The sequence below is a fragment of the Aphelocoma coerulescens genome, chromosome 22 (genome assembly GCF_041296385.1).
Source record: "Aphelocoma coerulescens isolate FSJ_1873_10779 chromosome 22, UR_Acoe_1.0, whole genome shotgun sequence".
Lineage (NCBI taxonomy): Eukaryota > Metazoa > Chordata > Aves > Passeriformes > Corvidae > Aphelocoma > Aphelocoma coerulescens.
The window spans coordinates 5,110,573-5,247,500 of record NC_091035.1 but is presented as its reverse complement, the minus strand read 5'-3'; the positions used below and the strand labels follow the sequence as shown (position 1 = coordinate 5,247,500).

The 136,928-nt window shown below is 43.6% G+C and overlaps 6 protein-coding genes, 1 long non-coding RNA gene and 1 pseudogene across 12 annotated transcripts; 4 read left to right on the top strand and 4 right to left on the bottom strand.

Moving 5' to 3' along the window:
• Positions 1–1,957, bottom strand: part of LOC138121619 (glutamic acid-rich protein-like) — a 4,806-nt pseudogene extending 2,849 nt beyond the window's left edge.
• A 16,074-nt stretch (positions 1,958–18,031) lies between these two features.
• On the top strand, positions 18,032–27,278 carry POLB (DNA polymerase beta). The gene is made up of 14 exons (XM_069035335.1): positions 18,032–18,158; positions 18,236–18,293; positions 18,367–18,433; positions 18,965–19,039; positions 19,557–19,615; positions 20,334–20,383; positions 20,803–20,854; positions 21,813–21,867; positions 21,955–22,027; positions 22,512–22,582; positions 23,305–23,391; positions 24,325–24,389; positions 24,922–25,061; positions 25,674–27,278. Exons 1-14 carry the CDS (start codon positions 18,098–18,100, stop codon positions 25,766–25,768), a joined length of 1,008 nt encoding a protein of 335 aa, XP_068891436.1. The 5' UTR covers positions 18,032–18,097; the 3' UTR covers positions 25,769–27,278.
• On the bottom strand, positions 26,667–28,170 carry LOC138121630 (uncharacterized). The gene is made up of 2 exons (XR_011156220.1): positions 28,044–28,170; positions 26,667–27,502 (listed from the first exon to the last, which is right to left on the bottom strand). It is a non-coding gene; the product is annotated as an uncharacterized lncRNA (long non-coding RNA).
• A 112-nt stretch (positions 28,171–28,282) lies between these two features.
• VDAC3 (voltage dependent anion channel 3) lies at positions 28,283–41,118 on the top strand. 3 transcript variants are annotated; one of them, XM_069035550.1, is made up of 9 exons: positions 28,283–28,380; positions 30,292–30,363; positions 31,471–31,520; positions 35,592–35,744; positions 36,819–36,871; positions 38,162–38,389; positions 39,306–39,456; positions 40,349–40,406; positions 40,625–41,118. In XM_069035550.1, exons 2-9 carry the CDS (start codon positions 30,297–30,299, stop codon positions 40,714–40,716), a joined length of 852 nt encoding a protein of 283 aa, XP_068891651.1. In that variant the 5' UTR covers positions 28,283–28,380; positions 30,292–30,296; the 3' UTR covers positions 40,717–41,118. The 3 variants fall into 3 exon arrangements, with proteins under 3 accessions (XP_068891651.1, XP_068891650.1, XP_068891649.1); XM_069035549.1 differs by lacking the exon at positions 31,471–31,520 and having other exon boundaries at positions 28,299–28,380; XM_069035548.1 differs by lacking the exons at positions 28,283–28,380; positions 30,292–30,363; positions 31,471–31,520 and adding an exon at positions 31,544–34,948.
• A 282-nt stretch (positions 41,119–41,400) lies between these two features.
• On the bottom strand, positions 41,401–51,906 carry IKBKB (inhibitor of nuclear factor kappa B kinase subunit beta). Its single transcript, XM_069035547.1, has 21 exons — positions 51,802–51,906; positions 51,635–51,729; positions 50,775–50,892; positions 49,953–50,022; positions 49,461–49,549; positions 48,938–49,027; positions 48,453–48,577; positions 48,015–48,122; positions 47,573–47,702; positions 46,919–47,113; positions 46,553–46,667; positions 46,060–46,183; positions 45,655–45,806; positions 45,480–45,541; positions 44,922–45,031; positions 44,614–44,663; positions 43,958–44,057; positions 43,625–43,772; positions 43,294–43,421; positions 42,472–42,562; positions 41,401–41,932 (listed from the first exon to the last, which is right to left on the bottom strand). Exons 1-21 carry the CDS (start codon positions 51,904–51,906, stop codon positions 41,864–41,866), a joined length of 2,274 nt encoding a protein of 757 aa, XP_068891648.1. The 3' UTR covers positions 41,401–41,863.
• Positions 51,907–51,988: 82 nt separating this feature from the next.
• Positions 51,989–69,068, top strand: PLAT (plasminogen activator, tissue type). Of its 2 annotated transcripts, XM_069035521.1 has the most exons (15): positions 51,989–52,110; positions 53,742–53,971; positions 58,239–58,340; positions 59,344–59,383; positions 59,786–59,917; positions 60,312–60,425; positions 60,796–60,970; positions 61,541–61,632; positions 61,892–62,066; positions 62,412–62,497; positions 62,932–63,127; positions 63,614–63,750; positions 63,839–63,979; positions 65,375–65,523; positions 66,989–69,068. In XM_069035521.1, the coding sequence occupies exons 3-15, from the start codon at positions 58,260–58,262 to the stop codon at positions 67,178–67,180; spliced, it is 1,710 nt and encodes a 569-aa protein (XP_068891622.1). In that variant the 5' UTR covers positions 51,989–52,110; positions 53,742–53,971; positions 58,239–58,259; the 3' UTR covers positions 67,181–69,068. The 2 variants fall into 2 exon arrangements, with proteins under 2 accessions (XP_068891622.1, XP_068891623.1); XM_069035522.1 differs by lacking the exon at positions 59,786–59,917.
• Positions 69,069–70,033: 965 nt separating this feature from the next.
• AP3M2 (adaptor related protein complex 3 subunit mu 2) lies at positions 70,034–77,951 on the bottom strand. Its single transcript, XM_069035492.1, has 8 exons — positions 77,624–77,951; positions 76,188–76,359; positions 75,515–75,652; positions 74,893–74,978; positions 74,210–74,343; positions 73,188–73,395; positions 72,313–72,457; positions 70,034–71,877 (listed from the first exon to the last, which is right to left on the bottom strand). Exons 1-8 carry the CDS (start codon positions 77,894–77,896, stop codon positions 71,777–71,779), a joined length of 1,257 nt encoding a protein of 418 aa, XP_068891593.1. The 5' UTR covers positions 77,897–77,951; the 3' UTR covers positions 70,034–71,776.
• A 4,104-nt stretch (positions 77,952–82,055) lies between these two features.
• KAT6A (lysine acetyltransferase 6A) lies at positions 82,056–121,375 on the top strand. Of its 3 annotated transcripts, none has more exons than XM_069035280.1 (18): positions 82,056–82,139; positions 84,177–84,219; positions 84,334–85,104; positions 98,432–98,540; positions 99,106–99,221; positions 99,466–99,547; positions 100,316–100,451; positions 102,244–102,557; positions 103,741–103,859; positions 105,360–105,475; positions 106,319–106,460; positions 106,898–107,059; positions 107,967–108,060; positions 109,194–109,425; positions 110,523–110,733; positions 111,388–112,080; positions 112,797–113,118; positions 116,314–121,375. In XM_069035280.1, exons 3-18 carry the CDS (start codon positions 84,502–84,504, stop codon positions 118,896–118,898), a joined length of 6,036 nt encoding a protein of 2,011 aa, XP_068891381.1. In that variant the 5' UTR covers positions 82,056–82,139; positions 84,177–84,219; positions 84,334–84,501; the 3' UTR covers positions 118,899–121,375. The 3 variants fall into 3 exon arrangements, with proteins under 3 accessions (XP_068891381.1, XP_068891379.1, XP_068891380.1); XM_069035278.1 differs by having other exon boundaries at positions 102,244–102,581; XM_069035279.1 differs by lacking the exon at positions 84,177–84,219 and having other exon boundaries at positions 102,244–102,581.
• Positions 121,376–136,928: the final 15,553 nt, after the last annotated feature.

The following is a 136,928-nucleotide window of genomic DNA, read 5'->3' as shown; positions in this document are numbered from 1 at the left end:
GGTCCAAATTGCCCCCAGCATGCTCCTTGTCACTCCCAGTATGATCTCAGTCACCCTCAGTGCGATCCTAGTTACTTCCACTTGCTCCCAGTTGCCCCTAGTACAGTCCCAGTCACTGCAAGTATGACCTCAGTGGCCCCCAGCACAGACACAGTCACTCCCAGTTGCTCCCAGTTTCCCCCAGCATGCTCATTCCCAGTATCCCCAGTTGCCCCAGCATGGTTCCAGTTGCCCCCAGCATGATCCCATTCGTTCCCAGTATATCCCAGTTGCCTCCAGCACACACCCATCATTCCCAGTTGCTCCCAGTAGCTCCCAGTAGCCCACAGTATGGTCCCAGTGGCTCCCAGTGTTTCCATGTCCGTGGTCCCAGCGCTGCTCCCAGCCCTGATCCGTGGGGATGGGAATGTCCCGCTCCCTTCCTGGGGCAGGCTCACACCTGAGCCAGGTGTGCAGGGCAGAACCTTGCCCTGAGCCCAAGCCCTGTCTCCCCTGCAGGATCTGCTTCCCATCGGCCTCTTCCTCCTGCGGCCCCACGCCCAGCTCGGTGCTGAACGAAGGGCGCTGGGCCGGGGTCATCCCCCGGCAGGGGCTGCGCACCCCCTCTGCCCCCTCCCCAAATTCCCTCCCGGGGCAGCAGGGGCTGGCTCAGGAGCCCTGGGGCTCCTGGGGCTCCGTGCTTTCCTTCCTAAGGAAAAGAACCGTCCTTCTCATCCAGGCTCCCATGGCCAAAACTGAAATTCTACCTCCCAAATTCTGTCTATCCAAGGATTGCTCCCAGACAAAAGCTGCCATGAGAGACAGGTCTGGCTGCCCTCGCCCATGGTGGCCACCTCTCATCTTCTCCCAAAACACCCGGACTTTGTGCTTTTCTTTCATGTGGAAAAAACCCATCCTTCTCAGCTGTTGCTATGACCCAGCCCACTGCTGGGCGTGGGCAGCGAGATGCCGATCAACCCCTGACCCTCCTGTGGATCGAATTTCCCCGGGACACAGACTCGCAGGCTGGGTCGATGGGCAGCTCAGGAGCTTAAGTCATATCCCCCCAGGGCTGCGCCTGGCTCCAAACTGCCTTTCCCTGTTCAGGAGAATTCCCTCTTACTCGGTTGTTCACTGGTTCTTTGTTGTATCTCCCAGTAGTTCCTGTTGAATTGTATCCTCCCCCTGGCTTGTAACTCATTGGTTGTTTTCCCCTTTCCCCATGGTTTCCAACCCCCCTCTAAAACTGAGGGAAAAGCCTCTCGGCAGGATCCTGGATGAAGATCATTGCCATGTTCTGGTTGCTAAACTTCTGACAATAAACCTGTTGGAAGCCAGACCAGAACCCTCTCTCTCTTCCTTTATCTCCCAACTAACATGAGCTGATCGCATCAGCTCCTGCCGTGTCTCCTCTGCACAGAAGCCAGCGAGCTCAGCCAGCAGCACTTTTCCTGATACCGAAGTCACTTCTGCGACGCACAGAAGTAACGCAGCTGGACTCTCTCTGAGCAAGGGCACGCCAGAGCTCGTGCAGCGAGCACAGAACTGCATTACTCAACAAGGTGCCCATGGCCAAAACTGGGATTCCACCTCCCAAATTCCCAACATCCAAGTGCTGCTCCCAGACAAACCTGGCAGGACAGATAGATCTGGCCAGCCTTGGCCTCTGGTGGCTGTGTCTCATCTGCCCCTGAAACCCTGGGGCTCGGTGCTGCCCTTCCTCTGGAGACCACTGTGATCCCGCGTGGCCTCGTGGAACCCAGGGGCCGTTGTGACCCTGCAGGGCTGGTGGCACCAAGGGAACCATTGTGACCCTGTGGCGTTCCATGGAGCCAAGGGGCCACTGTGGCACTGCTGGGCCCAAAGAACCGAGGGGCCTTTGTGACCCTGCAGGGCCCACAGAACCAAGGGAACATGGAACAGCTCTGGCTGCCTTGGGCTCCTGGGGCCGCCTGGCAGCTCCGGCTGACCTTGGCATGGCGAGAGCTGCTTCTCACCTGCCCTGGAGCGCTGGGGCTCCGTGCTTTCCTTCCTGTGTGTGTTGGTTTGGCACAGCCTGGTTTTTGGTAGCGGGGGGGCCACAGAGGTGGCTTCTATGAGAAGCTGCTGGAAGCTTCCACCATGTCCAGCAGAGCCGATCCCCGATGGCTCTGAAGATGGACAGGTGAGACCCCCTTCTCCCCACTGCCCTCAGCACTTGGGCCATGTGCCTGAGGTGCCCCACACAGTCCTTGTGGCCATGGGCCAGAGGGCCTGGTCAATGAGGGATGGCCAAGGACACTGGAAAAGGCTGGGAGAGGAGGGTACCCAGGAGCAGCCACCTCCCAGAGCACCCACATCCCCTGCAGGAATGCTGGGGAAAGACCAGACCTCTTTGAGTCAGTCCTGGGAGATGTTTGCCCCCCCACATCAGGGTCTTGGTGCATTTTTTCCTCTGCCAGAGAGATGCGCCAGGTCTTGATGCCTTTGTGTTCCCGCATCTCACTCCACCTGCTCCAGCTGCTCAGCAGGGATGAGCCACGCTGGGATCTGCCCTTCCTGGCATTCCTTGTGGAGGTGAGCCTGACGGCCAGCGCTGCCTCGCTGAGCTGCCTCCCGCCTCTCTGCCCTCTCGCAGCCGCAGCTGCCTGGGACGGTGCCCGCGCCCTGCGCTGCTGCCTGGGCCCAGCCCTGGGCGGTTCCGGGCTCCTGCCGGCCGGCTTCCCTGTCACTGCCCTGTGCCTTTCAGGTCCTCGACTGCCTGGACTTGAGGGAATGCGGTGACAGCATCCTGGAGATCATGTCCCGGTACCTGCTGAGCAAGTGCAGGCAGATATGTTGCCTGGCACTCAGAGGCCTTGTGGTGCTCAGCAAGAATCCCGTGATGGTGAGAAATAAAATTAGAAAGGAAATAATTTAGAACCAAAACCAGTTAGAAACAGATATGGTTAGAAAAAAGTTGGAAAAGTACAAATTTAGAAAGGCAGATAGTTAGAAATAAACAAAGCTAGAAAGGTAGAAAATGAGAAAGAAAAAAACAAACTTAGAAAAGAACAAAGTAAGAAAGGTAGAAAGAAATCAAGTTAGAAAGGTTGAAAGTCAGAAATAAAGATAGAAATGTGGAAAGTTAGCAAGGTAGATATTTAGAAAGTGAGAAAAATGTTAGAAACAAAAAAATTTAGAAAGGTAGAAACTTAGAAAGGTAAAAAGTTAGAAAGAAAAAGTATGAAAAACAATGTTAGAAAGGTAGAAACAAACCAAGTTATAATGAAATAAAATTTGAAAGGAACTAATTTAGAACCAAAACCAGTTAGAAACAAACAAATTTAGAAAGGTAGAAAGTTAGAAACAATTAGTTAGAAACAAAGTTGGAAAGGTAGAAAGGTAGAAGCTAACAAATTAAAATGTTAGAAAGGTAGGAATGAACAAAGGTAGAAAATAACCAAGGTAGAAAAGTAGAAAGGCTGAAACGAACAAAGGTACAAAGTAAGAAATGTAGAAGGGTAGAAACCAATAAAGGTAGAAACTAACAAAGGTAGAAATGGACTTTTGAAAATTAGAAAGATATTTAGGAAGAAAGATAGAAAGTCACTAGAAAGTCAGAAATAAAGGGAGAAAGAAAACAAAGAAATAGAGAAAGAAAAATAGATTTAGAGAGAAAAAGGAATAGAGAAAAATAGGGTTTGAGAGAAAAAGAAATCAAGTTTAAAAGAGAATTAGTGTTGAAGAGAAAAAGAGAAATACAATTAAAGAGAAAGAGAAAAAGAAAGCTGAGGAGAAATAGAGCTAGAGAGAAACAGAAACAGAGAAACAGTGAGAAAAACAGAGTGAGAGTTAGAAACAGAGACAGAAACAAAGTCAGAAAAAGTTTAACGCCAAACTGGCTGCTTTAGAAACTTTCCCATAATCATGTACAGTTATCTGCAAGAAATGGATAACTGAAGAAACTTTCCCCAGCTGACATGAATAAAGGTTTGTTTGCAGGGTGTTTGAGGGGAAACCCTCCCAGGCAAGGCCTGAGCACTGGCCAAGCTGTGGCCCCTGCTGCTTGCAAAGTGTGCCATCAGATCCAGGTGTTTCCAGGCTAAAAACACAATCAAGTCACTTGGACTTCCTGATTTGGGCCTATAAAAGCTGGACTCATGTTTGGGGCAAATTTGGAGGCCTCACATACGGGTAGATGCAGCCATAGGATTTTCCCAATTGACGGGAAGGGTTCTCCAGCTCCAGCCATAAGCAAACGCTCCCCTGCTCTGCGGGCTCGGGGCAGCACCAGGAGCCCCCACGGCTGCCACCGCAGACGCCGCAGGAAGGGCTCGGGGTCTTCCACAGAAGCTGGCACGGCCTCCTTGGGACACGTCCTGGCTGGTGCCCATCCTGAAGCCAGGGCTGTGACACAGACAAGGAACGTGTGGGCCAGGGCGCAAATGCTGCTCTGACCCGTGGGGCCCGGGGAGCGCTGAAATCAGCAGAGTCCCCTCCGAAGCAGACCTGCCACCCCCCGAGCCCTGGCAGCGCTGGTGCCCATCTCCTGCCCCAGAGACCTGTGCCCCTGGGGGCTTCTCTGCCAGAGGGCAGCCAAAGCCAAGGTGCATTGGGGGCTGTGCTCCTTCCTACTGGGGGCTGTTGGCAGGAGCAGCTGGAGTGACTGGGGACAGCACTTGGTATCCGACAGGAGATGTTGCTCCTTCCTGGAGTGAATTTTTTCATGGAAGGGATTAGCAGTAGCACCAGAACAGCATCAGCTGCTGAGTTTCACAGGGCAAAGAGATTCTACAGAGACACTGTGATGTTTCCTTGTGCTTTTCTATCTTTCTTGCATTCTGGAAATGAAAGAATTGTCCCAGCCTCTGATATTCAACATTCCCGTTGCTGCGTGTCTGGCTGTGGCAGATCACGTCCAAAGACAGCTGCGTCCCTGCTGAGCAGGGCAATGGATGGCCACAAACAGGGAGGTTCCCCAGGGAACATCAAGGGAGACACCTGGGGAAGCGCAGAGGATAGGGATAGCTGTGGGAGGAGAAGCTGTTCTGTGTCTCTGATGATGGTGCCAGCACCCTGAAGGAGCAGCCAAGACAGGCACTGGAAGCACACAGGTCCCACCCTTTTCTGCTGTCACATGGACTCGGGACACATTTGTTGCCACAGGTCCAGCAGATGCGATGCAGGAACAATGGAGGGCCATGCATTGGTAGGGAATGGCCTCCAGCAAGAGCAAAGCAGGATCCTCTGGCAGCAAAGCCTGAGCTTGTGAACCGGGCCATCTCCTCTGCACACAACAAAGTGCTTCCCTCCACCCCGAACATCTGCCACCACTCCCTGCTTTTGTTTAGTGCCGGCTGCATCTTCCTGTGTTCCAAGCAAGTCCAGGATTTCCTTTGGAAGCTCATGTACGTGTCTTTAAGGGGCTTGCATGCAGGAGAGGGATGGCACCTGCAGTGCAGGGCTTGTGTCCCATCAGAGTCTCTCTCTCACAATGGCACCAGTGCCGCTGCCTTGGGACGCTTGACTGTGGAAGGCGAGTCTGCCCTCAAGCACGGCCACTGAAGTCAGTCGGGGCACAGGCTGCAGCTGAAGCTGCCAAGCGTCGCTGTGAGGCTGGCAAGGCAAGAGGAAGCCATTGTGGCCAATTCTGCTGGAGCCTTTTGCCCAGCCACGTGCAGCTGTGCCCACAGTATGGCCCCGTTTGGCGTCCCGGCTGGTGCGGATGCCTTGTTGAGCTGGTGCCGGCATTGGGGCTCCTGCTGTTCCTGTGCACGCTCTGGTGCTGTTTCTGTGGCGTCCAGAGCTGTTTCGGCAGCAGCGACTCGGCAGCCCTGCTCGAGGAGACATCGCCGCCCTCCCCATGGTGGCAGCAGCTGTGCGGGCCCAGAGCTCTGTGTCAGGGGGGCCTCGGTCACAGCCCCGTGGCCTGGGCAGCCGCGGGGGCCCAGGCTGGCCGCCAGCCCTGCCTCTGCCCACCGCCCCTTCTTGGCAGCAGCCAGGGGCCGTGCCCCAGCAGGGCCCCCCCGCCCTCCTTGTCCCCAGCCAGCCCAGCCTCGGCACCTCGGGGTGCTCCCCACCCTCCTGCTGAGGCCCGGCCTTGAGGGCTTCTGCCGCAGGCCTGGGAGATGCTTCGGGGAAGCGCCAGAGCAGCCGGGCGGCAGGAACGAGGCGGCTGCCTGGAGGCTGCTTATGGCCTCTGACAGCCACTTCCTCGGGCCTTCCCACCACCCCAGCCCCTCAGGGGCCTCCTGTTGTTCTGCCAAGGGGCAGAGGCGATTTAAAGGACACAGACAGCACTGGAAAGAATGCTCTTATTTTACTGTGAAATTAAGGAACCTCAAACGTAAAATGATACATTCAGTAAAACTAGGCGCTTGGCTTTAGCAACAAGCAAAAATAAGCAAGGTAATGCACCTAATTATTACTATCCAAGAGAAAGGAGAGTGATTTAGAAAGATGCATCACCAATTGCCTAAATACCTTACCCTCATCCAGACCTGCAGTCGTTGGGGAGCCCCGTGTTGCAGCAAGGAGCTGGAGATCCACGGGGGATGCAGAGATCCACCCGCAGCCCCTGGGGAGGTGCCCATGCAGGAGCGGGTGGATGGCTGCAGGAGGCTGTGATCCAGCGGCAGAGCCGGTGCAGAGGGGCCCTGCTCCCAGGCTGGAGGAGCCTGGCCTTGAAGAACTGACCCCATGGAAGAGTGACCCACGCCACAGAAAAAGTGAGGAATAGACTGAAAAGTAAAGCAAAGCCAAGTAGCAAAGCAAGAAATACAGTGAAAAAATTACTAAACCACACCAAAGAAAGACAGGAGCCAAATGGTGGGGGGGGAAGAGGGTATCTTTATTCAACTTTAGTGAATGAATGTTTTTATTTACACTTCAGCAAAACATGTGGAAATAACATATACAAACACAAGTACGAATACAATCCATATACATGCTGGTAAAAGTCCAGTTTACATACAGAGCAATACATGGAAATGCAGTGGTAAACACAAATACAGAACAATAGAGGGCAATGCACGCCAAATACATATCATTTCAATAAAACAATTTTTTCTATTTCTGGAAAGTTTATTACATTTTATGTTATTGTTATAGAAAACCCAAAATAACAGCAGCACACGGAGAACATAACACTCGTCCACCACCCACACCTCCTTTAGCTTACACACAAACCGACCCTTGCTTTCATCTCAACCGCTCCACTAACCCGTGGCAGTCCATGGGAGTGTGGTTCCCGGGAGCCTCCAAATCGTCCTGCCTGACAAAACCCCAGCCCCGGCACGGTCCGCACCTAAACCTTGGCGATGAACGTCACCTTGGAGACTGGCCAGGACTGAAGGAAAAAAACTGCAGCCGGGGAGGTAAAAAAAAAAAAACCAGAACCTGACTGGGGTTTTTTTAATTCTAAATTTAAAAAATGTGTTGAAAAACCTGAAAAGCAAAAATCACACACGCAACCTTAGAACCAGTCAACAAACATGCTCTCACAGGCACACAGAAGCAGACAGACACAAACTCTCAGAGACAGACACAGTCACACACTCACACGCAGTCACCCACTCTTCAGTTTACACCCTGAATGCAGCCTTTTGTCAAAACACTCGACCACTGAAGATGCTTCGACAAATCTTCTAGCTGCTGCTCCTCAACATCGAACAGTAGATTCTGGGGAAAAAAATCAGTAGCGTCAGTGAGCATGGAGATCCAATCCACCTCAGGGACCTGTGAGATGTGAGGCTTTCAGTGAGAGGAGGTATCCCCGTGCCAGGCCCATAAATTTTCTATCCAAGATCCCATAGAAAAGATACAAAACTTAAAGCTTTGTAACTGCTCTTCTCAACCATGACCCTCTATGCCAGGGCAGGGCAGCTCCAACCGTAAATAGCACATGGACAAGGTGGTGCGCCGAATATAAGCAAGGATGATGTGAAGGCTTGAGATGAGTCTCCGGAAGATTAATTCTCTAGCCTGATACGCTTTAAGGCAACAGAACCTCCAGAACTACCGCAGTCACATGAGGAGGGTCTAATACGCTCCGTATAGAAGACCAAGGGAATGGGACCTGGAAAGAAGTGCTTCCAAAAGTGAGAAGGAAGATGGATGAGAACATCTTGTGTACTTCTTCTGGTCCCAAGTAGTAAAAATGTAAAGATGCCGGAATAAGCCTGATCTAGGAAAGTACGTGAGCAGAGACCTCCCCCCCCGCCAGTACAACCCAGAATGATGCCCATAAAGCATCGAGACGTAACAAAGCCCTATGACATAAGAGAATGGACACAAACTACATAACACAGAGAGGAGTTAAAGCTGCCCAGGAGTTTCACCTGATAGACCCAAGATTCCTACTGCAAGATCAGCCAGAAAACAATGATGCCAAAGGAAAGAAGGCTCTACGGCAAGAGCATGTGACGGTGAAACGTAACTCCTTACAAGAAGTTAGTGCTAAAGCTGTTAAGAGGATGCTCAAGAAGCTCAGCAGGCCTAGAGAAAGAGGCAATGACTGCCAGGCAACCACGCCGGACCCAAGGGTGGGCTCCTCGGGCGAAAAGATTCGCAATGACGTCGAGGCTCAAAGAAGGCTGATGACATGAAGCTCAAAAAAACCATGGGGATGGAACTGCCCTGCCTGGCAAAGGGTCAGGTGATGCTAAGGAGAAACGCTCTCCCTTTACTTCCGAGGGGCCCCTCTCCCTACATCCCTCTCCTCTAAGCTAACTTCAAATTGCCTCCTGTGATTCCAAAGGTTTTTCCCTTCTCCCGACCACCAGTCCCAACACTTAGCTTTCAGAGATGAGCAGACAAAATTCATCCTCGGCAGAAAAGATGCATGGGGACTGTAGACATCGGTACAGTCCCTGTAGTCGGCTTTGGAGGCTGTGAAAATTCAGAAAGAAAATTCAGACTGCGATGAGACGTCCCAAAAGTGACCCCTTCTGCAACGCCCCCCTCCCTTGTAACTGCCGAGGCTCATCACTTACCGGACGTTTCCAAACTTTGGCTCCACAACTGCTCATGGTACCTAAGACAACAAAACAGAAAACATGACTATCACCCTCCAGAAGATTAATCCCCAGGGCTCCTCCACACCACTGCCCCAACTCACCTCAAATCTTCATCTGACTCTGGAGGTGGCCCAGAAGATACCCACAAAGTGAAAAGTTACACGCTTAGCACACCACCACTTAGCAACATACCACTCACCTATTAGTCACTCCACCTAAATGCGGACTCACCTGCTTGCCTCTGTTCCTTGGCACATGTAGGGCAGTGGCAGCACCTGCAAAGAAAGCAAAAAAACATGCTGAGAGACTGTGAAATCACAACCCCCCTGCTCCAACTGAAGTATGCCACACCAATACCTTAAGCTTGCACCTACCTGGCCTCTGGCATTCTGGGCCAGGACATCTTGCAAGTGGACGGCCAAAAAGGAACAAACAACAATGGATGGTTAGAGTTGAACCAGACATTGATACTGGAGCAATAACAACTCATTCTGTCTACCAGTCACCATTCACCTCGCTCCATCAACCTTGAACATCAATATCCGGCTTTACTTCCTAAAAATAAAGGACAAAGAACAGTGCTAGAATATAGCCACCATTTACACTTGCCCTGCAAACACAAATAGTGACTGACCTTCCTGCAGGAACCTCCTGTTGGGGTTTTAGTTTAGTCTTAGTTTTTTGCCTGTTAAAGGAATTTTTTCCCATATGCATGTTGCTAGGGGACAAATGGCCATACTTAAGAAAGACAAAAACAGCTGCCCATTGGGGGTGGGGTGGGCCTGGCTACTCCTTTGTTTTCACCTGGGTGTGGAGGCAGTTTGCTCTCAGCGTCTGGAGGGAGAAGCTGCAGAGAAGACTGCTGGTTCCCGTTTTCGGCGTCTTTCTTTCTGCTGGAAAGAACACCGGGATCCCAAAGCCGTTTTCCCTGCCCTGCTGGAGGCTGGGCTGTGGCCGCCCTGCCCCGCTGCTGCTTCAAGCCTTCGCTGTGTTGTAGCCGTGCTCACCCTGCCTGCCTGGACCTCCGGGGGGTTCCCCTTTTGGATACATCTCGTCTGCCACCCAGGGTCTGTGCTCATCCCTGCCATTCCAGCCTGCTGTTCCCAAGAGTCCGGGATCAGCTGCCCAGGGGTTTGTGGAGCCTTTGTTCCATCCCTTCCCGGGATCCCAGGCCGTCAGTGCCGCATGCTCCCCGAGCTCGCTCCGGAGCGCCCCCTGCAGCCGCGGGGGAACCATCGCACCTGCCCTGCTCACCGGGAGCCGCCAGCGCCACTGCTGGCTGAGAGCAGAACTGCACCCGAGGGGAAACGGCCTGACAGCTGAGAAGGCTGGGACTGGGTTTGTGTTTGCTGTTATTGTCATAGTTGTTGTTGTTTTGTTGGACTGGTTACATATCTATCTATATATATATAGTAAAGAACTGTTATTCCTATTTCCCACATCTTTGCCTAAAGACCCTTGATTTCAAAATTATAATAACTCAGAGGGAAAGGGGTTATATCTGCCACTTCAAGGGAGGCTTCTGCCTTCCTGAGCAGACACCTGTCTTTCAAAACCGAGACACCCCTTCACCCGGTACATGGTGCTCTGCCACAGATTTAATCCATCTGCATCTGAAAGAAAGTGATTACAAAAGTCAAAGTGCTGCATGATAACTTAACAGTTCCAGACAGCTTGTGTCAATCTAGGAATACTATCTAGAGTCCAACAACAGCCTACGTTACAAATCTCAAGTCCCCGGGACTTATCCTATTATACCTACACCCAGACTATGCAGCAGGGTAGAGCAGCTCCGGGCCAAACACACACAGACACCTGTGACACAGGAGAAGACAAACAAGGGGGTGCAACAAGGAGAGAAAACTCACTGCGAGAAGAATGACCGCAGGCACCTCAAAGGGCTAAGGAAAAAGACATGCAACATAAAATACCCAAAGACACAGAACACACGATAGACAAGTGATGCAACACACACTGGGACTGTTCTGCCCTGCACGCCTCAGCACTGTGATCAAAAGTGAGACTTTCCCATTATGTGGCCTAAGGGGCCCTGTCTTGGACATCCCTGTCTCCAGAGCTAATTCAAAAATCCCTCCGGGCGAGTCCTGACCTGGCACCCCGCTCTCATCCCCTCTATGAGGCATAGCCCACGACTTATGTCTTGACTGTCCGGGGATGCAAATCCTCATCAGGTGTGAAAGAAGGCCACCTTGCCATCTGGGAACTTCCAGCCATCACCGGGCCGTTGTCTCTTAGACAGCTACCATAAAGAGAACCAAACATCAAGGTGTGAACTTAGTGGCACATCGGCCAAAACCCAACAATTCCTCTACTCACCGTCTCCTAAGAAGGCCAGGCTTCTCAGGGCCACACGCTTCAGCCGCGCTCCGAGGCTGATGCCATCATCGCAGCATATGCCTGGGTTAAGAGGAGACAAGGCAATGCAGCATCACTGAAACTTGAGTGGACCCTGGCTCTTCCTCCCTCCCCAACTCACCACAACTCCTCAGCCATTGCCTTCACATGGAAAAGGTAGAGGTTTCATCGCAGAGTCCTGTGATACTTGCAGAGGGCTCACGAGGGCGGTGAGCCTGGTCTGTTGGCCAGTTGGTGAGGGGTTTGGTGTAATACAAGTGAACCGCCTAAAACACACAAATGACAATGGATATTAAGAGCTGCACCAGAACTTGGCACCCAAGCAATAACAACTTTTTCTTTCCACCAGTCACTGCTTACCTTACTCACTTGACCTTGACTGCTGAGATCCGGCTTTACCTCCTAAAAATAAAGACAGAGAACAATGCTGTAACATAGCCACCATTTACACTTGCCCTGCAAACACAAACAGTGACCGACCTTCCTGCGGGAACCCCCTCACCCGGTGTGGGGCGCTCTGCCATGGATTTAATCCATCTGCATCTGAAAGAAAGCAATGACAAAAGTCAAAGGGCTGCATGAGAACTTAACAGTTCCAGCCATCCTGTGTCAATCTAGGAATACCACCTCGAGGCCAAACTACACTCTACATTACAAATTTCAAGTCCCCGGGCCTAGTCCTATTACACCCATACACCAGGCTGTGCAGCAGGGCAGAGCAGCTCTGGACCAAACCCAAGCAGGCACCCGTGACACAGGAGATGACAAACGAGGGGACGCAACAAGGAGAGAAAACTCTGGGCTAGATGAACACGAGGACCTAGAGAATAAGGAATGAGATGACCTAGGCGAGACCAGTGGTGAGCTGATGAGGCTCCAAGAACCCTGGCAGAAGAGGACGCTAACAGAAAGACTTAATCCAAGAACCACAAAGATGGATGCCTGAGAATTGTACAGGAAGAATCCTCTATCTATCTTCACATTCTTAAAAGATGGATGCCTGAGAATTGTACAGGAAGAATCCTCTATCTATCTTCACATTCTTACAAGTCCTCATCCCCTGTAATGAATTGTTGCGGTGCACAGCTGTGGATGCAGCTCAGAACAAGACCAGAAAAGACACCTGACTCAACATTGCTAAAGAGATGAGATTCTGATGCGGCTCCAAGCTCAAGAGTCAAAGGATCAATGATACCAGCATTACACTGAGGAACACCAAGAGCAGAGATGCTAAGAATAATGCCCAGCATTTGCGATAAGCATCTCAAAGGGCTAAGGCAAAACACCTGTGACACGAGATGCCCAAAAGACAGAGAACACACAATAGACAAGTAACATGCACCAGGACTGCTCTGCCTGGCACACCTCGGCATTGTGATCAAAAGCATGATTTTCCCTTTATGTTGGCCTAAGGGGCCCCTTCTTGGGTATCCCAACCTCCAAATATGACTCAAAAATCCCTCCTGGTGAGTCCCAACTCAACACCCAGCTGTCACCCCCCCGTGGGTCACAAGCCTCAATTTATCTCTCGGACGTCGGGGGATGTGAATCTGCCTCGGGTATAAAAGAAGGCCACCTCGCTGTCCTGGAAGCTCCTGCCATCACCGGGCTGTTGTCTCTTAGTCGGCTACAATAAAGAAAACCAAACCAAACATCAGTGCACAAACTTAGTGGCACCTCGGCCAGAACCCAACAAATCCGCCGCTCACCGTCTCCTAGGAAGGCCGGGGTTCTCGGGCTGCACCCTTCAGCCGCACTCCGAGGCTGTCACCGTTGTCGCAGGGTATGCCTGGGTTAAGAGGAGACAAGGTGATGCAGCATTGCTGATATTTGAGCAGACCCTTGCTCCTCCTCCCTCCCTCCCCGACTTGCTGCAACTACTCAGCCGTTGCCAAAGGCTGCCCGGACAGCACCTTTGAATGCAAAGGGTAAAGGCTTTATCGCAGAGTCCCGTAATACTTCTGGAGGGCTCACGAGGGCGGTGGGCCGGGTCCATCGGCCGGTCAGCAAGGGGGTGTGGCATAATACAAGTGGACCGCCTAAAACACACAAATGACAATGGATGCTTAGAGCTGTACCAGAACTTGGCACCCGAGGAATAATGACCGGTTCTGTTCACCGCTCACCTCGTTCCATCAACCTTGACTGCTGCTCTCCAGTTTTACTTCCTGGATAAAATAAAGACAAAGAACGATGCTGTAACATAGCCATGGCTGCTTTGTCTGAGGTGTGGCTCCGGTGGCTCAGCAAAGCTAAAGGCTACCTGTAAAGTCTTCTTCCTACTCCACCTACCCCCCAGTCTATTCCACAGGGCAGAGCAATTCCAGGCTAAACACAAACTCAAACAACACATTATGCTACAAACAGTGTGATGAGGATGATAAAAAAATCTCTTGGGGAGAAGAATGATGGCAAGGACCAAGATGACACTAAAAGAGATGACCAGTATCATGGCAGCAGTGAACAGAGGAGGCTCTAGAGAGCCGAAGACAAGACTGTAACAGAGTGACCTAAGAACAGTCGGTCACAATGATCGAGATGGCTACAAGACAATGGTACGTTCAGAATGCTCCCTAGATCCTTAAAATCTTACAAGCCCCAGGACATTACATCTCACGGCTGGAAAGGATGAATGGCAATACAGCTGGGAACAAGGCCTCAAAAGACATCCAACTCGACGCTACCAAGATGCAATTCCGAGATGCGGTCAAGCCCGCCAGTAAAAGGACGAATGATATTGGCAATGTACCAAGAAGCGCAAATATTCGAGAACCCAGAGATGACGGCTCACATTTGCAATAAGGTCCTCAAGGGGAAAAGGCAGAGATAGCTGATCCAAGGGATCCCAGAAACACACTAGACAACACGAGACAGACTGGAACTGCTCTGCACACTCGACAGTTACAATCAAAAGTAGAGCCGCTGCCTTTAGCTGTCCTAAGAGGACCCTTAGAGGACATCCCTTACCCCTGCACTAATTATTGAATCTCTCCCAGGAATTTCCACCCTGCTATCATCCCATCTCCAAGTCAAAGCCCCCAACTTATCTTTCAGACGACCGGCAACATGAATCCACTTTGGATGCAAAATGAGTCCTCCTTGGCCGTCTCGGAAGGCCCCATGATAGTCTGGTTAGGCTCTTAGTCAGCTAAGATAAAGAAAACCAAAATCAATGCACAAGTTTAGTGGCACATGGGCCAAACCCCAGCAACTCAGCTACTTGCCCTCTCCTAAGTGCGCCCAGGTGCTTGAGTCTCCAGTTTTGTCCCGAGTCAAAAGCTGCGGCCATTATTTCAATGGACACTTGGGTTAGCAAGGGACAAAGTTATATGGTGTTTCTGTGACCGTGGTGAATGTATTTCTGTGCTTTAAGACATATAAATGCATCTGCTGTGCTTGAGGAAAAACCTTCAGGAGCCCCAAATAGACACCTTTTCCCACCATGTGGCTTTTAAAACCCCTCCTGGCTCTTCCTAAACCAGTTACCCTGCTCACAGTCCCTCTCCTGGACACGGTCCATAACTCACCTATCAGAAGCCTCAATTTTGGATGTCATCCTTGACGTGGGGCAGGTCCCTTTTGTGACACAATGAACATGCTGAATAAATTTGAAGCTTCATACTCAATACAAGCTGGAAATTACAATGCTCCTAAAAAAAAAAAAAAACGAGAACAAAAACCAAAATTACAAAAGCACCTTGCTACCCCTGAACGCTCAACCCAAAATCATAAGCTTAAATACTCCCTGTGTTCAAAGCTATCCTCTTCCAGGTGTCTTCAAAGTTTCTATTGCTTTAGAGGCTAAAAGCATCTGCTGAAAAAAAAAAAAAAAAACCTGAGATAAGATGAAAGACCCCACCCTTTGTTGAAGTGAGAAGAGAGCTCTTACCCCACTCCATCCCAGAGAGGGAATAAACCTCTTTGGCAAAGGCTGGGGTTAATATACCCCTGACCAGGCACGCCTTTCATTCCCATGATGCCCGGGAAAAGGGAGAAGGCAAATACCACAAGGTATAAAAGCCCTCAGAGGAGGCTACTGTTTGGCTCCTCTGACTTAAGTTGAGTAAAGGGCTCAAAAGAGAAGAAAACTCTTCAGGGAAATGATAATGCTTTATTTTTTTGATTTTACTTTGAGCTGAAGAGCAGACAAGTAGTAAGAAATAAAATTTTGTGTTTTGGCAGTACAGCTAGATAAGGGGGATAATTTGTTGCTAACGTGCATAATTATTCCTTAGTGATTACTAAGTAGTACTTCACGTGTGGTTAAGTAGGGTAGAGAAGAATAGTCATTACATGAATGATGTAACTCTCCTTGGGACCTCTAATTAGGGCTATATACATTATAAACAAAAATAAGAAGAACTAATAGACTCCTGGGTGGAGTTAGTGTTATATTTGTGCCAGACTCGCTCCCGTATGACATTTGATACTAGAGCATAGGTAGGAGTGCCCTGAAATGCAGATTTAAACCCTCAAAATGCTCAAAAAGGGGAGAGCTTCCTTCAACTGAACCCCTTAAAATGAGGGAACACAGAGGGTGTTTACCTCTACTTAATCCAATACAATAGCAAATAAATAGCTTCTCCCCTTTAATTTAACTCCCTAAAATACTGGAAAAAGAGGTGTTTTCCTCACTTTAAATCTCTCAAATGATGGAAAAGGGGGATTTTTACCTTGATTCAAATGCTTAAAAAGGCGGGATGACTGGGCTTCGCCCTCAATTTAAGCCTTAGGACGATGCAAATGAGGGAGTTAGCTGTAATTCAAACCTATAAAATAGCATCATCAGTGTTTTCCCCTTCCCTTTAAACTGGAAAATAATGGAAAATGGGGATTCCCTGTCAGTTGATATCCCTAAAAGCATGGAAGAAGCAGGGCTTCCTTTAATTGTTACCATTAAAATTGCAAGAGAAGGAGATTCTCCCTCAATTTGAACACAGACAGTTAGGGAAAAGGAATATTTTCCCCTCAATTTAAACCCCTTTTCTCCTAGTAACCCCATTCTTTTCTGTGGGCTCTGGGGAGGGACTGGCAAGATGAAAGGGGAGAGTTGAAGGTTTTACCCCTGGGACCCCACACGTTGCCCCCACCTGCTCAGGTGCTGCCCCTTGGCAACAAGGGCTTTTCCCTGGGCATTTTCTTGAAGCGGTGCTCTGTGCCCAGGTGCGGCCGGCTGCTCCCCGGCCCCTGCTGGATGCTCCAACCGCTGTTCCTGAGGGGGACACTCGGGCTGGCCCCGCTGGCCCCTCTGGACTAGCAGCTCCGTGCGCAGGTGTGCCCGGGTAACTCTGAAAGCAGCCGGTCACGCCTGGAGCTGCCGCACCTCGGAGCGGGGGGTGAGGTGGAGGGAGGTCCTGCCGGTCGTTCCCTCCCCTACACGGGCCATTGTCTGCCCTTGAAACACCGGGGTGCTGGGCTTTCCTTTCCGTGGAAAAGAACCGGCTTTCTCATCCGGATGCCCGTGGCCAAAATTGGGATCCTGTCTCCAAAACTTCCCTACGCCCTAGGTTTATAATTACCGAGGAAATTTCCTGCAGATCGTAAGCGATCACCGGCAATTTTTCCTCTGCAATCGTTACCAAATTGTGTTTCTGTTGAAGCCTTTGACAGTTCCCTTCAGGGGCCAGGGGTTTGACTGAGTTTTTTATGGCTGATCCTGACAGGCCCAGACCTAACCTGAGCACCTCTGTCGCCGGTCCACCCTGAATTTCAGTGAAATATTGATATAGTTTATAAATACTCCCTTTGTTTGCCTGCTACTCAGTCTTTCCCTGTCCATCCAGGGAGCAGATTTACTCCAGCCTTTGTTCTCGACCACAGCTCTGCAGCCCAAATGCAGGTTCTCACAGACACAATCTAAGTGGAAAATTGCTACAAGTGTTTGCTTTTAAACAAAAAGTAAAATTTTTATTGCATCTGGCTGTACGATTAAAATAAATACATGGATTGATGGTCATCAAGGGAAAGCTTTTCAGAGAAGAAAATATCCATTTTGGTAGCACAGGTTCCATTTTGACAACATTGCATTCTTTTGGGTTTGGGAATCCTGCCCATATGAGAGATCTGAAAATCGGTATTTTGCGATTTGATATTTTGAAATTGGGACATTTTTATATTTTGGAACCTGACATTATGGTGTTTTGAAATTGAGTCATTTTGGTATTTCTGAACTCGCTGTTCTGGTATTTTGAAACTGGGTTACTCTGGTGTTTTGGAACTTGGATTAGGTTAAAATTCTGATATTTTACATCTGAGATTTTGAAACCTGGTTTTCTTTGGTATTTTGAAGTTTGGTTTTCTATTATTTTGAAACCGGTTTATTCTGGTATTTTGGAACTGGGTTACTTTGGTATTAGACCGTAGCTGCCGATGCAGCCTGGAACAGTGCCGCTAAAGCAGGCTGGCCAAAAATCTCAGATGCGCGAGGCAGAAACATGTGTGCTGCGTGTGAAAAGAGGGGCGTGTGAGGAGCGCTAGGTCGGTAAGTACGGGCATTCGAGACCCAGGTGATGGCACCTGAAGCCCGCGATACTTGGCTACTTGGGCAAAAAGAGTTACGATGACATCAAGACGCGAGCACGGCCCGTGACACGGCAGAGGGATACTCAGCACACCGCCCACCAGCCCATCCGCCCCCGCCGCGGCCTCTCCGGCGCTCCCGCGCACGCGTAGCGGCACCGGACGCGCCGTGACGCCACTGCCGGAAGCGCCTCCCCGCCATCGCCGCCCGAAGCTCCCGCGGGCGCTCGGTGCCGGTGCCGGCCATGAGCAAGCGCAAAGCTCCCCAGGAGAGCCCCAACGAGGGCATCACCGACTTCCTCACCGGTAGGTGTGCGCACTCGGTCGGTTCCGTGGGTGGGAAGGGCCGCGGACTGGCTGCTCTCACCGCGGTTCTCCTGCAGAACTGGCCAACTACGAGCGCAACGTGAACCGGGCCATCCACAAGTACAACGCGTACAGGTACCGCCTCCTGCCGCCGCGCCCCCGCCCCGGGGCCCGACCCGTTCGGGCGCTGACCGGCACTGTTCCACAGGAAAGCGGCCTCGGTCATTTCTCGGTATCCGAGCAAGATACGGAGCGGGGCTGAAGCCAAGAAGCTGGTAGGTGCTCGCGCCCGGGCTGCCGGCGGGAGGATCTGGGGCATCCGGAGCGGGGACGAGATGCCGGAGGTTCCTGGGAGGCGTGGGGGCAGCCCCGCTTCTGCCGGCGCCTCTTTCCGATACCCGAGTCAGAGTGCGGGGACGGGGACGAGGTGTGGCCACTGTGGGCGTTTCGCAGCTGGAACTGGGCGTCCCATTTGAGTCTTTGCCTGTAAAAATATCTTTCCCCTTTGCTGTTACTCCTCTGTTAATTCAGAGATCTTGAGCAGTAAGAATCAAAGCCTTGTTCAAAATTATTGCTTCGAGGAAACTTGCTGTAGCCCTTGAATTACAGTGTTTATGCCGTTTGTATTGTGCCCCTGAATTCTTGTGCTCTTTTGGGCTTTTATAGCCCAATATTTTATTGTGGTCTTGGGTGCCCCATAGTTCTTTCTGGACTCTAAATTCTAGGGAGTTTTCCTTGCTTCCCCCATATAATGGCTTTAAGTGATTTTGAAGTTAACTTGTTTGTACTCACCCCCCAATATTTAGGATGGAGTAGGTGCTAAAATAGCTGAGAAGATAGACGAGTTCTTATCCACTGGAAAATTACGCAAATTGGAAAAGGTGGGTTTCTTTCCCGTGTTCTGTGGTTCTCAATAGTAGCTTTCCTTGATAACTTGCAAAGTAGCCTGCTTGCTTTGCACATTTCTGTTGTTGTTGTCTCTGGAGAATCTTAGGAATGGTGAACGCAGAGTGTACGGTAAGTAAGAATCAAGGATTGAGAAGCTCAGCCAAAGCCTCAAACCCATCTATTTATGAAAATATGTTAGCTTACGTGATTGGCACGTGCAGGTCTTCTGTCAGGAGTGGAATTCTGTCTCTGGAAGGCCGTGGAGTTTTGTGCTTTAGGCCTGCCGTTTGCCTTAGCATGGATAGTTGGGTGGTTTTCAGGCTAGTTACGTGTGGCATTGTTGTGATACGCTGTACTACCCTCGGTACTGTTTTCCAGTGACTTAACAGTGAACCTCCAGACTGGAGCCTGAGCCTGACTAAGCTGTTTTGTCTTCTCAAGGCTTTTTTTTGTTTGTTTATTACAAATGGAGCAAAGAAGGATTTGGGTTGCGTTGTTTTGTTTTTGTAGATTCGACAAGATGATACAAGTGCTTCTATCAACCTCCTGACGCGAGTCACTGGCATTGGGTAAAAGTTTCTTGGGGTGTTTTTTCGGTTTTTTCCCCCCTTCTCCTGTTCATTTGATAGACTTATGAGCAGAATTTGGGTGATTGCAAATAATGAAGAGATTGAGCCTGAGCTGATGACGTAACACCCACACTGACACACTGCAGTCGTGATTACGGGATTGACTGAGACAAAAGGGTATAGAATCGTCAATTACAGACTTTGTGGCACAGGAGTGGAAGTGGGAAGCTCCTGTGTGCAAGCTGAGAGGGGAACGAGGGAAGTGCCGGTCAAGAATGGAACCGTGAAAGTCCAAGAAAAGCGGCAGTGAGGATCTGGCCTTGGGGTTTTTGTAAAAGGAGAAGCAGAGCCTTGAAGCAGGCATCGAGACAAAAACACGCGAACAAAAAAGCCCATCGGGACTCTGCTGCGATGTTACCGTGCATTTGGTGTTACTGTCTGAAGCAATACTGCCTATTTGGTGTGATTTATTTAATTTTTTACAATTATACATCACTGTATAGTTATATCGATGCTAAAAAATGTGCAGGCCAGGCTTTGGATCTCTGCTGACCGAAAACATTAACTGAAAATGAGTATGCTGAAAAGACGTAAACAGCACAAGCAACCTCAGTCTTGGCCTTTAAGAACTGAGATAGTTATAAAGAATTCTAATGTCCTGTTCAGCGTCGTAAGATTCTTACTGTTCCTGATGCCAGACTGCCTTGTCTCTTCGCAGTCCTGCTGCTGCTAGGAAGTTTGTCGAGGAAGGAATTAAGACTCTAGAAGGTAAGTGTAAATTTGGGGCCTCTGTTCATGCTCCAGTAATCTTTTTTTCTGTCAAGCTGCCTCTTTTACAGTGGTACTGTAGTAGCATATCTGCCCTAGGTTTTGAGGAAGGTGTGCAAGATGCTAAAGCTAGTACCCAGGCTTAAGGTATAGCGTACGTATCCAAAGTAAAGGACGTGCAGGTTACGTGGAAGATAACGAGGATTTTGGCTCTTTGGTGGTCTATTAAGTCTTTATCAGAAGTGCTCTGTGCATATGTGGTCATCCTATCAGCTGTTGCGTAGATAGCTTGAAATTCCCTGCTTTGAGGTTGCATTCTCATTAGGTGTTCTTTGCGTGCATCATCTTTGCATTGGTGGAAACTTACCGTAAGATTTTTAGTCCTCGGTTAACTATTTTGTTTGGGGTTTTTTTCCTAGATCTAAGAAAAATTGAACACAAGCTGACCCATCACCAGCGAATTGGGTTGAAGTAAGCTTTCTTGGGTGCAAGTGCTTGGCGTTTTTAATGAGTCCTTCATACACCAGGATGTAACGTAAGATTATGCAGGCCGAGTAAGGTTCTCTTCTCTCTGTGTTCTACGTGCTTTTCAGCAGTTATTTAGAGCTTTTGTTTCATTGGGGTTGAAAGGCTTAGTCTCCGTTCAGAAGGAAGTTAATATCAAGTTCCTCAGTTAGCTCATGGAGAACCACTTTAGTGAGGTTGTGGTGGTGTTTCTTCACGATCTGCATAGAAGTGGCCCGGACTGTTTTTTTATGTGCTGTGAACGAGGTAAGACCTTTGCGTGTCTGAACTTGAGAATGCTGTGCAGAATGTGTGTTTGTCCTTTGGTATTCGTCCACTTGAATGCTGCTTGTTGAGTGTCTGTTTGGTGTGCTGGTTCTGGAAGAACTACAGTTGTGTTTGTCAGAAGCTGCAAGTGAACCAGATATACCAAATGCTGTTTCACCTGGCCTCTTTTTCTCCACAGTCAAGCAGCATGCTGACAATCTGATTTTTACAGTGGAAGGCAAATATGTGTGGAGCTGTATTTGAGTTGGGAGCTTCCATTTAACTCTTTCCAGAATAGGTCACCTCTGACCATGGGTGAGGGACCTGTTCCACTCAGCTGGTGGGCTGACTTTCGTCAGGAATCTTTTGCATTTTCAGAGGGCTAAGTAAATATTAAGCAATTGGTTATATGGTCATACTCCCACCTCATACCAGCTCTTTGTATACAGTGGAAATACTGAAACCGTGTTCCAAGCGTTGTCAAACTTGCAGTTGCAAGTTTTTGCTGTTGCCTTGCGAGATGTTTTCTGAGATGTTTGATGAGAGTTGGGAGCTTTTGTAAGATGGTATTCTTTCCTCTGACATACATTTAATTGACTAAAATTTTAAGATGCTGCCCCTGCCACTCTTTGAGATACTTTTATTTTTGTACTTGCAGGTATTTTGAAGATTTCGAGAAAAGAATCCCAAGGGAAGAAATGCTGCAAATGCAGGTAAGAATCTCTTTGTTAAGAATGTGAGGTACTGATGGCTGGTGAATGACTGACGCCTCTGAACACACTTCTTTCCTTTTTACGTAGGAAATTGTGCTGAAGGAGATAAAGAAGCTGGACCCAAACTATATTGCTACAGTCTGTGGCAGTTTTAGGCGAGGTTGGTACGCTATGATCTTGTTATCTTTATTTTGGGATAATAAGCAAAACAAGTTACTGTGTGTGTTGTTTTTCTTGAGAGAGCCTATGCTGGAACCTGGCCTTTCCTGTTAGTATTGTCTTGACTAGCTAGTTCGGTGGTGAGACACATAAATCTTTGCTTCTCCACCCTTCCCCCATAAAGAGTAGGATGTTGTAACGTGAATTGTTTGCTTTGTTTTTACATGAACAACATTTGTGCTTCGTTGCTATAGAGTGCAGCAGGAAAGCCTTGGATCTTTTCTTAGGTATGGGGTGTATAAACCTTTTGATGAAATAACAAGATTCTTTTACTTTAAGATTTTTTTTTTTTTACTAATACCTAGAATAGTGACCATTTTCTGCTAGAAAAACATGTTTCCAAGAAGAGGTAAGATGGACATTCACCAACATTAGTATACTTTGCTGTACACAGAAGGATTTTTCTTTGCATCTTTCTTGCCTAGGTGCAGAGTCAAGCGGCGATATGGATGTTCTCCTAACCCATCCCAGCTTCACATCTGAATCATCCAAACAGGTGTGTTTCTCAGATGCTGTGGATCAGTACTGTACCTTGCATATAGTCTCAGACTTGTATTGCAGCTTTTTGTGGTTTTGTATTTACTGTAATATTAAACTCTTCTCTTGGATCACCGTGTTTATTTTGAGGAGTTAAAATTACTTCTCAAGTCCGTGTATTATATTGCGTTTCTCTTGCAGAACTGGTCAATATGCTTGTTTTTATCCTTCTGTCCTTCCTCTTCCTGTCACACGCATTCCCCCACTCCCTTGAATTTGAGTGCTTTTATAATGCAGAACTGTAAAGCCAGCTGGATTAAAGGTAGACTGAGTATCTCTTTATGTAGCCATAATCATTTAGATGATAGGAAACTGTCCTGCTGCCCTTGTAATGTTTTGGGACTAACTCTGAAGTGATATTAATGACAGTGGTTTTTCTTCTTGTGTTGCTTCTATAGATTCATTGTTTAAAACCTGAATTAGATTTGTCATTTCCAACTAAAGGCAATCTTATGTGGGGGTATTGGTGGAAATGGTTTTTATGTTGCACAACTGTAATTTTATTAGCTTTTTCCCGGTATTATTGTTAGGTTTTTTTCCGTTTGGGTCAGATTTTGTGTAGAATAGTACATATAATTATGATGATGTCCTATACTTACATGAGCCTCTGTCTAGTAAATAGGTAAGATATTCTTGTTATTTGTGAAGTAATTTCTTCTTCTTTGTTATCGTTGTTCCTAGTCGAAACTTCTGCGTCATGTTGTAGAACAACTAGAAAAAGTCCACTTTGTCACAGATATGCTTTCTAAAGGTGACACAAAATTCATGGTAAGAGCTTTTTTGGTGGTGAAGGATGTTGTGGGGGGATCACTTTTCCTGGTGGAAGCTAGAATGAATCCAAGATATGTTGCTTGGCCTGCTGGAATTGGGGATGGGGGTGGTGTGTCTGTGTTTGTTTTTTTAATTCTCCCCCTTGCACCTCGTAAGAACTTCTGCAGTTAACTCAGGGAATACTGTATGGTAAGATATCAGTATTAGAAAGCGTACAGGTATTTGTGTAGTTCTGAACCCCGCTGATGTAACCTTCCTCACATAATGTCAATTGTGTCTGTATTGCTGGATGTTTCCTGGAACCTCAGCACAGCATCGCCTCTTCAGTTGCACCGGTGACCACTTCTGTAACTGTGCCTCGGGATCTTGGAAACATTTAGCTTTGATCTCGGAGCTATTTTTACCTAATTTTGTCTAATACATAATATGCTTTTGTCTCCTTTTGTGTCAGTTTTGCTGCAGAACAGATTTAATGGATAAGCTACTAGACAGGATATAATAGGGATTATGTGGGATGCCTAAAGCAAGTAATGAATTACAAGAACATTGATTTTCTTAGATCCCATGCTGATAGTGCAGGGTTTTTTTTCTTTTCTTAACCTGCTGATATTTGTACATACTGAAAACCCTGATAATAATTAGGACAGGGAAATGAGGAATCCTGTGATCCTTCCTGGTGCAATAAAAATTTAAGAAGCAGTTATATGCTACATTGAACAACAGTTCTCATAACAGTGTAGAATAGTGATTCACTGTATTCTGATATCTGGCTGTCCTAGTAAAATAATTATTCAAATCAGCAGGGATTTATCTTTGCTTTCCAGGATGACTGAGGATTATTTAGAGGTTGTTTAGGGATGGGGTGGTAAAGATGGTTCTCAAATCTGTTTAATTTCATTTGAATTTCTCACTTGCCTTACTTCCTCACAGGGTGTCTGTCAGCTGCCAGATAAAGAAGATGGAACAGCCTATCCACATAGGAGAATCGACATCCGGTACACACATCAAAAACCCCCACCCAAACCCCTAGTTTAGCTGTCTGCTACAGAGTAGGCATTTGCATCGGTTTTCGCATTCAAATCTCTATTTCCGTGTTCAGAACGTGGCATTTACTGGGTTTCTAATGCCTTTGCAGTGTGGCAGCCACTGGACAATTGCCAGTAACTACAACAGGTTATTAGCAATAATGCTGTGTTTCAAATAATAATACTCTATTCAGATTCAGAATTGTGTCCTATTTTATCTTCCTGCTTTGACACTGATTCTTGGCAGGAGTGCAAGCATCATAACCGGGTAGTGGCTGAACACCAGTAACTTCTGAGTAAGGGTGGATGTGCTGAACCTTTCTTTGATATGCAGTTCCTTTCATTCTTGCATCTGGCTTGTGGGAAAATTAAATGTACGGAGTTGCAGAATGTATACACATAAATACAAAGTAAACCTACAAGTGTCTGAATGAATTCTAAATGGCTTGTAACTTTTTTGTTACGTATTTGTCCTAATCTGCGTTTTTATTTTTTATTCTAGGCTTATCCCAAAAGATCAGTATTACTGTGGTGTACTGTATTTCACAGGAAGTGATATATTCAATAAGAACATGAGAACTCATGCTCTGGAAATGGGCTTCACAATCAATGAATATACCATACGTCGTTTGGGTGTTACTGGTAAGTCTGGGCCTTTGCACGGAGTATTCTTTCTAGTTATGCAATTTGTGTGATCTCCTTCAATTGATTGCAGTGTTTTGGAAATACTTCTGATAAATGCTATAGTTTGTGAAAGTTTTCACGGTGTCCTTTTTGATACTGGACACCATTACAGCAAGAAGGGGCAGCCCACTTAAGTACAGACAGCTCTGTGGCACAAAGTTACCTCTTTGGGCCACCTAATCTGCTTAAAGTCTTACTGATTTAAAGATTTTTTTTCTGTGTCATGCACAGCACATACTTGGTTTCCTACTCTTTTCACAGGGTATGTCATATCCTTCAGTTGCTTTGTTTTGGAGGAGAGGTGACTATATACCTACACACAATTATAAATTTATTCAGCTGGATAACCTCGTGGCCCCAAAGTTAATTCATGACCTTGTTTCCTTTGACGCTCATGAGAATCAGCTTGTAAACACTATGAAAAGTTCACAGAGGGTGGGGAGGTCATTCTGGGTGGGTTTTTTAGGTCTTTTACCTACAGCAGTTTTGTCTTAATCTTGCAGTGTATTTGGCATTTCTGAATGGTACATGCTTTCCACCTTTCAAATAGCCTGTGTAATTTGCTTGCAGGAGTTGCTGGAGAGGCCCTGCCAGTAGAATGTGAAAAAGACATCTTTGACTATATCCAGTGGAAGTACCGAGAGCCAAAGGATCGGAGTGAATAACTAAGTGCTTGTCTAGATTTGTCGCCTAGAGAGGTGTTTTCATAGCTTATGAACATGTGAAAGTATATAGTCTTACTTTGGATGTTACTGGAAAAACTGTATATTACTGATGTCTAAAGCAAGTCCATGGCACTCGTACAGAATGTCTAGCGAAGATAAATCCTGTGAGATTTCATTTTCACATAGTCACAGAATAATTGGGGTTGGTAGGGACCCTTAAATATCATGTAGTCCAGTCCACCTGCCATAAGCAGGGCCATCTTTGACTAGATAAGACTGCTTAGAGCCTAGTCCAATCTGACCTTGAATGTTTCCAGGGATGGGGCATCCAGCATCTCTTTTTGTATCTTATATATATCTATATCTATATCTATCTATCTATCTATATATATATATATGTAGATACCAGAATGAAAAAGCGGGCTATATAGTGAAGTACTCCTAAAGAGTACTGTTTTCAACTGCTGTCTGTATCTCCTCATACCTGTGTGAAGTGTCTTGGTGTGGTGCTGAAGCTCACAATGAGTTGTTTCTGTGTAGTTACTTGTAAAATCTTTCAATATGGGTTATATGCTAAGGTGACCATTCTGCTGTTGCACGTGACCTATGAATTTTGCTGCTAGATATGTTGTAGTGCCATTGATTGCAGTGCTCTGTGTTTCATTTAACTTGTTCAGCTTGGTATGATTAATTGATGCACTGCTACTGCTCCTGTAGATTCAATCTGCCCTTTTTTATATGCAAACCTGTCAAATCTTATTTTACATGCTTCCACTTTAATTGTTGGGAAAGGTAATGAATATTTTGGATGTGAGAAGAGGTCTCTTCAAGAATGCATTACTAGTTGTATTTGGGACAGGGATTCTGTTGGTCAACTTGAAACTTTTCAAAGTAGTAAACTGCTAGCTTCCATGTGTTACAGAGCATGAGCTTAGAATGTATTGCTGCTACTGTATTTGAATACCTTGTAGCAGTAAGGCAACCATATTACAGAACTGCAAGCTTGACAAGATGAGACTATTTTGTACATAGTCAAATCGACTACTGCTAACTATGTAACAGTTCTCTTGGTTTCTTAATAGTTAGGCTCTTTATTGGCATCTACGAGGGCAGAGAGGATTATGTATTGTTAGACTACTTAACCTGGCCCGAATCATGAAACAGGCATAATACTATTTCTTATTTTTATCTGACTGAAGCCTGCAGAACAACTACATTTTTAACTTGTTCTAATACAAGGAGAGTTGATCAGTTGTGGTAATGGAGATTATAGGCTGATGCTCTTACTTATCCCTATATTTTCTTCCATTTTTCTTGTTGGGAGTTTTAATTATTTTCTGGGAATATTCTCCAGTGTTAATGCATGCAGTAGTATGTAAGGTAACTAGAAGTTAAGTTGGTACTATGTGAAGTATTTTGATGTCTCATTGCAAAAATATATATAGCTGATATACTTAGTATTTTCTTCAGTAGTCAGTAGGAATAAACAGACTGAATATTCCATCATGAATATGTAATGGCATTTGATTATTATTTTATTAGCTGTAATTTTAGGAGATCAAAAGCAGTAACCCATATTTACCATGTTTACAGACGTTTCCTGGGCAGCACATAGCATTACACTGATGGATTCTCCATCCTCTTCAACATGTAGCTCAGAAAACTACTTTGTCTTGGGCCTTGATACAGAATTTGTTGGCTTTGCAGTCTCTCTCCATGATACTGTGAATTCTTCTACATGCAAAAAAAAAAAAAAAAAAAAAAGGCTTCTTCAGAGAGCTTGCTTGTCTTTTGTGAACTGTATAAATACACAATGTGTCCTTTTTTATTTCTTTCTTTCTCTCCCCACTCCCTAAATATCAGTTTGACTGGCTTTTCTTCTAGACTGCTTTACTAGACTGCAAGATGTCTGGTAGTCTTGGGAGGCAATAGCTGTGAACCTTGTGCCTATCGCAGGGAATCTGTAATTGGGCACATATTATACTCTTGGTGGGCACATAGACAACCTTATTTATGTGCAGAATAACAGTTGGGCTTTGTCAGCAATACTGGCTGCACTGTTCTGTCAGTGTTTGGTTTTGTCCCAGTTGCCAAGTCTTGCTTCAAGATTGGGTGAGCCTGTCTCCTTCCTTCAGTTCGCGGCTATAGTGGCCCTTACTAAGGAGTTTGTCAGAGCAGTAGTTCAAAATGGGGCTGACGATGAGTTAAGGATGTTTGTTGGTAAGGTAGGTTGAAGGGTTTGAGAGGAACTTTAGTGCCCGCTGGCGTCTCGTACCGACTCTTTCAGGATGGGTGAGGCAGGGCTGCCCTGCAGCTCCGTGGGCGCGGGGCCTGCGGCACTGAATACCTCCGCAGGCGCCTCCTCCGTCCCTCCCAAGCACCGATTTGTACCGGCGGCCGAGACCGGGGGCGGCTCCGGCTGCAGGGCCGCCTTTCGTCGCACCGGCAGGAGGCCGAGGCGCGCTCCCGGGCGCGCTCCCGCGCCGCCGCCGTGCCTTGATCGCGCGGGGCCGGAGCGGGCGGGGCGGGGCCGGAGCGCGTGCGCAGCGCTGGCGGCGCGCATGCGCACGTGAGGGCGCCGAGAGCCGGAGCGGAGGCAGCGCGGGCGGCAGGTAGCGCCGGGGCCGGGGCGCGCAGGGGACTGGGGCCGCGGCGGGCCGGGTCCCGCCGCGCTGTCCGGCCGGAGCCCGGTGGTGTCCTTCGGGCCTCAGCGCGGCCGAGGCGGGCGTCCCCGGAGTCACCTTGCCGCGGCGGGGCTGGGCCAGTGGCCCGAGGGGGCGCCGACCGCTGGCTCCGGCGGCAGTTCCTCGCCCTCAGGTCCACGGGCTGCCGAAAGGGCAGCCCCGGGACGCGGGCCGGCTCTGTCTCTTGAGACCGGGCGGCCGGGGGTCTTGCCAGCCGCTCCGGTTTCTCGGCCGGAGGGACGAAGTGGTGGGGCGGCTGCGACCGAGTGTTCCCACGGCGCTGGCATTTAGCCGGGGAGAGGAAGAGGCGCCGGAGCGCGCCCGCTCCGTTACCCGTTGCGTAACGCGGGCAGTGCCGCGGCGGGGGCGGCGCTCGCGCTCCCGGGCCCGCGCAGCCGCCGCCGCCCCGGCTCTGCCGCCAAAGGTGCGTGAGGCCGGTCATGGGCAAGGCCCCGCCGCGTCCGTCGGGAAATGTGAAACCGGCCTCACGGTTATTGTTATTTCTTGTGCGAGGGCGGGGAGGGGGAGGGTCAGCTACAAATCCACGATTATGGAGTGTTCTGTAATGTTTCCACGGGCTCTAGAGCCTCTAAACCCACAGGTACGTATAGAAGCGTAGAATATCCTGCATTGGAAGGGACCCACAAGGATCATCGAGCCTGTGTACTGATAGATAGATAGTGCAGGTTAGTTATTAAGTCACTGAACAAAGAGTGTTTGTATACTGTGCGATGTAAATTGCCCAAGTGGTTCATTTTAGGAAGGGCTAGCTGTCTGAAAGCAGGACAGTAGTGCTGCATTTGCGACAGGGAAAGCGAGTACATAGGTACGCAACTAAAATGGTGGAAGACAAGTGATAACTTTAGGACTTCCACGTGTTTTGCTCGCATCATTGCTTTATAGATTACTCTTTCAGTCTTTTGGTATAAACAAATGGGGGATCAGGGATTTCTGGTGCTGGGTGTTGCAGAGAGGAATATGACCAAATGCATCAGCAGTAGGAATGGCAAAGAACTGCCCTTAAAATCAAATGAAAGGAGCATCTTTGGTAGCTTTTCTCTTCCGGAGCAGGTGTGCCTTTGCATTTATGCAAACTTATTTTAGAAGAGGAAGGCTAATTTTCCACTGGGAAAGAGTTTTCCTACTTCTTTACTGTGGACTTTCTGATGCAAAATCCCTAAATTGTGGTAACTAACAAAATGTATCATCTAAGCTGCAATATTAAATGCCCGTCCTTTTGAGCTTTGTCCTCCAATGTAGCGGTAACAGCATTAGGAAATGTACCCATATTAGCAAATTTAGTTTTTGTTGCTCTGTGGGTGCAGTGCAAAAATACTCACTGATGGCTACTGGACAGTGTACCGAGATCTGTTTTATATTTTTCACATCTCTGAAGAAGCTTTCTGTGAAGTCACAAGTGCAGATGGAAGTGAGACCGGTTTTCCTTTGGGCTTGTTAAGTGCTGATGTCGTTTGCCACGTGGGGTCCCTTTCAGAATGGGTCCTGTCACAAAAGCGATGTTTCCTCGTTATCAGAACAGCAGTGAGGCTCCCGTGAGTTCTTTTTGCAATGTAAGACTGTGAGGCCAGCATATGTAGTTGAATGTAATACCTGGGGTTCAGTGATTCTAAATAATGGGTTGGCTTTCGTAACGTCCTTGAATCGAAGCTTGTTTTTGACAAAGCAACAATGATGCAAGGATGACTTTGATGAACATTCTTCAAAGATCTGATAGTTCTGTGTTGGTGATGTATTCATAGACATTTATAAATGCTTTGGATATAGTTTAGATTTTATGCTGTTACAGCTAAAATTCTTACAGCTTCCCGTATGTTTCAGATCCAATGGCTGTCCCACCATCGTACAGTGACTTGGGAAAGTCTGCCAGGGATGTATTCAACAAGGGATATGGTAAGTAAGACGGTGATGATGGTTTGATCACCTTTCACGTTTTTTCCTCAGGCATCTTGAAAATGCCAGTAAGAACATGAGTACCTCAGAGATTCCCTAACATCTTATGGCAGAAAATCAGCAGAGGCCTCTGGAGCATCTAGCCCCTTTTGATTCTGAACTTTGGATATGTGTTATGAAAGTACTGCAGTGGCAAAGACTTCCCTTTGAGGGGAAGGTTACAAGTTTGACCCTAAGATGCACTCCAGAACAGTCCCTGAAAAATGCTGCACCCTTTTTTTACCTTCTGATTTTTCTATTTAGTCATGAAATCAGAGATACTGATGTAGATTGCCATAGGGGAACCATGTGTGGCAATGAACAGGTTCCTGAGGCAGAGTGATCTTTAAGCCTGTTGTTAAAGCTGGAGTGCAAATATTTTCACGGTATTTGCATTTCTCCCTTTTCTGGAAACAGTACTAGAAAGTGTTGATTTTTTAAAATCTGATTTTGTGTGTAATAAAGATTTCATTTGTATCCCGAATCCACATGCTACATAAAACTAAAATGCACTCCCACCCTGGAGTTCAGGCTTTGCTAAAAATCAACTCAAGTTTCCTGCTTTTGTGTCAGTTACTTCAAGCTTTTCTACTTTGCGCAAGGTATTTCCCTAGATTCAGAGCAGACAGAGAAGGAAGAAAGCAATAGTACCTCTGTATATGGCACTGATTGAAGTAAGTTGAAACATACAGTTTTTGGAGTAGAGGAAAAGACAAGTTTCCCGCCTTGCAATCAGAAATACAAATGTAAACTAAGTAAATCAGAAGAGAAGGTTAACTTGTATTGATGGGTCCCAGACTGCAGGTAGCTATAAAAGGTGGAGATACTTGATGAGTGGTGTCTATTATGACTAATAGATTATGAGGCCACTTACTCTGGGTTGTCACAATTCTTTCAGCCATTCTTCTCATAATCCTCATAACCATCGGTATGATCAACAACTGTTTAAACATGAAAACAGGCTGTTTCAGGTCGGTGTACCCTACCTGGCCTACTCTGGGTATCTTGGAAGTAAGCCTTGTTTGTATGTTGCAGTGAAACAGGCGCTGTGTGCTGTTTCATTTTCAGGATTTGGAATGGTCAAGTTAGAGTTGAAGACCAAGTCTTCCAGTGGGGTGGTAAGTACTGGGGCCTTTCAACATCACCAGCATGGCAATGGAAGAACAAATTCCTGAACTGGTAACAAGTATTAACTTGCTGGCAGGTGTTGCTTCTCTCTTTCATTTCTCATTTTAAAACTCATAGCTGACCGAACTATTTCTACAATAGTACGTACCTGATGTAGCAGTCTTTTCCTGTGGTGTGCAAGAATTTTCACGCATCTTGTTGTTACTCTCCTCCCTGTTCCCATTGACGCATCCCAAAGTGAGTTTCTTCACCTTACGTAGCTCTCATTTCTACTTACGAATGCAACTGAATTTCCCTGCTGTTACTGGTTTTTGTAGGATTTTTAGTCCAGAGGGACTTCTATCCACAAGGTCAAGGGGCAAATAAGCACCAGAGTTTAACTTAACTGCATTCTCACTCATTTCCACTGTGCTTAAAATTCAAGACCTAATTAAAACTGAAAACAGTCCTTCTGTGGTACCCAGTACGTAGAATTTGAGATTTTAACTAAGCTTTAACATTCCAAGTAACAAGAATACTCTGTGGTCCCCATTTTAACGATGGAGAATTGGAGCTTCCTCACAATTTCACAGGAGGGTTGGCAAAACCAGGAATGGGTATCCTAATGTTGACCTTTAACCACAGGCATATACCGTTTACTAGATAATATTTTTCTTACGCTGACTCCGCGTTCTCCACGTGTTACTACTCAATGCTCTTCTGATTGGTAAGATGAGCTGCTTTTCAGCCTACTTCATAGCCATATTTGCCTTAGCTCCCTCCTTTTCTTGCATTCTTATCATGCAAATGGTGTAAATTCTTACTTCTGTATTACTGTATTCTGTCTCAATTGAGCTTTTGATGATTACTTGCATTGTGCACCAGGAATGTGTGGGCAAGAGGAACTGTGTGGTCTCCATACTGTGGCTGCCTCCGCTTACTGACATCTCGTTGATAGGCAGTTTTCCTGGCTGGAAAATTTCCTGGCTGGAAGTTTCAATTCTCAAATAATATGCTAATAGTTAATGATGCCGTCTCCTGATTGTGATGGAACAACTGTATTAAGTTCTAAAATGGGCTTTTTCTTTTCCATGCAATTTTCATTGGATGTTTATCCAGTTGGTAAGAGTAGTGACTGTTTTGACACGTTGGCTCTTTATTGCTTTGTCTGACAAGGCTTTCTGTGCTGCATACTGTCATTTGTAACTGTTAAATTGTTTGTAGTCGTGTTATTATTCACGCTGTGCAATTTGACTGTTTCCATAGCTCTAAATCTGCTGTATGATCCATGTATGTAAAGCCATTTGCAATCTTTGTCCAACAATCCACAACAAGAACACTGTAAAAACAGCGAGAGGGAAAACAAGATCGATATGGTATTGGTACAGTTGTCTGTTGCTTCAGGATTTGAGCTTGTTAGTGTTTCTGATGAGGATTCTGATACAACAAAATAAGAGTTTTGGGGATGAAGTTAGGAACAAAGCGTGAGATCTAATTCATACATGGATACAAATAGTACCTCTGATTGTTACAACAAAAACATTTGGGTGTTTTTCCTGTGGACTTAGAAAACAACAGTGATACCTGTAGACTTAGAAAACCACAATGATAGTGTCTAGTGACTATAATTGTTTCATAGATTGCAAGTGGTTTTGCCTACTAAGTGCATGGCATTCCTGTAGATGCCGGGCACCATCAGCTAGAAGGACAATGAGAAGCTAAGCTTAACTGCTGGTGCAGACTGGCATGTGACACGGAACCAGAAGGAGTTTGATTTTTCAGCTACAAAAAATTCATGAAATGATGGTTTGGTGAGATGTTCCGGTTTGCACAGATAAAGACTGATTGGCAGCAGACTTCTGACTCTGTGGCTTCTGCTTCCAGAAGCAGATTGAGTCCTTGATGCCTGACAGAATGCTTTGGCTTTTGATCATGGGACAATGCAGGGTGTTCTATTTCCTCTGCCTTTGAGACAAGTGTTTACAATCCCTCCTTTGCTTGATCTGAGAAAGAAACCAAGCTTTTTTAGTCAGTTACCTGCTCTAAGATTAGAAGAAAGTTACTTCTGAGTTCTGACGCAGGTTTGAGATGTCTTTACGCTGAATTTGTGGAACCTGACGTTAGAATGCTGTATAGCAATTATGTCTTAAAGGGTAGTCTTAACGCATCCTGGCTTCTGTCACGTGTTTTTGTTATCTGGCTAGATGTGTTATTATAACTGCTGTGCTGTTGCAGGAGTGCATTAGCTTAAGCAAGTCTGCCCCCCAAGCCAGCAGTGTCCCTCACCGCCCCAACCTGTGTGTAAGGAATGTGACCTGGCTCCCTAGCACTTCACAGCCATTTAAAGACAGTCTTTGTATCCTTGCATGCATTGCAAAGTCCAGAATTGTGAAAGTAATGTACACAACATCCAGGAATACAAACCTGGAATGAGAAGGATCTCAAAAGTCAGGGTTCCAAAGCTTGGATATGTTGGCAATGGATCCTGCCGTTTCTTAAGCACTGTATCTTTCAATGTTGAAACTTCAAGAGAGACATAACTTGGAAATGTAGTGACAGATTATTTGTCGTTCTTCAAGGGAAATATTTGGGAGATGAGGATAACAAATGAGAGCAGTTCTCAGATGCTTCTTAAAACCTAACTCATATACCTTGAGCTTACTCTTGTGGCTATATGCCTATTCGCTGCTTAATACTCAGCCATGCATGAAACACTGAGCGGACCTCTTGAGCTATTCCAGGAGAGATGTATATCGAGACTTCAAGTCCACTAAATAACGGGAAGCTCTGATGTGCGGAGGACTGGCCGAATAGCATGTTATAGAATACATGTTATACAAAATTCAAAGTGGTTGGTTCCTTTACACTACTCAGTGAAGGACCAGCCTGACAGAGAGATGTCAGGGTGCAGTGGGGGTCAGGTTACTTTCTGATACTGTAAAGGAGGAAAGGTCTACAATTTGAAGGTGCCTTATGAAGGGTGACTTAGCTTCTGAAGTGGAGTTACTGGCTGATGTAATGAAAGAGAAGTTGTCGGGGATGGTACTAAAGTCATCACCACAGTATATGAAGAGTCTAAATGACAGTAGCATAAATGGTAGGGGGAACCATAATGTTAGGGTGCAGTAGTCGGTGTGAAAAGCATCAGTTCTCCAAAAAACATTTTCACTGCTGAAACATGGGCAAAAAAATAATTACAATGAAGAAACACACAAAATGTTTGGAGAAATGTGAGAAAAAACTCTTTTTTTCTTCTTTTTGCTGTTCATCTAACAGTGTAACTTGAATGTAGGATTGCTTTTCCTAAGGGGGAGCAGATTTCCAGGACTGCAGCAGGTGCTTCTTCATCCACAGTTGGGACAGTACTAGTAAGATGATAAAGGGAATTAGAAGAGATTGTGAAGAAAAATCCAGGAATATGTACAGTTTTGTATCCCAAGCAAGTATCTTTTTATATCTGGGTATGGATTCACGTGAGGGTACAGAGCAAACTGTGGAATGTTGAAATAACTGCCACTTTGGCAAAAAAAAAAAAAAAAAAGAAGTCAGAAAAAGGATTTTTTGACAAATAAGCTGGGGGAAAAGTGCGGTAAAGTTAAGGTTGGGGGGAGCAAGTAATCAAACCGCCATGGCAAAAAGTAAATGAAGGTGTCAGGTCTTTGTGTAATAGGGCTTTTTCCAACCTAGGCAAGTTCCAAGGCTCTATCAGTACACCTCAATAAAAGAAATATTCAGAACCAAGATGCCAGAAGGTGTAGCACTTTGTGACGCAAAAGAAATTGTTTTAGGCGGGGATAGTGAAGAGGAGGACGATGATTTTGAGGGAATGGGATGTCAAAAGGCCTAAGGGTGTGAGTGCTGGCACTTGACAAGTGGTAAAACAGTGTAATTAAATATAAAGGCTGCTGAAACTCATGACCCTGTGATTAGCTCAGTCGATCAGAGCACGGTGCTAATAACGCCAGGGTCGCAGGTTCGATCTCCGTATGGGCCATTCACATAAGAATTGGACTCGATGATCCTTCTGGGTCCCTTCCAACTCGAGATTGTTTTGTGATTCTGTGATACTATGCTCTTGACAGGAATTCACTGCAACTGGTTCTTCCAACACGGACACAGGCAAGGCTTCAGGCAGTCTAGAGACCAAATATAAGGTCAAAGACTACGGACTTACATTCACTCAGAAGTGGAACACAGATAACACATTGGGAACAGAAGTTTCTGTGGAGGATCAGGTAAGACCAAATAGATACTTTGGAAATGTTCCTGCAACTGGTATGAGAAAGTGTTGAGTTGAACAGAAAACATTGGAGAATGAAAATTGCACAAAAGAATCTGGAGTACTAAAAGAAGTTATATATATTTGCAGAACATGCAGGCTGGGAGTGGGGGGTGCTGGCATTCTCAGAGCCATGTGCTGCTAGGTAATGATTTGGGGGTACAGTTACTGCAGTTACAGGTGTGTGGAATTACCTAGCTGTTTGAATGAACCTAACCATGTAGAACTGTCACTGCTGCAGTCATGCAGGGAAACCAAAGACAGGTCTCATAATTTTAAGTGCTTTAATGTATAAGGACTTAAGTTTGGCTGCCTTGAGATTTAATATATTTTGTAAGGTTGAAGAGAAAGATGAGTGTTTGCAGCTTGGCGCTCCTTACACAAAGGACTGCTAGCATACAGCACTCTCAAAACACGGTTCTTCTGGACGTTAATAGGTTTGTGCCTTTCACTGAATGCCTCGAGTACAAGGTAATGATGCCAAAGATAGTAAAAATTCTGTAGTGCTGTCTGCCACGTATGGCCATTCATGTTTGTACTTTTACCCGTGCTTTAAAATGGAAAATGCTGTCTAGCTCATAACAAAGGTGGGGGAAAATGAGATAGTTATACACCTTGGCCTGTGAAGAAGTACTGTGTCTTAACAGAGTATCTGTAGATTATGAGAGAAATTTTTGAGCTACTGTATGGGTTGTTGGAACTATAAAGAATAAGCAAACATGAACTGAGTAGTTTTCTTTCTGTCATTATTCTGTGAATAATTTCTTGTTGTCAGCACTAGATGTGTCATCTTCCTGTATGTAAAAGCATACCCACCAAGTCTGTGCTGTTAAAGGGCTTCGTTGTGGGAAGAAAAAGTTCTATTTTAATGCTTCATCATGCAGCATCTTCAGATTTTGTTGAAAATCATGAGGGAGACATTGGGGTCGTATTTTGTTTTCTCTTTAGACAGAAAGCAGAGTTCTAGTAGTGGAATACAACAAATTATGTTTCAACCGATTTTTGAGCAGATGTCTGTTTTTCTTTGCAGTTGGCTGAAGGATTGAAGGTTGCTCTTGACAGTACATTTGTACCAAACACAGGGTAAACATTTTCTATTGCCTTTATCTAAGGAATGCTAGAATTTTCCATAACTTCTAAAAATACTTATTCTGCTCATTGTGTAAATGCTCAGCATTTATTGGAGAAGATTCTGCAGTCAGTAGCATCTTCTGCAGGCAGTGGATAATACTGAACTTGGAAGGACAAGGTCTGCTAGAAAGCATTCTTCAGCTTTTTGGCCAGTGGCAAATTTACTGTTTTGCAGTAGGTACCAGATCTCTAACTCTCCCCTTAAACAACTAGGTCTTCATGCTGTTGACAGTCCTAATGCTGTCAACTCAGTAAACCAATTTTTTTTTTTTTTTTGCTAATGCTTTTGACCAGATGTCTGTGCACAGTTGAATGAGGAGGTAGAATGGGCAGTGGAATAGCACTTAGCTGTCTTTCTCAATTTGTGCTTAATTTCAGTAAGTAGTAGAGCAAAGGAGGGGTGTTTATGTCTGAATAATGCACAAAGCTTGCGACTGGCTTTGCAAATAATGACTGGTATTTATTTATTGTTGGGGAGAGCCTGTCAGAAGAATCTTGAGTTTGAAATACTGCTTGGATATGAGGAATTAGAAGCTAAGTCAAAAATGAGACCCCAGGCCTAAGTGTGAGTAACAGGCACACTGCTGTCTCTTGAGTGGAAGAGAAAGGAGGTTGGGGAGAGAATTAAAGAGGTGGTAAACTTTTGTCAATTGTGTTTGAATTGGTATCAAAATCAACAGAGACATGCACTGGAGAGAAGGAAGAGGTATCACAAGAGGGACAGAGAAAGGCTGACTAAGTGGATGATGTTTGGAGGATGAAGAAATCCGTTTTCAGTAGAGCAGACTGGTACCCAGCAGTGAAGAAAGGAAAGCAAGCACTGTGCAAAGGAAGGAACAGTGGGGAGAACCAAACAGACAAAAAAATCATTGAAAGACAGGTGTTGCTGCAGGGTTATGGATGCTCATGAAAGAAACTGATGATGCCCTAACACATGACGCTTGTGGGGAAAAAAAATTGAAACCAGATGGGTTTTATAGCATTAAGGAGAAACGATTTTGGGTTTTTTTGCTTCTTGAGGATTGTAAGGAGTTTGAGGTGGTAGGGGGAAGAGTGGCACCATGTGAATATATGTAACACCATTATCCTTATTCCTTGCCCTCTTCATCAAGCAGTTAAGTTTTGAGTAGGAATTACAGTAGTTTCATTAACTGGCCTTAAAGGAATATATATTGGAATAAAACTACATACATTATATACTTGTATACTACTGCAGATAAAACTGCTTGTTTCTCTCTGCAGGAAGAAGAGCGGAAAGTTGAAGACCTCCTACAAAAGAGAATATGTACATCTAGGCTGCAACATAGACATTGATCTCTCTGGACCAACCATTTATGGCTGGGCAGTGTTGGGCTATGAAGGCTGGCTTGCTGGCTACCAGATGGCTTTTGATACAGCCAAGTCGAAGCTTTCACAAAATAACTTTGCCTTAGGATATAAGGCAGGAGACTTCCAGCTGCACACTAATGTGTAAGTATTACCTGAGCCTAGAAAAACATCATCAGAGGAGCAAAAACTGTAGGAGTAGTTACCAGTAATGGCCTTAGGTCAAAGGTGAGTAAATGGAAGGGGATGCTGATTTGTTTCAAATTAATTTATATTCAGTGTTTTCATTTTCAGTACAACTAAAACAGGGGTAACTTCCCAAGTCTTGGCTGTCTTGATACATTGTTTCAGAGTGATTTTGGGGTTTGTATATCTAAGATGGTGATGTAAAGGCACTTTATGTTAATTTGTAATTAAAAGCTGTGAGCTTTAACTTCTGTTAGGGCACTAGACAAAAGAGCCTTCAATTAAACTACTGTACCTTCTCCCTCTCTCCATCAGACAGAAGGTTTCTCCCCCCAGAAATGCCCAAGGTGAAGGAGAGAGGCATGTGTTGCATTGTGTTTGTCTCCAGCTGTCATCACTGTGTAGCTCTAGTCTTGGCATTCAGATGTTCTGAGATGCTTTGAAGATGGTGTATTTAAACAACTGTAATGCAACAACGTTGTTTTCAGTCTTCTCATTCCCATAATTGAAGTCTCCTGTATTTTTACTGAAGTCTCCTTTATGTGTTACTGCACACTGGCTTACTTGAGATAAGCAACCAGGTTATCTGGGTGGGGTTTGTTGTTTTTGGTTTTTTTGTCAGAACCTCAAACTGTAGGTCTCTGGCCATTGCAGAGTCTTCTTCCATTCTGCAAGCAAAACATGTTTTGTGTAAAAAAGAATATAAGCAGGAGTCTGCCAGCTCCAGCTTCGAAGTAGTGAGCCTGGGTTCAGGGAAGTATTGGATCTCTTGCTTCATTTTAGGAGATAATGATCAAATGACTGTGGGGATGGGTTAATCTAAAGAGTTACTGAACAAGGCAAGGCTTGACATACTTGCATCTATTACAAACAGGAATGATGGCACTGAGTTTGGTGGGTCTATTTATCAGAAGGTTAATAATAAGGTTGAGACATCAGTCAATCTTGCATGGACTGCTGGCAGTAACAACACACGTTTTGGTATTGCTGGAAAGTACCAACTGGATGAGAAGACTTCCATTGTGGTAAGAATTTTGTTACAGAAATGAGTATTTCAAGCTCTCCTAAATACTGAAAATTTGTGTTATGAAGCAGTTGCTTTAACTAGTTACTGAGGAAGTACGGTAGATGGCAAACTGTGGCTTCTGTTGTGGTTCAGATTTAGATTTGGACCTCACACATCACACTTGTGAAATTACGGGGGGAAAAAAATCTAAAATACCATTTTGTCCATAGGGAAATAGTCCAACTAGTGTGCTTGGAATAGTGTGCTAGTGTGCTGCAAAATGTATTTTAAAAGGTAATGAGAGGGTGCAGTGTCCTTTTAATTCTTAAATCCATAACGTGAAACCATGTTATAGTTACAATGGTGGAGGTTCAGCTGAGCTTACAGCCTTCTCCTAACAGTAAGTTAACCCTTGACTGTTAGCTGATGTGTGTGTGTTTTAATACTAAGAACTGAAGTAGTGAGCATTTATGTTTCAAAACAACAATTAGTTCCAGGACCATTGAACCAAAATTAAAGTTGAGAAATACTACTGTAAAGAGCTCAAAACTTAGTAATGCAAGAAGGGGATTGCATATCCATTTATTGCTCATTAGAAGAAAAAATCACTCCTGAGTGATGTGAACAAGACAGGCTCTGAGGGACTGTAGTAAGTAGCTCTTTAAAGGATATAGAGACATAATAGAGGGGGCAGTGAAGAACAGCGTGGCATTTTGTGTAGGCAGAATTGGACCACCGTTTGCTTAAACTGGAAACTCCTGAGAAAAGATTGGAACATGCTTCTAATTGAGGTTGGTCTACAAATAGCTGAAGAGCATTAATGCATAAGCCACCTTCTCAGGGCACTGGGACACTTCTGTATGAATACTTAAACAGTGTATAAATACTGTGATTTTTTTTTTTTCTTGTAGGCTAAAGTGAACAATGCCAGCCTCATTGGAATTGGTTACACTCATGCCCTCCGACCTGGTACGTAATTCTCACTAGTAGCAGCAAATAGTACAAAGAACAGAAGAGATGAACAAAGGAGCTAGGAGAAGTCTTTACACAGACTCAGAGAAGTAAAGGATGTGTATGTACACAAGTTCCTGTAGCAACTAAGCCACATTTAGTGAGGTCAAGTACCTGAGGGAGAGCACTGTACAGGGATCTCAGTGTATGATGGTTCTCATTACTTGCTTTTGTAGGTGTAAAGCTGACCCTCTCAGGCTTGATTGACGGCAAGAATTTCAGTGCTGGAGGTCACAAAATTGGTCTGGGATTTGAACTGGAAGCTTAACACAGCTTTAAGTAAAACAACTGGTGGTGCTCTGGAAGATGAAGGAAAAGTGTACCCAGTGCATTTCAGCCTTAATACTACTCTGAAATTTGAAGAAGTGTGAACTTTCCACTCTTCCCAAGAATGACTTTAACCCGATGCTGAAGTCCAGAGAGTGCCAGCACAACAAAGAAAGACACTTGAAGGTGTGCATGGAAGTTGTGATGTTTGTGCCACATTTCAGTTACCTGTATTTTAGATCTGTTCCAAAAAAACCAGAAGAAAATCCAACCTCTCCCCATTATTGTATTGCATTTTGCATGTCCTATACTTCACAGCCTTTTATAAAAGGAGATCTCTGTGCTGTAGTGGAAATTTGGGGTTGCAGCAGAATGAAATAAATTGGTCACAGTCAGAATGTAAGGTTGGCGTGTCTTGACTCTCACCAAAGTTCCATCAAGCTGGTGGGTTGTTGTTTGTTTTTTTTTTTTTTTCTTTTCATGAAGCTTTAAGCACGGTTAATAGATAATCTGCAAATGCTTTGTTACAAGATAGCTGTACACTCAAGATACCTGTACCTTCTATGTGGTTTCTAGGATAACATCCTTACACCTCTCATGTTTTAGAGATCTGCACAGTGAAAGCAGCTTTTTCCATTACAATGTTATCGAGGGCATCCAAAAGAGCAAACCAAAAGTTTACATGTTTTAGATAATTTCGTTCCCATATAGGAAACAAGTATTGGGTAATAACAACCATTACACTTAAAGAAAAAAAGTGCAAATCAGCAAAGAAATTACGTTCACAGTTCATTAGGAAGGTGACATCTGCCAGTGACTGGGTACACGTTGTTGTCCATTGTTCATTAGAAAGCCTAAAATGCAGTGAAATAGCCACAGGGTGATGCCCAAGGGAAGATACATCAGGACAGAGAGTATCTGCTGTCTTAAGGCACAGTTAAGAACGTTTTCCAAGCAGTTAGAACAGGCATTCCCTGCTGTATCTTTGTGAAAAAAGTGAGAAGTGGATTCTAAAAGCTAGGCCATATGTATCACATAAGCAGTAGGTGACAGTAGAAGGAGGCAGTTGGTACTCCCTTCTCAGAGGCAGCAGCTTTTCACAGTTGGCTTCCCAAAGTAGCATGGCTTCAGAGGCAACCGAAGTGATTTTACATCTGGGTTTGTTCTGGACTGTTTGTTTCTTCTACCTGAAGCTGCAGCCAGCTCCAGTCTAGAGCCTAAAGAATAAATGAAGTTCAACACTAGCTTATAGTTGAGCTTTCTCTAGAATAAAGTGGAAGCATGTTAAGAGTTTTTAAAAAATTTACAGTGAACAAGTTGGTCAATATCACTTCATGATGAGCCATGTGACTGCTGCCAAGGAAACCTTCAAGTTACTTGCATTCTCTAGTATTTTACACTCTTTTTAATATTCTGCATCATAAGCATCCCTGCCCACCGCTGTACTGCCACCCGATCATCCCAACTTTGCATACAGTTCTGCAGTATTTTTGTACAATGGCCAAGTGCTTTGCCCCATCCTTTACTGTTCAGCACAAGTCCCCAGCATGTGGCTCCCAGTCTTGGCAAGCAGAATCAGTCAGTCAGCAGATTATGGGGGAGCAGGTGCTTCCTATCTCTGCAACTCCCACTCTCCCCTTGTCCAAGAGTAAATTGCAGATTTCAATCAGCTGTGTTAATGGTAGCAAAGTTACACAAGCAGAACTCTGAAGCCATGCACTTCCCCAGTCCATTTATAGAAGAATGAATACATTACCAAGAAACTCTGCTCTTGATCCTTCATTGTGTCATGCATCACGTTTTCTAGTTGGCTACAAAGTTTCCGGGATTCCAGCAGTAGCTCCTCACTGAAAGGGACAATTATTACACTATTATTTTCTATGGCAGTTTAAAGAGATGCTGCCTCTCTCATTAAGAAATATTTCTGGCAGATATGCTGCAGAACACTGAAGTCAGTCAGGTCATAGGCTTGTAATTCATGCTGCAACTTGAAAAGTTGGTGGCAGCCCCTGATTCACTGGACAGGGGAAAGGAAATGTATTCCAAGATGGGACTGGGTTCTTATTACGTGGAACCACTGTTGCTAGAGAAAAAGCTGAGAACAGCCTATAAACTTAAGGATGGGGCAACATGCAAATAAGCAGACCAAGGTCTCTCATTCCAAGTGGTGACCCAGTTCATTTAAGCAAGCCAGAACTACACATGCTTGGTTACAGCAGTCTCCTCAAAGATACAGCTCAGCTACTATGACCTTACATGATAATGCTTCAGCAGTTCTTGTTGGCAGTGTACTTCCATGTGAGCCCAACCATCTCAGATTAAAGGAAGAAAACCAAAAAACCACCTTTATTATTGCAGGGGGAAGTGAAGCTGTACATGATTCTCCATTTTTCATAAGGAAGATCTGCAAGCTCCACCCAGGAAGTCTAACTACTAAGTAAACCAAGACTGCTGACAATGCAAGCTGAATGCAAAGTGTAAAATATGAGAAAGCCTGTGTGCTGTTATTTCCTAAAGCAGGAAGCCCAGCTTTGTAGTGCTGGCGGTAGCAGCTGAAGAACTCCAGACTTTGCCTCACCTTTTTCTTACAGAGTTCGATAAATTATACGTTCCAGAAGGGACCTGCAGCAGCAGCTGACCCGAGCTACCAAGACGTGATGTGTTCATGCTCTCTGGGCTGCCAGTAACAGGACCACGTACTTTACTCTGAAGAAAACACAGAATATTCAGAGTGCAATTATTTCCACTAGTTTTCAGCAGCCAGGAATACGAGACAACCTGGAACTTGGCTTTAATACTAATTCAAAATAAAGAAAAGGACCATAGGGCATATTTGATTTACTATTATTTCAGGAACCTGTGCTACAAACCATATTTTCAGGTTAAAGTGGAGTTTTTATTTTACTTACACAAGCAATTTTTAGCAAGTTCCACAGTTCTTTCTGTCGTTTCTCCTGAAGCCTAACAACTGTTTCCTCATCTTCACTCATCAGATTCATCACTTTCTCCACTCTGGGGAACAATTCCAATGCCTTCTGTTTGCAAACTACAGTTTTACTATAAAAAAAGTAAAAACTAATCAGATCACACATGGGCCACTGCAGTAGGAGAACATTTCTGAAGTTACTTATTTCCTGTAATACGGCAAGATCTCCTTAGCTGTATGCATTGAGTTTTGAACCTTCTCTTGCTGGAAGAGAAAATGCCTTCTCTCAACTCTGAATAAAATCTACAAAGCTCACCTGAGCTGAGCATAAATGACTCGAACTTTTTTTTCAAAGGTCTGGATTGCCTGTAGGAGCAGTCGTACTATTTCCTGGCTGTCACCGCTTGTCCTCTGATCTGAAATGAGAGTCAGCATTACACAGAAAGGTAAGTTTATAGGACAGAGTGAAAAGAGTCTTAGTGGCTTGTTTCCACTGCTGCTTCAATCCTGTAACATCCAAAGTTCAGGATATGCAAGTTTGAGTGGGATGAATGACACTGAATTTTAGCCACCTTCTTCAAAATTTAAAGAACTTGAAAAGGAGAGTTGGGACTGTATCAAAGGAACAGCCATGTCTTTTATCCTTCCTACACAGAAGCAGCAGCATAAGCTTGTAGCAACAGCCTGCTCTGAGAAGAGCTCCAGAGGTGTTTCAAGAACAGCTTACAAAGCACCAAGAAAGGAAGGCTGGCCTAGTGTGAAACCGACTCTCCGACTCCCCTCTCCAAAAAAAAGGCAAGTCCAGGAGAGTCCGTGTGCTGCTAGTGTCTGGGCAGGCCTAGAAGGCAGATAGTTTTCTCAATACTACAAAAAAATAGTAGTATTCTGGACTGTTTGTTTGTAGATGTTACTACATCTTCAAAGTTACTATCCACACAAAGCAAGCTGACCCTGAGCTAAAGTGTCTTTTACCTCTTGGCTTCTCTCTCAGTCTTCGGTACAGCTCTCTGGCTTGTTCTTCTCTAGAAGAAGAAGGCAGGAAAAAACAAAGGATTTCCAAAGAACCAAAATTAAGGACAAATAGTTTGAGAACTCAAATCTTTTCTACACCTGTCTGCCATTTCAGACCAATGACAGATGAGTCAAAAACCATCTTTAGTGTTAAAGTCCTCCCAGTCCCCCATAATTTGGGTGGAAGAAATGGCCCTTTCATTGTCCTGTAGTGAGTAACCTTAGCTAGAAACACTCCTGCATCTGAAGCTCAAGGTAGTTCAACTCACAAATCCTCCAGTGTTCCTCCTTGTTTACGACCTAGTGGGCTTCTCTGTAGGTCCACAATGTCTGTCTGCAGGGCCATCATCCTCTTCACTAACTGGTCCACATCATCCTCCTGAAAGCAGGGTAGAACATAAGCCATGGAACAGTCTCGTACTTAGAGACACTACCACTCACATTGGTTCTTCCTTTCTCATTCACATTTCTAAACACACCAGCAAGATGCAAACAGCAGCCTCGGCCAAAGACAAATGAGAATACAAGTCATTTCAATTCAAGGAAATTAGGTTGGTGCTCTTGGATAAAACCACTTCCAAGACATTTTTAGGGTTTCCCCAAGATCTCCCTTTTTCCCCTAAGCCTTGCAACAGAGTGAGCTTCACGTAGTACTAGTAATGGACAAAAATGGTGCCACGCAAACCAAGGCAATGTGAAATATGGAATCAGTCCAGACACAAGGAGTTTCCATTTAAGGCAGGGACAATGAAGAAAAAGGGTGGGGGGGAGATAATAGAAACAAGCCTCTTTTTCTTTATGATAAGCAGTTGCATTTAGAAACATACCCGCCCACAAAGTTCCACTGCTTGCTCCATCTCTTTCCAGGCAAACAGCAGCTTCTCAGAAGCTACAGAAATCAAAGAACAGTGATTGGCTTTCTCAGGTTCACAGAGAAAGAGGTAGGTGTTTTTGTGAGGATAAGAGGCATGAAAAGATCTGTTTGCCAGATGCTATACTCACTAATTCCAAATTCAATCTGCTCTTTATACTTTTCCAGATCGATTTGGATGCTTGTTTTAAAGAAGTCCAGCTTTGCTTTCAGCTGCTGAGAAAGAGAAGCCATAGAATTCTTCATCTTCGAGAGGGTACTGTTGTAACGCAACAGATTCATCCTGCATGGACAAGAAGGTCCTATTAGCCTCTGAAACTAAAAATCCACCAGGCTTCCACTTACATCCAAAGCAGATACTTGAGATAGCAGTGAGGATAAATGCACTTGTGCCAAAAGGCTAACTCTCAGCTTTTCACTAATTGCTTACAGCTCCAATCATGGGCTTCCCCATTCCAACAGGGTCCCATTTCCATCTTCCCTTTCACCAGAGCACAAAGACAGAGATAAGTATTCAAGAGAAACTGCCACCGTACATGGCTGCTCGCTGCCCCAGCTGAAGCCGGTTACAGTCCTCTTTCAGCATCCGGATTGTGTGCCAGATCTGACCCCACACTTTCCGCAACTGGAAAAAGTGGAGATTCTTCTTTGGATCCTGAACTGAAAACAGAGGAGGCAAGGGAAAGGGAAATGTACAGTTCAGCATGAAGCGTGAAAGTAGTGTTATCACAAAACAGACCAACATTACTCCTTTGAGGGGCATGTTACCGCCTGCAAAGCCTAGAGCTGGATAACCCCTGTGCAGTTTCCCCAGTATATCAAAACCAAACACTTCCTTTTTTCAGTTATTCTGATAAATTGAATGAATGACAGTCCATTTTACTGCTTCCTCAGTCCCAATATGCAAAAGCTCCCTCTAGTCTTTGCATGTGATGTGACCACAGAACATGGACACCCCTCTCAACACAGAGCCCACCAACCCCCCTCCCCGCACCACGACTTCACATTCATGCCAGACAAAGTCCTTACGGATGCAGTCAACACTTTCTGGATGAGGACGCAAGGCCACCTGAGCTTCATAGGAAACTTTCCTGTTATCAAAGAGGAAGAGAAGGTCTGTGTCTGCAGCTGCAGTATCATTCACCTGCAGAAAAAAAAGACCCAACTAGGTTTTCTCAGGAAAAGCAAACCTTGGTAACACCGTAAACAGAACAGTCCTCCTCGGCCAAACACAGAACACCAAAGGCAATAGGGTGCCTATGCTGCAACAGCTGTTAGGTCTGTGTAGTTACCATGACGAAAGTATGCCACAACAGCAGGGAGTGCTGTGATCCCAAAGTGAGAGCAGTGCCTGCCGATTCACTCAAAAGCAAGAAAGGGAGTATCCAGACTCACCTTGCTATCAGCTGTATGTTTCGTGACCAGCTTCTGAGAAAACAATTCAAGTCCTGCTTCCTGCAGTAGCTCCTGGTCCTGTTCTGGAATTCCCGTATCTGACTGAATCCTGGCCTTCACACTCTGCAGAGTCTCTTCCTCTGTCACAGGGTAAGTGTGCACAGTTCCCGTAACCATGTTCAAAACATGAAGCAACTACAAGAAGAGTAGCATGACTTGAGAAAGGCTGAAGACACATCAGTCACGTTAGAGCAGAGATTTGAGGGACTGAGACAATGCCCACCAATAAACTGTTCAAAGCACTTGGCAGACTCAAGAAGTCACTTTGCAGCTACTTCCTAACATTACGGCAAAGTTCTTGCTCTCCCTCAAGTGGAAGAGAGGCTACATGGCAATTAAACAGCTTCAGCTGTAGCATCCTCTATCAGAATATGGAACTAAGCATGCACAGAAGCTATTCACTACTCCCAACAAGCTCAGGGAGTATTTGTCCTCAAAGAAGCAAGAGTAAAGCACCTGTCACTGTCAGGAGACAGTTCTATGAGTTTCTGCCTCATTCTTCCTCCTAAGTCTATGATTCAAGCCTCTCCTCTCACAGGCTACAGGCAACTGCTCTCTGGAAAACTTTCCAGGGTAATACAGACCATTGCTTACCTTCAAGTTCAAAATGTCATCCAAAGCTTTGAAACACCCATTGGGTCCGTATGTAGGATCTGTACCTCTCTGACGTGGGTGCCACATTAACATGAGTTGCAGCCATTTCTCCAGCCTCCCAGACAAAACACTTAGCAATAAAAACCAGAAGGAGGTAAGAAGAGGTCAAAGTGCATTTGCAGTAACCATATGGCCTGTTCTGTGTGGGAGGACTGACAAAACCTGCCCCCCCCCCAACACTCCACCTCTCCCCATCACAAATGCAGCATTTAGAAGGCAGAAACCAAGACTCACAACTACACAAGTGTGACAAGCAACAAAAGTACTGCCTGTGTCATGCACTCAATTTATTCACAGGTTAACACAGTAAGGCATATAATATAAACTTGGTCCTTTTGCAGAAGAATCGGTTTATCTCAGTACAGCACTTTCTAGTACTCACCTGTTTAGATTGTTTGGGCAGGGCAAACTGCTAGAAAACTTGACTTCTCCAGATAAGTCTTCTGAAACAACAATATCCAGCTCACCCTTCTGACGCACTTTTGTATGCCTAAGGTAAGCAAGTACAATGGTGAAATAATTGCCTGCCTTTCCCAGCCTGCATGTTAGTAGGCTCTTAAAGCTACCCTTGACAGATATAATACAGACACCACTTTGGTTTCTGTTATCTGCCCAGCAGGAGTCAACCCTTATCCCATAGAGCAAGTATCAGGAATGCTGAACTTGCTCAGGTAGGTCAAACTCCTGCAAAGGGCGTCAGTTTCCATAAGAGCAAGGAACATAGGGGTATTATCCTCAGAATCAAGGGACCACACTTCTACCTCCTGTAAACAGGAAAGTCACATCATGCCCATTCATCACCGAGCCACGGCTCACTCACCATTGCACTGGCTGCCAGTTGGGTAGGAACGGTCGGAAGCCTGTAATGCACTCAAAGGCGAGCGTGCCAAAGCTCCAGTAATCCACTGTCACCGTATATTTCTGCTGTTCCAGCAGCTCTGGAGCCTGATACAGTTTGCATACATGAGACAAAGCCACTCAGCTCTTAGCTTTCTCTGTCCCTTAACATCTCATTAACATTTGTACAAATGATTAAAGACATTACCGAACGCTGCCTCTCACGAGCTTTAAGACCCTCTCGGAGTGAGCAGCATAGGTTGCTGGCACTCCTGCTTACTTATAACAGGCGTAGCTAGCAGAAAACCCAGTGTCAGCCAAAAAAAAACCAGTCAGCTTTGCTAGCTTCAGCACCACAAATGCACCCCATACCATGCAAGTACTTAATCCCGGCCCAAAGCCTGGTAACGGTTAATTCTATCCCACCAGAAAGCAGTAACTGCTCTTCTAGCTGAACTCCTTCCTTACCAAGTACTGCAGAGTCCCAACAAAGGATGTGCATAGGCTACCCTGATCCAACTCCTTAGCATAACCAAGGTCAATGATTTTGTGTATTAACTGAAACACACAACAGAGAATAAGAACACTAGACTGAAGTCCTGTTAAAAGCACATCATACAGCAGAAAGAAAAGGTTCAGCTCTTCAAAGCTACGCAGGAAAGGTGCCAGCGGAGAGACAGAAGCAGAAATGGGAGGCTACTGTAGATTCCTAAAACTGCAATGAATTTGAAGGTGTCGCGGCACACTCAGCTCCTTCCAATCTTTGGTCAATCAGTACAGTCTGGTTCTTTCCTTAATAGTTGAAAGTCAAAATGTCATGTGTTAACAGATGTGTAACACAATGTCTCATCTCAGCTGCACACAGAATACTATTCATCTGACACAGTGACCTGAGACAGGTGTTATCCTGGGCTGAGTGCTCTTGCGGAGGGACCATGCAACTGCATGAAGCACATGTGTGTTCCTCTTAAGCTTACATGTCTGTGCTTACCCTTTGCTCTCCTTGCTGCAGCACAATGTTCTCTGGTTTCAAGTCTCTGTGGATGATCCTGTTCTCATGAAGGTATCTGAGAGCAGAAGCTGAGACGCAGAGAAAGCCAGTTGTAAAAGCATAATTAACGCTACCTAGCATGAGCTCAGTAAGGATTCATTTCTTTCTAGTAATAAGCATGGCTTTTGCATCAAACCTTGTACAATCAAACATACAACGAAACACTAAGTGCAAGAGGTAAAGTCAGCATCATAAAACTCTGGACATAAGCTGAGTTCTCTCTCACATCCTTCCTATAAACTGCAGTAATGCTGGCTAGCTTCCCGTAGGCAAGGACCTCCCCAGCTACCAAGACTTTTGGTAGATGATCAAGATCACAAAAGGTCAGTCTAAAATGGAGTCACTAAGGTCACTGCTGCATACTTGTAGAGTGGATTCAGGACTAAAAGGGTTTCCATAGCTCAGACAACTGACGGTACTGCTGCCACTTACCAATGTCAGATAACAAGATGAGAATAGCTTCTTCCCGCAAGCCACAGCAATTCTCCAGCTGGTTCAGGTACTGCAAGTAAGCAACACAGAATGTAGTCTTTCCCTCCTCTATCCTGAGTGAGGCTCACAGTCCCACAAATTCTCAGGGATGCAAGAAGTTTCAGCAACAGCAATTAAATTCTCCAGGTGCACAAAACTCTATGGACTGTGACCTCCGGTAGCAGCAATTACAGCTTCGTGCCTTGGTTTAATTGCATGGGAGGATAAAGGAGCAGGTGAAAGAAGTCAGTGTCATCCCATTCTCATCCTTCTATTTGTTCCATCCTACTTTGCCATTTCCCCTGTGCCTGACAATATCAGCTCAAATCTGAGGTCTAAGGTCTGTGCTTTAGCTATGGGCAGATTATAGCAAAGGTTAGAAAAGCCTTAGGATTAGAACTATCATGTGTTATTTCTTCCTATGACAGACAGGAGTTAATCTCTTTCAAGAAGGGTATAGCCTACAGATGCACCTACCCTACAACGGTCTTGGCCATACTCACATACTGTTGCACATCCCTTCCACATGAAGGCTCATTATGTGCAAACTCCTCACAGTGCCACTTGCATCCAAAAAAATACAAAGAGTTTCACAAAGCACTTAAGTCTTCAAAAGCTGAACATAATATCAAGGACCAAGCCACCAACACCTGTTGATGCCATGACTAGAATCAGGAAGCATCGGGATATGAAAACAAAGGTTTTAAGGGAAAATTTCAATAGAAAACCTAGGATCAGATAAGAAGCTGATCCATTCCTTGGCCACCACCCCAGGGACCTCACCTTGCGGAGGTCTCCACCTTGGCAGTACTCCATGGCCAACAATGGCAAGTCATTTGGTGCGAGCTTCTGCATCCCTTCAGGGACATCACGGGCAGCCACCACATTGGGATGGTTCAGTCTGCAGAACAAAAATTAGGCAAGTACGCATGACGTTCTGCAACTGCTATGCAGTTTCACGTGCTCATGGTCATCCCTCTAAGTCCCACATGGTCACAAATCTTTTTAGAAACTGAACTAGCAAATTCTAAAGGTTTGCACCTTTCATGGATTTAGACTCATTCCAACTCCTGGCATTTCACCTGCAAGACAGTGTGTTTCTTCAACACATGTGCATGACAGATCTGTCTAGAAGGCACAGCAACAAGCCCTGCAAAGGAGTGCAAGGCAGTCTGTCGTCACCATCCAGAAAAGACCCAAACTGCAATCAGACCACTACATCCTAAAATGTCAACCCAACACCCCAAGGGACTGCCCCAGCGCAGCCGTTAAGTCAGGTAAAGGAGCGGCTCGGTAGGAGCATTGTTGTAGCTCTGAGGGCACGGCAGATGAGCCGAAGACGGCAGTGTGAGACCCAAGAGTCTCATGCATCATAACGTGAAGTTTTCTTAAGCGTGAACTTCCACGCACTTGCCATCGCAGCGGACCGGGCAGCTCCCGGAAGGGGATCCCTCGGCGGCCGGCGGCCGACAGCCTCTGCCACCATTTCCCTCAGCGCACCCGTCGGACCCGCGCTCCGGGGCCGTCTCCGCCACGCGTCCCGGGCCACTGACGCGACACCGCGCAATGACCCCTCCGCCCGGCCCCGCCGGGCCGCAAGCGGCCACTGGGCTCGGCCCGGCAGCACCGCCGCCCCGCCTCACCTCTTCATGATCTGTATTTCCAGCGCCCAGCGGTCGCGGTTGCGCGGGCTCAGCTCCTGCCGGCACTGCTTGATGGCCACCTGCTCGCCGGTTTCCTGTGGACAGAGCAAGGGTTGGGCTGAGCGCGGGCCCCGAGCCGGGGCGCCGCGGGCCCGGCCGCCGCCTACCTTGTTGTGCCAGCGGATGACGTTGCCGAAACCGCCGGTGCCGAGGCGCTCCCGCATCTCCCAGGGCCCGCAGGTCAGCGCCTGCAGCGCGGGCGGCCGGCTCATGGCGGGCCCGGCTCCGCTCCGCGGGACGCGCGCTTCCGGCTCCGGCGCGAGCGCCCGCCCGACCTTAAAGGGGCCGCACGGGGTCGGCGCTCGGCCCGGTCGGGGCCGCCCCGGCGCGGAGCGGGGGAGTCGCGATCGTGGGGGCCGCGATACCGCGTGGAGTCAGGGGCTCGGGATGAGAGGCGAGTACAGCTCGTGGGCTGTGTAAGTAAAATTGCAGAGTTGCCGTCTTGTTCCCACAGCATCTCCAAAACTTGCCAATCCGGGATGCGCCATTTGCGTTTCGTACCGCACCGCCCGAGCCAAAGCGCTATTCTGGGCATTACATCGGGTTTGAATACTTCTTCCTCCTGGGCTGGCTGGCGTGAGGTGCTTTGATGCCACTGCAAAGACGCAAACCAGCACGGGGTGGAAGGTCACTCCGGGACCTACCACAACTCCAGCCGCCTGCGCTGGACCTGCCAAAGCCGCCGGGCACAGAGGGTCCCGTCAGGGTGATGTGGGCCTGCTGCGGGGTGTCATGATGTCACACTTCGTCACTGACATTAAACAGTCCTGCTGAAATTACCCCGAGGATGAACTTAGAGAAAAGCCAGTAGATGGTGCTTGAGAGAGGAGACACTTTTATTGCTGGCTTTCCTAAAATATGTTAACCACTACAAATGGCACCACACTCTGTAGACCATTATAGTTGTCCATAAGCTGTGAAAAGCCAGGAAATGATTTTTGAAATCTTCCCCCACGGACGTTAGTTTGCTAGCATCTTTAGTCTAGAAGTCAAATGGCTGTTGTCTTTAAAAATAAAATAAATTAGCCACATCTTGCTCAGCAGTGTTCAATCTTTTTTTTTTTTTTTCAACAACTGAAAGTCCCTTCTGGAAACAGTCAAATGCAGCTACACTTAAATCAGATTTATAGCAGTAATGTTATCACCAGCACCGTGACTTGTGGAGAAATGCCTTTGATAATCTTGACATAGATCTCCATGCAGAGAAGGGCTAAACACACAGAGTAACCAGTGTTTCATCTTTACCATTATGCAAAATAACCACTGCCATGCTTTCCAAATGAGGACTCCACACAGCTGCTTCCTGAAGATGGAAGTCCCTCGCACACCAGTTCTTATGTCCTACACTAAATTCTGTCAGGAACCTGATTGCTAGTGAATCAGTTCCAAGCAGGTAGGACACATTCATCACTGTAACAATTGCACCACTGACTGTTTTCATAACAGTGCCCTAAGATCAGCTCTTAAACTGATCATCAGATTTGTCTGCCACACTTTGATAACTGAATACCTCATGACCACACCCTGGTGAGTAGATCTTCATTTTCTAGGATGAGTAGTATCAGTGAACATTTAACTCTGGCCCTCAATATGCTGTTCTTTATTTCTATGTAAAGTTCATTAGAAGTTTTGCTCATTTAACTTGCAAGCTCCCCTGACTGTTTCTTCTCCCATTGCTCTGCTCAGGGCACGCTTTGCTCCACATGCAGGTCAGGGTCTCTCTGCCAAACATCTTAATTAGGAGTACAGCACACCACACTTATGCTTGAAACAGGAGTTTCTCATTATTAGGACTATATACTGCAGACCTCTAATTATATTAGAAATAATACAGCTGTGCACTCACACTCCTAGAAGCAAAATGGGACAGGACAGTTCATTGTACGGGATACAGACTATTCTGTCACTGAACAGTACGGTGTTCAATGGGGAAAAATTGTTTCGAAGATTGAATCTGCTCTCTGACTGGAAAAGAGAAAGAACAAAACAAACTGGCTGTAAAATCCAGCGGCATGACAGCAAGCAGCTTTCCTCCCATCCCGCACAGGCTCCCTCCCCGACAATCTGGATGCCAGCCGCCTGCCTGGACCATCCCCTAGATGCTCGGGAAGGGGTGGGATGCGGACAGCACGGCCCAGGGAGTCTCCACCCCTTCGAGTGGCGCTACAAGTAGGACAGGAGCTGTTCAGAGAGATCAGAGCAGACACAGAAAACACAAACCCAGACTGGTCTGGAAAGAAAATCATCAAGAGAATACAGAAGAGAAAAAGCAAAAAGGTAGGTACTACTCTGCACCCGTTTCAAAAAGGGCATTTCCTGTTTTCAACAATCAATGGCATTGTCATTAAATACTATTTAATAAATCTCACTGAAGCACCATGATAGTTAACTAACTAAGCTATTGCCTTTCTGCTTTTGAAGAGATTCATAGTGTGGGTAAAGCTGCTAACTTTCAGTTGTTTCAAGAATGCTGAAGCTTTCTAGGGAAAGGGCTGACAGCCTCGGGCTCTGACCAGTTAAGCAGTCTCCTGCACAAAGGCCATTAGCAGAAGAATTGAAAGGAAGAGTTATGGACAAATACCTTGGTGGTAAGGTAAGGAGACACAGAGAACTAGCTGCAAAAGGAGAATCTATCTAATCTTCCCAGGAGAAGATCAGACTATGCCTTTCCCCCCAGCTTCCAAAGCACAATAATGGAGGGACACAGAGAAGGAGGAGGGTGGGTCATCTTCAGTTCTCCCTAAATATGCTTCTCTTTAAATGTGGCCAAAACCACAGGAAATACTGAGAATGATTCCCAAAACAAAGCCAGACTTTGAAATATTAATTTCCTCCAAAGTCATCAAAGACTACAGCATCTTACTTTTGTTTTCTTTTGGTTTTTTTAGCTCTTTCCCCCAAAAAACAGAGGTCTGTTTGTTATATTTTTAAGGAGAAATAATACAAATCTGCTATTCATTTGCTCTGTTCAGAAAAGGGATACAGAAGCACTTTATCCAGAAGGCAGGAAAAGGCAGCAAGGGTCTGCAGTCTGTTGCTTCAACTAAATCAAGATAGCTGATCATCATCAAGAAAGCTATTAGTGCTATAGATTCAGAAACAATGTATTTTGGAATGGACACATTATGTCATTGGGAGGAAGGAGAGCTACTTTTAATTTCTGTATATATAGATGTGTCACTTAGGGACATGGTTTAGAGGTGGATTTGGCAATGTTAGTTTTACAGGTGGACTCAATGATCTTAAAGGTCTTTTCCAACCTAAATGATTCTATGATTATTGACTTTTTGTTTGCCCTTAACGAGTTACAGCTCTTTTTTAGGTCTTATTCCACATTGGTAAGATAATGCTCACATTATTACTGCTTAGAAAGGCTGTTAGTAATAATAAGTTACTATGTGGGATTTTAAGTATTCCTGTTGATGATGCTTCGGCAAAAAGAGACAAATTCAGGGTATCACATATTTTTATGTCCTAATGTACTTGAAAGTGTAAAATCAAAATGTCAGAACATCACATCTAGGTCTTTGACTTACTGCTCTAGTATTTTTGATCGGAAAGGAAGCACAGGCTGAGATCAGAAGGCACACACTGTTTATAAGAGCCCTACCAGAATGCACGTTGCTTGCAGGTTTCAGCTTGGAGCCTTGTAAACATACTTTTCAAACAGCCATATGGTTTCAATTTGATGGGGCTTATCATTCAAGACATTCCAGTTGACTGGCCTAAGTTGTACCTTTCCCAAAACTGAAAATAAACATATGGTAACATCTGTTACCAGTTTTCCATGCATAGTGGGACAGCAGCCATCAGTGGATGGACAAGCATCCCACATGGAGAGGGGGAGAAGTGGGGGAAGGGCTGCAGCATTATAAGCTAAGATAGCCTGAACAGGGGCAACAGGAATCAGTGCAAGAAAGAATGTGGCACCTGATGCAAAACAGCTTTAGAGAGACTATCTACGGTATTTTGCAGTATAAACACATGATGTGTAAGGCCAGAACCTACTTGTACAGATGAATATATGAGATAAACTTGACTATAACCATAAACTTGATTAAACCATGCAGGTGCTTTTTAAATAGAGACTCCTCATGTCAGTCTTCCAGGGAAAAAAAAAAAAAAAAAAAGACATTTTAAAGTTTAAGAGATGTTTCTGAAAATGATCTATAGTTTCCTGCTGGTTTCAGGTAGCTAGGACTTCATCCAAGATATCAGTTAGGCCAGCTGTCCTCCAACAAAAAACAAAACAAAACAAAAAAACAACTAAAATTTCACTGCTGTCACTGGTGTCGCCTTGTTTTTGGGGCATCTTAGCAGGTACCTCAGAAATAAGGTCTCAACAGTTCTTTACAGTGCTTCCCATGGAGAAATTCTGACAAGGCAGCTCAACTCAGGTCTAAGTAGTTTCACTGAAAAAAGCTTTCCTTGAAACCGTCTTAGCTACCAGAATCTTGTTTCTTAAAGCTGTAAGAACTTCAAGCTTTCTCCACAGATAGCAACAAAGATCACCAGTGGTACTAACAATTAGCAAGTTAAAACATTGCCACTGTGGGATTCAGAACGCAAGCCTGCATAGCTGTAATAATGAGCCACAGCTGCAGGGAGTAAGAGTACTATACCAGGGTTACAGCAGAAACCAAATGACTGGATAGCAGTTCAGATCGTTCACTTTGGCTTTGGGAATGCTGCTGATTTAGTTAAGATTCAATTGAAATTAATGTCTATTTGAAAATCACTTGTATAGCTTTTAAAAAGGCTTCTTATACAATGTAAAATGTTTCCTAAGAGATGAAAAATGTCTGTAAAGTGTATAAAAAGTGTACTGTGAAATCTACATACTGATAGAAATCACTGAGAGATGCTCCAAATGATAAGGATTTTATCATCAAGATGTAATTTTATCATCAAGACGCAAAGATAAGGCATGGAGTAATTAAGGTTCTTGGAAGATGTTCTTGTGAATCTTTTCAGTCTGACTTGCAACTTAAGTCTCCTCTTTTTGCAGCCTAATGATGAGAAATCACAGCCTAAACTATCCTGCTGTACTCCTAGTTCTGCTTCAGAAACTGGACTATTTGTGCCTTTTGCTTTGAACAAATTTAAAAGCAAACAAACAAACCAACAAAAAAACCCCCAACGACAAAACTACTAAAACACCACAGAGTCTTTCTCCATATTAGCCTCGAATCCCAAATTATGACTCATCTGTCATACTCCAATTTCACCAGCTGTTATCCAGCTGCCTTCTCTGGCTTTATATAAACAGAGTCTGAGCTCCTGATTTCTGGAAGTAGTAGTTTTCTCAAATAATTGGGTTAGCTTTCTACATATAAAATAGATGATAAAAAGGTGATAGTGTGAGTGACAGTGCCTGAATATTATTTCAAATATTTGGAACTTCAGGGCAGTCCTAGAGATTGGGAATTAAATTGTATCTTCTTGCCTGTATCTTGTGCCTGCTGCGCTATCTCACTCCCAGCTCTTGGTTTGTATAGGAGGTATTATATTTTAAAAGGAAGAGAGAAAATGGTCTTCTGGTGCGGGACTTGTTCAAAGCAGGGGGGATCCACCACATCTACATCACACCTTCACAATCTCCCACTAGGGATCAATGAAGGTTGTCTCCCAAGACTATTGACATAGGAGTCAGACTATGTAAATCAATTTGGAGAAAGTAGAAACTCTTCCTGGTGGATTGAGGAGGGCTTTGAAGTATAAAGCTGCTGAAGGGATTAGAGAGAATAATGTGTAATTGTGACTGCACAGAAGTGACATACAGAAAGATGCTGCAACAAATAAAAGAGAACATCAGAACAAAAGCTAGCCTGCCAGCCCATTGCCATACTCTGCCTTTTTAGCAAAAGCATATGATAATAGTAAAAACTAAACGCTCAGTTGGGGAGAAGCAGTAGAAATATTGAAAATAAAAGACATAGCAGTACTGTTCTCACCTATCATCAAGCAAAGTTATTTTGCCTACACATCTCTACACCAAAGAGAAGCCTTCAGTCTCACTCAAAGCAGCAGTCTGTACAAAAATTTAAAATCCTCTTAAATCACTGTTACCACAAACTGATCCTTCAGCAGACGTCAGTGCCTCTGCAAGAGATCTCTTAAGTAGGTGTCGGTAATCTGAATCTCAATTAACACATTCAAATCACCATTACACTGCATCATTACACAAGCCCATCTCTTTAATAGTGCACATGGTACTGTTGGCATCCAGCAACTTAGGGAAAAAGTACTTGGAATTTACTTCTGCCTTATTCTCCAGGAAACACTTTCTCGGTTTCCTCCAGACCTAAAAGAGTTTGCTTTAGCTTATCCACTTTCTAAGTTTATCAAGTAAAAGCACATCTGGATCCAACCTGGCAGTTTCTCCAGAAGACCAGGACAGCTAGACCAGACAGCTGAGAAGTGATGAGTTGAAAATGTGTAAAAAGAATTTTCATAATTTAAAACTTTCATTTAAAGTTATACCTTGGACTCCATTCACACTGTAAACCTCCTTTCTTCAACATCTTATTTTTTGTCTCTACAGATAATTTGAGATTTGGAGCTGATGTGGAAAACACTCACAATGGAAGGCAAACTCCCATGTCTCCTTGTGCTGGTGGGAGCAATCATGACTGCCCAGTGCCAGGTAAGAGGCTAATGCATCAGATCATTCTCTTGCCATCTTGCTGTATTTTCAGCAGCACTTTCTGACCATTGACTCCAGCTGTCTGCATCAGGCAGAAGGAGAATTTGCTTAGCTCACTAGAAATCAGAGGAAGAAAAATGTTACAAAGTAGCCTACCTCTTGTTGTGGATGTGTTGTGTGTTATCCTGGCCGGTTTTCGTTTCAGTAGGCAAGTCTTCTCCAGGTATTCTTGGTGTATCTGTTCACTGTCACCTTTCACTGTTAATAAGAATTTCATTGTAACCAGCCTTTCATTTTCTATGGTCATCCTCTTCATCACTACTCTCACTTAAAACTGGACATCAATGGTTCCCTTGTCCCCTCACTTTAGGCCTCACACTGTGCACAGCTTGAGTAAATGCTACGCAATTCTAAAATGTTTACTCCCTTTCTCAAAAAATTGCTATCCCACCCTTCCTCCTTCTTTTTATGTTCTTTCTCTTGTGGCCTAATTGAAGAAGCTTTCTAAATTGGTTTCTTCCATAAAACTTTATCCAAACTATTTCATTTAATTGGCTGCAGGAGACATGTCTCTTAAAGATAATCAAGCTTCAAAGTCTTATGAGGAAACTGTATGTCAGTGAGCAAAAGTAACTGCTTGTTGACTTTACTTTGGAAATTATTTGCTTGAACCTCCTTCAAATAGCAGAAAGCTGACAAGCTTTAGTTAGCATTTGCAATGCCCCAAGAGCACATAATGACTTCACACACGATGTGAGTACAGCACATCCCAAGTTCATGTCATTCAGATGACAAGCAATCGCCTGGTAATCCGTGGCAACTGAATGATTTACAGTTCTTGGTACCCATTCTGAGGTACTAGAGGCACTTTTCACTGGACTGTCTGACAGAGCTTCCCTGATTTACATGACCTCAAGAAAAGGACTGACTCTTTGAAAGTACTTGTTCTCTCATCTTTTTTAAGAGAGCAGTTACTCATAGAATTAACATGCTTTGCTTGCAGGGCTTACACATGCGTTTCAAACGAGGAGCCAGACCTAGAGGTAAGCCAGGCTAACTAAAACCGTATTAGCTGGAGCATTATGAACATGGGAGGGGAAAGCAAATGATGCTGAAGGAACAGAGCCTGAAAGCTTTTTGTCATGGTTATCTGGATGAGAGATTCAGAAGGCAAAATACCAGACCATTAATACCATCCACAATGAAGTTTTCCCCTCCCTTTGCTCTTCAAAGAAAAAGAGACCAGTCAATAGTGGAATAGTACATCTGGCAGCACAGCAATGAGAGAGATGGGACAGCTGTGATCTGAGAAGGAAAAAGGGCAACCCATTAGACAGATGCTCCCATCACAGATACTTTTCTCCTGGAAATAGAAGGGAGTCCTTTTGCTCAGCCAGGTCTTTTCCCTGAATCTCTAAAAGAGGATTTCCTTTCTCTGATTACAGCCATTTGCACAGATAATTCATCTGCAGAAATTTACCAACACAGGGGGACCTGGCTGAGGCTTTCAGGGAGCAGAATAGAATACTGTAGGTGCGACAGTGGTCGGAGTCGCTGCCACACTGTGCCTGTCAGAGGTGAGTATGACAAAGAAAAAGGAAATTGTGAAAGATTGTCCATCTAATCATCCTAAAGAAGAAGAACACTGTCAGGGCTAGAGTTACGGTGCAGAAAATTTGTCTGGGAATAGAAGAGGATAGAAATGAAAATACCAGTGTACACTGATTCGGGCAGGACTAAGTAGGGGCTAGGGCAAGGGGCTGAGTAAGTCTAGTAGCATATATGGAGAGAATGAAACAAAGAAAGAATGGAAGCGTTACACAAAAAGGCTGTAAGCACATGGCAGTAACAGGTGGGTAGGGTAAAACAGGCTAAAGGAGACTGACAGGAAAATGAAAGATGTGTATACCTTGCCAGCTTCTTGCTTCTGTGAAATCTAAGAGTATTTCCTGGCTTTTTCTTATTCCACAGCCTGCACTAGAAATAAATGCTACAATGGGGGCCAGTGTTCGCAGGCGTATTATTCCCCACAGCTCTTCATCTGCCAGTGCCACCAAGGTTTCTCAGGGAAGCAGTGTGAAATAGGTAAGTATACCACATCAGCTTCTGTGAACAATGCTATTGGTTTTAGCTATGCAGTGCACAAGGATAAGGTACCTAGCAGCTCCTGCTGTACACTAGGCTCTCTATTAAGCTGTCTTTTTTATTCTAAAGCTAATACTACAAAGAAATTTTAAGGACACCTGGGTTGTTCTCAGTGTCTCTTAATAAAACCCTGAATTTTGTAGCTGAAGACCTTCATATACACTTACAGTCTGCCTGACAGGGCATTTTCACTGACTTACTAGACAAAACATCTGAGAGCCAAGTGTAAACAGATCAGAGACTGGGGAAGCTGTCTGGGAAAGAATTGGGATGCTGTCTTTACAGAATCATTTTGTTCCCTTTTGTTCAGATACTGAAGTTAAATGTTACAAAGACACTGGAGTAACATATAGGGGTATGTGGAGCATGACAGAGAGTGGAACTGAATGTTTAAATTGGAATAGCAATGGCTTGGTGGACTGGACATACAGTGGCCAAAGAGAGGATGCTGCTGAGCTGGGATTGGGCAATCACAACTATTGCAGGTGAGGAGCTGATGGCACACAGGTCAGAGCCACAGGAATCAGCCCATTCTAAGAGCTTGGAGCAAAAGAACGGCTTCTTGCTGTAGTCTGATACCAAGCAGGGAACACTCTGCACAGGTGCAGATACTGTGCAGCCCGTGAGCAGTAATTGCAACGTCTGTCGACATATCTGAACTTCAGATCTTCCAAGACTGGATGTTTATGGCAGACTACAAAATGCAAGTATCTCTCACCCCATAGACTTTCCCTTGCCCCTTCTCAGTCCCTAAACTCCATTTGTAATTCAGTTTCCTGCAGCTTCAAATCCTGATCAAAACTGTAAAATTATACTGCTTCCTGTACATGACCTAAACTGCACAAACATGCTGTCCACTCCTGCTAGCTATTGGCCATCTCATCTTCACCTCAATGTACTCCACATTTTTATAATTAAGATAGGAATTCAAGCAGCTTCTGATGGTTCAGTCCACATCTTCACCGCAGAGCAGGACTAAGTCAGCAAATTAGATGGCCTACATGACACTATTGACACGAGCTCTATAATGATGCATAATATTGTAACTCTTTCAGAAACCCAGATGAGGATTCCAGACCTTGGTGCTATATCTATAAAGGGGGAAGGTACACCTGGGAACACTGCAGTGTGCCCTCCTGTTCAAAAGGTATGTGCAGGGGACGGGGAATGGACTTTGGGATTTCCATTAATCACTGCATATATAAGGGCTCTCTGTGGACTTGGGCTATTTCTGTAGCCTAAAAAGTTGAGACTCTCATGATATATCATATTTAGGCTTTTAGTATTTATGACACTGAGAGAATGAGATACATATAGGTAATATATAGATGCCTTGACAGAAATCACACCTAGGAACAAGTGACAGGTTCGCATCCATCGGTTAATGTGCAGCTTTCTAATTGAAGTTAGGAACACCAACTGCAGATCTGGAAGAGGCACAGATTACCGTGGGAGCCACAGTGTTACCAGTTCTGGAGCTACCTGTTTGAGGTGGAATTCTCGAATCCTTGTTAACAAGCTGTATACTGCTTGGAGAAGAAATGCTTACCAGCTGGGCCTTGGTAGTCACAATTTCTGCAGGTAGGTAGTTGGTTATAGAATAAAAAAAAAACCCACCAAACTGTCTTGTAGTACTCTTAAGGTAGGGCTCTAGTCTTTTACATGGATTATTAAAGCACAGGAAATACATTACTGGTAGCAATGTAGTAATAGCAACTCACAATAGTAATTTTATTCCACCTGACGTATTTATGCTTCTCTAAGATCAGACTCCGTAAGTGCAAATTTCATGTGGCCTTAAGGCTCTCTGTATCTCTAGGAAAATCAAAAAGAATACACTCGGGTCACAGTCTGACACCTTTAGGTCTCTGCAAACTCCCTGCCAATCTGATAACCCAAATAGCTCTTCTATTTCCTCTGCTGCAGGAATCCTGATAATGACAGCAAGCCCTGGTGCCATGTCCTGAAAGGAAATCAGCTCACATGGGAGTATTGCAATGTGCCTACTTGCTGTAAGGATACCAGCATTCCTGGTTCTTCTCTTTCTTTGAAGCATTACTGGCCTGCATGTCATATGTATTAAAATAAAATCTGGAGAAAAAAAGCTGTATTAAACTCAAGCATCTTCCAGTAAAAAAAGAGCTGGAGTTAAAAAAAAAAAAGGCTTTTTGGAGCAGAAAGAGTTATCTGTAGCTCTATTCTCACAGAAGTGCCTTTTGCTCTGCCAGAAGGGAAGACTGCAGAAATGGAGGACAGGAAAGGCAGGGTTTCCTTACTGTATTTTTCAAATCAGAATACAAGTTTCCTAGGAAACAGGGATGAGTCAAATACTAAATAGTTCATGGCAGGCTGCCTCAACATGGACTGGTGACTAACAGGCTCTTAACCCAAACTCAAAGCAAGAGTGCCTGAACAAAAAGCCTATTTCTGGGTTTGTCATCCACAGCCACCTGTGGCTTACGGCAGCGCAGAGTACGCCAGTACAGGATTAAAGGTGGTTCCGACACAGACATTGCAGCTCACCCGTGGCAAGCTGCCATCTTTGTGAAGTATCGCCGAGTGCCTGGAGAGCACTTCCTCTGTGGAGGAATTCTGATCAGTTCCTGCTGGGTTTTGTCAGCTGCTCACTGTTTTGAGGAAGGGTAAGTTGAAGATTCAGTACTATCTGGCGGAAAAAAAATCTGGAAAATAGAAGCATCCAGCATAGCCTTACTGTAAGGGTATCAGACTTGGAAAAACCCCTCCTTATCCCAGTAAGTCTGCACTGAAGATTATAGTTAATTGTGCTGAGCATTGCAGAGAGGCATTTAATTGTGCAAACTAGCAGGATGGCATTAAGGTACCACAGCAGAGTATCAGATACCTTAAGAACAAAGTTGTCAATACACATGCAGAGCCATCTGAAACTTGAGAACAGCAAGGGGCTGGCAGAGGAGCTTTGCCATGATGTCTGTAAGCATATAGAACAAAAATGAAGGCAAATAGGTCACATTGAGGTCAAACTGCCTGGGTAACAAAGTAGTAATAGTCTTAAAATTTAAAAAAAAAAGCAAATGTTCCAACAGCACATTTTCAAGGGAAGAGTCCACTCTAGTTAACATGGGAACAGAGACTCTCTTGTTCTTCAGCTTTAGTACAAATCAGCTGAAGATTGTGCTGGGTAGGACTTCCCGAGCAACTCCTGAGGAAAATGAACAAAGGTTTCAAGTGAAGAACTACACTGTGCATCAGAGATTTGACTCAGAAAATTTCAACAATGATATTGGTAAGAATTTTTCTGACTTTGTGACTGGAAAGGTCATGGTTGGTTCAACTTTGTGATTAATTAAGTGGGCATTTTTTTCCTTGTTCAGCTCTGTTGCAGTTGAACTCAGATGCTGAAGACTGTGCTGTTGAAACAAGCACTGTCCGTGCTGCCTGCCTCCCCATGCCAGAGCTGCAGCTGCCTGACTGGACTGAATGTGAGATCTCTGGTTATGGCAGAAATGAAGAATGTAAGTAGAAGATACATGTCTACATGCAAGTAGAAGATAGTCTGTCCTCTGCCCTCAAAGAATCACTGAATGTGTATTTGGAATCACTGAATGTGTAATGTATCATATTGGCTTATATGAGCACTACAAAATGTATGTAGAAGTAGGAGTTACTCAAAACCAAGTTTTGCTGTAAGTTATTTCATTCACCTGAGTTCTGTCAGTTGTATGGGCTAGTAGAGTCTTCCTCTCCACAGTACAAAACAACAACAAAACAAAATGGCACAATGAATAAGGTAGGAAAGACATAAGATTTGCAATCAGGGCTGCCACATTTCTGCTGTACTCAGTACATTTAGATCCTGGAATGTGGACAGAAATCCATTTCTGTCGAGGTTTGATATACCATACAGTTGCAGATAGATACATTTTTCTGAAAGATACATTGGCTATGCAGAGATTAGCAAAAAAAAGCTAAAGAAAGAACGATCCCAGATATACATTAAAAGGCTGGCTAAATTGTTTTTAAATAAACAGAAATAAAAGCTGTCTGAAAGTATACACAGACATACACATGTATTTAAAGCAAGCAAACCAAAAACCCCAGCTCTTATTTTACTTTCTTCCTTTTCCATTTTCTTTAAATTCTCTAACTTGTAAACTTGTTAAGACAGAAACTGTGAAGCATCCATCATACAAGACCAAATCACAGTTTGGGGTTTTGGAACAGACCTAAAGACAGAGCAAATAAGTGTGGCATAAAGTTTTTTTAAGTGCTTTTACAACTTGTCCTCAGCATTGCTTACAGGGAGTACAGGGTAAAACTCTGAGAGGGAAAAGATGCTGCAACTGTAATTGAAAACTCTACTGAATAACAACAATCCTGCCAACTTTCAGTTTTGTGCAATTGTAGCTATACAGGAGAATAAAATCGATATCCAAATCAACCAACCAACCAAATCTCTTTCATTCCAACCTAAGTGTACCAGTTAGTATTATGAATGACAAAGCATCTAATTTTTGTTAGTGCAAATCTAATATTAAACAGTTAGGATCCTGTTTCATATACTTAAGGCATTCTCATAGACATTTCCTCTGACTTCATTTTGATTGATGTAACTATGTGAAGATGACTTATCCACCCAAGAAAGCTGGCAGTCTTTAATTTGGAGCCTACATAAACCTCTCTAGCTTGCTGAAGAAACAATATTCCCTCCCAACTAGATTTAAGCTGTTTTGATGAGCAAAGTGGAACACCCAAGATACAAAAAGACCCTTTGGCCAGGAAACTTTAGTTTAGCCACTGAGCTACTTCTGTTCACTCTCCCTGAAACTATAGAAGCTGAATTGCAACTTTTAAAAAACATATATATGCGCATACACAGACATATATCTGTATTGTCATTTTTCTTCCAGTTTCTCCATTCTATTCAGAGCACCTGAAGGAAGGCCATGTCAGATTGTTCCCAGCCAGTCGGTGCACAGCACAGTATCTAGACAACCGGACAGTTACAGACAATATGTTATGTGCAGGAGACACAAGGCACCTTGATGATGCCTGCAAGGTAAAGCCCATTCTCTCCTCTTCTCTTCTCTTCTCTTCTCTTCTCTTCTCTTCTCTTCTCTTCTCTTCTCTTCTCTTCTCTTCTCTTCTCTTCTCTTCTCTTCTCTCTTCTCTTCTCTTCTCTTCTCTTCTCTTCTCTTCTCTTCTCTTCTCTTCTCTTCTCTTCTCTTCTCTTCTCTTCTCTTCTCTTCTCTTCTCTTCTCTTCTCTTCTCTTCTCTTCTCTTCTCTTCTCTTCTCTTCTCTTCTCTTCTCCTCTCCTCTCCTCTCCTCTCCTCTCCTCTCCTCTCCTCTCCTCTCCTCTCCTCTCCTCTCCTCTCCTCTCCTCTCCTCTCCTCTCCCCTCCCCTCCCCTCCCCTCCCCTCCCCTCCCCTCCCCTCCCCTCCCCTCCCCTCCCCTCCCCTCCCCTCCCCTCCCCTCCCCTCCCCTCCCCTCCCCTCCCCTCCCCTCCCCTCCCCTCCCCTCTCCTCCCCTCCCCTCCCCTCTCCTCTCCTCTCCTCTCCTCTCCTCTCCTCTCCTCTCCTCTCCTCTCCTCTCCTCTCCTCTCCTCTCCTCTCCTCTCCTCTCCTCTCCTCTCCTCTCCTCTCCTCTCCTCTCCTCTCCTCTCCTCTCCTCTCCTCTCCTCTCCTCTCCTCTCCTCTCCTCTCCTCTCCTCTTCTCCTTCAGAAAATAGTTTAAAGAAGTTATGCAACTGCCATATGGCAGTTGTAGTAGACTTTTGTTGAACAGAACAGAATTGGTGGCTCCTCTTTCATTTTTCTTTCCCCTCCCCCCACTCCCCCCCAGAGGGAAAGGCAGGGAACACTGAAACAGTCAAACCAGAGCAACACAGACTGAAAGTCCCAAATACAGGAAATACCACAAAACTGAACAGGAAAATCCACCCCAGCATTTCCTAATATTTTCTGTTATGTGAGCATGCAAAACACTCAGCAGGAGGTTCTGTAGAAGGAAGGGGGTGCCCCTCTACTGAAAAGTAGAGGAAAGAAGAATAAAGGCTGAAAGACAGTGGAGAACAAGCAGCTATGACATGAGGAAAAAGGAGGGTATGCATTCAATCCACATCCTTTCTGTTTAAACAGCTATTTAATAATTTTGTTTTACTGTTACGCACAGCAGTGTAAAACCCCTTGGATCTTTGTAGCTTGAATAAAGGCCTTCCTCTCTTTGTTCTGTTCAACATTTGATCTACATTTCATAAATGAGCTCCATACAAAGTTAGACACTTCAGTGTTACATTTTTCTGTGTCTCTCCCCATAAGAGGAGCACTGAGGGAGTCTGGAACATAAAACTTACATTACTTAGGTAAAAGTACTGTTACTCTAAGAGCTCTTGATTTGTGAGCATACTTCATAGGGTATTTCTGTAAACACTAGTGCACCACTAAAGCCAGTGGGAGTGGGAAAAACAGTGCAAAACCAAACGAAGAGAAAAGGAGATTGTTACTAATCTGCTACTTCTCTGTAGGGCGACTCTGGAGGGCCTCTGGTCTGTATGAAGGATGATCGTATGTATCTGATTGGAATCATCAGCTGGGGAATAGGATGTGGCCGCAAAGACATACCTGGTGTTTATACAAATGTGAATCGTTATCTTGACTGGATTCAGGAAACCATGAAACTCATGAGAAAGAAAAATGAACCCCTTGCAATCTTGTGACCATGGCATCACAGCTTCCTTCTGGGCACTTTAAGTATGCTGACAGGGCTTCCTGTTTGTCCAGATGCTTACGAGTTCCAGTACAACAGGAAGACAAACTGCAATGTGTGGGAAGGGCATGCTCTTAAAATACTCTCCTTTCCTTATTGCAGGTTATTAGAAGCTAATCCTCCTTTTCCCCAACATCACCAAACTTTCACCTTGCATCAAATCACATAAGTACAATAAAAAATTAATTTTGCCCCTGAGTGAATAAACCAAGAGAGAACATCATGTATCTCTTTAGCAGCTATACTGTTTTAGGAATGGGTGTGAACTGAAGGGGATTTAATTTCCTGAAAACTTCATCTCACTTTACTTGGCTGTACAATTGGAAGACATTAAGCTCTGTCCTTATACCATTTGACTTTGGTAATTTAAGCTGGTTTCAATAGAAGCTGATTTCCAACAGAAAGAACAAAAGCTGTAGGCATGGGCTGCTTATTTCCAGATCAATACACTACTTGCTTCTTCAGTTTGGAACTGATTAATTAACCGAGTTTGAGCTTAAACTCTCGGAGCAAATTCAGGATGGTGTGCTTATTAGGACACTTTAATCTTTCACTTGGTTTTGCTCCTGCTAATGGAATAGGTAAAAATTCTAACACCAGCCTGATCTGCCATAGAATCAATGCGTTTTTTGACTATTAAATTCCTATGAATTATCATCTGATATGAAAGCAAAAGCTCTCTCTTCTGTGCATCAGGGCAAAACACAGGACAAGTGTACTGGTAGCTGTTTTAAGTGCCTGCTAGATTTACATCCACAAGTAAAGGCCAAATCAGATGTCACAAGGCTGCCTTTGTCCTTTAACAGAAGACAGGACAGGTACAACCAAGTCACCATGAACCAGAACCTCAGTAATCAGCATTACTTCCTTGCACTGCAGCTGCCATGTGACGCTAAGTGCCATCTATGCACATCCTAAGAGTGTCCCATTGTTTTGTAAAGAGAAAGCAGGTTTAACTATCATTTTACAAAAGGATAACATGGTATTGAGGGTACAAAAGGAATTTAGCTTTGGTATCCATCGGTAGCTAGCAAGCTAGACTGTTGTATTTGGGAAATTCAAAACATTGTGACTCCAAATGTTTACTCTCACAGTTTTTAAGGAGCTCTCTGATAACCTACTAGCACGACAACTACTCAAATAAAGAATCTTATTATATAAGTAGGTATAGAAGAGAGATTTGGTAAGATGGCTATTACTCTCTCAAAGGGGTTTTGTAAATGGCAACTTTACAAATGTCCTGTGACTTTCTAGCTACCAGCTTAGAAACTGATCTCAAAGAGATCTTCTCTAGCGGCCTCAGAGGAGCAGTGGTAAAAGTCCAGTTAGCTTCAGCAACAAGTCTCATATTCCAGCCAGTGGAAGGTGAAAATGTTTTCTAATGAAGAGTCACGGTTTAGGTTTTTGGTGTGATTTTTTGTTGTTGTTGCTAGTTTTATTTTATTATTAACCTTGAGAAAAATACAAATTAATTTCCCTTCTTTTCCCCTAAGCCCACTTCCAAGTGCTCTTGTGCCTTGCTCTCCTGGCATTCCCAAGCCTGCCTGTAAAACAGTCTAAACTATTTCACTGAGTAACACGAGTCAGTGTCCTCAGGAAGGCAACTTTTGTTTTGCAATTCAAACGGTCTATTAAATACAGTATTTGAGCTCAATGTGATCTAACAGCCACCAATAAAATGTAACTGAACCACACCTGACACTGATCTCTTTTAGAAAAAGAGAACCTACGAAAATGTAAGCTGCAGAGAACAGTTTTACCTCACAGCTATTACCAATTCTTGGAAAATGCCATTATATGAAATATGCAAATTGACAAAGAATGCTAGATAAGCCCTGGCTGCTGTCTCTGCTCTTGTTTGTTCCTTCCATCCTGGTCTGTCTTCTGAGACATCTTCTCTGTAGCTGACCAAAAGAATGGCCCAGAATCAACCCCAAAGTTTTACAAATGCTTCTTTATCCTTAATTTTGTAATAGGTCCTTAATCTGGGAGATTTACCAAATCCCTGTCCAACAGCTAGCATCTAGTATTCTCCAGCCTTACTTTAACTTGCATTTCATTTCTCAGAAGTTGCTGCCACCTAGCTCTGTGCATTTAACTGCCTTTCTCTGGCTTGTTTACCCACTACATCCCTCCGTGATAAAAAAAATCCCTGAGATGGTTTCCATTTTTTTCATCAACTTTTCCACTTCTTACACGGTTTTTATCCCTACTGGTCCTCTTCCAGCACACAGTAGCACCATCTTGAGACAAGGTCCAGGAGTAACTACTGCCATCTGCCTGCTTCCTTTCATCTGACTTTGCAGCTGATATTGTCATACTCAAGTAGTTTCAGAACCCAGGTCAACATCAGCATTTGTTGGAACTGAAGTACACAGCTGCACCTCATGTTTCCCCCCCCCGAAATCCTTCTTATGTCCAACTTCTGTCATTGATGTTGTTCCCCATTTCCCCTTTCTGCCCTGCTTCATCTTCCACAGGAACTTGCAGCCATCTCAGACTGGTATGTCATAAAGGCCAGACGCCCTTATGTATATAAGAAACCTTTCAGTATCTTGAGTAACATGAATCACTTCAGCAGTGAATAAAAGATTCTTTAAAAATCAAAGCTACAAAGCCAAAGGGCAGTATTAGTACTTGAGGAGCAGGAAGGTGATGAGGTATTTAATTGTCTTCATAATCAAAGCACTGCCCTTAGCATGCTACCCAACCCAATAAACAAAAGTGGTTCAGCTGCATTCCTAAAGACATTTTTATTTGAGGTTCCAGGAAATGCTCAGCACTCCTTTTGGGAAACACTAAGAAAAATTACCAAGAAAGTAATTAATTTTAGCTTTTCAGACAGTGACTTAGTCCCAGGTTTACAATGCCAACTGCATAAAGATATTTATCTCCCTAAGGCACCCACTATGCACTATCCAGTTGGCACAATTTACCTTCCTCATCAAATACCATTTCTTGTAAAGCCTGCACAAACCACTCTGAAATGACACAGATGACATGTAAAAATTAATTTTATTGACATCCTTGTTGAAGGTTTTGTTTGCACTGAACATGCTCAGCAGTAATGTCACCTCAGCAGAATGCCACCTGCTATGGAATTCTTCAGTTGCACCAGAACTTGCAATTCCACAAGCAAGATGCCACTCACCCACTGCAAGTATCCACCTCATGCAAGCTGGAATGAATGCTATCCTTCGTCTAGGGTCACCCTGTTCTGTTCACAAGCATGAACTGTACATGCTGAACTCCACAGCCACACGTGTGTGGTCACGTGTACAGCAGCTTAGGTGCAAGTTCTGCTACCAAGAGAAAACACATTGGCATGTAGTGGCCAAAGAGCCTGTTACAGACAATATGAACAGAGCAGATGCCTCTCATTTCCTATTTCCGCTGTACAGAGGGATGTGCCATAGGCTGGAATGGGCAGACATAGCAACAGCTCTTGAGGAAGAGATGATCCCAGTGAAAAATCTGGTGTAGGTTTGAATCCATCTGCACCGCACCTGATTGGTACTGGAACTGAAATGAGGTAGGACAGGAGGAACACTACAAAGGTACCAGGTCACAATTATCTCAAAGAAAGACATGAGTGAACAGGAAACAGCAGTATCACCTTCATTTGCAGTAGGCAAGCAGAGGCAAAAAGAGGTTCCAACAAGTTACTGGGACAGTGGTTATCTTCATGTAGCCACAGCTTAAATTTCCATCAGTACTGTCTGTACAAAAGTTCCTCTATCTGTCTCTTCTGATTCCCCAAATAAGCTAGGAGAATTCCTACCTTCAAACACTGATGAAATAGGAGTAGAAGCAGAATTACATGGAGATGCCACCGCCCATCAGTTACAAGATTTAAATGTATTTCAAGTCTGTATTCAAGAGACTCGAGATACTTGATGACCAGGATGCCTTATGAAATATCTAGAGAAAGAATGCACTTCTTCCCTTCCTCCCTTTGTGGCACCATCCCCAATCTCAGGCTTCTCAACTTTCCATCCTGAGTGGAACAATCTACCCTTCCACTTCTTCCAGTCTTTTGAGGCAGAACAGCTAGATGTTCTCCCTGTTGGCAAGAGCTATACAGCTCTCCACCCTAACACCCAGTGATACAGAAAGGCAGATGCTGGATCATCACGCTGGAATTGAAGTTTGTGGAAATTCAACTTTGTAACATCTACAAAGGGATAAAAAGCCAAACAAAATACAAGGAAGAGGAGTTACAAAAGGCCATAAATCCCTAGAATTTCCTCTAAGACAGCAAAAAAAATGTGATACAAGCTTACATAGCTGACTCACTAATCCTAAGGGGCCTTAGCACCTCTCCCATCTGCTATTGTTCCAAATAATTCAGACTCAGGTAGGGATGAGGTGTTTTCAGGTCAACCTTACTTTTCCCTGTTTTCCAGCACTCTGAGCACTGGCTTTCCTGCTCATGCTACTACAGACAAGGGAGCAACCCTAAACAGATGGATGGGATAAGAGGCTGCATCCAACAGCCTGGGACAGAGGAAACAGGAAAAGTGCTCTTCCTCACTGTCAGGAGCCTCTAGGTTCGGACTTGGAACTTGCCAGCCTTAGTCATGTATTTTATCCCCTTGAATGGCTTGTACTTCTCCCCATACATGTCCAGGCGATTCACCTTCAGTCCTAAAGGCAAACAAACACACCATAAGACTGACTGCTGCCACAAACAAAGCTGACAGACCTTTGGGATAAAGGGACAGAAGATCGTACTAGCGGTGCAAAAAGCACAGGCAAAGTTTCAGCAAGCAGTAGACAGAACGGAGAAAAGCTGTCAACTCCTAATTGTTAGAATCATTCTTTACAAACCCATTCATACTCTAAATTTCTTTATAGGTCTGTAAGCACAAAATGCAAGGAAACGTATGTGTAAGTTGTTTCACAGACCACCAGAAAGAACAAATCCATGTATCTGTAGTCAAAGCAGACAACTTTTTTGCTTGAAGAACACGTTTCAGGTAGAACGTACGTCAGAAGGTTTGCAAAGTTACTTCAGCTACATGCAGAATGAGCACTGGCACAGCAGAGAACATTCCACTTCTTTACCTCATAATCACTTACCAGATATAGCCAGCTGCTGAATTTTAAACTGCAGGTTAATGGTGGGGTTTTCATCTGGTTTCGATGTCCCAGCTTGCAGGCTCACACTCCCTTTCAGGCTTGGCAGTTTCTGGGGGTTTATTTTCCCAACATCCCATGACAGTAACTTTAAGGAACAGAAAATGCAGGAGTGAAACTCAAATGCTGTTAACCCCCTCTTAAAGAAGAGTCCCCTTCCAATGACAGCTTTTAATGTTTCTCTGTGAAAAATGTCTTTTTCTTGGTATCTTGCCTTTCATATCGGCCAGACACAGGACTAAGGAGCAGATACCTCAGAACCTTTGTTCTCCCTCTCTTTTTATGAGGCTCCCCAAAAGCCTACTGTGAATAATATTTCCACTATTTGTGCTAAGGGCCCCATGGGTAAGCCCATCAGCTTAAACTTTGCAAGAAGAAAAAAAAAAATTAAGTCCTCAAGCTCAAACAACAAACAACAAAACCAGAACACCCCAAACCAAATCAAAACCATTAACCAACCCTTAGTGTTTGCAAAACACCAACATGCATCACTGGGCATGGCAACTAGATATGCAAACGTTTGTAAGACATCCACCAGACTAACGTCCCATCATGCAAGACCAGTGCTTGGATTTTCTTCACACACCAAGTAACCAGAACTACAATCCACTCACACAGTATATAAAGGTATTTGTTCTGGGGATTAAGAAAACTCCTAGTATGCAGTTGTTCAGAAAAAGTTCTCATCCCAACATACTGCCTTCAGCAAAGCAGTGTTCATGGAAATGTTCATGTAAGCATGAACAGCTTGACTGCATTTTCTGATAGTATAAGAAAGATTTTTTAAAAATTTATCTAATTTCTCTCTTTCCTCTTACCTTTGTAACTGGATCGAAGACATGTGTTCCCTGGGAGGGTGTAAGGGTCATATTTAAGACACTTTTTGGCATCTGGCTAGTGACCATCACTCCCTCTACAGTCTTCCCCATAGTCTGCTTCGGCCCCACCGTGATCTCAAACCGTCCCAGTGAGCTGCTGTCACGGAAACTGATGTTGTGCTTAACGTAGACAGGAATTGCCACAAGACTAGAATAAAGATGCAAACAGAAAGTCCTTGTCAATCTCTTGCCTTCATATTTGCTTAAAAGAGAAGGAAATCGTACACCCATCTAGAGCAAAGAGCTAGGAGCAAAGTCAGGATTCCATTCCAAAGTCTTAATTACACTTTTTGTAATCAAGCTTGCTGATTGCTATTTTTTTTTTATAAGAACAGGAAACTACATCCAATAAAACAGGAGGCTAGAGCAAAGGATGAGAAATGTTTTTGCACGTCACAACCAGGCTGTCAAGTAGTTCCTGGCACTGCAGCAGCACTTGAACTTCATGTTTGTGCTTTCAGTTGTGTTTTCCACTCCTTTTCATCTACTAGAGATAAATCTGACAAAGGTCTAGCAAAATTCTTCAGCACCCATAACCCCTAATAGTACTTGGCAAGCTGCTTCAAGAAAAGAGTGCAAACATGGACAAGAACTTGCGGTTCTATTGAGAGAGATGTCAAAAACCCAAGAGAAGCACCAAACTACCTTGTTTTATTCTTAAAAGTTTTTAAAAACATATGAAATCAGCAGCTTGATTAGTCTGCCTAATTCTTTCCCTCTCTAGTTTGTTTATCTGCTAGTAGTCTTTGGAAAATGTTGGCTGACCAGAAAGAAATTATAGAATCACTGCTCCAAACAAGGAGAAAGCATGTAATTTAAAAAAAGACACATGCAAGTTACCATGCACCTCTACTTCACTTGGCTCAACATGACACTTCATCTTTAAAAGTTCCTTCTTTTATCCTCCTCCTAGCCAGAAAGATCCAAATTTCGTAATTCACAGCACCAGATTCATCACCTACTTCTGAGCACTGACGTGGTAGGACAGCAAGCGGAAATTTCCATCAGGTGGAATGAAGGAGAGTATTCTCTCTGACTCCCAGCGCTTAAAACGCACACATGGGTGAAAGCTGACATCGTCCAATAACCGAGGGTTCTGAAACAAAAAGAAAGTCACAAGGTTTGTGAAGGCAGTACAACTTAAAAATGACCTCCTTTTCTTATCAATCTTTTATCCATGAAGGGCCTACCATTTGACACACTCTTGACCACTTGAAGGTGTCTCCATTCAGACACGTCTGATGCTGCTATATCCATGTGAAAGCAGTACTCAATAACCTCTATCCTTTTTTAGGATATTTAAAATCCTATTTCATAAAACTTAGTCATGTCACATAATTGCATTGGTGCATACTCAAAAAAGAGAAGGCCCTTCCGGATGTCTGCTTAAAGCACCACTGTATCTCAAAAACTTAGTCACAGCACACATTACCTGTGCTTTTAAACAAAGAATCTGAAAAAGCCCTTTCAGGCTCTAAGTTGCTGAACTTCCTGGTGAGTTCCCATTGTCATTTCTTTCTCTTTTCGTCTGGCACACCCAGATTCTGATGTACTGGAATCCATCATCACGAGACTGCAATCTTAGCAGCAGGGCTGGGAAAGCCCTTTCAAAATACTTAAGTAAAGATGCATCCTTGAGCTTTACCATAAAGGAGAGGGTAAGGTCTGGCATCCCAGTCAGCTTGACACAAGCATCAATCACCCCTTGGATTTCAGCAGTAATCGTGGAACCTGTAACAATAAAGTAAACACAGGTGGTTATGCGAACCTGATCAAAAAATCCCAAAGTGGAAAAACTATTGGTGAGGAGGAAGGAAATCTATTTTCTTAATGCAATGTCATGGCTCATTATGTTGCCTGCTCAACATTTTTATCATTCCCAATGAGTCCTCTAGAAGATTCATTCAATTAAGAACCATGGACACCAGCAATGTCCATTTTAATGGCCAATGAAAATAGCTCCCAATTTTAACAAGACTAAGAGGCACAAATACTAAAAAGAAAGTGCTATGCACAATTTTTACTCATCTTCTATTTTCCCAGTATAGAATTGCTTATGAGACCTCAAGAATAAGGACAAGTGAAAATCTTGGTGCCTCTGTAAAATTTTTGACTGAATAGCACATACAAGTTAGCAACATTCCAGAGTAAAAATAGGAACAGCTTCCCACACTTGGATGAAGGTGGGCCTATTTGAAAACCTAATGCTCTCTTCAGGCACTACCAGGACAAGTTATCCTCGTCTTAGCCAGGAGCAACTTTCATACCCGATTTGTCAATGATTGCATCTATCTCCTCAATCACATCAAAATAGGCCTCATTGTTGGTATATTTTACACCAGTACGTCTCCAAGGTACCACTGAGAGCTGTCCAGTGGGAAGCTGGTCACCCACATTAGTGCTTCCTGGAAAAAGAAAGGGAATCAACAACCACAGAAGTTAGGCAATGGTGCAGAACAAGTCCTTGCCCTCACAGAGCTTAATTGTAATTAATCCCTGAGAACCTCTATTTCTTTGTAGGAGAGCAATTACTCTTCCAGACTCCCTGTACTCCAGAAATGTACATCTCTCTTACACCCAGCTCTAAAACATACCACGGTAATGCATGGGGAAGTGTCTACACATGGGGATATGTAAACTCACATCAAACTAACTCATCCTGAAAGTCATGTCATGGCTGTAACTGAAAATGTAATCTGATGTTTTTTAGGTTAAAAAACCCCAAATCAGACCAAAACAAAATGCAAAACCAAAGTGCAGCTGGTGCTGAAATTGGAAGGAACCTCAAAGCAAAGCAGTAACACGTGACTCCCTAAATATACCTGTGCTGTATGAGTGGCATGGGACAACACAAATTTTCTTCACCCACGTCCTAATTTACTTATGCAGAAATATTGCCACCTGGACTTCACAGTTTATCTTCTTCTTGTTTCCCTGTACCTGTGATGGTGTTGACGACTGTTCGCAGAATAGTAGGAGGTTTTATCAGTTCCTTAAGAATATTAGACTCTGTTGCCAATGGAAAGCCATTGTCCAGCATCTCCTCCAGCACCTCATAAACCACCACAACATTGTCCTTGATTATTACCTCTGAACAGACACCAAAATAATCCTGTGCAAAAGAAAGAATTACTCAACGATCTCTGAAAGAGAATCTTAGTGATCATTCAGTCCAGTGCCCTCCCACATAGGAAAAAATCGAGCCCCTTCTTGGAGGAAAACACTGAAATTCCCTGTATTACTACAAGCACATCAGACACACCACTCCCACAGACATGGACAACTCTGAGCACACCTCTGCCACTGGTCCAGTAAGGTGGCAAATTCCCACATTAGCAGTCCCAACTAATTCAGCAATTTTTAAAATCAAACACTTAATTTACTTACTGTCTTTCTATGTGGACTTCAAGCATCTTTCAGGAGAGAGCAAGGGCACATGCACAAACACAAACCCGAGCTTCTAGTTACTTACAGCAATTAAAGAGATCAGGCATTTTGCATAAAGAATGAGTATATGTATACTGTGACAGTAGAGAAATCCTAGTTCTGCATTACACTCTTTTTCAGACATATTAGATTTTAATGTACATCTAAGCCAGTGACGACACACTCATGCCTCGTACCCTCATAAAAAATAAGACCTAAGAGCCTGACACAATCCACTGCTGGCCTGAACGACCAATCCACTCCCTAAAGTCAGAGAAACATAACTCAGAATACAGGCAGGTTCTGACTGACATCTTGGAAGCAAATGCTCCCATGATACTTGTCTGGCCAAGCACACACATTTCCTGTATTCTGGCAAGATGCTGGTCACAAGACATTTCAAATCCAGACAACACAATCCTGTTGTTGGCAGGCGGAAGGCAGACATCTTTACTGTTTTCCTGAACAGATCAGAAGTCATGTCAACCATAGTACAGAGGAACTACTCTGGGCAATCCCTGCAACTCACTCCTTTAGGAAGCTTCCAAGAAGCATCACTAGATGTAAGCGTAGGTTGCCACTAATTGATTAAAGCACGTGGCTATGAATTGCAAAAGCTCCTTGTGAGAACAAGGCCAGTTTGGTCTTAGTTCACAGTTCCCAGAGCAGAAAAGGGTGCAGAACAGAAATACTGATTGCTGAAAGGTTCATCCTGTGAGCACAGGTAGATCCCAAATCCATCGTAATGCTAGGCAGTAAATTCCCGACTATGGCAAGCCCTGTCTATATCCTCACAAACGCAGGATGAAAATTACGGGATCAGAAACAACAAAAAACTAACAGCTGCGAACCAGAGGGGCTCTTTGCGCCGCCCGCCCGTTCTCCCCGCAGCGCGGCCGTGCCGAGGCTCCTCCGCTCCAGCCAGCGGGGCCCGCGCCCCTCGGCCGTACCTGGAACGTGTCCACGACGCGGTGCAGGAACTCGATGACGAAGAGCGGCGGCACCTCACTTTGGATGACGGCCACGAAGAAGATCTTGTGGCGGTAGACGCTAAGGAGGTAGTGGTGCGGCGTGGGGATCACGGGCGGCACGTTCTCCGCCTCCGAGGCCCGCTCCTGCGCCTCAAAGAAGTAGTCACAGACGGAGCGGCTGACGACGCTCTTCCAGTGCTTCTCCAGGAAGATGTCCCCCGAGGCGTTGATCAGGAACAGACTGTGGATCATGGCTGCGCCGGGGCCGGGCTGGGCTGCAGCAAAACCCCCGAGCCTGCTCCCCACACAGGCCCCGCCCCCCGCCGGCCCCGCCCCCGTGCGCGCAGCACGGCTGCCGCCAGCCCCGCCCGCGGGGACGGACACCCGCCCGCCCTCCCTGCCTCCTTCCCTCCCTCCCAGCGCTCGGGACGCGCCTCTGCAGCGAGCGCTGCCATTGGGCGGCCCGCGCACACCCGGCCCCACAGGCCGACGGGGCGCGCGGCTCATGACGCGGCAGAGCGGCGCGCTCGCGGTCCGTAACCATGCTGGCAGCGGGCGGACGGGGAGCTTGGCGGGGACGGGATCGCCCCGGCAGCGCCTCACCTGCCACGTGTCCTGTGTCCCGTGTCTCTGTCCCGCGACCGAGTCCGTCCCTCCCCCCCGCCGTTACACACCTGACAGGTTGCGACGTGCGGCCGGCCCGCGCGGGGCCCTCAGGCCCGGAGCTCCGCAGGGCCGCGCCCGTCAGGCGGCACCGTCGCGACCCGGGGATGTCCCACACGGCGGCCGCTGCACGTTCCCCCTCGTTCGGCGGGGAGCGCTCACGGCCCGGCTACCCCCCCGGCTCCTCATCGGCGTTTAGGGGTGCCTTTTCTAGAGGGGAGCTTGAGTATAGTCAATGAAATGTGGAAATAACCCGGCTCGTGCGGGGAGGAGCAGCTAGGGGAACGTTTTTCACTGTATTATTTTGCTGGTTCGTTGACGACGGAGTAACACGCCAGAAAACATACAGCTGGCGTGAAAACAATTGTCACGCCAAATTTACCTAAATTCTCTAGCAAATTATTCCTTTGCATAATTAGAACTAGTGTCTCATGTTCATATAGCAGATCCCAGGACTTCTGAGTAAGACATGACATGACAAATAATTTTCCTACTACATTGCTGGGAACATACAGAAACACCAGAAAAGCAGTCCTTTGTATCCCATTAAACAAGCTGAGCACACAGCCTTTCTTACATGGGAGGGAAGGTCAGACTTGCACCAGCACGGAGAGACTGAGGTCTGAGATTTCACACCCAACTGTGCTCCATGATCGTGGGCAAATCTTTTAAGTGGTGATATCCCCAAGTCTGGAAGACGTGACAAATTATGTCAGAATGCAAAAAAAGGCCCAGTTCAGAGTTGATATATTTTATTTCTATTGATTCATTGTAGCTGTTTTTTCCCAGAAATGGGACACAGATCAGTTAACTTACTCTAACACTACCTTTCAGTACTACTGTATGCATACATCCTTATTTAAAGCATTAGGTAATTCTACCTGGACTAGATGCGCTTTTCACCATAGTAGTAAAATAAGGAAGGAGAAATGACATATATATTATTTCTCTTTTATGGTAATTATTTGTAACAAATGCATTTTTTAAACATCAAATAACATTTAAAAATGTGTAACTTAAATTACTGTGATGAATTACACATTTGATAGCAACACAGAGGCAGCAATTTGTCATTTAATTACATCACTTTAAATTTAAAGTAATTATTATTTTAATATAATCAGTTTACTTTTAACACAAAGGCACTGTAAAGATTATCGTATCAGGCTATGAGGAAATTGTATTATTGGGAGTCATACAGATATCACAGACAGAAAGCAGCAGAACACAGTTAAACAGGCAACATAAAGCGTTAATACATAGGGTTCTTCATCAAACACAATATGGTTCTGTTCTTAACCTGGACTTTAAAATCAACAGTCATGGGATATGTCTTTTCAATACAGGCATTTCTTTATTGTCTCATGAAATGCAATTCAATTTTGACAGTATATTACATTATTTAAATCCTGTCATTTCCCTCTGACTGCCTTTACCCATCATCAAAATTTTATTTTATCCAGTTTATTATGTTGTCACTTTCCTATTTTTCCTACGGTTGCTTCAGCTTTCTTAGCTGTCAAGAAGATTGGTGCTCATACAAAAGCAACCATATGGTAACTTACTATTTCTGCACACCAGTGGAAAAGGTTGTTGAGGGAAGCCTAGCTGCTTCCAAACCATTACACTATGCTTTGTTCTGAAAGTCTGCACAATGGTTTGGGAGCTTATAGAAACTGGAACTTAAAGGGGAACATAACAGAATATGCTGCCAGAACAGAATTTAGTTTTGCTGGTTAACTTAAGGACAGCCTGAAAACTGCTCAGTTGAAGGGTACTTTACTTTCGTTATGTGAACCTCAAGAGAAAATTATGCACAGTCAAAGAGCAGTGCTACAAAATGGTGCTGCCAAAACATCACCGTCTTTATGATAAAACAATTCCTTACCATCTGTAGTTTGCCATATGCAGGAATTCTGATGATTTAACTTTTAGCTTGTGCTGTGAAAATACAAGACAGAGTTGATGAAAACAGGCCATTTTTTATTTATAATAGTCTACAAAACCAGTTAGTTTTGCAAGGTTGCTATTAATAACCTACTGCCAATTCTGAAACAGAATAGAGTCTACGGATTGACACTGTTGTAGGAACACAGTTGGGTTTCACTGTTACGTACTGCACCCTGTTAGTCTTGCTTTACTTTCTCATCTGGAAATTGCATTTATGTCTCTATTAGCTTTTCTGAATATAGCACCACAACCTTGTAATTTAAGACAGCCTTATAATTTGGAAGCCTTGCAGACTTGAAGACTTGGGAAGAGGTGTGAGAAGATTAATCTGTTGGGAGAACCCAGCTCTGACAAGAAAAGGCCAGACCTCTGCAGTCTACATGGCAGAAACGGAACTGTTTGTACGGTACCTTGCAAAATAGCACCTCAAACTCCGTTTGCTTCAATTAATAAGCAACTCCCTGGGAACGTTTAACTTTCACACTGAAAAACTTACTGTTAAAACATCATAGTAATTCCTCTTGCTCAAAAGAGAAATTTCTCGCCTTAAGACACTAAACAAAGCCATTCAGAAAACACCATGTTTGTTTTATCAACTCTGTCTCTAGAACATTTCTTAAGATTTTTTCTTTTTTAGGAACAGAAGCTCACACAAAACTTTACATGATAGTTGTCCTTTAAGGCAATGGTGAAAAAGACTATAATGGGAAAACACAACTGATAAACTGAGCCAGAGGTTGCAAAAGTTGAGAGAATTGCATGCAGCACAGAGCCATACAGTATGCATAACAAAATGAGACTCTTTCAATTAAATATAACCTAAGAGAGAATTCTTTTAAATGAGAGTCTGCTCTTTTGCTCATGTCTGCCAAGGTTCAGCACGTGCCAGTGGAACGCTGCACCTCTGCAGAGCCGAGGAGAACCTGTGGTGTGAGCGAGCCAAGGCTGCACCTCTGACAGGCCCCTTTTGATGTCTGCGAGGAACAGCCAGCTCTGCGCAGCCAGACCGAAGTACCTAGAGAGCTCCCAAGGTACTGTCACGTGGGACAGCTAATGTTTTGACAGCGTATTATTTATTACTCTACGTTGTAAAATACGTCAGAAAGTTACACAAATTACCTGGCAAAGATAGCCAAGGATAGAGCAGCTGTAGTGGTTTAGCTCAAAATCCTTATTCGCGCACAGATGAAGAGGCACAGGCAAAGAGCTCACAGAGCCAAACGGTATCGTTGTTTAAGAATTCCACATCTCTTCAGTAAAAGCCTACAGTCGCGGTTTCAAGCGCAAGCTTAACTAAGCCTAGGAGAGGAATTTCCTGGGTATGGGTATCCGTGGCCAGCGCGCTCCCGGGAGCCCGAGCCACCCCACCACCCTGCCCGGTTCTCGGCGTTCGGAGCCTCCGGTGGCCGCAGCCCGCATTCCTGGAGCGCGGAAGTTCCGCACAGCCACAGCGAGACGCCCAGGTCTGCAGCCGCTACCCCCCCAAGTGCGCTTCCAGTCAGCCTTTACCGACGGCCACCACCTCCCCGCACGGCCCGGCGCGGCGGGGCTCAGTCCCGCGGCCCTGCCCGACCCCCCCGCCCGGCCCACGCCCCTCACTCGCCCCGGGCGGGCGCGGCCGCTGCGCTCGGGCGGCCCCGAGAGCGGCCCCGCCTCCCGCCCGCGGCGGCGCAGCTGTGGCTCCACAGCGCCCCCTGGCGGCCGTCTGCTCCCGCCGTGCTGTTCCGCCGCCTCGCCACCCCCTCCCCCCGCGGGCTGTTCCACCTCGCGCCCCCCCCTCCCCCCGCCGCAGCGCGCCGGGCCCAAGATGGCCGCCGTGTCAGTTTCGGGCTTCGCCGCCGTCCGGCCTTCACCTCCCGGGTCCCGGCGCTCGCGGGCCTCGGTAAGTAACGCTGGCGGAGCAGCGCCGCCTTGGGTGGTTGATGCCGAGGAAGTCGGGGACAGGCGGCTTGCGAGCTTCGTGGCCTGGGGAAGGGGAAGGCCCGTTGGGCGCTCCAGGCTCGCGGCCTGTTCCGGCCCCGCCGCCGCTCTGCGCCAGGCCCGGCCCTGCCGTACGCTCCCGCGGCGCTCGCCAGGCCCACGCTTCGGGGAGGTGGCGGCCGCGGCACGGCGCGGGTGAGGCGGGCGGAGCGGCCGGGGGTCCGCGAGCTGAGGTCCGCTCAGTGTCTGGCGCAAGAGAGCGCGGCTGAGGCGGGTGCGGGCCCAGCCGTACCAGTGTGAGGAGCTGGCCGGGCTGCACTGCCCGTGTCCGGGAGGACGGAGAGCTGCGTGGGGCCCGGCTGCCTGCCGCGGCTGCGGCCTGCGCCCCGCTTTTCCCGATCTCGCCGGTGCGAGTCTCTGTGCTGAGGCAGTGCGCTCCTCCGGGCGCCGTGTGCGGGACCCGCCCGCGGTGGGGATGGGGACGAGCGGTAGCAGGTGCAGGGGTCGCTTGTCACGCAGAGAGCGAGCGAGCGAGTGACCCACCGGCACTGGGACCGTCCCGGTGTCGCCCCGGCCTGGCCGGACGCTTACATAACGCTTTGCGCCGGAGCTCTGCTGGGGACAGGGGAAGGAATCCTCCGGGCCTCGGGATCCAGGCGGGCAGGGGCACCGCGGGAGCGCATCTCTGCTTTGCGAGGAGGGCAGGTGTCGAGGACCATGTTTCCCTTTGCATCTGTTGTTCGCAGAATAAAAGAACTCTAGGCAAGCACCGCATCCTTTCTAGTTTAAGCAGTCGTTCAGAATCTTTCCAGTACAGGCTGTGTGGAACTCTGCTATTGAGTCTGATGTCTGTATGCAAATGTGTTCTGTGTGTTGATAAATTCTTTAGTACTTACTAGAGAGCAGAACAGGATAACTGTGTTGTCGATTTAGTTTTGTCTAAAACTGCCCTTGTAGAAAATTGTTATTTCTTGCAATAAACAGTTTACAGATGCTTCTCAGTTAGTGTACTAGTGTACTCCTGAAGTAGAATTTCAGCAGAGCAGACAGTTATCACACTCAGAAAAAGCTATTTTAAAGATAACTAACTAAGGCTCTGAAGTAGAGCCTCATACCCTTTCACCAGCACCTTTAATTAGCAGTGTCATAAGCATTCCTTTTATGCTGTGTATGGTCACCTGTTACTTTGTCCTCAGGTGTTTTCAGTGTGCCTCATCAATACTGAAAATTATGTTGTATTCTTTTTTCTATGGCCTCTAAAAGTAGAGCATTTAATTACAATCTCCAGCTGTGTTTCTTCACTTTTTTCCTTTATGGAACAACTGTCATAGCTTTTCTTCACAGAAGGGAAACAGACCTATGATTATACTCCTGAAAGCGCTCTGAAAGTTTCTTGCTGTTTGCTCAAGAGTCTTAGTTATTCCTATTTTCTATTGAAGTTTCAGGCAGTGTCTTCCATGTATAAAAATTAAGAGTGCTGCTGCTATTTTAAGGTGTTTGTTGTGGTTTTCTTTTTTTCTCCAAATATTAATATATGTTGTGCCCAGCAGTGATACAAAACCTGGTATAGAATGTATACCGACTAATGGATCAAAATGAATAGGATGCTTTTCTCGAGGTTGCATGGAGTAATTTTAGTGCTAAAGTATACTTTTATTAGTAGTGAAGATAAAACCTGAAGTATTACTACAGTGTTTGGGAACTGTAGTGGCTCAAAACTCTGCTATGTGTTTAATGAATTAACATTGTCTGCTTCTTTTCTTTTCTTTTCTTTTTCTTTTCTTTTTCTTTTCTTTTTCTTTTCTTTTTCTTTTCTTTTCTTTTCTTTTCTTTTCTTTTCTTTTCTTTTCTTTTCTTTTCTTTTCTTTTCTTTTCTTTTCTTTTCTTTTCTTTTCTTTTCTTTTCTTTTCTTTTCTTTTCTTTTCTTTTCTTTTCTTTTCTTTTCTTTTCTTTTCTTCATAACTGTTTTTTCTTAAATGTCTCTCTTGTTTTCTTCCAGGCCTAACATTAGAATTCTCTTGATTGTGAGACCAGAAGCTCAGGTGAGATAATGCTGAAATCTTGATACTTTAGTGGAAAAACCTTCTGTGAAGCTGTTATGGGATTTATTGGAAAGAGTATAGAAGTTTCTAATTGTTTTGTTTTCTTCTCTTCAGTGTGAAAACAAATAATGTTTGAGAAAGGAGGATTAATTCAGGACAGAAAACGTGTATGCTATGGTTAGCTGGTTCCCATCATTCGAGGATCTGTTTTCTCATCGTTTGAAACTCGTTCAGCATCAGGATAAAGGATAACGACTCTATGGATATACAGAATTCTTCACCATGGTAAAACTCGCCAACCCGCTGTATACAGAGTGGATTTTGGAGGCAATCAAAAAGGTAAAGAAGCAAAAACAGCGTCCTTCAGAGGAGAGGATATGCAATGCAGTGTCGTCTTCACATGGTTTGGACCGCAAAACTGTTCTGGAACAGTTAGAGTTGAGTGTTAAAGATGGAACTATTTTAAAAGTCTCCAACAAGGGTCTCAACTCCTACAAGGATCCTGATAATCCTGGGAGAATAGCACTTCCGAAGCCTCGGAACCATGGCAAGTTGGATGGTAAACCAAATGTGGACTGGAATAAACTTATTAAACGGGCAATTGAGGGCTTGGCTGAGTCTAGTGGCTCGTCCTTGAAGAACATCGAGCGCTTTCTGAAAGGTCAGAAAGATGTGTCTGCATTATTTGGAGGTAGCGCTGCCTCCATTTTTCACCAGCAATTACGATTAGCTGTCAAACGTGCTGTTGGCCATGGTAGGCTCCTTAAGGATGGACCTCTGTACCAACTCAACACTAAAGCAACCACTAATGCTGATGGGAAGGAGAGTTTTGAGTCTCTTTCCTGTCTCCCTCCAGTGTGTCTCCTTCCCCATGAAAAGGATAAGGTAAGACCCAGTTTTTGCATGGTCATTTTCTTGTGATTGATGGAATGTATCAATACAGAGTTGCAATTTGAGGCCAATGATCTTGCATCTGGTATGTTAGAAGTTATTAATGTGTATTTAGGATCCCATTGTATCCAATTTTGTAAGCATGAGAGGAAATGTAACGGATTGTAATTTGTACTTTGGACCAGAAAATTGCAGATGAGCTGCTGTGGGGAATTGACAATGCTTCTGTACAGTGGAACTGAATGTATGGTAACAGGCTTACTGTAGGTGTGTTAGCAAAACATAGGAAGTAAGCCTTCTGTCTTGAAGGTGAGGTGGATTTGCAAAGCACACTTGAAATGATCTCTTTCACACTTTTATGTGACTGCCATTTCTTCTTTGTATTTGAATTCAGGTAACATAGTGAAGGACTAATAGCAATTGCCACCTAATGCTGTCTTACAGGCTTTCTTCATAATGAGCAGACAACTTTTTGTCCCAGAACCACTTCGGTGTGAAATAGGAAGAAACCTGGTCTAGTGGAAGGTGTTCCTATCTGTGGGAGGGGGGTTGGAACTGGATTATTTTTAACCCAAACCATTCTATGATCTAGAGATCGTGGAAATGCTGGAAAGAGCACTCAGGGACTTCTGTACCCTCTACCCCCTCCCCTCCCCCGCATTGAAAATATGAGTTCTTGATAGAAACCGAAATATTTTTTCTGTTGCTTTCTCTTATTTTTTGTGGTTTTCCCCTCCTTTCTGCCATACTTCTGCATGCCTAAGGTCATTGATCCTCCACTCCAACCTCAAGATGAAGTTGTTGGGAGTGAAATTCATGCCCAGTCAGTATCTTTTTATTCTTTCTGTTACTGTGAATGCAGAGTTAAAACCAGAAGCTTGTCTTTGTTTACTGAAGATCAATTTGCCAGTGATTCGTATATTTGCGCTACTTGTCTCTAGGACATCTAGAATGTGAAAATTGCTCTTTTTTATCCTAAAGAGATAGATTTTTCAGCAGAATGGGAAATACTTGGTTGTTGTATGTATCCTGTTCAGGGATGAGTTCTTTGGATGCGTCCTGCTCATGTGTTTTGAAATCAGCTTCACTCTCAGGTGAGAGATGCTTTAATGATCTTTTTGAAGACTTGAAGATTTGAAGACTTAAAACTGCTGTAGGAGTCTTCTTCCTAAAGAAACTAAAATCTGCACAGCTGCTTTATCACCAGTAAAGTTTCTCTGAAGTTCTAATTTAAGCGTGGGAGCTTTACTGTGGACACAGTACTTAATTTGTCAGTGTGTTGTGCTGTGGGCTGGTGTAACGTAGGAAGTATTACTATGCTGAAAATTCCAGCAGCTTCCTCTGTCCTTTTTTCAAGTGTTTTGTCTACAAATGTCTCCTATGTAAGTCTCCAACTTTATCTACAGTGAAATCAGTATAGCTGTAAAATGTTATGAAAACTGGATATAAACAAACCTGGCACATGAGGTGGCTGGATTGAGAGTGCTGGTAACAGTGGATAATATTAGCTGTGCATATTATTAACACAGTATGTTTCACAGCCTAATCAGCCTTCTTGTAATGTGCCGAAACTCAGGAGCAGCTTGATATTCTTTGAGATGAATTATTCCCTGCGCTTTTCTTAAAATGTTATAAATCAGAGTGGTGAATGGTAGTATGAGCTGCTATAAATACTGAATTTAGTCTGGGATTTGTTTTTTGTCCCCTCGGAAAAATATAAATTTTGCAAGGGATTTCTTCAATAAATTCTTCTGGTTCTTTTGTGTCTGTGTGTATCTGTGTTTAACCCTAGATTTCTGCTCTTCGTGTACCATCTCTGTGCTGTGTAACTCAGGCCAAGTTTCATAATGGTTTCTGAAGTAATCTTGAAGATACGATGTTAAAACATGTAGGTTCTGCCAGCATTAATTGACTGGCAAGTCAGTGGTAGCTCAAAGTTCCTGTTCTCTAGGATTTTTAAAGACAGTTTATTTTTTGGTTTTGGTTTGGTTTTGATTGGTTGTTTTTTCCATGCAGACACTGCAATGACCTTCACTCTACTGCTTTCTGTTAAATCTCAACCAGTTTATGCAGGTGCAGGAGACATACTGCGCTGTAGTGATTTTCTTGACTTACTGGGTGCTTGAGAGTGGTGAGGGATTTTTTTCTCTTGCTTTTTTTTTTCTTCAATGGAGTATACTTGGTACAAATTCTTTGGGAGTATTGTGACAATGTTTCCCTTGATTCTTAGAAGAGCCTTTTCAGTAACATGAACAAAAAAGTTCAACCTCCCAAATCTGAGAAATCCTTATGAACTGTCTCATTTGCTGCTGTTAAGCTTGTCCTTACACTGTTTTGATCTTTAACATCCGTTTAAGAACTCTCCATTTATCATATGATCCAAATATATGAATCTTAAAGGAATAATATTTTTTCATTTATTTAAATGTAGCATCCACACAGCTGCATTTAGTTACCTGTCTGACAGTGTTGTCACTTTGTTAGATGCCTGGAAGTGAACGTTCAGTTCTGGGTATTTTACTGTGTGTTATGAAACTGAATACCTTGCAGGAGGTCTATAAAGCTGAGGCTCAAGTGTTTTAACCAAATTAAGCATAACACAGCACCACAGAAGCTTTGTTTAGTAAATATTACTTGTTTTTTCAGATCTTCTTTTTCATCTCGATGTTCTGTGAATACCAGATTATAGCGTTCAAGGGCAAAAATCCTGGCAAGTTGTCATGGTTTACTGGGTAGTAATGGCGTGCTGCTGACATTATGGTTTTCAAATCCCTAGCCTAAAAACGCTACTTGGATGAAAACAAGCAAACAGAAAAAAAATCCTGCTGATGGGCAGAGCTCACTGCTGAAATTTGCTTATCTGATAGTGACAATGGCTGACAAAAGCAGAGTTGTCTTGAGTTTCAAGCACCATGCATGCATAGGCTTTAGGGAAGTGGCCTTTCCTTTCTTTGCAGTTATTTTAGAAGTTAAAATACCATAACAGTAATTTCTGTAGCAAACCCCTGATTAAATATGCATGAAAGATTTTTTTAAAGTATGATGGTGCCTTCTGTTTCCTTCTGCATAGTTGCTGCACTTGCAGACTGAAACAGGAATTTTACTTTTTAAAGTTTGTGTTTTCTTTTTCTTGATGAAAAATTCTTGTTTTCTAGTATTGGTTCATAGGAACAGTTTTATTTCTTGAAACTTCTTACTAATTTTTATTTTTTAAAATGCTTTTTTCTGAGGCAGGCGAAAAATTTCTTTGGTGCTGCTTTGGAAACTATGACTTACCCTTAAATGAATGTCATGTATCTTTAGATAGATAGGGGCAAATTTTTTTTTTTCAGCTAAACAGAATCATCAGTGTTCCTGTTTTAACATATGCTGGCTGTTGAGATGTCTTTGGGAATAGAAAGGCTTGACATGAGTATTCAGAAAGAAAAAGGTGCAAGTATCTCGATGAAAGTTTTTAGGATCTTTCACCACCACCCAATTAAGTTTTTAGCTTGGGGATTCGTGGTGGTGTGTCGTTTGGTTGATTTTTTGTTTGTTCTGATTGTGGCAAGTGCTGTAGAGATGATTTAGGAAGTTAATATTATTCACACTGACACAACGCATCTCTGGCCAGAGGTTGCCACAGCCATTGCAAAGAAAAAAAAGCTGGGGGTTGTCTTCCTGAACAGTTCCTGAAAGTGGATACAGCACCGTTTATTTATATGGCTATGGTGCCTAGTAGTTCAAGTGATACTGTATTGGCAATGTACAAAAGTGTAACTGAACAGCATCTCATTTTAAAATTTTTGGTACTTAGTGTGAAATAAGGCAATACTCATGAGATGATGAACACAAGGTAATACTATTAGATAATAAATAAAGGTCATGGTATATTAGCTACATGCTGAAAATTTTAATAATGTCTTTTAGTCACTACAAAACTAATGGTTTTGAGGTTATAAAAGAATTATGACTGTCTTTTCTGCAGGGTGTATCTTCCTTTGGGATCATTTAGCATGATTTTAAAATTTAGTAGTACAGTGGTCAAAGTAGAAGAAGAAACTCAGCCACAGCTTGAATACTAGCTTTAGTGAAAAACTAATGAATATGTGGGAGATACAAATGTAGTACTTGAATAAAACTTAAGGCAAACTGTGTTACCTTATTAATGCAGTAGCTTTTGATAAATGCTACAGCTGCTACTCCAAAATGCTAAAATACATTATCTCACTACCTGCATGTTCTATTTATCAAAAATAGTAGTAAAATATCTAACAAATGAAAATTAAATTTATCATTTGCATGCATGACTTTTGCAACATGGCTGCAGTTAATAAAGACTATTGTCATCAGACAGCAAAATGCCATGCAGCCTCCCTCTCATTCCCCCCCAGAGTGGGATGGGGGAGAGAATTGGAAGAAAAAAAAGTAAAACTCATGGGTTGAAATAAAGACAGTCTAATAAGACAGAAAATAAAGGGGAAATAATAACAACTATGGTAAAATAATTAAAATATACAAAACAAGTGATGCACAAAGCAGTTGCTCACCACCTGCCAACTGATGGCCTGACAGTCCCCGAGCAGCAGCCCCCAGACAGCTTCTCCCCAGTTTATGTACTGAGCATGACACCATATGGTCTAGAATATCTCTTTGGACAGGCTGGGTCAGCTGTCCCGGCTGTGTCCCATGCCAGCATCCTGTGCCTGCCAGCCTCCTCACTGTGGGTGGGGTGAGAAGCTAAAAAGTCCTTGACTTGGTGTAAGTCCTGCTCGGCAACAACTGAAACATCAGTGAGTTATCCAAAATATTCTCATCCTACAAAACACAACACCATACCAGCTACTATGAGAAGAATTAACACTATCCCAGCCAAAACCAGCACAACCGTTCAATAGTTATTACAGAATTACTACAATGCAAAAATTACTGCACTCCTATGAGACTACTACAACACAGTAATATTTAATAATAATTAAGAGCAAAGAGCTCTTTCCTGGTGCACCGTCGTGAGGAACTTAAGCTGTAGTAAGTTGCAGGTCTTAAGGCTGGATGCCTTAAAGATAGCTTGCTCTGCTTTTGTTTTGTTGACACTTGTTACAGAACACAGGTTAAAAGGCCATAAGAATTTCTGTAAAATCATTATTATTAAAAAACCCCAACAATAACATATCAGCTCACTGAAGGAGAAGTGGAAATAATTGCTATATGTGTTGGAAGTTTCCAGAGCATCTGAAATTTGATCTCAGGACAACAGTAGGACTGTTTCTTCCTCAATTAGAAGGAAAATACAGGTGATATTATTTGAGCTCCATTTGCACTGTCCTTGAAACTGTCTTTTATGTCATTTAAAAATGTCTGTGGCTGTAGCGACCTTTAAGTAAATATCTTAGTATTATCCTGCAGTTCAGGTGAGGGTATAAAGCCAAAATGGAAGTGCTTCCTGAAAAAAAAACAAGAGGAACTTCTGTGGCTGAAAAGTAGGGGTTATATTTAACACAGATTCCCTGTGCTGCTGTCTTGCATGTTCCTTATGGCGTGTCTGTTTCCTAGTTTTGTGTTGCTATTTATATCTGTAGGTACTTATCAATCACTTTAACTCTGGGCTATTACACATGCAGCATCCTTCAGGCCTTCCCTCTTGGCAGTAGTAGTTCTAGATCCCAGTGTGCACTTGTAAACTTATGTGAAGCAAAACTTCTTGTGTCTTTCTATAAAGTTTGTATGCTTTGAGGGCATCATAGTTGTTTTGAAGGCCTTTAAGCATACAATAACTATTGCTATATTGTGCCTGTTTTAATAATTGTTAATTCCATGTCTTAAATGAAAGAACTGTGCAATTACTGGTAAAGAAGTTATTTGTGGATTGATTTGTGTGGGGCGGAGTACATAAATGATCTGCAACCAGAACACTGTAATTATACATTGAGAGCTCACCCATCTCTCCAAGGGCGCTCTTCAAACTTGGGCTCCCAGCTGGAGGAAGATTAGGATTCACTCTCTTCCAGCTGCTTCTGGGGAAGAGAAGTCTGTAGTTCTGTCTAAAAAACACCTTGTGGTTGATAACAGATGGCCTCCATCTGTACACTGTGTAACCCTGGAAACCCAAGTGCTAAAAAATTACTTTGAACTTTATTCACTTGATTAGTGAACAGGTGAAGTAGCTCTTAGTAATTGAGCAAATGTAAGCAGGTCCTAAATGTTATTGCCATGGGCACCTGTGAATGGATGCGATGAACTGATGCATTTAGCGTGGAATGGGGCTGAATGGTACCAAGAGTGGCTCTGGCAGTGTCTGGAGTCATGGCAACTTAGAGGCAAAGCTTGTCACTGTGGGAAGACATCAGATGTTGTGATGAGTACCTGTGTCAATGGATACTGCTGTGGAGGAAGTCTTTTTAACAGTGTTCTCTGACACAATTTCAGCAGAAGCTGAGTATAGGATAACAGTTTAAAACGGAGGAGACTAGTCCAATACATTGGCTGGATCCCTGTTGTCAGTCCTTTCTGTCCGGTAGATTATTGACAGATATGGAATGACATCTCTCTGAAGTTTGGTTAATAAAGGAATTGTATTTACCACAGAGCTTTAAAGGCTAGTCAGACAGGGAGGAGAGTGGATGATGGAGAATGTTGATAAAGAAACAACAGTTTGATTCCAGTGTTAGCTTTGTTATACAGGAAGGGAAGAAACAGCAGAGAGAATGAGACAGGTCATTCTGTCCCTGCTTTTCTCCTAGTTTCCCAGCAATTTTATCTCAAGTCATAATGGTGGTGGAAAAAACAGTTAAAAAGCAAGAGTTATTAAATGAAGTACTGCCATTGTAGTTGAAAAATAGGTTCCATGTTCTTAAAATTTTAAATTCAAACATTCAGTCAACAAAATCTGGTGAACAAACACTATGTGTGACAGGCTGCTGAGTCCTTTGGCCTTTGTGAAGTAGGTGGGTATTTACTTGTTCAAGGATTTCAAACTGCATTTATCCTAGTGAGTTAAGTCATGTTGACCTCTAGTTCACCTGTAGGTTTCCTTTGTATTTCGTGTGTAAATCTGACTAAATTTTTCTGTCCTCGCCAATATTTTTCTGACTGTACAAACACCTTTCCTTTGAGCAGCTACTAATACTGCTTCTGGCATTGGATGAGAAGCTGTAACTTACTGCTTGTTTCATTGTTCAAGAATCTGGCAGTCTCCCCATTGTTACTGCTATTGTGGTAAATCTGGACTTGTAGTGAGATGGAAAAGAAAGGAGGGAGAAGGGTGTCCAAGAAGAATGACTCTTGAGTAGGAAACAGAATCCCATTTGTAATATATTTGCTTGTTTTGAGGTACTTTTGAAAGTCAGTTAACCAGTCTGTGGACTTATTAATGAATGACTTCTGGTTTGAAACTACGGAATCTTCCAAACGTGGTTCTGTGAAGACTTACGAATTACTAAAACTTTTAATTACCAATACCTCTATTAGTTCACTGTATTTCAGAAAACTGAATAGAACAAATTATGGGTCTTGGTACAAAGTTAAATGCCTGCACAAGTGCTATTAAAAATATGAGACTGGACCCCTTCATTTCCTAGAATCTTTGCTTGTTTTTGAACCTTTAGCAGTAAGCTGAGTCACCATTCTATCTCCACTTATCAGTGTGTAAAATGAAAATTTTGTCAAAACTAAAGGTGTTCTGAATTATAAAAGAAGTTACCAGTTCTATGCATTTCTCCCCATTTCTGTTGAACGGTCCCATCTAATCTTAAAAGTCCAGAAAAACTGGTGTCAGATACAGCCTACAGAGTGTTTGTATAGGTTTGATGTCTTTTAGAATTCATGAACAGTATACAGCTTCTCCCAGGCATTAGGTTTCTCCTCAGTCTTTGAGACTCAGTTCTGGATATTTAGTAATGAGTGTTCTGATTGTAGTGTTGGATCTCTGAACTTGTTTGGACTTACAGTGAATTCCTTGAAGGTGTGCATGGAAGGAAAGGAAGTAATTCTGCTGCTGAGCATTGCAATGACTGAGCTTCAGAAGCTGCTAATCATTAAGCTGCATGCAAAATATTTAGTGCAATCTCAGGAATGAGTAGATGCATTTGCTTTTGCTGCTACCAATTGGGTTTTTTTTCTTCAAAATATGCAACCATGAAATGTTCTGACTGATTTCACCTGGCTTTGCAAATTCAGGATACCTTTGTATGGGTGGTCTCTCAGCAACAGACCTGTTTGGAAAAGGTTTTGTCTGCATGTGTTTGGGGTTTTGCCACACTTGCTGTATAAGGCTGCTCATGTGAGAATGGTCTGTGTCTCTGCAGACAGTGCAGGGAGAGAGAATAGCGTGGATTGACTATGGGTCAAGAACATGGGACTTGGTTAAATCTTACTGTCAAGAGTTTATATTGAGCAGTGAATCTTGATAGTGAAGACTTATGTGTAGAATGCTTCTTTTGTTCTCTTCATTTTGTGCTCAAGGTGGTAAAGTTTCAAAAATTGAGTAGGATTTGGTCTCATAGTTGAATTTGTTGCGGGTATCCTGGGTAAACTACAAGTAGCAGCCTTGAATCAGGTAGAGATCTGTAATTTGCATGAAAAGCTCATTGACAGTTCCTTTTGTGTCTTCTCTGGTATCGTGTTTATGTAGGACCCTGCATTCTGTTAAATACTTTTTTACATTTTCTAACCGAAGTGTTTTCCATTCTTACAGGGATGCTGCTAATCTTGAAGTAAAGCAGTGTACAGTATTTAAAGATAGAATAATTACCTATATGCATAGACATTACTCAGATTTAACAAAAATCTCATCTGCAAAGTAACTTTTTATTTCTAGAAATCAAAGTCAATGTTGAAGTTCCTTACTTTTTGTGAGAATCAAAGTATTGTGGAATGCGAGGTTTTTTTCAGTGAGAGGAATTAAGATTTTAGCTTGCTCTTGATTTGAGGGGTGTGTCTTCCTTTTGCAGCTGTGGAAGTCTGTGACTTCTTAGAAATATCTTTTGATCTAAAATAGAGTAAAATAATCTGTCACTCCCAAGACAGCATCCTATATTTTCTTGAAAATTATGAAGCTGGAACAAAATGTAGGTGAGAGCTCACAGGATAGAACTTTGGGTAAAGAAAACTTCAGTAACTTGAACTGCTAGGTTCCTGAATCAATGGCAAGTGAAGGGAGTTTCTTTATACTGCAGAGAAAGAAATCGGAGCCTCTCTTTCCCCTCACCGCCCTGAGTTTGCAGTCAGGAAGTCTTGGCATGTGATTCTGATTGTGACTAACAAATCTTGAGTCCTTTTAATCCTCTGATTAGAGGACTTGTTAGTTCTGGGACTAACAGTTGACTGTCTAAGCATTTCCCGTTGACATTCTGTGAAGTTTTTACCTTGTGCATGTCTGATAGTAAGATAATTTCTTTGGTTTGAATGTCAGCCCCAGATAATACTCACCTTGCTTTTTTGCGTTGGTTTCCAGATGTCAATAATCACTGCATAAAATTCAGCCTGTAGATACCTCACTAATATCCAAGCTATTGGCCTTTGCACTTGACTACTCTTGCCGCAGCATTTCAGATTTTCTCTCCGTTGTATTAGTCCTTCCTCAAACAGCAGCACCTATTTTAAATGTCCTTTAATTTTTCTATTTAAATGACCCTATATGTTTCTCTTAAGAAGAGGTATGTATTTCATGCTTGTTCCTTTCTTCTGTATGCTATTTTATCTTTTCTCCCTTACATTTGTTTTAATGTAGTCTCCTGTTTTAGGCCATCATTCTGCCATATAAATATGCTTCTTCCTTTCAAGTGAGATTCAACAAGTGAATTGGAGACAAAATCCATTTACAGAGACAAACACGCATACATGTGTTATGGTAATAGCTTTTCTTGGGTGTATTTAAATATATTTAGCATTGTTTTCTTGAGTAAAAACAGTATTTTAAGAGATTTCTGTTTTTACTCTAAGTTGCTTCATACTTTTTCTTCACCATACTGTCTGGAGGGAACATTGAGTTGAGATGTGGTAACTTATATAGAAGAAGGGTTAGTTATTAGTCATTGCTGCTACAAGTTTGTATTATTGAATAGAATTTTCTAAATTCTGCAGTTTTCTCTATATAAAGCAAAAAAGTCCACACAATTTGTAAAATTACTGTGACAGTATTAAATTCTTTGGCTCTGATTTTGAGGCATGGAACTGAAGCAGTTTTCCTCTCCAGCCACTGATCCAAAAGGCATGGAATCCAGCCTTTGTGATGCCCTGCTCACTGAAACATGTTTCCTCATGTTTAAAATAATTTTTTTTGTGTGGTGTAGGTTGTACTTTCCGTCTGTCTTTTCTGGTTCATCTGCTCTTGCCAGGAGCTTCAGCTTTTGAGGGAGACCTTTGTGACAGAATGGGCTATTTGAAGTGAGGAGTAATGATTTGTCACTTGCTCAAAAATAGACGCACAAAAAAGCATTACCTAGTGTGAATTCTCGGAAGCCATCTACCATTGCTCCTAGGGGGCTTCACATTCAAGGGATCTTAAAGAGCAAAGCAAAAAAAACTTGGTGTGAGCGTATGTGTTTCTTTTATGCTGGTTTAAATTCTATACCCACTCGATTCCAACCACAATGACTACCAGAAGGATATATGTGATGATGAGACTAAGACAGTCATGGTATCTAGTGAGCCCCAGATGGTATTAAAATGTCTGTAAAGTGCTTTAACATTACTGACAAGTGACCATTGTGACACCGTGGCCTGCAGACTTGGCTGTGAGTTCTGAGGTGTTTCCTAAACTCACTTTTCCTAAATTAAGAAGACTACAAAGCAGATGGGTTGGCCAAAACTGAGATTGTAGAATTATTACACACACACACTTTTTCCATAGGCACTTCTCCATAGTTGCCTTTAGGAGAGTGTACAGTCTGTGAATCTTTAAGGCACATTTGGTTTCTAGAAACCCTTTGTATAGTAACAACATGTGCTGAGAGGCTGGCAGGCTGTAAGACACTGTCAGTCCCGATTTGTTCTGGCTCCCTCCCTCACTGAATCTGGTGACATCACACAGATAGATGTGCTTGTGAGCAAAACAGCAGAAGGAGTTGAATGTCTGCCAAAAATTTGCAGTATGAAACGGAGCTGCCTGCTTCCAGTCTTGTTTTCACGAATCTTTCATTGTGTGCTTGCATTTTTCACTTGCCAGGATGTTCTTTGCGGAACAAACACAGCAGCAGTGAAATCTCTCCATGCTTAGCATAACAGTCTCACACAGAGGCTTTGGAGGAGTAGCCTGATCCCCACATTCAAAATTGTTCCAATTTAATTAATTACTCTAAAACATTTTGAATTCTAGTAGAGCCTTCCCCCAAACTGTAGATGTTTTGGTTTTTTTTTTTTAAGTGATAGAGTGTTTGCTTGCAGCTTGCCAGGGGTGGTAAATAGAGGAAACATTGAAGCTGTGGAGGATAGTCTTTCATCTGGTTCTTCCAAACCTAGACAGTGTTTACATCTGGGCATCCAAATTTGAAGGACTGTAGGGATGAACAGGGTATGCACAAATACTGGCTAGAACAGATAAGAAAGACTATCTTAGGCTGTTGACTGTCTGTAAAACTCTATTTGATGAAATAAATTGCTTGTGAACTTCCTGCAGAGGATATGTGAAATAATTTTATTTCTGCCCTGAAAAGGTGCATGAATGTTACAGCTTTCCTTTCAAAAGGCAGAAAGTAAAAGTAATCCCTGAAATCTTGATTCCAGAGAAATTAAAGCACTGACTGACCCTTCCTACACAGGGTTTTTTTCCCCAGTAAACCTCTTACTGACTAGAAGCAGCTAACTGTCTGGCACCTAGAGTCCAGTCATGAGCAAAAAGAGAACAATTTGTGTACAGAAGATTCCTCTCTGTTAAAAGAGGATGGGGAATCCCTGCATAGCTGATTTCAGCTGATGTTGCTGTGGTGACTATGGCTGGAAAGATACTGCCTGTGGGCAGTGAAGATGCTAGCTTCCCCTTCCCACTTGGATATTAATGATTTGTATGCTTGGCATAACTATCTACAGTTGTCTTGTTTTCTCTGTTTCTCAAAAGGAGCAGAAACTGCAATCCTTCAATTAACTAATCCTGTGAACGTATTCCAAACTGAAGTAGTTTGATGGGCAGGTGATTTCATATTAGTTTATACTTCAGCATCATTTGGGATTTCCCCAAAGGCTAATATAAATACTTGTGTTCTAAATGAGGAATGTCAGGCTTTCATTCCTGCTGTGTGGCTTAATTTTGAAACAGCAAATTTCCTAAGGTGTTCAGAATGTTTCCATCTAGTGGGTGCTTTAAGGACCACATCTCAGACTGAAAGTGTACCATGTGTGCTCTGTCTGTACACTGAGCAAAAGGTAGAGCTTTCAAATTTTCAGTTTCTATGTTACAGTAATATAAACAAACCTGATTCCTGCAAGAAGCTATTCTGGATACAGCTTTTGCTTTGGCTTAGGCAGAGTAAAGATGCTTGAAGTTTTTCTGGTACGGGCTTCCGTGCAACAATTAACAGTACGCACATATGTACCTGCAGAATAGATTCTGAAAAGTATATCTGAAATCACTAACTGTAACTTGATACAGCTATACAAAGAATGTTTCTCAGAACTTGCTGTAATCTAACGTTATTCCCATTTCCGGTGTTTTAAATGTGGTTTCAGCATATTTTTATTGTACTTTTAAATTAAATTTTGTGTACATCTTTTCTCTGGAAACTATAAATCACAGGATTTAAATGCAGAAGTGGATTAGAAAGAATTTGCTAGATAATGAAATCCAGCACTTAATGTTAAATTAGGCCATCCTTTCACTCTTATTAGTTGGCCGAGTACCACTTTAAAACAATTACTGCAATTGCTACATCTTAGATGAGGCTGTTGTAGAATGTCAGTCCTTAAATTTAAAAATGTACTGCTTGTTTCAGGCCAAATGTATTGTTGGCTAGTTCATATCTATTTCTTACTTTGCTAGTGCTGTGCCTCATCTTAAAAGCATCTTTTTCGCTACACAATGTTTAACTCCCCCCATAACTTTTTCACAGAGAGCACACCTTTTTATCTGCTTGTGATTGCTAAATAGCATACTCACATAATTTTTTGCATGAAGATTCTTATTTTAGTTTTTCATAACAGTGTTAACAGTTGTACAGATTTTGTTCTTTGGAGTATTAACTTCTATTCAGTCAGTGCTGTATTGAATGTACAATGAACCAAGTAAACTCTTTGAGACATGATGTGTATTACATCACATTTATGTGATAAATATAAACGTCTGTGTCATTTTGTGTATTACAGTTTGCTCCCTTGAGATACCCAGTGCTCTTACTCTCTGTTCTCCTCACAGCCGGTTGCTGAACCAATTCCAATTTGCAGTTTCTGCCTTGGTACAAAAGAGCAAAATCGGGAGAAGAAACCTGAAGAGCTCATCTCTTGTGCTGACTGTGGCAACAGTGGTAGGTGACCATCTACAGGGCTGCTGGTACTGTCCCTTCCCTTGAAGAGCTTGTACACTGCCTGGTGCTGCCCCATGCACAGAGGGAGTATGCATCTAGTAAGAATCTTGCCACTTAAGACAGAGAAGTCTAGTGTGGTCACTCTTGCTGACCCAGACGTGAGGAATATGCTTCTATGGCATACAATACAGCTAGTTCATACAATACAACTGAATCTTAGGCTCCCAGAGACAGCTAAGTTAACCTAGCACAAATAATTCATTTGGCTCCTGGAAGGTTTTTTTTAAAAATGTGGCAATGAAGACCAGTTTCACCATGTTTCTCAATTCAATTATGAAGAATTACCTTTGTGTTCTTTTGTATGTGGGCCTGCCATTTGCTATCTAGGGCATTGGTTTGTGTTATAAGTAGGTAAGAATAGAAGCACCTAAAACTAGGAGTATCTGGACAACCAAAATTCTGCATTGGAATACATAATTGATAAAGTAGTCTCTCTGTGAGCTATCTATGACCATCAACAGAAGTATAATGATTTTACCAGTAAAGTGTTCTCCTTTTTCTCCAGGTCATCCGTCCTGTTTGAAGTTCTCTCCAGAGCTGACAGTTCGAGTGAAAGCCTTGCGGTGGCAGTGTATTGAATGCAAAACGTGCAGTTCCTGTAGAGATCAAGGAAAAAATGCTGTGAGTATACTGGAGTATGGATTGAATGAAGATGATACCAGTTTTGTGGCTGTTACGTTAAACTACAAAATAAAATTATTTTAGAGACAAAAATCTGTAGATTTTATTTTAGTCTGGTAGTCTTTCTGAGACCTGTGAAATACCTTGAATTGTCCGTAGTTGAAAATTATGTGCCTGTTCTCTGAAATTAATGGAGGGCTTGATGCTGATGCACATATAAAGAGAGATTATGTGTCTTCAACAGGATAACATGCTATTTTGTGACTCCTGTGACCGTGGCTTTCACATGGAATGCTGTGATCCTCCTCTTACCAGGATGCCAAAAGGTGAGGACTTTGTGGTGCAAAGGATAATTTAAGATGGTGTTGGAAGAGATCAGTGGGCAGGCAGCGCTTCCACTTATTTGGTCCTCTTTTAGCTACATATAGCTCATTTTTGTATGGAATTATCTTTCAAGTATTAGAAACCAAAGAAGGTTCAGAACTTCGCATCCAGGTTTTTCACTGTCTCCTGTTCCCTGTACATTACTCTCTGTGAAGGGTTTTGAAAAAAAATTCTTGATGTTTGAAGGAATAGAAGTGATCCCTACAGATTAAGATGATCAGCTTTCATTTTCATGAATAGCCTTGTACAAAAGAAAGAGATAACATCTGTGTTTTTGAAGTGATATCCATTTGTATAGCAGAGTATTCTGGACAAGTGAACTTCTCTTTCCAATCAGAAAACAGATTATGTATGGAAGATTCTTCCTTGGTAGTTAGAAGAAAACTTTTGTATGTAAGATAGTTGGAAGTAGTATAGAAGTGAGCAGATAATGGGATAATTAACCATTAAATCAAGGTTTTCTGATGATATGCTGCCGATTAAGGAGACTTCCTTTGGGTTTGTAACTCTGTGCGGGCTGGGGAGTATTAACAGGACTTGAGTTCAGATTGTTGAAGCATGCACATAATTCTTCTTGCACATATATGTGATAATCAGTGCCTTTGGTACTGTTCCTACCCTTAATCTCAGAAGGCCTGTGGACTGTATTTCTCCCTTCTGTCCTATATAGATGTCTCTTGCATTCGGTGATGGGGACTTGTGTCTTATAGGTATGTGGATATGTCAAATATGTCGACCACGGAAGAAAGGAAGAAAACTTTTACAGAAGAAGGCAGCACAGATAAAAAGACGCTATGCTAACCCAATAGGACGTCCCAAAAACAGGTTAAAGAATCAAAATACAGCGTAAGTCTCTATAATGAAAAGTAAAATGTGAGATTCCGTAGGACAGTGGGTATTTCTGAAGTCTCTTGTCTACTTTGTGAGAATTTTTCTTTTACAATTAAGAGCTGTTCATTATTCTTTACTACAAATTTCCTGGAAAGGGCTGTGAAAGACTGGAAGTAACCTTAGTGCTTCTTTTGGCCAAGATTTTTGACTCTTTGTAGTAATTTAATGTTTATTTTTGAACTATTCCTTATAGTCAAATTCCTGAATTTTGCTGTTCATGTAATCTTTTTTGCTGGATGGCTCCTTCTTCCAGCATAATTGCCTTGCTTTACATTTCCCAAGAACCCTTTCTGTTGTTTAAAGAAATTAAGTAATCACAAGAAAGCATATGAGATTGTTTGACATGTATTTAAACTGACACTGCTGCCAGAAAATATTTGTCCCCTTTCTGCTTCCATTCCACATGTTTCTACATTTGTGGAAAACTCCATTGTGCTGAGACAGATTGTGTTGCTGCAGCCTTGTCATGGTTCTTGTGGGGCAACTAGCTAGTTGTCAGGGAATTGGATTTGGCTGGGCAGGAATTCTTTGGAGAACTGTTCAGCCAAAGCAATTTCCTTGAATTAAGATTGCTGTACAGTGCTGTTTGTGATGCAGCACTATGGACTCTTCAGGATGCAAAACAGTGAAGGAGCATGTCACAAGAACTTCTGTTTTGGATATCAGATCAGCTTAAAAAAACAGTGGAACCACACTTGATTCTAACCAATAGCACCAGAGGATGTTCTGGAAAACAACCTTACAAAATTTAATGCTTCTAAAAACATAGAGGGAGTGTCTGTATTAAGCATGATATTTTCTTTCAGTCAGTACAATAACTTTGCATAGAAGAACTCTCAGTATAATTCAGAGGAACTAAAGGAAAACTAGCTATCTGCTTCTACTCTTTTGTCCCTTTTAACTATTATTTCCTGATTGATTCACAGTTTTTTTTGCCTTTGTTCCATCATTTCATTTGCAAAATACATCAGAATTGTGCAAAGATCTGTAGTTTGTCTTCTTGAGGAAAAGCTGCCTACCTCTATCCTCCGTAGCTGAAAGGACTGTAGCTAAAAATAGTCAGTCAGTCTAGGGCACTCCTTCTGAGAAATTATCTTACAGAATCATAGGATCATTTAGGTTGGAAAAGACCTCTAAGATCATCGAGTCAAATCATTAACCCAGCATCACTGTGTTCACCACTACCCATATCCCCAAGCCACATCCAGACACCTTTTGATACTTCCATCTCAATAGAGTTTTAAAATTTACAGTCTTAAAGATGGCAGCTGGTTGGAGAGCAATGCTGTTTTCAGCTAAGGTGACCATCAGTGGTATAGGTTCTTAGCTACTAGGCGCGTCCTTCATGTATTAACATTCTTTGAAATTCCTACAACAATTTCCTATCAGTACAAGAACTATGGCAAATGACAAGTGTAAATGTTTCATGATTGCGTAAATTGAAGCCTTCTGTGCAATGTATTCATTCTGGTTACTGATTTTAAAATTTACTGTTGTTAAATTTGGTGAAAATCTATCGTTTATACTCAAATTAGTTTGAAATAATGTTCAATGTAGAGAAAAATAGTGCAGTACTTCTACTGAGATGTTTAAATCCTGGGTCCTCTAGGGTACGCAGGCTCTTGATGACTCCTGTATTATTAAATTCTTCAGCTCACATTCTGTGTGGCTGATAAATACGTTAGAGAAGATGGTAGACCACCTTACCACATCTTCTGACCATATCTTTCCCCTTCTCATCCTTTAGATCAAAAGGTCCTTTCAGCAAAGTTCGCACTGGTCCTGGTCGGGGTCGGAAGCGTAAGATTGCTCTGTCCAGCCAGTCAGCATCATCAGAAGGAGGATACCTGGAGCAGGCAGATGTCTTGGACTTCTGCAGAGATGGCAGCAACACCTTGAAGTTTAACAAGAAAACCAAAGGGCTTATAGATGGCCTTACTAAATTCTTCACTCCCTCCCCTGATGGACGAAAAGCTCGAGGAGAAGTGGTAGACTATTCTCAGCAGTATAGGATCAGGAAAAAGGGTACCAGGAAATCTAGCACTTCAGAATGGCCCACAGGTAAAGATCTTTCACCCTGCCAATGTAAGTATCCTGTATACCAAGCAAATGTTCAAAGGCTAGGATGTTGAAGTGACTGGAATTGTTAGAGGCTGGAAACTTTGAGCTGAAAGTTAACACTGAAATTCACTTACCTTTGGTGCATTGAGGTAGAGTACGAGCTGGAAAAAGGAAGTGATCCTAGAGACCTTAGCCTCTTTAGATATGATGGCAAGGTGTGATGATTACAGTGAGGTAGAATGCCCATTGGTAAGGAGGTGCTTGCAGACAGTCCTAGGAAATGGGCTAGATAATGTCACATTGGAGAGAAACAACATAGGCAGCAGTTTGTGAGAATTAAAAGCAGCAAGGTAGAAGTATGAAATGGAAAATAAATAACTAAAACCAGTTGAATAGACCCATGAGTTTCCAATCTATGGATGCATGCAAATGTTTCCTAATTTTCTCAGCCGTAGAGGAGCCTGTTTGTGCGGCTTGGCATCTTCTTGCTGAAAACTATCCCTTCCCTTTGGAGTGCAGTTCTGCTTTCCTTGTTTTGTTTTCTTTTCTAGCTTAAGATATTATCTATGACTGGACCTTTATTTAATTTCTGTATTCAGATATTTACAGTTTTGTTGAATGGTTCTGAGTTGTTCCTAAGCAGGCAGTAGAAAATATTCCACAATAAAATACTATGTTTACAGCTTTAGAATAGTTACCTGCATGGACCTGGCTGGTGCTGGAAGAACAGCAACGTGACTTAATGCTTTGGGAGTGAGGTGAAGTGCATAGAGGGTTTTGTTGGATTTTTTGTTTGGGTTTCTTTGTTTGTTTTTGTTGAAGGGGTATTTCTAAGGTGATAAATGTAGATGTCCTGGTTTTGGTTTTACCAGATACGGCATTTAAATAGTTGTGATCCTTGTTTGTGAAAAGCAGGCTTAGTGGTAAGCCATTTATGCCTTCATGGTACTATGACTATCTAGGTGGTGACATTCGGACCTGCTTAAATATAGGACAGTACTACTTACATGGTCCCCAATCTAGAACCTGTTCTTCCTTTGTGGTCCCAAATCTGAACAGGAAATCCCATAAAAAAAAACCTGGCACAAGTGTGTGAATACAGCCAGATGTTGTTTGTCACTGCACGAAAAGCAAATACTCTTTTGTAAATGTAGGTGAAGACAATTTTCTCTCTCATTTACAGACAATCAGGATGGCTGGGATGGAAAACAAGAAACAGAGGAGCGTTTTTTTGGAAGCCAGGATGTGTTAAATGAAAAAGACATGGAGTTGTTTCGAGATATTCAGGAACAAGCACTGCAGGTAAAGTTAAATTGTCAGTGTCTGGCAGTAAGTACCAAATCTGTGAAAGACATTTAAACAAATATAAAGCCACCACCCCGACAACAAAATAACAACAAGAAATGCAGACTTCAAATGAGTCAGTCTGTCACAGAAGCTAATGTGCTTGGTTTCTGCTGCTTGAGAATTATGGACAACTGACCTCAAGAGAGCTGAAGGATAACATAAAAGGGAGTGTAGGTGGTTAAGGTGGCTAAAAAACCTTGAGGTCTGTGGCTTTAGTCCTCTCAGAACTGTTAAATAGCCGGTAAAACATGTGGACTGTGAAAACAATAAAATGTGGGATGGTTTGCTAGCAGCATGGGTCACATAGAGACTCGGAGTAGTTAAAGCATTCTTTTTCTGGGTACTTTAACTCCTTATGGAACAGGGTAGAGCATGTGTCTGTATACACATTGATAGATGTTTGCCAATAGAGGTTGCTGTTCCTTTTCAACTAGAGCTCTAAAGATGTGGATGCCTAGGATTAGATCCTGAGGTGACTTTTGCCTATACCAGTCCCACTTAAGAAGCTTAGCAAGATTTTAATTTGGAATGTTAACTTTTCAATGTAACATTAATGGGTACAGCTGTCTCATTCTGCTAGGATAAATTTGTATATAGGTAATTCACTGGTACTCTTCCCATTAGCTGCTGACCTCCAGCATGAAAAATTCTCATTTGTTAATAACTTCAGTCCGGGTGGTTCATATTTTAATGCAAGGCTAGTGGGAATATTTAGATTTCTATAATTCTGTGAGTGACAGTCTTTTGAGATAAAATCTTCATGAGTTGAGAAAGCATTTGTTTTCTTTTAAAGTAGAGCATTTAATATCCTTATTTATAGTTGCTATAAAATATACAGTTACTATCAGAAGGACGGGAAATAAAGGTTGTATAAGTAGTTTAAAAATACTCTATTTTCTATTTTTCTCTTCTTCTAATAAATGTGAGGTTTTTCCTTAATTCTTCAGCAGTTGTGATGATAAGCAGATAGCCACATCCTGAATATTGGTTTGGTAGCTGCTATGGTCACAGTAGTGCATCTAGTCTCAGAGCTGGGAAGACGCTGATGCGTGATGTTAAATACTTGCATATTCTAGTTTTTAACTTCAGGAGCAGTTTATATGTTTCTGTTCTTCACTACTGAAATAACAAGAAAGAAAATTACGACAAGATTCAAAAAAAGATTTTATTAAACTTTGCTGTGTACTAATTTGCATTTAAAACTATGGCATGCAACACCATGAATGGTAGTGGAGATACGTGGTATGATAATGTTTATTAATTCTTTCTTTTTGTGAATCACATGGTTGCTGGTACTGGTTTTTAGTGTCAGAGAGCAACATCTGCATCTTCCTAATTATCTGTGAGTTTGAGCAGAATGGACTGTGTAGATGAAAATGTTTTAATTTATTTAATCTTAGAAGTCTTTCACTTGAAAATTTACGAAAACTTGTTTTTTTTTTTACCCTTGCATAGAAAGTAGGGGTGACTGGGCCTCCTGATCCGCAAGTCCGCTGCCCTTCTGTTATCGAATTTGGCAAGTACGAAATCCAGACCTGGTACTCCTCCCCATATCCACAGGAGTACTCGAGGTAGGACTCTTTGTTCTTCTTCAGTGTTTATGGGAAAATGGTACTCCAGCAGGCATAGAAATCTGGTGGTTTCTACATTTTGGCATCTGAAAGATTGTTCTGCTGTTCTGCACATATAGTTGCTTTGCTGTTCTCTTGCTTAAGAACTTTGCAAATTGTCTAAACTGCAAACTCTTTTAACTTCATTCAGAAAGAGGAATGACTTACAAGGGCTATAGCTAGAGGAAGAAAATTAAGTGAAACTCTTTATTCTGCCATTTAATAAGAACATGTGCTCTGTCATGAGGAATTACTCTAGCTGTACAAAGACATTCCTGCCCAAGCTAGGGTATATAAATGGAGTTAAATCACAAGAATTTTGGGAAACATGCATTCCAGACATTCATGTCAGTGTAGTATGTAAAACGGTTTTAAAGCAGATGGATAGGGGGTGATGTGACCCATCACTCAAGGGTATGTACATACAGCTGGGATGTCGGCTGTGATGATGAGGGAAAGAAGGGAATAGAAACTATTTATCTCATCCATCCTAGCATCATTAGTGCAAAACTGGGAGGGGTTACTGTTTTTTTCCTAGGATTTTAATCTATTTCTTCTGGCATGAGTTAATAATGTAAATGTAATTATTTACAGGACTTTAAAGGCTGTTTTTAAATATGCATTTGTTACAGAGTAAGTGTCAGGACTTTAACTATGGTAAGGTGGTTTTGCCCTTATTAGCACATACACAAGGTCAGTGTATATTGGGTTTGTTCTTATCAAGTTCTCTATCAGCAGGAGTGAGGAATTTTGTATAAAAGTCTCTGTCTTCAGTCTCTGATCTTTCTCTGTCTTTGCTTACAGGCTACCGAAGTTGTACCTTTGTGAATTCTGTCTAAAGTATATGAAAAGCAGGACTATTCTCCAACAGCATATGAAAAAATGTGGCTGGTTTCATCCTCCAGCCAATGAAATTTACAGAAAAAATAATATATCAGTCTTTGAGGTAAGTTAGAAAATGAAGCTGCTCACTTTTCTCTGTAAAATAGGGTCTTCAGCACCTAATCACGTGATAAATTTTTCATAGTCCTAAAAATCTTCATTCTTGAAACACTGAGTTTCCAAGAGTGAAGAACAACAAGCAAGCATCCAGTAGGAACTGACCTTGTGTACAGATTATTCATCTGTAAAAACAGAAGACTCACTTTGTAAAAATCTAGGTTTTTTATTTTGCGAAAATTAATTTTGTCTCTTAAGCTACTGAATGTGACAGTGACTTGGTCACAGCCTTTATTCTGTGTAAGTTTTAAGTCCCTTGAGATGCTGCCTGTGACAGAGAAGTCTCTCACATTAAGACATTTCAAATGTGTGGGGATACTCAGGTGAAGCATGTCCTTGCATAACAGCAAATGGAGTGACAGAACTTCTCCTCATGTCTCTAAGGTTGATGGCAATGTCAGCACTATCTACTGCCAGAATTTGTGCTTGTTAGCTAAACTCTTCTTGGACCACAAGACTCTCTATTACGATGTGGAGCCATTTCTTTTCTATGTGCTGACACAGAATGATGTTAAGGGCTGTCACCTTGTTGGCTACTTTTCCAAGGTAAGTATTTGGGTACGAATTGTTTGGTATGGTGAGCAGTGCTGCTTTGGATTCTTTAAATTGTTGTAAAAGTTGTAACTTATGCTCTTGCATTTTATATAATAAATTATGTAATACAGGTATAGACATCTGCTGCAACCAGGTTTTATTTCTATTACGTTTGGAGACCACTTGGGTTAGTAAACCCAAGTTTCCTTTAATACTGAGTAGCATATACTTGCTAAGGAACTTGTACTGCAGCTAATGGTTAAAAAAAACTTTTCAAATTACTTCCTGCTCTTGGTGGAGATGGGGTAGTACTATTTGTGAGATAGAACTGCTTGGTAATTCTGTTTCTCACCTTTTGTTCTGTATATACATTGTTTTCCAAACAAGTTTGGTAACCTTGCACCTGATTTGAAGCCTTTTATTTTTTTGAGGGAACAGGGCCAAGATTTCAGATAGGACTTTTCTTAATATTTTTATCCTTAATAATTTCAATTATTTTTAAGTAGTTTTATTTGAAGCTGTTTTTTTATTATTCAGAACAGCAGATTTGAGACTGGATTTTAGTATCTTATGCTTGTAACATTTAAGGATTCACTGGAACGTTGCAATCTTTTGTAATGAATTTAGCTGCCTTCAGATTTATTCTTAGAATTCATCTTCTCTGCAGTCCATGTTCTTTGCTGTATACTATCTAAGCAGAAGGTGATGTCAAATTTTCATTCTTTGTGCTTTTCTTAACTGAAATAATGGTAGAGTTTTAATATTGTCTCTTTGAAGTCTTTCCTTGGCTTTATTGTTCCTCAGAAACTTTGACTGTGGCTTCCTAGCTCACTTTTTGCTATAGAACTACTTTTACAGAACAACTTACACTGTTTCTCGCTGATCTGTTTTTTCAATATGATGCTTTTTTTTCCAACAGGAAAAGCACTGCCAACAGAAGTACAATGTTTCCTGTATAATGATTCTTCCACAATACCAGCGAAAGGGCTATGGCAGGTTCCTAATTGACTTCAGTAAGGAACTTTTTCTTCACTTTTTTTTTAGTCTGTCTTTTCATATTTTAAAGGACTTAACAGTAGAAGTGGATATTTTTCAAATTAAAACACATCTCAGGACAAAGGCTTCTAAAGCTCACAAAATCATCTGAACTTCACAGTTCATTCTTTTTTTGGAACTCCAGTTCTAAACACAAAATTGATCATTTTTCCTTTGATTCCGATGTTTTCTGTGTACGCAACTTAAGGTAGAAGCTGAAGGCATGTGTCAGTATAGTGATTTTGGCAGAAGCTTGTCTTGTGTGTTTAGTTCCTTATACAGAAAGCCAGCTGTCAGACCGCATGCTCTGTGGAAATCTTCAGCAGCTTGATTAGGTGAATGAGTGTCTCAAGCAGAAATGTCTTACATTTTAATTTAACTTTGAGAGCAACAAAACCAGACATACTTAAGCTCTGAATACTCAAAAAATTTTCAGATTCCTGCATGTATCTTAGCAAGGTCATAGGAAACTTCCCCCTAACTATACATTGTTTTTTATGCCTACAGCAATTTAATACAGCCTTCCCCGTGGACATACAAATTTTAGAGTTAATGTTATGGTAGAACAACAGTGAGAAGGCACATTTGTCATCTTCTTCCATCCACCCCTCTTTGTCTCACTGGGTAGAATATAACCTCTCGGCCTTTACTGAACCTGTGCAACGTAATCACAGTCTTAAATTAATGAAATCTCTGCAAATAGAGCTTGGTACTCTCCAGTATGGTCGTGAAGTTTGACAGAAGAGAATTTTCAAGAAAAATTTTAGTCATATTAGTTTTAAGAGTATGTTTTTCCTCTGTCATTTCCAAAATTGCTATTGCAATTGTGCTTCAGGCTTGGTGTAGTTTCTAGGTAGGTACCTGCTGCCATCTCGTGGCATTGCCATAGTCAGTGTCTGATGGCAGCAGAGCTCAGAAATCTCATGCTCGATCATTGAATAACAGGAGTTTAAACAAACAGATAAAAAATTGGCCCGACACCTCAAAGTATCCGTCAGAGTTCTCATCTACATCTTGTAGGCAGCACTAAGCTATTGTATGAGGCCTTTGTAGAAGTTGGGGTGGAAACAGAAGCTAATGTTTTGAAACCTTTTTTATTGTGTATCTTTAGGCTATTTGCTTTCAAAGCGTGAGGGTCAAGCAGGATCACCAGAGAAGCCCCTGTCAGACTTGGGGCGCCTGTCATATATGGCTTACTGGAAAAGTGTAATATTGGAGTGCCTTTATCATCAACGTGACAAGCAATTAAGCATCAAGAAATTGAGTAAGCTGACTGGAATCTGCCCTCAAGATATCACTTCCACTCTGCATCACCTACGAATGCTTGACTTCCGTAGTGATCAGTGAGTACAGGAGTCCTGTTGTAATCCCGCATACCTTCAGATGTATTTCATTGAAATTTAATGGTGTTTGAAGACAAGTCACATCTAATAAGCTTGATTTACTTAAGTGAAGTCCAGATACTGAGACTATGGTACTCATGTGCAATGCAAGAATCATTCAGTGCCAAAGCTGGCTCAGATGTCCAGCTGTGTAGCACTGTAGATGTGGAATTCTGAGTAATTTGCTGCTGTGAGAGAGAGCAAGTTGGTCTCTTGGTCATGTTTTCTTGGGATCCCTCAGCAAAATCCGTCTAATACACTCACAAAACAGAGCAAAGAACAGCAACTTTCCTTCTCTAGAGGCAGATCTGCTCCTTATTTTCAGTCAGTGAGCAGACAGTTGTTTCCCTCCTTTTCTCTATGTCTCAAAAATGCCATAAACTGTGTGGATTAATGTGGAGTGCTTGAAGAGTGGGACAGATCACTGGGAGAGGTGAAGTGTGTTGGTATGGACTAGAGGTAGCCTGCTTGCTCAGCTGACAAGTTAGGTGAAATACTGCGAATTAGTCTTGTTTCAGACCATAGCGGTTTGGTGAGTGGGGTTGTATTCTATTGTGTTTTGTGTTAAAGTTGAAACTTATTTGGAAAACTTGAGAATAGCTTTATGTCCTCATCTCACAATATACCTTTAAGCGGTGATATTTCTCTCAGACCCCTAAATAAAATGCACTATGGTAGTGGGACTGCAGCTTTTCTTGAGCAGTCCTTTTATTTCACTTTGGTAGCTTTCACTTTATATTGCCCATTCCCCAAATGGCATACCCCTTGTCCCTAATAAAAATGATACTCTGCAGCTGAATGGTACACATGGAAGGATAATGGCTTCACCATTAACAAGAAGTGGAAAGAATTTTAACGTTTCCTCAGTTGTGAGATGCTTTCTCTGGTAGTCAGATGGTACTGCAAATTGTACTATTTTAATGAGCTTCTGTTCTCTCTGAAGTTACGTGTGGCAGCACTGATTGAGAGTATACAGATTTTTCTGTAATATATCTGTTTCACATAACAACATGTATGGTATGTCACCTGTTATTAATCAGAGTATTATTGCTGTTCAGATTTGTGATCATTCGTCGTGAGAAGCTTATCCAAGAACACATGGCAAAGCTTAGAACTAACGTCCGACCTATTGATGTGGATGCAGAATGTCTGCGTTGGACACCTGTTATAGTTTCCAACTCAGTTGTCTCTGAAGATGAAGAAGAGGAAACAGAAGATGGGGAAAATGAAGAGCAACAAAAGCAGAAAGAAAAGGATCCAGAGACCAGTGTAAGAGTGAATCTCTTATTTCTGTGTGGCATGTAGTTTATACTTAATGCTTTTGCAGGCTGCTCTAACAAAATTTCATATGTGAAGCTTGCGCATTTGTCATAATCATAAAAAGCAGTGCAGTCATGGTTAGTTTATGTATCTTTATGGTTTCAGATTAGAAAATAAAAATAGAGAAAACATTGAGGCATAGTCTGGAGAAAATCCTTGAAGGGGTTGCACTCTTGCATCAGGTGATGAGCGCTGACTAGAGTACTAAGAGGCAAATTATCTGCTGTTACTGTATTTACATTAATTGTACATTTTAATGGAAAAATAGCTTCAAGTTTTTCTTACTTTTTTCTTGAAAATTGCACCAATACTGTGAATGTAGCAGGGTGAAGTTAGCGTTCTAGCACACCACTGAATGGCTGACTGAAGTGACTTGTTGGGAAGCTAAGTGAGGTGTATTATCACCTGTGAGGAAAGGAGTAGCAAGTAGCACTACATGAATCTCTTAAAGGTCAAGTCTTTTTTTTAATATTATATTTTTAAAAGACACTTCTGCTAAACTTTTCTGACTTTTTGCTCAAAAGCTTTTGTGGAATCAAATTCAGGATAGACATTTATGCGTAAATAGGAAGTATGAAATCTATTTGTTTTTATTTAAATCAGATGGTAAAATCTGTGTCATGGGAGAAGAAAGAGCAAGAGCCTTACTCACCAACAGAGAGTGAAAAAAAGCCAGACATTGTTGCTCCAGCCAATTCTGCACGACCAAACAAGCACATTTTTCCCCTGGATAGTCTTCCTGCAAATAGTCAGCCATCACGAAGAGGTCGATGGAACCGGAAGAGCAAAAAACTTCCTGAGCCCTTTTGCGAGAAGGAGCCAGTATTGCCCGCCGAGGACAAAACAGCAGTTCCCAGTGGACGATGCAGTGAGTGTGAGGAAAAATCAGCAGCCTCACGAGGCCGGTGCAGTGACTGTGAGGAGAAGTCAGTGGCCTTGCAAGGAAGATGTGGTGAGTGTGAGGAGAAATCTCCAGCCTCGAGAGGCCGGTATGCTGAAGATGAGGAAAAATCTGCAGTTTCCCAGGGACAGTATGGCAAAGGTGAAAAATCTGCCATTCCCCGTCGGCAGCAGAGTGAAGGTATGGAAAGGTGGAGGGGGCAGTTGAAAAAGAACACAGAGCCACTGAAATGCAGATTCCCAGAGGACTGCGACAGATTACCCCGGCGCTACAGTGATAGCGATAGGGCACTTCTGAGGTGTTTTAGTGAGAGTAGTGAGGAGGAAGACGATGAGCCTGCGAGTCCTCGATCAAGCTCTCCACCTGTTCTCACCAAGCCAACATTGAAACGAAAGGTGTGTGCCTTATTTCTTGTTGTTTCTGACTATGTTATCCAGTCGGTTTTGTCAGTATGTTGGGGCTTTCTGAAGGATGCTGCAGTTCACGAGGTCTGTATTAAGTGTACAGGGAGAACTTGTTCAGTGTTCCAGAACTCTCTCTGCAGGGTACTTCCTGCTGACTTTTTTTAGTGGTGGTTTTTGGTGAATCAGAGGTAGGAGTTTGAGGGTTTTTTGATTCTAGCTTCTATCTTGTGCTTTTAATTTTTTTTCTAACTTAGTTATTAAAGTTTTACTCAGTAATGCAAAATAGAAACAGATACAGTCCTAGTTATGAAAGAAGCTTGCAAAACAAATGCTCTCTAAACAACTGAAATCAGAGTGTAAAGTCTTTGAAATTATTTACCATGGAGATGTGAATTCTATCAATGTATCTAAGCAAACCCTTTCTTCATGGGATGCTGCACTAAAAAGTTCTCTTCTGTATCATTTTTGCACTTTATTCTAAGCTGTTCACATCTGTGTTGTAGTGTGTCTAAACTTCCAGCTGTTACGGATGGGCTGTTGGCTTCAGCTGCTTAAATTCTAACTAGTGGCAGGTGCCAGTCACTATTTCTAGTGAATTCTGGATTCTAGAGTGGAACTCTCTGCTGTTCATGTTTTGTGTTTATCTAGTGTTTTATTTCTACTGCACATGATAAAATGTCTTCTCTTTTCCCACCTTCCACTTTCAGAAACCAATTCTTCATCGGAAGAGGCGTGTCCGCAAGCGTAAGCACCACAACAGCAGTGTTGTCACTGAAACAATCTCAGAAACCACAGAAGTGCTGGATGAACCATTTGAGGACTCAGACTCTGAACGACCAATGCCCCGATTAGAGCCTACGTTTGAGATTGAGGAGGAGGAGGAGGAAGAGGAGGAGGAGGACGAAGAGGAGGAGAGTGAACTTTCATCCAGTGGATACTTTCGGCACTTAGCCCCACCAGACACACTCAGGCATAGACCCTCTTCTAAGAGGAAGTCCAGAGATGAGGAGGAGTCTGATGACAATAATGGTATGTTTGGTGGTACACTGGTGAAAGTTTGATAGATCGTGTTGGATGATAACAGCTCATGACAGAACCAGCTGCTTTCTTTGGCTTGTAACTTCCAGCTGAAATGTAGGTTAGACGTAAATTACCAGTCAAACTAGTCTCCAACATTCCCTAGTTTTATGAAAATGTGCTGCGTATATTTAACTATCTTATTGGCAATGACCTGATCCCAGGCTACCCTTTTGATTCAGCTTTCCTAATGGAATTGGTATCTGTGATTGTGGAAGAACCTATGCAGCAGAGTCACTTACAGAAATAAAACGGAAATGAACTGGCAAGTCCCCGGTTTTCCATAACAAAGGGAAATATTAAATTGTCTCTTCTGAGATCCTCTTCTTCATCACATTGCATGTTCACCCTCTCAGCTTCTCATACCTCCTTAAAGTTCTCTGAACCTTCAGTTCATAAAACAAGATAATTTGGTTGTGACTGGTTGCTTAGAATCCACTGACAGTTCAGAAGCAGCATCTGTCATTCAGGTGCTCCATTAGCAATCTTCTTTATGGCTAGTAGATGTCCAGTTGTTTTGATGGGCTACATAGTGCAAAGCAGTCGGCGAAATAAAAATGAACAACTGTGTGAAAAACAAATATGGTGCCATTATCCCACAAGAAAAATTGTTACCTTATTAATTTATGGCTTTCAATTAGGCTGTGGTTACCAGAGAAGAATTTTTTCTTTAAAAGTACTTTAATACTAAAAGCATTAATACGATAATAGCCAGGTTTACTATCTATTTAGCATCAGTTACCCTTAAATCCTTACTACAGCATATAACTATGTCGATTTAGTGCAAACATGTGCTTACAGCATTAAGTTTCCATAGTGGGAATACATGCACAGTCATACCATTGGTATAAGATATAATTTTTTAAATTCTGTTGTGATTAGATTACTCATTAAATACATTTTTGTGATACTCCAGCACTATTAATAAGACTATGGAGTCGGAGACAGATCTGTTAGATCGGTTGTTTTCTTTTTCATTTGTGCTCTTCTGAAAGTTTTCTGGTGGAGATGCAGATCCCTTTAGAGATTCCACTCACATATATTCTTTTATAAAATAAATCAGTGATTTTTAACCATCTTTTGCAGACTACAACTAGTCCATTAAGTGCCCAGGGATCAAAAATGGTACTTGGAAAGCCACTGTATTAACTCACATCCATTTTATACTACAGTGATAAATTTCTGGCTCACCTACTTTATAAATATTTGTCATTTAGTGCTTTCTGTTCCCTTGTCTCACTTCTGTTGCTTTTTTTTTTCTCCATGAGCTTCTGCAAATTGGTCAGAGCCTCTGAAGTAATAAAGTAGTAACCATATTATTTTAGGGTATTTCAGCTCCTGACATCACATCTCCGTTAGCTGCTTTTGTCTTCAGTGTAGATACCTTTGCACATACATGTTAAAACTGTAATGCCCTTAGAGAAAATACAGTGTGCTGTCAGTTACCTAAACACGTTCATCATAAACAGCTGGCTTTTTATTTTGATAAAAACATTAGGCTAGGTGACAGGGACAGCACTGCCTTATGACACTTCAAAAATACAGTGTTGCAGCAATTAACAAATGGTTCAGATTTAGACTATTTTAGTCATAACTATGGGGTAGGAGTTTATAGGAATCTTAGAATTTTTTTGGAGGTTCTCCCATCACTACAGAAACCTACTTTTGACTTTTTTTTTTCTTTTCTTTTTTTAACTTTCTGACTTGGGGCCAGATTTTTCTGCTGAGAACTTAATGTCTAGCTGAGGCAATCCATTGAAAGTGTTTTAATATTTCCCTGAAATGCATCACTGCGGTTTCTTAAATGGGTGTCTGATGAGAGTTTGGATTGGTTCCGATTGCTGTCAGGGCAGCAGTGGGAATGGATAGTGTAGGGTGGTGATTTGAGGCCAGTTTTTAGTAAGGGTTAGACATTCTGGAAGACAGAAGGTGTTCTGTGGTGTCAAAAACAAAGTTTGTTTCTCTATATTCTACCAAATCTGTGCAATTCGAGTAGTGTTGTGTAGGGGAAGATGAAGCTTGGTAATGGCTGGGCTGTATTATTTTGCTTTTCCTAGTTCTACGTGCAAGTTTTACTGTGAATGTGGTAAACCTAATCCTCTGTAGTACATACGAAATATGAAAGACAGGGAAGAGAAATAGTGATGGCTTTTTTTTTAAGAGGTGGGTTTTATTTCTAAGGGTTTAAGTGTTAATGCTTTAATAAGTATTATAAAAATAGTGTTACCTTCTTCCTGTACAACAATATGCTGGCTGACTGTGGCAGATCCTTTCTTTTTTTTATGCACATTCCAAATACTTCTTTTTGGATGACATAAGGAGTTACTGATTTTTTAATTCATTTTTTAATATGCAGAATTTTTTCAGAATGCTTATCATTGGAGGGAGGTATTTAAAGTAAATGCCTGTCTGAGCAAAGGGCAAGAAAACTCCGCTTTATACAGATGAATAAAATGTCACTGACTGTCCTAATTGACAGGTTCAAACCAAAATTAATTCAGGGAATATCTTACACTATTCAGTAAGTTCTCAGTAAGCAATCACATTCCTTTCTGGCTGTATAAGCTCTGAACCTATTTGAGTGTTTGGAAATCACTGAAATGCAAATCTTGCTTCATCAAATAAAAGATGAAAGAGAAATTCAGCTTCTTGTTAATGATTCCTTCAATTAAAAAAATTACTAGCCAAATCCAGGCATCTGTGTATTTCTGTTGGCATTAAAAAGCATAAGGCTGTGAAAAAAGTGAAAGCATTTCCTTTCTTAAGCAGATGCCCAGATCTAAATGGAAACATGCTTTTATTGCAACTTCATATGTTCCCCTACACTGCAACCCGTTCATTTGTGAACATATTTTATAAATAAAATTTGTCTTCTCAGGACTTCATTATATAGCTTAGAGCTTAATTTGAATTGTGTATTAAAGGCTCAGAGCTTTGAACACAGAAAATCTTCAAAATGTTGATGTTCTTTGAAAATGTAATGTGCAACATGCTGCTAATGAGCAGACCTTGATCCTTCTAAGCTAATATTTCTAAGCTAGGCTAATATTGAAGTTGATAATACATTGTGCATGCTTGGGAAAGCTTCCCTGAATGCTTAGGTCAAACAAAAATGTTTGAACAGTGTCTTTCAATTTGTATTTTCAGGTAACCCACCCTTGAAACCATTATCTATGCTGAGGAATAATGAAGCAAAGGATTCTTCACTTGAGCCAGATACTTCCACACCTCTGAAAAAGAAGAAGGGATGGCCAAAAGGGAAAAGCCGAAAACCAGTCCACTGGAAGAAAAGACCTGGTCGAAAACCAGGTTTTAAACTGAACCGGGAAGACGTGCCACCATCAGTTCAGGATGAAATAGCTGATGAAGCGGTAGCTAATTCAAAACCAGGGCGTAAGGCCAAAATTTCAGATAAAGAAGAACGTGTTGAGCAGAAAGACCTGCCTCTCACTGAGGAGAGGAAAGAGGAAGATGTGAATATCGAAGCAGAAGAGGTAGGAGAGGGAGAAGAGGAAGATACAGCAAGCAGTGAAGCAAGAGCAGTTTCTCCTGTGGACAGCAACAGCAGTCCAGTGCCAGAAGTAAAAGAGCCTGAGATAGAAGAGGAAGTAGAGGAGAAGCCACGGATTTTAGAAGAGCAGAGGCAATCAGAAGAAGAGCAGCAAGAATTAGACGAACCTGAGCACGACCATGAGGAAGAAGAGGAAGTTGCAGTAGTGACAAATCAAAACGAAGATCATGATGCTGATGATGAAGATGATGGTCATCCAGAGTCTCTGAAGAAAAAAGAATTGGAGGAACAGCCTGTTAAAGAAGGGGTGAAGGAGGAGCCTCAGGTGCAAGAATGTTTTTTAGAAACAAGCATACCAAGCAGTAGAGCAGATGCAAAAGAAAAAGATGAAGCAGAGGCAGATTCTGAGGAAGAGCAGGCTTCCAATGAGACATCAGTGGGCTCAGAGCATGTCCGTGGGTCTGAAGATGATCATGAAGAAGAGCAAAGTAATAAAGAGGGGTTAATTGAATTAAAGGAAGAGGAAGAGATTCCTCATAGTGAACTAGATCTTGAAACTGTTCAAGCAGTCCAGTCCTTGACACAGGAGGAAAGCAATGAGCATGATGTAGCTTACCAGGACTGTGAAGAAACTCTTGCAGCTTGTCAGACTTTGCAGAGTTATACCCAAACTGAGGAGGATCCTCAGATATCAATGGTTGAAGATTGCCAGGCCTCAGAACACAACAGTCCAATATCCTCTGTTCAGTCCCACCCCAGCCAGTCTGTGCGTTCTGTCAGCAGCCCAAATGTGCCTGCTCTGGAGAGCAGTTACACACAGATAAGTCCTGAACAAGGATCCCTGTCCGCACCCTCTATGCAGAACATGGAGACCAGCCCCATGATGGATGTGCCTTCAGTATCGGACCACTCTCAGCAGGTGGTGGATAGTGGCTTCAGTGACCTTGGCAGCATTGAGAGCACTACAGAGAATTATGAAAACCCCAGCAGCTATGACTCCACTATGGGAGGCAGCATTTGTGGAAATAACTCTTCCCAGAGCAGCTGTTCATATGGAGGACTGTCTTCTTCTAGCAGCCTCACTCAGAACAGTTGTGTTGTCACTCAGCAAATGGCAAACATTGGCAGCAGTTGCAGCATGATGCAGCAAAACAGTGTCCAGCCTGCAGCAAACTGTAATATCAAGTCACCTCAGAGCTGTGTAGTAGAAAGGCCCCCAAGTAACCAGCAACCAACAACACAGCCACAACAGCAGCAGCCTCAGTCCCAGCAGCCACAGCCCCCACCTCCACCCCAGCAGCAACCTCCATTGTCTCAGTGTAGCATGAACAACAGCTTCACCCCAGCACCTATGATCATGGAAATACCTGAATCAGGCAGCACTGGTAACATAAGTATCTATGAGAGGATTCCAGGAGATTTTGGTGCTGGGAGCTATTCACAACCATCAGCCACATTCAGTTTAGCCAAGTTGCAGCAGCTGACAAACACCATTATGGACCCTCATGCCATGCCTTATAGCCATTCTCCTGCTGTGACTTCCTATGCAACCAGCGTTTCTCTTTCCAACACAGGGCTGGCTCAGCTGGCTCCCTCTCACCCCCTGGCCGGCACCCCACAAGCACAAGCCACTATGACACCCCCACCAAACCTGGCATCCACCACCATGAACCTCACATCGCCTCTGCTTCAGTGTAATATGTCTGCTACCAACATTGGTATTCCCCATACCCAGAGGCTGCAGGGGCAGATGCCAGTCAAGGGGCACATTTCCATCCGCTCCAAATCAGCCCCCCTGCCCTCAGCAACCGCACACCAGCAGCAGCTGTACGGCCGCAGCCCCCCAGCCGTTGCCATGCAGGCTGGGCCTCGGACCTTGGCCGTGCAGCGGGGCATGAACATGGGAGTCAACCTGATGCCAACCACCCCGTACAACGTGAACTCCATGAATATGAACACCCTGAATGCCATGAACAGCTACAGAATGACACAGCCCATGATGAACAGCAGTTACCATAGTAACCCTGCCTACATGAATCAGACAGCACAGTATCCTATGCAGATGCAGATGGGAATGATGGGGAGCCAGGCCTATACCCAGCAGCCTATGCAGCCAAATCCTCATGGAAACATGATGTACACTGGCCCCTCCCATCACAGCTACATGAATGCTGCTGGGGTGCCCAAGCAGTCTCTTAATGGACCATACATGAGAAGATGAGCAAGATCAACTTGCATCCTAAAAAACTGAAATAAATATAAATAAAGGAACCTTTTATACTGACGAACCAGAGAAAATGGACCTTTTTCCAGTTAAAATATTGCTGTAGATTTAGAGGGATTTTCTTTGGTTTATTTTATTTTTTAGGAAGCCTGGTCTTTATTTTTTTGATGTTTGTTTGTTTGTTTTTCTTTTCTTCACAATCGTCAAACATTTTACAGCTAAAATCACTTACAGATGTTTTTTAGAGGGGAAACATGCACAAAATCTTTTCATAATTTAAAAAGAGCCTTACTTTGCTGACAAAGTGGACAGACTATGTGTAACGTGAAATCATCTTCCTAAATTTTTTTTCAATGTATGTCCTTTTCCCTCCCCTGTGCCCCTCTGTATGCAGTTTCTAGTGCTGCAGGCATGTAAAATGTTTGACATCTCAAAGAATAACAACCCTTCCCTCTAAACCCCACCTAACATTTCCTACTTCTAGCAGGAGGCACTTATTAGGAGATTTGGAAGGGGACACAGGGGATAAATGAAGATCTTTATTTCTGCAAGTCAGGAAAAATCTTTAATTTTCCTTGACTCCCTCACCCTCAGTAAAATTTGGAGTTAGGTGGAAACAATAAACTATTCACATTGGTGTTTTTGTAGATGAGTTAATTGAAATTGTATGTTTTATGCTGAAAATATAATGTAACTTTAAAATGATCCCATTCACCACCCAGACATGCACGTGAACACACATGTGCATGCATGCACACACGTTCTGTCACTGAACTGCTGGAAGCATCTCAAAAGAGAACTTGTTTTGTATCCCTTCAGCAGTCGTGAAGAGGACAGGGTGGGTAATGGTCTGTTAGGACAAGAAAATAGTTACAGGCTCTTCTGGTGACCTGTGAGTCAGCCACAGCTCTGAGATCCCAGACTGCTTTAGTACATACTTGGAAAGGCTGAGGGTTTTGGTTCTGAGCCTTTGAGTCAGACTGAGCTCAGAAGCAGCTGTTTCCAGTTAACCTCTTGGCTTGGGAAATGGTGGAAGATAAAGTGTGCATTTGGTGACTGGGATGAGAACCCTGTGGTGTCCTTGTCACTCTTCCCATTCCTGGTCTGCGGTAGGAAGTTGCTGAATGTGCCGCTTTCTGGGGGAGTCAGTGATGTTTTTCCTGATTCTCCTACTGTATTTGATATCCATTTTGTAGGAATAGCCACACATTTGATCGAGTGTGGGAAAAGAAGGGAATCGGCCTCTTACAGCAGTGAAACCGTCCCAACACCGTAGCAGGATCTAGGCGGCAGGATTTTGCTGTTTATTACTGCAAAATCCAATTTACATTAATTTTGGCTACACTGCTGGCATGTCACCCAATACAAAAAGGGACAGCCCTTTAATGTAAAGTTCTTTTTTTATTGTATATGAAGTAGAAATACAGACACATTAATAAGACTAATTCCTTTTGTTTTTAAACCAAAAGAATCTAAAAGTTGGGGTTTCTTCAGATGCACTAAAATGGACTTTCCTCCAGTTACTGCTAACCATAAAAGGCAGAATTCAAAGGACTTCCACTTTTTATTTCTGTTTAGTTTTGAGCATGTACAAGGCTGTGTAGGACCCCATTTCTCTGTATATACTATTCCAGTTCCAAATAACCCGTGTAGAAAGCGCACTGTGCTGCCCTCTCTTCTTAGATCTTCAGCTGTGTCGCTGCTTCCTGGGGGTGGGGGTGGGTCTGAGACAGGAGGAGAAGCTGTTGAAACGAGGGCCATGAATTCAGTTTGTTTGCCTTTATGTTTGGTTTGGTTTTGTATGGGTTTTTTTATCAATTGGGCAGCTCCCTTTTCCACAAACCTTTGTGACTGTAGAACTATTGTAGAAAAAAAAAAGTTCTTTTCTATATATAAAAAGAAATTATCCAACGCAGTAATATTGGTACCTACCATTTTTTCACTTCTGTTTAAAAAAAAAAAATGTATTTTTAGCAAGATAACTTGGGTAATCTTCTAAAAGAAATTAAAAAAAAATCTCACTGTTAGTGACTTCGATGCCTTTTAAAAATAAGAGCTTTTTCATTTCATTCCATCTTTAAAATTTTTTATCTTTGTTGTAGAATATTAAAAACTATTTTAAGAAAGATAAAATTCTCTTTAAAGAGATCTCTAGAGTGTGTGAATAGGAGCTCCAGATGCCTCTAAAAGCCGCATGTACAAATGAAGCTGAGTCTATTCCTGTCTGTTTATATTTGCTTTTCCTGTTTTGTAACCTCTTTGTACTTTGTTCATGGTGACTTGTAAGCTAAGGGGAAGGGGGTGCCTAGATGCCTTTGTAATTCTTCATGTCATACGCTCCTGGCTGGATGGTCTCCCTTCCTCTCCTTGTATGTAATATCACTTTTTTTTCCCCTTTCTAGCAAGTACTTTCAAAAGAACTCTGTACATTTTAACATAAAAAAATAAATTATGTTGAGCCATTTTGGATGTCAGTTGTGCGTGTAGATTTTTTTTCTTCCATTTGAGTGGTGAATGCTGTCCCTGATACTTAGTCCTGGGAGTATGATTCCCTGTGGGCCTTTTCACCTGAAAGAGAAGTCATACTTGGAATTCACTTATGAGATCTCTTGTTCGTGTTAATTTTTATCTAGAATTTCTAATTAGAGAAAAATTAAGAAAAACAAACTTGAAGCTTCTCCAGAAATCACCACCTTCAAATGCCTCTCTGCCAGGGCTGCCCCAAACCCAAGTGTGGTCCTGGTTTTTATCAGCTTCAGTTTTTAATTTTGACTTGGTGTCCTTTAAAACTGGCCGTGTGTGTTTGAAGTTTCCCCCACGCCCTTCAGCTGCTCTTTCATCTGTAATGAGAACCTCGTATAGGAGGAGAACGAGACATTTTACCCAGCAAGGTTTGCCCTGCAGCTTTAAGGCACAGTTGGATCATTGTGGTGCCATCCCGCTCCGTCGCTGCACATTCTCCACAAGCTCAGAGCTCTGACAACGCTAGAGGGAAGCACAGTTCCAGCGTGTGTGTGATCGATGCCAGAGTTTGTTTCCCTGTGACAAGCATGATAAACCTCGGGACAAGACCCACTGCCTCGGCCTCCTGTGGTCCGAGGGCTAGCCCGAGCCATATAAAGAGCCAGTGGCCACCAGAACCTTCCAAAGGCTTTTCCACAGACATGCTGGTTGTCTTCGAGAAGGCAAGCTGTTTATAAAAAGCATTATTTGATCAAATAGGCTGCATTGTTAACTGGTTGTTCATTAAAAAAGAGCAACAAAAAACCCAGCCTCGGTTTGTGTGAGCTAACTTGATGACAGCCACACTTGGGAGCCATGAACAAGGTGACCTCTTTTTCAGAATCTTGTCCAGCACACTATCAAATCCTACCATTAGAGAATGACTAAATAGGGGAAAGGGGGCGGAGCGTTGTTGGAGGGTTTTATGTTGTTTTGGTTTTTTGTTTTGTTTTCTTTTGAGAGGGTTGCCAAGCCAAAATGGGTTTGAAATCGGGCTGTCTTGAAGAGCCAGAACCTTTGGTACCACAGAGCATGGTGTGAACAGCTGCTCCTCCAGGTTCTGCAATGCCACAGCCAGGTATCATACTGTGGACATGGGGAGAGTTTCTCTGTTCAACACTGTCAGGTTTGCTCTAAATTAATTGATAGGTGAACCAAAATGTCTGCTTACAGCTCTCAATATGCAGGGAAGAGTTTGAATGCAACCTACAGCAACAAACTACTGTCTGGGAGACTAGAGTTGTGGTTCATGAAAGAGACTGACTGAAAGGAGAATGATCTTAAAGGGTTATGGCAGTTCTGAAAGCTCGTCAGTGAGATAATTCAGAAAAAGCTAAAAAGAACGGAACCATCTTAATTAGGTTCCCAGCTCAGGGAAAGAGTTCCTTGCTGAGATCCGATCTCTGCAAGTAATAGAAGAATGCAGATTGACTGAGGCAGACCAAGTTTACAGCGTCTGAGGTGAGACCTGCAGCATCTTTTATCTTCACAGCTTGTCAGCCAGAATAATTTACCTAAAAATAGATGCCTGAAGTTAAGCTTTGAATGTAAAATTCTTTCGCCCCAAATACAGAGAATCTCAGCAACTTCACCAAATATTGATTTTCCACCTAGAGCAAGGCAGGACTCCAGCTACATGCTTAATCTCTTGAAACAGCTGCAGTGCCTTGCAGAGTCAGGAATTTGTTTCCTTGCTTCCTTCCTTCCTTATGGGAGGTTCTATTCTGCTGGACAGCTCTGTATGTGAAACTGGCACATAATGACCTTGTTCATTTTGTGTCATAATTTTCCTAAGAGTTCCTCTGTCAGTATTTGTTTGTTCTCCCTTGCCAAATACTTTGCCCTGTGAACTCTAGGTAGTGACAGTTGTCAGTATGTTCGTCATTTGTGTCACATAGTAGAATCCCAGTGTGTGATTGAGGTAAAAGAGAGTTATCATAGTGCAAATGATCTGTTTTCAAGGAAAAAGTGATAAATATGGTGCTGTGTGACAAATAATTAAATAAAATTCTTGAAAAATTTCTACTTACACGTTGGCTAATATGTGCACATGGCACCTGTCAGCTAAAGGAGAAAGTGTTTACTGAAACTCTTGTCACCCTCTGTTTCCCCCTTTTACCCAATAGGAACAAGCAGCAACAGGAGATCATCTGCAGTTCCAGATACTTCCCAAACAACTTCTCCAAAGAAGATAAAAATGACTGTTGGACAAAAAAAATTATGTGGTGAGTTAAGTGAAATTCCTGAGTCCATTTCCCACTTCTTCTATCCTGAGTCCTGCATGAATGGTGAAGACAAAGAGCTTTTGTTTATCTGCAGCAGATCTCTAGGGTCCCTTTTTACCAACCATACACCGACAACACATAGAAGCTTGGTATCATTCATAGGCCAAATGCTTTGTAACTGAGAACGTCCTAAGCGTAAGCCCCTGCTCAGGACAATCTTACGTGTATGGCAGAATTACTTACTCTGCCAAATCCAGTTAACTTGACTTTTAAATCATGCTGTCAAAATTCAAGACAGATATTTTAAAAACCAGCTGCCACTGATGCCAAAGACTATTCAGTTGGTATGCTGCTTCCCCCCATCAGAGTGCTAAGCATCAATTCAAAGCCTAGCAGCTGGGGAGGTACCAAGACAACAGCTCTGAACCTAGAATTTGGTAGCGATGAAATCTTCCCTGGTATCTTGGGGAAAAGGTAAAAGGGTGTCACATAGGAAGAACTGTATTGTTACTGGTCAGCAGATTTCCTGGACCAGGGCTTCAGTCAGTCCTGCTGGGAGGAGCTATTCTCCAGGGGAGCAGGTTCAAGTTGCTGCGTGTTCCCTTCTGACAAAAATCTCCTGCAGTCTGAAGTAGGCAAGACTGCAGTTACTTCAGGAGTGTCCTTGTCCTCCTTTGCATTGTGTTAGTGAGCATGCTCTTGAGACCAAAGCAAATCACAGAAGTTGGTCCTCAGAAAGTGATCTGGGTATATACAGCAAGGGGTCAGCAGGTGATGGCTGAAAGGCTGGGGACAAAGGAAAGCACTGAAAAAAACAGTGTCTTTAGAGGCCGTTGCAGATACCCTTGATCATCTCTCTGTCTATCCAGCTGTGAGACAGACACTTTGATCTGCTTGGAAACCTGATTGCTGTTCACAAGAACCTTCATCACAAATTTTGCACAGGGCTCAGCAAGTCCAAGCAGCAAATGTTGGTGCAGAGGGAAGATAGAAAGGGAATTGTGATGTTATGGGGTAGCACTGTCTGGAAGCTCTGACAGCTTATGTACAGCTGCAGATAACTGTGTTATAGTCAGGGTCTGAAGAATACAATATTTCTCTAGGTAAGGTGATAAGGAAAATGAGTTTGAACAGGGAAACATTTCTAGCCCTAGAAAAGTGCAAGTATCTCTCTCAGCTGCACTGGTAAAAGCTGTTCATCTACTCAAGTGCACTTTCCTTTTCTGGGGATGGCAGATGATGCCTTTGGTGTCTTTCAGGCTATACCTGAAGTGCATTAGATCAATAATCCCTCTGATTCACAAACGGAGTCTGAACCTGGGACTATTTGAAGTCTTGCTGGCTGCTTCTCTGCTTTGTGGGCAGGCAGGGACTTAGTGGTATTTTGCAATTCATGTGTCTAGTGGTTTTCGAGTCATGATCAGTGTGCTGGTTTGGACAAATTTGGAGGAACATATCCTCTGATAGAAGGCAGGTTACAACCACCCCTCCCCCACCAGGTTCAGGGAAAAAAAAGAAATTTTTCTCGGAGGAAAGTGAAAGAGATAAAAACTATTTATTTAACAAACACACAGGAAAAGGATAATAATGCTAAATAATAAAACCTCTCACTGTACAGAGAAACCTGGGAAAATTTCAGAGTCCTTCTGTAGGTGTGCTCTCTCTCCTCCTCCTCGGAGCTGGGTCGTGGGCCCACCTCCAGGGCCTCTGTGGAAAAATTCTCCTGATGTGTTCTGATGTTGAAACAGTCCAGAAGAGAAGAAGGGAAAAACCGAAGTCCCGGGAAAACAAAGTTCAACTCTCCATCTCCCTCCGGAGAAAAGGAGCCGAAAAACTGGCTGAAAAGCAAGAAGGGTGCTTCCTCTGCTCTTTCTACTGCAGAAGCAGAGGAGTGTGTATATCTCTGTCCTTGAAACAACTGCTTTGAAAAGTTTGCTCGGTTTTTTTTCCTCTCCCCCCTCTCAGGCTCAGTTTAAAGGCACAGAAAGGCACAAAGTTAACTTCTGGGCAGTTATGCAGTGGTAGGGGATACACATCATAAAGTCACCCCAAGACAATTAGTTATGCAGTAATGCACCGGGCCATGGGGACAGGGGTTTAGGATCAAAGCTATGGCCAGGAACAGTATTTTGAAAAGTTCTCTGCATCTCATCTTCCCTTCAGCATCCCTTTCCAGCATTCCAATGAGCCTGTGCTTTAAGGGCCTCTAGAGAAGGAGACTGGGCCCAAACCATGCAATCAAAGAATCATAGAATAGTTTGGGTTGGAAGGGACCTTAAAGATCATCCAATTCCAACCCCCTGCTGTGTACAGGGACACCTTTCACTAAGCCAGGTTGCTCTGAGCTCCATCCAGCCTGGCCTTGACCACTTCCAGGGATGGGGCAACCACAAATTCTCTGGGCAACCTGTGCTAGTACCTCAGTCTAGAGTTTCTCTGCTAGCATGTGCAGTCCCTTCATGTATCACAGAACTGCAGAATGAGTGATGTTGGAAGAACATCTGGCAGTCATTTGCTCCAACCCCTGCTCCAGTGGGGTCTCCTAAGGCAAAGGGCAGACAATCCTAATGCAATTCTGTGGTGATACAGAGCTGCCTCCTGAACTGTCTGCCTGCTAGTACATGGGAGATGCTAGTACATCCTTCCAGCCTCACTATACGCAGTTTGTGCTTCTTTGTAGAATCATTAGAATCTTTTCATTATTTTTGTTTGAATGAGTGCCTCATTGTGCATTAAACAGAATGGCAGCCACGCATCCGAGTAAACGTGTCTGGAGGCTTTATCAGGCATAAGCCTGCAGGCAAAGGTGAAGAACATTAGGCTAGCTATGCCTAAGCATATCCAGACTCCAAGAATGGCCACTCAACTGGTTAAAGAGTCTGCACTTGCAGAATAGCCTGCACATGGCATGAGGCCTTCTTTGATTTGGCAGCTACTTACACCCATGTTAATAAGACTTGCACCTCCTCTGAAAGTGTCACCCTTATGGTCACTCAAAGCACTTGCAGAACTCCGAGTTCTTCTGAGCCCTGTTAAGTACTGAGCTGTCATGTTAACTTGGAATAGCATGTTCCAGGCTGGTTTTATGAGTAACTTCTGTCTTAGATGGCTTTTACGACTCTACCCTCTGAGTTCATTAAATGTCCCTCTTCTTTAATGCTGCTGCTTTTTTTCCCCAGCCCTTTGTTTGGAGCATCTGGTAACACTGCATAAAGCTGCCTGGAACAGGAAAAGAAAAATAGATAACTGAGGTGTCACACATTCCCCTTCACTGTGCAGAAAATGAAAGAACACGGCGCCTGATGCATAAGCCAGCAAACAGGTTAGCAGGTTAAAACTAGCAATGGCAAAATAAAAAGCTTTCCAAAGAGACTCTTAGGCTCAACAAACTGGTTGAATTGCCCAGAGCTGGTGGACTCTGCCCCTTGTTCCCAGAGCAAACTTAGGAATTTTGCTTTTTAGCAGCTGAGGCATCTCCACTGCATGCCCACAGTGTCCTCCGACGCCGTGGGCGTGCAAAGCCTGGCTAGCATCAGCATCTCATTCAGCAGTTCCAGGTTATCTTCCTGCTCCTGCCATGTGCTCACCCTGCTCTGGCTTATAAGGAGTTAAGAGGTGGGATCAGTGTGTAGGCGAGGCCGTGTCCTGCCGCAGACAGGCAGAGGGCGGCTGTTCCCGCTGACTGACGGCGCGGGGCGTCTGCAGCTCGCCTTCTTGACATCGGGAAAAAAAGAATGCCTGTGCCAAAGCCTGGAGTGCAGCACAGCCATCCCTTGGGTGCCAGTGTGCAGGCCCTGGCACGGAGTGGGCCTGGATTCTGACGTCTGACCCTGCTTAAACCTTGGAATCTGGAAGGCAGGACTCGAGCAAAGGCTGAGACGTCCTTGCTGGTCATACAAGGAGCTCAGGATGGCCCCTGGCACTGAGCAGTTGATGCCCAGACTGGTTGAGTGCGTCTGGTGGGAAACGAGGCTGTTGCATATAGCAGAACTTGGTGTCATTCCTGAGTTCCCTGTTTTGAAAAATTAGGAAATTCCACAGAAAGAATTGCAAACTAGCAGAGAACTGGTTTAGGATGCAAAGTTCAACGTCCAGAGGTGAGGTGCTCCCAGTGTTGTGCTCCCAGCTCCCTTCTGTCTGTGGAGCGTTTTAACTCTGTAGCTTCTATTTAATTTTGTATTTTTTTTTAATATGGCTATTGACAGAATATTGCTATAAAAAGATGTGCAGCTGTATCTAGACTTGAGTGTATTATTTATCTATGTGGGTAAAATACACAAAACTAAAGCTGTACTAGGAAACACGTAAAATTTTATAATTTCCTATTCTTTATGTTTTATTGGGATCTTCTCTATTATCAGTCATCATATTCTTTAAAAACTGTTTGATGCACCAAACTTTTTTCCTGATTTTAGCACACTCCTTGGTCTATGAGTGAAGCAAAATAACTGGGGGAACTTCAAAGGGAAAAGAAACAAAGGGGAAAAATGCAAGAAAACTTACTCTAGCAAAAAAGTGACCTACAGTGTCTGTACGATTAAGTTTGCATCTCAGCTTCCTGCCAGTCTAAATAACCTGTGACTGTCGGGTAGTTGCTGAGGAATTCACATTAATCCCTGCTTTGCCATCTTTCAACACAGAGGGACCATTACTGCCTAGAATTTGGAGAGCCAGTTCCAGAAAAGTGCAGCATTTGCAGAGCTTCCACCTGGGTAGATCGTTTTCCCATGGGTGCTTTGCCCCATGGGTTTGCACCTAGGCAATGTTGTTTCCAAGGGACAAGAATTGAGCTGATAAAGGCAGGGCTGCTCAGAGGTGCCTGAACAGATAAGCACACTTTGCTGCAGGTGATGGTGTGGTCCCCACCAAAGAGCCCACCCCAAAAATCCCACCCGGTTTTCTCCTGGCCCCCTCACACACTGGGGCCATGCGCAGGAACCAAAGGTATTCCTCCAGACCTGACCCCTGGGTACCAACATGGATTTGTTTGTGCTTTTGGAAGACAGCTGCAAGTGAAATGTAGGGCTGCATGTGGAGAAGGGATGGCTGTCACTCTGGGAGTCTTGCCTAGGTATCCTCAGAGAGGATTTGAGCTCTGGTGATGCCTGGGTGGGCAGGAGCTGGTGGCTTGGGTTTACTTTGCTGCTGCTGTGTAAAGAGCAGACGGAACCCTTCATTTCTGTCTCCTGTTCACAGCTAAGATCCCTCCCCTCCTCTTGCTGCTCACTCAGTGGAGAGATGCGAGGAGGAAAGGATGCTGCTAAGCTGCACTTTGCTCCAGTACTTGGCACATCCTTTGCAGTATCGGCTGTTTTCTGAGCAGAGATGCTGCCTGCCTGCTAACCGATGCAGCCATTCCCTATTGCTTCCCTTGAAAGAAGATGGAATCGTAACCCAGAGAGTGAGTGACTGATGCGGCTGCTGCACAGAGACTGACTGTGAGGAAGAAAATTGGAGAGACTGGAATATGTGCCTGCCTCAGCAGCACTGCAGTGGTAAAGCCCCTGACTGAATACGTGCAGGTTACTGTTCTTTAGGCATTGCTACAGAGAACTCAGGAGTCGGATGAAATGCATCGGCCTCCTTTTTCACTGCTTCTCTATTGTCATCATGCATTAATTGCTGGGAGTTATTTTCCTTCCTGTGGCTGATTGCCTGCATCTCTTCGCATACTGCAGGAGAAACAGTGAGGGAGAGAGCACCAATCCAGTGTCCTGTCCCACAAGAAGGCTTCTGCATGATGTGCCAGCGCAGTCAGGGGCTGCTGCAATGGTGCATAGAACCTCTGGAACAGCTGGATTTGGGATTATTAATGGTTTCTAAAGGTGTCCCAAACTGCATCTAGCAACTACCTGGAGACATTGGCTGTCCTTTGGGGCTTACTGACTGCTTTCAATTTTCCTCTTGTTACTGCTTTCACACTCATCTGGGTCGACAGCATTTGAGTGAGGGGAACGTACTTCCTTGGCCAGGAGTCGGAGGGTGCTGCCCAGAAAGTGCAGGTGTGAGCTCTGGAGGGGACTGCAGTCTGACCAGCCATGGCTCAAGCAGCTAAGCAGCTGAAGAAAATCAAAGATATTGAGGCTCAAGCTCTGCAGGAGCAGAAAGAGAAGGAAGAATCCAATCGCAAGCGCAGGAACCGTTCTCGGGACCGGAAGAAAAAGGTCAGTGGCATTGGGGCGAGCAGCCCTATATCCAGGTGCCTGTGGTTGTGACAGTGAGTGCTGTTTGTGTATGGGGGGGTTGGAGGGTGGGGAGAGAATGATAGAGGAGCAGCCTAGTCCCTGTACAAACCTGTGTGCAGTCAGCACAAGAAACAGTCTGTCAAACAGAGGACAACTTTTGGGACCAGAAATCTGCTGTTTACCCTGACAGCTTGCAGGGAATGGGGGGAGGGAGGGAGCACGGATATAAAGAAGCCTAATGAAGGGGAAAGGGAAGTGAGGGGTTTATCAAGGCAGCTTAATAGACTCACTCAGCCCAGTAACAGATTTGATCTCTAAGATAAAATTGCTGGCTTCTAGCTTCCTTCCATTTCCCACAATCGCTTTTTGCGTTCAGAGCTAAGGGACAAGAGACCCCCACCCATTTCTCTAGTGAAGGACTTGTGTTGATATCCACTCTCTCCCTTACTTAATCTGCACCAGAATACTAAAACCAGGGCATAGAGGGAGCAGACCCCTAACAGAGAAGGCATGTTTGTGCAGAGGACTGTGGGTTCTGCTGCTCCTGAGGGGAGGCTGTATTTGTGCATGGGACGTGGGTCATCTTTCCTTGCTGGCAGCAGGTGAGGAGGATCTGGGGCAATGAAGAGGTGTCTGTCCCTTCTGCTGACACCAACATGCTGGAGCCTGGGGTCTGCCAGCTGTTTCGAGCTGTAGCTCCTCTCTGGAAAGTCACTGCCAGATTTTTCTTGCTTCCAGCTTCCTGCAGGAGTGGGCATGTTGCTAAGATAGCTTTGCTGCCCCTTGAAGACCTCTTGAATCTGAATGTTCTTCTCACAGCAGGGTCTGAGGGTATATGTGCTATGCACCAGTGCAGAAAGGCAGCGAGGAGAGAGGTGAAACCAAGGATAATCAAGGGTATATCTGATAGGAGGTTATGACACAGGAATTCTTAGGTGGGCTCCTCCTCTGCCTTTACCCAAAAAGCTGGAGACTTCCATGTGTCTCTGTGAGCAGGAGCCTCACAGCAGAGCTTTGCTGTTGGAGCGTCTTAGTAGCTGGGCCCTGAGAGTACTGAGGAGAGTCTTGCTTTTCTTAAAGCTAGGCCGGGACAACCTGGAGAGGTCTGTGTCCACAGAAAGCAGCTCATCAGGGGGAGATCAGTGGACACATCAGGACAGATGTGAGGTCTGCAGGCAGCAGCTGGGGAGTTGGATATGGGGGTCATTCAGCTGTCACACTGTCATGTCAGAGGCCTCCTTCTCCAGTGATAATAATTGCTCGGTGCCTGCAGGTCCAGAACTGTTCCCTGCAGGGCCCTCTTGTACTGGAAGCCGATGGAGCAACTTGCCTCTCACATTGCCAGAGGGCTGTAAAGGGGATCTTATGTGAAGAACCACCAAATCAGGACATTCTTCTATTGGGCCAGCTCTCTCTTGTTAGCCCCTGCCCCAAAGCCTCAGTGTCTCTAGTGATAGTGCTTTTCCTGTGCAAGTCTCCTTGGGGCCAAGCAGAGGCCTACCAGGATGTATTGGAATTTCTCATTCTGTTTTGCTGCAGCAGTTGTGGGGGTTTGATTTGTGTTAGGTCAGCGTCTTTTAGTGCCCTGTGAGCCTGCATGGGACTCGTGTCGTGTCCGTGCCAAAGGCCCTTGCACCGGCTGCTGGAATATACTGAAATCACTGTGGTGTCATTGGCTCCTTCTCTTCCTCTGCCAGTGCCTGCCAGCTGTATCTTGCTTTGTAAAACAGACACAGGCTCTTTGGGGCAGAGGCTGTTCATTCACTTGATGTTTGTACAGTGCAGGATATTAGGGTCTTGTCTTTCTGGTTGAGCCCACCAAGCATAGCTGCAGTGAAAGTTAGTAGAGGCATGACCTACGATCCAGGGAAGTCCTAGCATGACATAAAGCAGAGAAGATGGCCAGAATGAAGGAAATTACGACCTCAGAAGAAATTTCTTCTCATCCCATGCCATGTGAGCTGCTGTTATGAGCTGTTATGTCTTCAGTTTAGTATCCTTTAGCATTTCCTGGAATTTTTGTGTGGTTGTATGTGTCCCATGAACTGCACGGTTGTATCCTGCAAGAACCTTGTATTCTGTGATACTTGGAGTCAGTGAGTTCTGTTATTTAATGCTGTGTAGCCCAAAAACCTTCTCCTTGGACCATGATTGTATTTGTTGCTTTCCAGTTTCCACAGCAATTTCTTGGGTTTTGTATTAAGTGCATGTAACGATAACCTGATTGACCTTGTACTGTCCATTTTTGTGTTCTGTACCTCTTGTTTGTCTCTTGGCACAAGGACGGTCCAGATGTATAACCTTTTCGCTCCTCCATTATTCCCTGCACCCAACCTTTGTAACTCAGGATGATGACAGTTGAGCTTTCATTTGACAGGGGCTGCATCAAGGATTTAAGGAACAGTATCTTGTCACTCATCTGTGCTCCCTGTCCAGCCCAGGCGTACTTGTGCTTTGGGTGGAGCTGTCACATGAAACAGCCGGGCATGTCCTGAAGAGTGTTTCTGCTCTGTGTGTTCTGCAGGGTGGCTGGAGGTTGTCTCAATCTTAGGATGACCCCAGAGAGCAAGCGTTCAAGAGTCCTGTGTGTTCCCACATTTCATGCAAGTGCTGAACTGTGAGGACTTACCAGGGCTGTGGCATGATGTGTTAATGACTTCTGAGGATGCCCTGCAGACAGGAGGTGTGACAGAGAGCAGACGTGAGCAAAAGAGAGTGTGAATTAACAGAAGTTCACTGCCATTAGAGAATCTGCCAAGCGTCATCTGGGTTGGCTTCTTGCTGTTCCTGCTGCAGGATCCTAGCTTCAAATCTTTGTGCGTTTTCCTTAGATGGGCAGTTTACAGGGGACCAGAGCCATTCTGTCATTGCTGCAGCACTGCACGTGGAGTTTCTGATGTGGCCATCTGCACTGACAGGGAAGTAGTGATTGACAGGAACGATATCTCTGCTTTGGATGCAGCTATATGTCTCTTTTTTGTGGTTTTGAGAGGCAGTCATAGTCAAGAGCACTTCCTTCCTTTCCCTGCAGATGTGGTAAGGCTACCTCGGCAGGGAGCCCTCACTGGGAAGTCATGCAGAGCGCTTCAAAGACAGTCCTGTCTTTGCCAGGTTCAGTGGGCAACAGCAAAACACATTGTGGAAAATAAATATTCCGACACTGTTTATGAGGCAGCTCTCTAGCTTGTTATATGAACACAGTTATTGATTCCTTTTTGAGTTGCATGTGACTTATTGTAGTTATGTATTAAAGATAGAAAACGGACCAAATCCCTTGCCAGGAAATCTGGAAGCATTGGCAGAGCTCACCAAATGGATTATTAGAAAGGGCCCAAATGCCCAAACCGTCCAACCCCCAAACTGGGGCCCAGAGCACTTGGATTGCCCTTTGTCTCAAACATACATCTACAAGCAACTTGCAACTAACTGTACCAGGTGAGCTGTACCCACAATCGATGGCTGGTGGCATTGTAACCTGACGTGCTTTGACTGAGAGTAATAAATAAAAGTTAGTACTTCTATGAAAATCTTTCTTCCTATTGAAGTGTACTTATTCTGGTACTAAATTCAGCCAAATATATAGTCAAGCATAAACAGGGGCAGACACCTTCATCTGCCTCTATCCAAAGATGCAGATTCCAGCTGTGCTTCTCAGTGGGCATACAGGATCCATGGAGCAGGAGGCTGGAACCTCTAAAATGTCTATGACAAGAGTTCTGTGCAGCAAATAGCAAGAGGACTTGAGTAACAGCAGCAGTGCCAATAATGTCCAAAGAACTCATGAAGTGCACATGAGAGGATACTCTGTCTGTGTGCAGCATAACTGGGGCTACAGTATTAAATAGCAATCCAACCAAAAGCTTGAAGGGAAATTCTTATGATGATTCCTATCAGTGTTTAAATTATTAGTATGAAAGATGCGATACATCCTCTGGGTACATTCACAGCAAACTTTGCTTGGGCATCTAAAGAACAAATCAGCAAGGCTGCCTGAATTTACCACTTTCTTTTTTAACTTTTTTTTAACTTTTTTTTTCCTGATGGGGGCAGGCAAGGAGGGTACAGTGAGGAACGAACCTCTTTTCTCTTTCTGCTTCTGCCTACTTTCTTTGTCTCTCAAGTGCTCAAGGGTAAGACAGTCTCTTGTTATGGATTTGTAGAGCATCTCCCACAATGCATTCTTGAATCGTAAGTGATTCCTAATAAGAAACTCCCTGCATAAAACTCCTTGGCTTTTTTCTAGTTGATAGTTTCCTGGAAACAGCATGCAGACCAGCCTGAAGGCTCATGGATCTCCACAGCACAGTCTGGCACCCATCCTTAGTGCAGTACTGCTTCTGCATGCTGCAGCAGGAAATGTTTTAGTGCTCAAGATTACACACTGAAATACATCCTGCCAGAAGAGGTTGGGAGGGTGCTTTGGAAAGGGGAGACAGGAAATTTGTGAGAGTGGGTTTGAATTATGTGGGACAGCGAGAGCAAGGTGTTTCCATTTGGCAGGAGCTCTTCCATTTGGCAGAGAGAGAGCTTTTCCTCCAGCTGGAGAGAAATGGTGGGAAAGGGCTAAGGGAGGACAGGGGATCAAGTGACCCCTTTCCTATATTCTAGCATGGATAAGGGATAAATGTGGGCAATTAAATGGCTGATAACAACTGTCAGAAGAAACTCCAAGCTGAGGTGTGTGAGGTGACTTGGCAGAGGCAGCACTGAGATGATTGCGGCGACATGGAGGATGCTGATGAGAATGCTTTTACATGGATGAATTTTTCCATCCTTAGGAAGCTAGGTTATGTGGTAACTAGATCAAGTCAGAAAGGGTTTGTACCAACAGCCACAAACTCAATCAGACAGAGGAGCAATTGCGGATGATTCCTTAGAAGGACAGTTGAACAGTCATATAGGGTGACCATGCTTGTGCTTGTTGTGTGACAAGCAAAAGAGGTCACTCAGTGACTGTTCACTGGTAGGGTGTATCAGGGTGGTCTGAGCTAAGGATTCTGAGGTAGAAAATCAAGACACCTCTGTCAGAATTATGCAATAAGCACATGAGAAACTGGGGTGAGAAATCGCTGCTGGAGTGCTGCCAAGGAGCAGCCACTGGGTCTGTTCTCTCTGCTCCCCTGCATCCTTTCAAATGGCTGTTACTTTGCAGCAGCCTTCAGCTTGCACTGGGTTTTCAGAGGATGCAGAGAAAAGAATGATGAACAGAAGGAGGGCAAAGGATTTCAGCAGACCCAGCTGCAGATGGCTCAGAACATCCTCATGATAACTGGACTTCTGAGCTCCACTGTGTCCTGCTCCCATGGATATCTGGCCACCGTGCCATCGCTGGATTAGGCTACTGAGATTCTTGCATTCAGTGGCAGTAGCTCCTGCCAGAGATGTGACATGGCTGGCTGTCAGCCACCTGGGTCTTCAGTAGCTGCTGGGAGCTGTGCTGGTATCATACCTGCAAGCTGGAGCTCATCAGCAGGAGAAAGGACCATGCCGCCTGCAGAGTCTCAGAGCACAAGAGCTGCTTTGTCTCCTTTCCCCGTGATGGGGTGGGGTGAACAGGAGTGGAATATGGGCATCTGGATGTGGGGGATGTTGGGTAGGAGCAGAATCCGCTCCTGCAGGGATTCGCTGGTGGGAGAAGGCACTGGGGGGATGTTGGTGCTGTTCTGCACTGCTGCTCTGCAGGCTCTTAAATTATTCAGGTAATAACAGCATCTGAATGTGCTTGGTGAGCCTGCTGTGCTGAAATGAGGTGAGCAGTATCTGAAACCTTGTAGCGTTCAGAAATCTGTTTCAGGAGCAAGTTATTTCAAGCTGTGCCCTGTCCCCTGAGCCTGGCACCTTGGCCAGGACGTCTGCCCCAGGAGGCCACTGGCTGAATGCAGGGATGAACCCTGTATAAATGCTTTCAGGAGGGTGATCACAAAGGATGGTGTCTTCATAAAAGTCCTGCACATGGTAGCCTGGTGGCCTTAGTCTATCCACCGTAGAAAGCCACCTGCAGTGTGGTGAAGCTGAGGTGCAGCAAGGTAGATCTGAGCTCAAAGGAAAGCAGATTTACAGAGTGCTAAAATTAGAAGTTTAGTCTAAATGATGCTAATTTGTTTTAATTGTCTATGTGTGTCAAGGTTCTTCAGAAATGTAACCTCTCTGTGGTGGTCTGGAAAGGTGCAGCATCACTGGTGGTGTGCTGAAAGGATGGATTAAGGATGGTAGATATTTCTGGGTTCCCTGGCCTACTTACATCTTTCTTGCAGTCCTAACCCCAGCTCTCAAAATGCCACGAGGGTAGGTTCTGAAAGCGTTAGCACTGGATTGAATAGGCCAGATGGTTTTGTTAAAACTTTTGATGAGCAGAGGGCAGCTTCCTAGGTGCAGGGAAGTTCCTGGCACCTTCTCCCTCTAAGGGCACTTCGCAGCATGACAGAACCATCCGAAAATTCTCAATTTTCTTTCACAGCTGATTATGTCATGTTTTGAACCTCAACTCTGCAAGCAGCAGCAAAAAATTCAAGCTCCCTTCCTATTTGCAAACCAGATTTTGCTGACTGGGTGAAATGTTAAGCCAGAGCCATACCTCTCTGTGTAGGGGCTGCAAGTGTAGGGGACTGTGTTAAATCTATGGCTTCAAAATGTTGCGTCCTCAGTGAAAAATCCATAGCAGAGACAAAGCAGCAGGTATTCACTGAAGTGTCTTGGGAGGCGGAAGGAGAGAATGCAGCAGCAGGAGAGCATTTAGAAAACAGACGAGGTTTCTATATTTGTACAGAGATGAGGAAGGAAGGAGAGAGTGTGCGTGCGCATGGTTGTGCCTGTGTGGCCAGGCCACCAGGAAGATTCCTGTTTAAGAGAAAACGTACTCCAGAAAGATAGCAAGCAGAAGTGAAGGCTATGGTCCTTCACTACACTGTGGTGACAGGACTTTGCAGGGTTTGTGGGGTGCATTCATGTGCCTATGTTGGAACTTCTAAATGGGAAATGCAGAGAACAGCATGATGAAACCCCTTGGAGAATATAAACTATGTTTGATTTTTAACCAGTGTGATAGTTTCTGCAAAGGATTAATAAATATTGTCACCTTCTTACAGTGTCATTTCTCCAGCAAACTAAGGTGCCCA

Coding starts and splice junctions, on each gene's coding strand:
- AP3M2 (XM_069035492.1), bottom strand. CDS start 77,896: ATGATCCACAGTCTGTTCCTGATCAACGCCTCGGGGGACATCTTCCTG. Junction 74,344..74,892: donor ACCTTACCCTCTCCTTTATG/GTAAAGCTCAAG, acceptor TTTTTGTTTCAG/AACCCTCGGTTATTGGACGA. Junction 72,458..73,187: donor TCTTCGATCCAGTTACAAAG/GTAAGAGGAAAG, acceptor TGTTCCTTAAAG/TTACTGTCATGGGATGTTGG.
- IKBKB (XM_069035547.1), bottom strand. CDS start 51,906: ATGAGCCGGCCGCCCGCGCTGCAGGCGCTGACCTGCGGGCCCTGGGAG. Junction 47,703..48,014: donor TGCCCAAACAATCTAAACAG/GTGAGTACTAGA, acceptor TTTATTGCTAAG/TGTTTTGTCTGGGAGGCTGG. Junction 45,032..45,479: donor CAGTGGAACTTTGTGGGCGG/GTATGTTTCTAA, acceptor CCCTGCTTTCAG/GAGGATGATGTGGACCAGTT.
- KAT6A (XM_069035279.1), top strand. CDS start 84,502: ATGGTAAAACTCGCCAACCCGCTGTATACAGAGTGGATTTTGGAGGCA. Junction 103,860..105,359: donor TTCAGGAACAAGCACTGCAG/GTAAAGTTAAAT, acceptor ACCCTTGCATAG/AAAGTAGGGGTGACTGGGCC. Junction 105,476..106,318: donor TATCCACAGGAGTACTCGAG/GTAGGACTCTTT, acceptor CTTTGCTTACAG/GCTACCGAAGTTGTACCTTT.
- POLB (XM_069035335.1), top strand. CDS start 18,098: ATGAGCAAGCGCAAAGCTCCCCAGGAGAGCCCCAACGAGGGCATCACC. Junction 18,159..18,235: donor CATCACCGACTTCCTCACCG/GTAGGTGTGCGC, acceptor GTTCTCCTGCAG/AACTGGCCAACTACGAGCGC. Junction 19,616..20,333: donor ACGCGAGTCACTGGCATTGG/GTAAAAGTTTCT, acceptor GTCTCTTCGCAG/TCCTGCTGCTGCTAGGAAGT.
- PLAT (XM_069035521.1), top strand. CDS start 58,260: ATGTGGAAAACACTCACAATGGAAGGCAAACTCCCATGTCTCCTTGTG. Junction 60,971..61,540: donor GGCAATCACAACTATTGCAG/GTGAGGAGCTGA, acceptor TAACTCTTTCAG/AAACCCAGATGAGGATTCCA. Junction 63,751..63,838: donor AAATTTCAACAATGATATTG/GTAAGAATTTTT, acceptor TTCCTTGTTCAG/CTCTGTTGCAGTTGAACTCA.
- VDAC3 (XM_069035550.1), top strand. CDS start 30,297: ATGGCTGTCCCACCATCGTACAGTGACTTGGGAAAGTCTGCCAGGGAT. Junction 30,364..31,470: donor TGTATTCAACAAGGGATATG/GTAAGTAAGACG, acceptor TTTCATTTTCAG/GATTTGGAATGGTCAAGTTA. Junction 39,457..40,348: donor ATGAGAAGACTTCCATTGTG/GTAAGAATTTTG, acceptor TTTTTCTTGTAG/GCTAAAGTGAACAATGCCAG.